We start from the raw sequence: 138,354 nt of genomic DNA on the forward strand, positions 1-138,354 counted from the left end.
TTTGCTTGGTATAAATTCCTTTTACCCTATGACGGCCGATATATTATTAAGATATGATCAGTGGGCCTCAAACAGTGGGGCGTTAATATTTAATTCCGATCGCTTGAAAAGTAAAAATATTTAATTTCCTGTATTTTATGTTCAGTAAGAATATTGGATTTTACTGTATCAAAGGCAAATAAAATGAATATAATATGTATATACAGGGCGTGTAAAAAGAAGTGGGACGGAATATTTCGAATACTCGAAATTATTTGTTGACATCAAATGTTCATCAAGGTCTCTATAAGTCTCTATTTTGTGTAGAGTGAAAGGTATACGAATGGTTTTGCATGCAGTTAAATTGGAAAATACTTGCCAAGTTGCTGGTATGTCCAAATTTGAATAAAATACATCCAAGACTTTACTTTTTGCAGACACTGTATTAAATATAACCTTGAAACAAATCTTATATACTAAAACGCTAAGCCCTTTTCTTGTCCACCACTTTACTCAAAAACCATATCAGATAATTAAAATATTTTTTCGGAATATTATTAGTATTACGTATGAGATTGTCAAGATATACTTTTGGTACAAAAATTCACTTCCGGTTTTGAGATGACCGGAAGTTAAAATTTACTTTAAGTTTTAGATTTAAATCTAAATATATACTTCCGGTTGCGATCCGACACCGGAAGTGACCCGAAACGCGCATAAAACGTCAAGATAGAGCAAATCTGACACCGGATTCCTGATCAGCATGCAAAATTAACTGCTAAATGATATCCATGTCGACATTTGATGAACTAAAAATTGCATTCCGGTTTTGTGGTCGACTTCGGGTTTCGTTTTTATTAGTCAAATCATCTTATATACTAAAACGCTAAGCCCTTTTCTTGTCCACCACTTTACTCAAAAACCATATTAGATAATTAAAATATTTTTTCGGAATATTATTAGTATTACGTATGAGATTGTCAAGATATACTTTTGGTACAAAAATTCACTTCCGGTTTTGAGATGATCGGAAGTTAAAATTTACTTTAAGTTTTAGACCCCACAATGTATATATGGTTGCGATCCGACACCGGAAGTGACCCGCAACGCGCATAAAACTTCAAGATAGAACAAATCTGACACCGGATTCGTGATCAGCATGCAAAATTAACTGCTAATTGATATCCATGTCGACATTTGATGAACTAAAAATTGCATTCCGGTTTTGAGGTCGACTTCCGGTTTCGTTTTTATTAGTCAAATCAATAGAGAATTCAACGTGGTGTTTAATTAACTTTTGCGATGAGCATCAACAGAGCACAAGGACAAAGTCTGAAGAAGGTTGGGATTTATCTTCCAAATCCTGTTTTTTCCCATGGACAGCTATATGTGGCAATGTCTTGATCCCGCTCATTTGATGGCGTAAAAGTTTACATAACTCCCGGTGCCAAGCAAAAGTTTTCAGAAAATGGAGACATTGTAACAAAAAACATTGTTTTCGACGAAATATTTCGTGATATTTAATACACTTTTTACTTGCATTATTATTGATGAATGTTATGTATATTCTTGCTTATATTGTTTGTATTGATCTCTTAATTTTTCTCGCAAAATAAAAATTTCGTTTAAAAAACTCGATGTCGAGTTGGTCCGCTAGTTGGCACTAAATCACTTCCGAGTTTTCAGCAAAACAAAAGGTTTAAATTAAACTCGTGTAGTCCAGTAATTAATACCAAAGCTATTAAGAGTATGCAGTCCAGTAATTAGACCGAAGGTACTTTATCGTTTAACTAAAACACACCACAAAGTCCGAATTGAATTTACGAAACACTTTTTTGTTACTTCTTTTTAGCAAACGATTAGTCCTATTCACTGTCTGATATTTCACTATCACAGTCATCACTATCTGAATTGTCTATCCGTATAATTAGAGACCGAACCTCATCTATAACTCGCTCGGTTTGAAAAGACTGAACGATTATGTCTTCCGTATGTCTAATACAATTTTGCCATTGTTCTGCCTTTATTTGTTCAAGCGATTCATTCCATAAACTAAGAACGCTAACGTCATCTGTTGTTTTGAATGCATGTTTATCATAAAAATTTTTGGCTATACCCCAAACTAACTCAATTGCATTATAGTGGCAATGGTAGGGCGGAAGTCGAAGAACTTCATGGCCATATTTAAGAGCCATTTAGTCAGTAACAAATTTCTTTTGAATTTTGTGCTCTACACACCTTTGAAGTAAATTGACTTTTAAAAATATTTACTATTTAAATGGAAATAAGTCACAATTAAAGATTAAAGTACGTTTATTGACGTTTCAATTTCCACTTCGGAAATCGTTCTCAAAATACAAACATTGGTAAATTAAACTAATTTTTTTTGTGATAAATTTTCTTTTCTGCCAACCACAACTTTATTTCTTCTTTTGTCCAGCTGCTTGAAGGAAATCTCTCTTCTACTCTTGAGTGGTAGAATGCATTATCCAACACTATAATGGATGGTCGCTCCAATTTTTTTATCAAATTCTCTTCCAACCTTCTTCTTTATGTGCCGTCTTCTACCGAAGGTTGGTGACCATCAAACGATAGGTTTCTCTGTTTTGTGCCGCATGTATTATGTTCGCAGCTTCTGGTATTTGAAACCATTCTCTCAAGTTTCTCAGCTAGGATTTCTTCTTTCTGCCCAAACCTCTTCTACCTTCAATCTTGCCTTCCACGATAAGCTATAGCAGACTGTTCTTATCAGAACACATGGCACAGGTATGACGCTTTCCTCCTTTTAACAGTTGTTAACAATTCCACCTCTTTACCCATTCGTCTTAGTACCTATGTGTTGGCCACTCTGTCTGTCCAAGGTATTCTCAGTATGCGTCGATACAGCCACATTTCTAGAGCCGCTAACTTCTTTATAGTTGCTGCTGTTAACGTCCACCCTTCAACTCCGTAAAGTAGCGTAGAGAGTACGTAGCATTTCGTGGCGCGCCATCGGAGGTTAACGCTTAGGTGGCGGTTGCTTAAGAGCTTTCTCATTTTGATGAATTTGGACCTTGCTCTTCTTCAAACCATTCTTCAAAAATATTTACTTCATGATACTATCATAACATGGTAAGTATTATTTGTATTTCTGTTATTTAAGAAAATAAATTATGTATTCTCAATATGTTATTGACTTAACGATAGTGGTATTTTCTTTTTATTGATTTCCTCTTTTTCCTCAAGTTTTCCTGTTTAGGAAAGAGAATTAGGGAAGTATCTTTCCCTATTTCTCAATAGAGGAGGAACAGAACAATATCGATTTGATTTAAAATACTTTAACGTAGTCATAATGCTGAAATTTACTAAAAAATTTTAATAATTGTATTCAAATCAACAGCTGTCTGGTTTGTTTATACCACTTTTAGTAGTTTAAATTTATTCCACCAGAGGTCAGATACTTTGTTTTCAATTGCGAATTAGGTCACCTGATATAACTATTACAGTGAAACTTGTGTCAACGGCCACCTGTATAAAGGGCCGGTTTCAAAATTTCCCAAACCGATTATATGTAGATTGCCTTATTTATGACCTGGTATTTACGGCCACCTTTAGAATACAGACGCAGTCAGATAATTTCAAATGTTTAAAACCCATTTCATAGAAATTCACCTATTAATATACCTGTTAATATTGGACGAAATCTTTTTCTTCTATTTGTTGATGGAAATACCCAATATTATTACGTATTTAACTACGTATCTACCTAAAAAGGGATGAATTAACCTTCATAAGTAGGGTCGGTCTTGTTCGAAATTTTCTTAAGTTCCTATAATAATATGTCGCAACAGAGGAAACATTTATCGCTAAAAAACAAAAAGTGTATAATCGCCGAAAGTGAACAGTATGTATATAACATCAAGAAAACAAAATATTTAATCTTGTCATTTTACCTCTAATACATGCTTCACAAAATTTTACTTTGTTTAATTTAACATTCTCCAGGCCCTGAACCATGTTATTATTAACAAGTTTTCTTAGTTTTTCGTCACAAATGTGTTTTATTCTTTTATGCCATAATTGTGTACCATTATAGAAAGTTTCAACATTTTTCAATTTTATTATTGAGCTTAAATGAGATTTCATATAACCTATTTCTATAACCTAAGCCCACTAAATTATTTACGTTATACAAAGATACTTCGCTGATCAAAAATTACTGAATATAGGTTACGCCTTAATTTTGGTACAAAAGATGCATTTTTAATGGTACATTCTACCTCATTATTTCCTACTTGACTTAAAACTTTAATGTTTTCTACACCTATTGCCTGCATATAATCATTCTTTTTAGCTACTACATAGGATTTATTGTTTACTAAGTGATCTGTGCATCCTGACTCTTTATTTCTACATACCTCAGAATCTAATTTAACATGATCGGTTAAAAAACATACATTATTTTCCTGAATGTTACTGTTGTCTCCCATATCTATGTAATTTCCTTGGTTTGAAGATCTCTGTCTTGATTGGTGACCACTACCTCCTCTCTGGCCTCTAAAACTCCTACCTCTGAAACTTCCTCTCATTTGAATAATTCCTTTGTATCCTTTATTAAATCCTCTCATAAGTGCTCTATTATATGTCTCTGCATTCACTCTACAATCCTTTTGCATATGTCCTGTCTATGTCTACGGTTTTCATGAAAAAAAACTGCTGGTTTTTCTTATTTTGCAGTACTGGATGAAGATGCCTTCTTTCTTTTTACTTCTGCTCAAACTTTTTTCTTTGCCATTTCAACTGTTAACTCTTTTGAATCTAAATTTTCTAGAATTGCAATAACTGTTTCGAAGAATGGTGGCATAGAGAGTAGTAAGTTACATACTAACTCTATGTCACTGATTTCCGCTCCTGTTACTTTCCATTATTTCGTTACATTATTGAACTCACTAAAAAACTGCTCCAGATCATTGACTTCTTTTAATTTCATAGATAGATAGACATTAATTTCTTTCTTAAAATCATTTGTCAAGGTTGTCCTCTTTTTTCATATTGTTCTTGCAAAGCATGCCACATATTATAAGCTGTTGGTTTATCTCGAATAGCCTCTAATTGATTGTCATCTATACATTGTACAATTATTGACCTGCAAGCTCTATATTTCTATTTCGCTACTAACTTTTGTGACTCTTTTTTATAATTATTCTCCGTAGTAATCCATTGTTCTCCATAGTAATCCATTGTTCAACTTCTTTTTCATCCAAAATAACTTTAATTCTATATTTCTATGTAGAATAATTGGACCAATTCAATGGAAAAAGTTCAATATTAAATGTATTATTTACTGTACTTGCCATATTTTATTTATATAGAGTTTTATAAGCCCATAACCTGTCGGATTGTAAAATCTCTCAAACTCTCAAACTTATTGTTCCTTAGCTTTATTTTATACTCAATATTAATACATACTACTTAGAAATTGCACATTTTTACCATGTGCTTCGGTACCATAACCTATTCTTCTTAACCTGCATTTCTAATCATCTTTCATTCTGATTCACTCAATGACACAAAAAGGATTATGGAAAATATTACACTTTACCAAAAGTACCAACAAAAATCTTAAAATAAACAAAAGCAGTGAATTATATAGACACACTTTATTGATAAGTCTCACAATAGCGGATGATAAATAACCATTGTTAAGGACTGAGAAATAATTTAACATAACAATAACTATGAGTGATTCTATATTAATCTAAAGTTTATTATCTAATTTTCTAAATTCTTTTATAACATGTAGAATCTTCTTAATAGCAAGATCTATATCTTCATCTGTATGTTCCCAATGAGTAACCAGTCGTATGAATCCTCTTCCCATTATCCTAACACTGACTTTGACTGGATCATCATCTTTAACTTCAGCCAACCGGCGAATAAATTCTACAGGCGATCGTGTGGGGTGACTGTATTTAAACATGATTATATTTGTTTCTATTATGTTCAGATTCACCGAAATCATTGGTGACTGTAACTCATATATAGCTAAAAGAAAAATAAAAAAAAATAGATAATATTGTTAAATAGTAAATAATAAAGTAGTAATAATAAAGTATAATATATCGTGTAGCTAACTATTTTAAGCTTTTAACTTAATTAATAATATTATTCTTTTTAAGGGGATATATTCTCGCCGCAGTAAAATGAGTGTCATTCAAATAAACTAACGTGTAACAATTCTTTGAGTGTATAATTTTCCCGAAATTTAATTCTCTGAACAGCGACGTTGTTGCCAGTTGCCGATGCCACATACTGGAACTTATGATCGGTCAACAATAAATATTTCAGAGACAATTTCGAGACATTTTTTTAAATAACCCTTCATTGGTGTGGTGGTATATGACGGGCTCCACACATGCAAAACACTGTATTTTTTACAAAAACATCCTAGGTCCGTTAGATCCCAATAAATTTAATGAGGATGAGTTTGCTTCTGCCAATCCAGCAAAGGAAATTATAGTAGATGCCGTTTCTCCACCAGGGGCTCCTACAACGGCTGTACAACAAAATACATTTACTGACGAGTCTTCCTCTTCTTCTTTTTCTTTTTATGTAGACATTACTCTGTTTGACAATGTACCTCCAGTAAGTTTTCGTTCTATCGTTTTCATGGTCTACCTATTGATCGTCTTCCTATTGTGGAACCGTCTCTTGCCGTCTTTACTACTCTATTTGTTATCATTCGGCTTATATGATCGTTCCATTCTACTCTTCTATTTCTTACCCAGTTCTTGATGTTCTCCACCTTGCATCTACGTCGTATATCTGTACTTCTAGCTCTGTCCCATAGTGTCTTACCATAAATTTTTCTAAGTGTTTTCTCCATATTGTTTCATTCAGGCAACCTGCGGCTCCGTTTGCTCTATTCACTTGATTTTCCACTTCAGCTCTGAGTTTTCCGTGGCTAGATAATGTGATGCCTAGATATTTAAACTCCATCACTTGTTCTATTACCTAACCTTCCAGCTCAAATTTCCATCTTAGTAAATTTGCTGTTATAACCACGCATTTTGTTTGAAAAAATTAACATGTTAAATTTTCTGGTGGTTGAGAGAGTAGTATTGCGTCGTCTACATAGCAGATTATTTTAAGTTGTTTTTCTCCCATTTTTCCAACTTCAATAGAGTCAGTTAGTTCATCTTCTAGTTTTACTTTTATTATGTTGTTTTGATAAATATTTTTGATCGTTTTGATTATTCCTAGAGGTATCTCTCTTGCGTACAATAAGTGGATAACGTCCCTTAATTTGACCCGGTCAAATGCCATTTTAAGGTCCACCAAACATAGATATGCCGGTTTTTTGTATTCTAATGATTTCTCTTGCACTTGCCTCATTATAAATATAGCGTCGGTGCTTGATCTTCCCGACCTAAAACCTTGTTGTTCTTCTGCTAGTGTTATAATTTCATTTAGATTATTTTTGATTGATACATTATGTTTAGGTGTTTAACTTTATTATCAAATTCGAGTCTGTTTTTACTTATTACATGTCTAGTTAGGTTTTTTGATTAATAAGTTTTGTTTAAGTGTTTAACTTTATTACCAAGTTTCATAAATAAATAGTAGCGAAGTCCAAAATGCGTTTTTATTACATTTACCAGAGCTGTTAGGATAGTATTAATAATAACCGGTTAATATAATTAAAAAGGCATTATTAATCACATTGACCAACTGCTAAGGTTATTATTAATATTTACCGGTTAATATTAATACAGACCGGACTTATCACATTAACCTTAACATATAGATATATACATGATCTATACTTGATCCTAGCAACACCACCAGATAAGATTTTGAGCAAATTATCAGTCTTCAATAGCGTTGATCCTCACCTTTAATTTACATGTGAATTGGAGGTTGATAATAGCATAACGTTTTTGGATATGCAAATCATACGCACACATAGTAACACATTGGGCACTACGTGGTACAGGAAAGAAATGGCGAGCAACCGGTTCTTAAACTACCACTCTACACACTCAATGAGATACAAACCTAACCTTATACAAGCTCTTAGCTTTAGAGTACACACGTTGACCCATACGCGGTACAAGAGGGAATCTTTGGATTTACTCAAATCCATTCTCATTGATAACTCTTACCCCATATCCATCATCAACAGATATCTTTTCTCTAAAAGCTATGGTTATTCTATTTCGGAACCACCTAACGGTGCAATACTAGCCTCCATATCCAATAGCATACAGACGAACAATTCCCCGTTAACCCCAAAACCAGCCACAAAATATGCTTCTCTTCCCTATTTCCCACAAATTACGAACAAGCTTACTAAACTATTCAAAAACTTACCTACCCGTCAAAATATCCCTAAAAAATACCAAAACCATTGGAAAGTTATTTTCTAAGTCTAAAACTCCACTAAGCTCGTTAGAGCACACTAATGTTGTCTATCAGATACCCCGTTCTGAATGCAACTCCTGCTACATTGGCCAGACCAGTCGGTCGCTTCTAGGGCGTATAACTTCACATAAAAGTGATATTAGACATTCCGAACCCTCTAGTGCCCTTGCACAATACGCCATTCCCACCAAACATCACATTGACTTCACAAATATCAAAATACTGGCGAAATTATGTTCGCATAAATTAACATAAAAAAAATATATCAAATATTTCCGCCATACAAATCCACCCGTCCAACTAATCATTCAGTGACCCCCGTAGAAGTTCATAATTGTCTCAAACCTTAACAGGGATTGGAATTTAGTGACATAGGGCCCTTAAATTTTCGACATCGCGTCACGTCGATAACATAACAGTCAAGATCCCTAGCCTTGCCGTTGTTAATATAACATTTCAAAATTGACAATTACATTTTTTGATATATTTTAGAATCAATCAATGTTTTCAAAAGTTAAATTAAAAAAATTAATATACAATTACTTTAATTGGGAATCTTCCGGCGTTCTGTGTTTCTGTGTTTTTGCTGATTTATTTAATAGATTAATTTTTGATGTTTCTTCACAATAATAACATCTTAATGCTACAGATCTTTTAAAGGTAAGATCATTTACTTAATTGTTTTTCATATAGATGTATCGCTTATAATACTCTTTTAGATGAACTGATGATGCCCAATGAACATTGGGCGAAACGTCTTCAATAAATAGATAAAGTAGCACAACTCTTGTCTTTTTTATCTCCAAATTGACCGAAAATATCCCATTCACTTACGAGTGCACATATATATATATATAAAAATCATTTGAAAAAAAAAAAAAAAAAAAAAAAAAATATATATATATATATATATATATATATATATATATATATATATATATATATATATATATATATATATATATATATATATATATAGATCCGTTTAAAACGTTCTCCTACACGTTCTTCAGACATTCTCTGTACAAATAAGAAATTATAATTACATAAATATTTTTACATTTATCCATTCACGAACATGTATTTCCTAAAAGTCTCCCATCAGATCTTCCTCTCGCATCCCTTCCAGGACCTTGAAACTCTTAATCTTCTAACGATATTAACCTATAATCTCTTATTTTAGTATCAATTGGTATCCTACCTAGACTTCTACTAATATATTCATTTTTAAATTTATCCTCTTTTATCATACTACTCGCCCATCTAAGCATTCCCAATTTTAATTTTCTATTTTAACTGAAAATTAACAACAATTTTAGTTTAAAATAACTTTATTTTTACGTTTCGATTTCAACTTCGAAAATCGTTCTGGTGTTTTGAGTAAATTGAATTAAGATCTTCTTTAATTTCGTCCATTCAGCTCTAATTACACTACATGCATTTTGATATATTCTCTCTCATAATCTTCACAGTTGGTCAAATGGTTATGTAAATTTCATCTAATCCGATTACAAATCTTACTTTCTTTGGCTATTTTATATATTTTTGCTCTAGTTTTCACCCTCAGGTGTCCAATTCATAGTACAGATTTTAGACGCATCTACTTTATCTGTTGCTACTAATATTTTTACTACAAATTTCGTCTTTGGCTATAAATATGTATTCGACATACTTCTTTGCCAGTCTTTATAAATTTTTCATTTGCCTTTTATTTTTTTCTAGTATTTTTTTTTTGACCACCACTAGATGAAAAGAAGAAAAATAGACACCACTGAAATGTTCTGTTGGAGAAGAATGCTACAAATTCTGTGGACCGACCACAAGACAAATATTTCAATTTTAAATGAACTAAAAGTCAGCAAACGGCTATCCAGCAAAGTCTGGAGATACTGGAAATCTGGAAATCCGGCAAATCTGGAAATACTTATTATCCAAGAAGAAGTAGAAGGCTGAAGATCACGAGGAAGATCTCCAACAAGATTCAGGAGGATCGATCAAATTAAAAGCATATGCAAAAGACCTATGCATGAGTTAAAAAAAATGGCCAGACTACACTCCCTCCGGGGGGTCAGGATTGAGGAGAGAGAAAGATGTTATAATTTTCCAATGCTTTTCCTAATTTATATTTTCTTTGTTTTTCTAAAAAAATTTTCTTTCTTTGTGTTCTCTATTATATAGTGCTACTGCTAGTTTCAGCGTATCATCTCCAGTATCATAATATATCTAATTTCAAAACCTAGTCCTTCATGTACCGCTTTATATATGTGGTTGAGCCTAATATTTATTACAAAGAAAAATGTTTAAATTTAAGAACATTTCTGCCTGATGTACTGGTGGACATCTGTGAGCGCCAAGCAAATCCTCTACCCCAACCGACTCAGATATTTCCTTATCCGAGACTTCTCGACTTCAGCCCTTTAGCTGCAAGCCAAAAATCGCCATAACACTCATAATATTTTCAGTAAGCATTCAACTCTAGACTAATTTAGTTCAAACAAATTATTTTTCAAGACCGATCCACAGTCAACCTTGTTTACTTGGTGCTTATGCTACACGTACTGCTTAAAAGAATAAGTATTTTTCTTCTTCTTTATGTTCCTCTCCTATCGGAGATTGGATATCATAAAGAGTATTTTATTTTTTTTACAACAACTGTTCTAAACAACTAGTTTGTTGTGGAGCAAAACAAAATAGGGAATTATCACATACATTTAAATTATGTGAGTTCTTTAATTCAACAACGAGTGGATTTACTTCTGGAAGAAACGATTTACTAAGAAGATAGAACACTATTCAAGCAGCCGTTAACTAACAGTTCGCTGGTTTTTTACAGTCCTCAAGCGAATTTACGACTATACAAACAGAGGTAGAGGTTGAACAATCCTCTTTTGCATTGTCCCACATATGCATAAAAATGACTCCTATTATTACTCCCTCCTCTATTAGAATACCCTTATGTCTATTTCCTAATTGATCATAGAAAGTATTTCTTTCATTCTCACCCAGTCAAGGTTGAGGCACATACACACAGGCTACATTCAGCATTTTTCTATCAAGTACAAATTTCATTAACATTATCCTATCACTCGTTCTTTTTGAGTTTTTGCAAAGTTCTATTTCATTTCTCTATAAGAAATTATACCAATTCAACCCCTAGTGTTACGACGTTTTCCTAAATACCACGACTTTTCCTCCATTGTCCCTTCTACTTTGTCTCCTGAATGCAAGTAATGTGTAACCTCCTTCTTTTAAGCGCATCCATAAACTCCATTCTCTTACCTGATAGATTTCTATGATTCCAAGACCTTATCCTGACTTTTTTTAACCTTCAACGGTTTTCCCTTGAAAGCCTCTTTTTTGTTTTCATCCGGAACATTTACTTTGGGAGATTCCATCACTTTAGCGTAGTTTTGTTATGTTCGATGGTGTGTTCGAGTGGGTATTATTTTGAACAACGAGTGGAAGGAACATCTTGTAAAGGTAACTGAATTCAAGCAATACCAACGTAAACATCATATGTGCTTATATCCCACAGGAGGGTGCGAAGAACAGGAAAAAGAAGAATTTTGGAGTGCCCTTGATTGCGAGATACTAGAGATTCCTGGAGACGAAAAGTGTTTTATTGGAGGTGATTTAATGGGACATTATGGTAGAGAAAGAGGGTGAATAGAAAGAGTTCATGGAGGTTTGGGGATGAGAATAAGAAATAATGAAGGAAATAGTTGATTGACTTCAGCGGCATGGAGTGTGTCTTAGATTAATACATTCTTAATGAAGAGTGAAGGTCAGTATATTACCTATAGCCGCGGGGGAAGAGAAAGTCAGATAGATTGTGTGATGTGTAGAAGAATCCAGCTAAAAGAGGTTACTAAAGAGTGATAAAGTTTGAGTGCATAGCTAATCAACACTGACCGGTGATAGTGGATATATAGATAAAGGTGACGCGAAAAGGAAAGCAAGTGAACACAAGAAAGTAAAGCGGTGGAAGTTAAGAGTAGAGTGCTGGAAGCGTTTGAGGAAAAAGATACGGTAAATGACTGGTGGGACCCAACAGCAAAGTTGTGGTACGAGTGGGAGAGAAAGTGCTAGGAAAAACATCTCTAGTGTCTCTATGAGACAAAGAAACTTGGTGGTGGAACGATAAAGTGCGGCAGAAAGTTACGGAGAAGAAAGAGGCTAGAAAGAAATATGACAAGTATAAAAAAGAGGAAGATAAGGATATATACAAGGTAGCAAAGATGTAAGCAAAGCGCGTTGTGGCTATTGCTAAGGAAAGATCGTCTACACAGCTGTGTGAAAAGTTGGAAACAACCAAGGGGGTGAAAAGGTTATACAGCATTGCTAAAGCAATGGAAAAGTCATCAAAGGACTTGACTTACGTGCGACAGATTAAGGGTGTGTATGGAAAAGTGTCAAGAATTGATGTTGAAATAAAGCAAAGATGGTATGAGTACTTTGTAAAGTTGCTAAACGAATAACATCAGAGAAGAGATAGAGAATGCGGAATCCCAAATAAGAATGTAATACCGTGGATAGCGAGAGATAAGGTTGTCGAAGCGTTAAATAGGATGAAGAATCGTAAGGCGGTAGGACCTAATGAAATACCTGTGGTGGTTTGGATGGCTCTAGGAGAGGAAGGTGTTGATGTTTTGTGGCAAATAATAAGTAGTATATATAAGGACGAAAGGATGCATGGAGAAAGAATGAGATGGAATTTGGTCACTTCAGACATAGAAATGAAAACTATGTAGGACGAATGATAGAGACCAATGTTAAAAGTTGATGGAAAGAGAGGTAGAGTAAAACCGAAGAGGAGATGGAAGGACTGTGTGACACCTTTGGTGAAGAAGACACGATTTACATAAATGAATGGCGAAGAACAGTAACGGTCAGCAACTTCTAAAAAGCGAAAAGCTGAGGAGGAAGAAGAAGAAAGTCAGATGTGGGAAAGATTGATAAATTTCATGTAAAAGTAGGATTGCTTCGGGCTCCGCGCTTAGTCCTTATTTATTCTCATTAGTGTTGGATCAGATAACAAAAACTACAAGGTAACATTCTTTGGTGCATAATGCATGCTAATGGTGTAGTGTTGGTAGAAAATACTGAAAAGGAAAATGGAGATGCATGAAGTAGAGTTAGGGCAGGATAGATGAAGTGGAAGGAAGCGAATGTTGTGTTTGTGTGATAGAGATTCCAATGAAATTAAAAGAAACATTCTACGATGAAACTTCCATAAGTACAACTATGATATACGGAACTGAATGTTGGGCAGTTAAAAAGAATGAGGAACAACGAATGCAGGTGGCGACAATGAAAATGCTTTGATGGACAAGTGGAGTATAAAAAGAATAAAATTAAGAATGAATATATTAGAAGAAGTCTAGAGGTGGCACCCATTGATTCCAAGAGTTAAGAGAGCATAGGTTAAGATGGCTCAGGCATGTTCAACGTCACGACGATAACCACTTAAGACGAAAAATTGCTGATTTTTAAATTCCTAAAAGAAATAGGAGAAGGACAAAGAAGATCTGGAGCAAGACACTTAAACAGGACATGTCGGTAAAGGGAATTTATATTGGTATGAACCAAGACAGAAATTTTGTAGAATATTATTATTAACAAAATTCTAATGTAATTTCTTTAAATGAATTATCTTTAGGATTGAAATGAGAAATCAAAATATATTATTAAATTATATATTAAAATAATTATAAATAAACCTAAGATATAAATTAGATAATAAAAATAAAATATAAATTAATAAAAATAAAATAAAACTTAAAATATTAAATACAAATATAAAAACATAAAATAATAAAACTGTTAGTATACACAATACGCACATAAATAAAAACCTAATACTAGAGAAGGACAAAGCAATTAAAAGTTTAAACAAACTAAGAGTGTTTACTATTCCACCAATCAATGTAAAAGTTTATGTGTAGAGTATAGACATTGTGTGAGAACTCATTACTTCTAAATACCACTCTATTTATTGATATATTAATGTAGATATCACCTAATACGTAACCAAAGCTTTTCTAACATGTTTAAAAAGAGTAAGAGCATATTTTTTAAGAACTCAGTTTTCTTTGTAATGATCCAGATGGTGTTTAGATGTCTAAATTCTCATATTTGTCGTTCTATACTCTTAAATGTTATGATGGAAAATATGACATACTTGAAACTAAACTGAAAACTTATATAGAGAGCTATCTTTGACACAATTTTACTCTACGTCTTCTTAGTCAGTAAAATAACTTTTCTCTTTAACAACATTCTTTTATTATTATTAAAATTACTAACTCAAAATGCCTACAAAGTCAGTTTAAAGTGAAAATATCTTTTACATCTACGAATATTCTACTCAGTATACATTTGTCTTGAAAGTATCTACCCCAGTTATACACATTTTTCTAAAATTTCAAAAGAATTTATAACAACCATAAATACTATCACAGCACATCTCTCGTAGTTTTTTTTTAGATCCAAAACCCTAACTGAGACTTTAAAAAATTATCCAGTATCAAATAAAAGATTAAGTTCAAAACATTATGGAATAAAACAAGAACGAATGGTGTACATATCTGTAATCAAAGGAGTGTTATCTTTATCAAAATATCGACATAATTAGAGTAAATAATTTAGTGTTCATAAGTATTCAGGAATAAAATTTGTGAAAAATATTTGGAAAGAAAAAATCTCAAAGTATATTTTATAATTAAAAGTTATTTGAAAGGACAGTACACACATGAAGATAGTATTTTATGTCCCAAAGTGTTTTAAGAGTATTCAATAACAAGTATAAAAAAAGCAGATACAATAGAAGAGTCAGGGAAACGGAGAAGTAGATGTTTTGAATACATAGGAGTGTGTTATGTTGTGTTAAGTTGTAAATCTACCTTAATATTTGTAAACCTACCTTAACATTAGTGACATGTCAAGTAGAAGAAGAAGCCCGGGAGTGGAAGAGAAGGACAGACATTGACAGTCGACAGACTGGTCTTATGGCTCTTTAGAGATAATTATTTATTAGTATTAGTTTGTCTTATAATAAATAAAATATACAGTCGTCTCTTATAACAAAAAGCCCGTAGAGAAGAACAGAGTAAAAAAAGCAAATGAATTGAAAACAAGACACTAGTTACAACAAATATATAACACATGCCCAAGACAGAAATCCGGTAAAGCTTGGGATCATACCACCGTCTTTCGGGCAGAAGTTGCCGTTATACAAGCTGTACCATGAAACTAATAGGTTGGCAAGTTGGCAAAAAATAACGACTTAATCTTGATCTACTCGATAGTCGCTCTAAAAGCTATCAGTTCTATGCAGATTAACTGTGAGACTATTTTTACCTTGACACTAGCCTGGGTTCCAGGGTTCAAATGCTACGTGGGCAAGGAGAAGGCTGATAAATTGGCGCGAGAAGGTGCTTGTGCAGCGATAATTGGCCCGAAATCCTGCTTTGTACCAATGACCACCAGGACAAAGACAGACTAAAAAAGTCATTAAGGGACATAAAGCCAAATTCACTGCCGACTTACTGACGGATAAGCGAAACACTGTCAGGTCAGTGTGATAGTGGGACAGCTGGCTGGACACTGAAGGCTCAATAAACATTTGAGTCGTATGGAATTAATGGAAGAGGAGACTTGTCAGTTCTCTCTAGAAAAAGATGAAACCGATCTGCACTTTTTATATTAGTGTGAAAGTTTCACAATGCTGCAGTATCTAGAACTCAAATAAAAACAACCAAAAACATTAGTCTATAAATTAGAAATCTCATTAAGAGGATAGGACTGGATGAAGAGTTTTACGTGATAAAGGGAAGCAGATTAGATATGTAAAGGTTGCAGTGTGTCAGGCTGAGAGCCGCTCTATTTGCAGATACAACAAAACAATTACAAAAATTAAGTAGCTTAAGTTCTGTAGAACAAACAGAGTATAGAAAGACTTTAGATGGAACACAGTAATACAATATTTAGACTACTATCACATAAGAAAACATTAGATATACTAGGAAAGGTTTAAGTCCCTGAGATGCATAAGTGCAAAAAAAAGAAAAGCAGCAATAAAATTATTCACTAGAAGAAAACAGCGTCTAAAAATTTGCATAAATATTTGAACTTGTCGATTATAGGATCTGAATTTACCGAGCAATTATTATGAGCAGCATGGGGTACTTTTAACTTTCATTGTTTTTTACCGAAATATTCGAAATTCTTAATCTAGCTGATATTTAACATCATACTCTCTTATGACCAAACGGATCTTTTCTATGGCAAGCGCTATATCTTCGTCTGTGATCTCGTGATAGGTGACGAATCTGACGCAGTCGTTTTTCAAAGAGGAACATCTGACACTTGCCCTTACTTCGTCCCCTGCTACTACGTTTTGCAATCGGCGCTGGAACTCTTTTATGTCGATCTTTGTTCGATCAATGTATACCAAAATAATATTGGTCTGAACCTTGGTCAGTTGCACTTTAAACAAGTTGGATCTCATGTGATGTACAGCTGAAAATTGAAAAAGGTTTCAATCGTGCTGACGTCATTAGTTAGTTAATTCTCCCAATAAAAAAATGCATTTTTCCTAAAACTATTACATAAATAGAACTTTTTATTAGTGTTTCGCCCAAAAATAAATTAAGATGATTCTCGATTGAAAGAATTCACATTTTTAATTAAAGTCTTACACTCTATACATTCATATCAGAGATGATAGATCGATAGACAGTGTTTTCTTATACCGTTGTCAGAAAAAATGACTCAAAGAATAATATGCAATAAAGTACAGTAAAAAATTATTAACTATTTGTCTCTGACATACCGCTTGTGTATCCATAACATGTCAACTATTTTTTCACAATAATAGTACCTTCATAATATTATTTCTTTAACCGTGTCATTTCTGAAACTTTCTCGAAATCCAGAGTGATCTGATTGCTTCCAGTTCAGCAGCTTCTAATATTTTTTTATATTTCTCTGCTGGTGTTTAATTCTCTGATCTATACAATAAACTACTATTCATATATATTAAATATTCCTTTCTTTGTAATGTTTTTATTTCATATAATGCCATTGAGACAGGATATTGTTTTTTTTTTCAGGATATTTTTAGATGAGTAAAGATTTACTCCCAGATCGTTATAGTTGTGGCAGTTTGTTGTTTTATCACTATTTCAAGCATACAAGAAGCCAGGCCTAACTTGATGTTACTCTTTCTTGCGTTAAAATTACGCAATATAATGGTAAGATCCTGCGTTTTAGTGGATTTTAAAATATTGTCTATGTCTTCGTAGAAACTAGGATCTACAAAGGGCTGTAAAGCCAGAATGATGATAATGATGATGTATCCAGGTGTATGGATGTATATATTTATGATTAAAGAAGTCACTGGTGGTATTCAAGTTAATGATTTGACAGAATTGTACAAATCTATTACTATTATCATTCGTTGGTTCTCTTCCAAATAGACCTACTATATTAGTGTTAAGTAATTTTCTGATTCGGCTGTTGAAGTCATCTATTAGAACAATATCTCTAGAGTGTTTAATTTAATTAACAGTTTATTAGCGATTAATTCAACCTCCGGTGGGCATAAATTGCTATTAGAATGATTAAGATAAGCGATATTGTCATTGACTGTTTCATTGTTTCGGTAACTGTCACCACATTAAGTTTTTTATTTCAGGTAAAATAATGTTGACTTTGCATTTTACTATCTATATATTTTCTGTAGTTATTATCGATCCGTTCATCCGAGAATTTGATTTTAGCTAGCCTACTGCTACAGCATCAGAACCATTGGTCGGCCCAGGTCGATAGGCGTCTTTGGAGACAAATCCCGAAACAGGTCGATTTTTATTTTTAAATATTTTGATTTTTTTGGCATATTTATCATACTTAACATGTTTTCAACTGAAATTTAGGTAAATGAGATTACTACTAATGCATATAAGAATTTCGGATTCACAAAATACAAGCATATTCCTGTTGTTTTCTCATTTTTCTGGGTATATATCCTTCCCCATTTCCATTGCTTCCAATATACTATACGTCTCTCGGTCTAGTTTCTTAAGAGTTGTTTTGTTGTTACTTGTTTATTTACTTGTTACTATTTCAAAAGACTATTTGACTCATAAGGCAACAAGTTAAAAGCATTTGTGTTAGTCTACGCAATTAGTAAGCAGTGAAAAGACAAGTCGATCTAGCAATTAAAGGGTAAGTAAAAGCCACATTTAAATCATAATAGTGTATAAAGAATATATATTTACCTCTTGCAATTTTAAAAGCATGGTCGTGATCAATCTTCAATCTGTCTATCATAGTATCCAGAGCTACCAATCCAGCTGCCGCCAGTATTCCAGCTTGTCTCCAACCACCTCCTAGTACCTTTCGGATACGGCGAGCCCTTTAAGTAAAAAAATTGCCTTTTAGTTTTAGACATCCACCAAGTAAATTATCTATAGTTTAATATCATATCAAAATTTTAATGTTTGCAATGTGTTAACTACAAACAAAAGGAAGTCCCTTCTTGAGGAAGAACAAAGAGGATTCCGAAAAGGTCGCTCATACATAGACGCTGTATTCACGGTTTAATATATAATCAAAAACCGACGTGAATATAACCTAGAAATTCATACCATATTTGCAGCTTTTACAACAACTTTCGATATAGTAATAATTTTTCAAGAAGTACGACAACGATGCTGATTATCTCCAATACTTTTGAATATATATTTATTTTATTATACTTAAACCAAAGCACGCTAGGAAATTAGGCTCAATGCAAGAATCTCAATTAATACTCTGCTTTTCGCTGACGATCAAGCAGTTCATGCAGCATCCGAAGATGATCTATAAAAAACCATACACCTTTTATACCTTGATGCCAAAAAGTACAACTGTGAAATTTTCAAAACTTCAAACTTTCATTTTATAAGTTCCCGAAGAGTTTTTATCCATAATTTTATTGTGGCCCATTGTTTTTTAATTGTTAATTTCGCGCCGTGCCGTTTCACGGGATCGCTATATACAATACAGACTTATACAAGTGTTGGAATAAAGTATGGAACCAACTAATATCAAAAAATATGTCAAAAAGACGCGATTTATGAAACTTTGCCTGCACGTATAATGACACATAATGCATCTGACGCCATATTTTTTACTACTACTCTACTTCCGGTTTAACCGGAAATACACTCAACTTATTTAATTTAAATGGGATACCTGTATATTTTTGTAAATTTTAAAAGAACTTCTTACATACCTAATTCGTACATATCAAGTTTGGTGGAAAAGCAGCAATAAATCACTTTACAGTTAAAAAATAGGTAAAATGTGACCAATATGCGGTTCACCACCGAAAGAGCCGCCCAGGCTCCGTTACGCCCATATATGGGCTTTAGTACGCTTCAGTACTGTAATAAAAAAGAAATTGGTCCAAGTGGACAAATTTATACTACCTCACTTGGGAGGTTGAAGTGTAAAAACGATTTTTGACCTTCATTTTCTGTTGGCAACATGTAATTTTATTATAAGGGGACTATTTCAAGAAAGACTGTGCAAAAATATGCAATGTGAATATTTTCCTACCTAGTGCAAATATACTACCCGGACTATTAGGATGTTACACATCATACGGTTTTGAACGTGCGACACAATAAGAAGAATGTTAGGTGATAAACGCAGAAAGATAGTCAATTATTAAAGTTTTATATGGCAATGACCAAACCAACACTTCTGTATTCTTGCGAAAAGTGGGCAATAAAACAGAAATACATGTCGTGAAAATTTCTAAGAAGCGTCAAGAGGTGTACAAAATTATATTAGATAAGAAACACTGAAATCAGGAAAGACCTTGGTATATTTTTAATAGAAGAAAAAATCCACCACTACTATAAAACTGGTACTCCCATGTACATAGAATGAGTAAAGACCACATACTAAAAATAGCAATAAAATACCACATACATGAGCAGTTAAACCCAAACAGGTCATAAGGATTAATCTGCCAAGAAGACGTCGGCAGTAAATAAAAGGTCAAAAAATAACAGACCAAATGACATAGAGGAGTAAGAATTCATTTTTTTCCCAGAGATTAAGGGTTATAGTAAGAATAGTTAATCTGTTAGCATTTTTAACATTAATAAGAACGGCATAATAATAGAACGGTCATGGTATGTAACTAGACTAAAAGAGCTTTTGACAGATTCCAGCATGAAAAACTTATTACTATCTTAAAAAAAAATAACATAGACAGCAACAATTTACCAATTTTATATTATATCTTTATCAAAACTAGACACCGGGGCGTTAGAGCCGAAGAGAAACTGGCAGAAGAAATAAATAGAGGAGTTTGACAAGCATACATACTTTCTCCATTCTTATTCCACGCCTGCAGCGAAATCATATTTCAGGAAAGTCATAAAAGAAAGTATTTTATTCAACAGAGGTAACATCAAACATGTTTTGCTACAGATTTGTAAAATTTCTATCGATTTATTAATTTTTTAATTGTTTTTATACCTTCAAAAATTAAAAAATTATACTGAGTTATAAAAACTAAAAACATGGTTACCAAAACGTATATATATTTAAAAAGTACAAAAGCACCGAGAATGTCCCATCTGTATATTATATCGTCCAGACGGCCATAGCTCAGCGGCAAGATACTGGCTACTGGCATTTTCATTTCCTAAAGAATGATACAAGCCGTTCACTGTGCTTAGGAGAGCACGTAAAGCCGTCGGTCCTCTTGGGCTAGTGTGCATCGACACTAGCTACTTAAAACACAAGCGTCTATTCATACCTTGTTACAATTCGTCTTCGATGCTCGCGCATCCATGTAATGTCAAATATTTTATTAGGTTATACCAAAGAATATAGACGCTAAGCGTCTATTGGCGATGTCAACGAACTATAGGGGGCGCTTTGACAGATGATCAGCTGATCACGCACGTAGGAAAACAAAACAGAGCTTCCATAATCTTTGTAGGTGAATCATTGTTGTGTGTAAAAATTATCTGTATTTATTATTTTTTGTTAATGCAATGGCAAATAAAGAAATTGAAGTTAGTCTGCTCGATATTTTGAAATATATAGGAGACACAAAAAGACCTTTAAAAGAAGGCGAGGCCTTGTTAAAGGCTGACCACGTTTTGTTGTGTGGCAAATATAATATGATATATTATTTCCTAAATACATATAAATAAAACACTTGGTTGTTTTTATATCACTATTATTCCAAAATGGTACAATTTTTTTATGTTTGATTAGCATAAAAAACAAGCAATATTACGATTTGTTTACTGATCGAATAATAAGTAATTTATTTCTAATCTAAACTAACTCACTTTTTCTAATCTAAAGTCTTACTTAGCAGTTTGTCTTTAGTTACTATTATGACATTTAATATATTTACATAATATTGTAAATGTCCTAATAGTAACTAAATTATACAATATTATATTTACATTTTACTACTGATAACTTCTGTACAATAGGAGAACTTAACTTTAATATGAACATTGGTAAAACAAATATTAATACATTTAAGACTAGTTACATTAATTACAACAAATTAAGAAACTAAAATTGTGACACTTCAAAATAAAATAAAAGAATGTACTTATGAAAAAAAAACGAAGGAATGTCATGTACGATCTTGTAGATTTTTGTCACGAGGAAAAAAGTGCATACTTATTCTTTCCGATCGATAATTACTGCATTGCGGTGCAGAACAATACTTTTTAACATTTTGTTACCTTATTGTGCTTTATTTAATAATATTTAAAATGTTTATAACTATGTCATGTGTGTATAAATAAATACAAAATGTTTTGTTATCCTACGTGCACTAGTTCAAATTTTTACCGCACCGTGCCGCCTCTTTCGTTTGACATCGCCAATATTCTTTGGTTATACCATTGTTTAGTTATACTTACCAGATTTGATTTGTTAATATTTTGAAATTACAGGCTACTTAATGATTTCATTCGTTTAAATCAGAGTTAGAACGATAATGATAGAAAATATGCGATTAAAAATATTGCCTAGATTTTACTAGAAAAGTTCAATTGCGATTTCCGCAATTTTTGATATTACATTTTTACATTGTTTTTTTAAAAAATGTTTCCTATGGTTTTGTGTTCGATTTTTTGTCGCCGACTTGGGAACTCATGAAAATAAAATTGCAATTGTTCTAACATGAACTCAGCTTATTGTGCCCTCTGTACGGTGCAAATATTTAAAATTTAAATTAAGACCGACTACTACTATATTCTATCTCTTTGGTTAAAATTTTAAACTGAAATTCTAAACTAAATTCTTAACTTTACTTTAACAATAAAGTTTATTAAAATTAAACTTTAACAATAAATTTTAATTACAATAATTACAAAACACAAAAACGAATTATAAATCATATATCAGAACCTTATCTAGGAATAAATCCTATGAACAACAAACCTCTGACAGGCATAACCTAATAAAATATTTGACATTACATGGATGCGCGAGCATCGAAGACGAATTGTAATAAGGTATGAATAGACGCTTGTCTTAAAACAGAGTTAAAGAGAATCTGTTCGAAAGGATCTCCCCGGCAAAAATGTCATACGATATTATTATTATCGTCCAGACGCACGGCAGCACAAGCGCCCGCACTATCAAAACTGCTTAATTGACAACTAAAAATCAATGTTTTTTGCAAAACAGTGCAAAATACTTATCGGGAACTGATATAACACGGTTTGAAAAATCGTCATTTTTCGTTTTTTTCAGTTTTAAATTATTTATATCTCGAAAACGATCAACTTTAGAGAAAAATTAGAAGCAACCTTTTGTATTCAGAATGCTCCAAAAAAAACGTAAAAAAGTTTGTACGAGCCAAAAAAAAAAAATAATTTTTACAATTTATTTAACAAAATTGTTTAAATCAATTAGGACCACTTTTCGCAAGGGCGACCTCGTAAACCTTATTCTGGGGTATCTCGTGAGTGAGAGTATGCAAAAAATCTCATGAGACTATTTTTCCGAATCAACCCGAACTTTTCGCGCTTTGAGAGTACCTTAACATTGTTCTGAAGCTATTTTCTTGTAGCATCAAACAAACTTATTTTAAAGTAAAAATTTTATCAAGTAAAATACTCATGAACATGAAAACCTTTTTAACAAGATCAGACCTTAGTCTAGAGCTCAGAATTCGAATGATCAGATGTTACGTTTTCTCTGTTTTCTGTATGGCTCTGAAAGTTAGACAATGGACTCTGAAACAGAAAAAAAATAGATGCCTTTGAAATGTATATATACAGACGGATGCTGAGAATTCCATGGATACAAAATGGTGAGGTACTTCGGAGCATGAGTAACAAAAAGAATTACTCAGCATAATCAAAGAGAGAAAAATACAAACACTTGGGTCATGTGTTGAGAGGTGAAAGATATGAATTACTCAAAATCATATTGGAAGGTAAAGTGCAGGGCAAAATATTAGTTGGAAGAGGCCAGAACTCGTGGCTGAAAGACCTGAGGAGATGGTTTGACCGCTCCTCCTCAGAAATCTTTCGTGCAGCAGTTTCCAAAGCTACAATTGCCATTTAGATCGCCAACCTTCGAAAGGAGACGACGTAAGAAGAAAAAAGTTAAACTGTGGCTTATTCACAATAAAAAATAGTAAATTGAGAGTATCTGGCTAACACATGCACTCTCCCCTGAAAAATATTATTAAAATTTATAACAAGGATAATAATTTACAGCGGTTTTGTACTTTCTAATGTACAAAAAATTGTTAAAATAAATAGATAAAGTTTGTAAATCGATGATTGTAAAAAAAATCGTAATACAAAAAAAAATTAATTAATAATAAAATTATTTTATTAAATTTTAAAATAGAAAATATACAGAAAACAGTAAAAAGATCTAGTCTACAGTACCTCCTACTGTACCACTTTTTTGAACTATATAACCTTTATTTCGTCTGTCTATTATTCTAGGTCTCTCTATCTCATTTAAGCACTCATCAGTTTTTGAATAAAGCTTCTATAACAAATAACCCATAAGAAATTCGGTCAAGTCAGACTTTTAAAAAACTGGACTAAAATTTAAGGACTTGAGTACTTCATTGTGTACGAAATAAAAGATAGCCTAATAACCTTCCAAAAATAGAAACTCTATGTGATGCAAATTGGTTTTAGATATTAAGGGCATGTCGATAATGGAACTAAAATAGATGTATTTGTAAGTTTGCGATAAAATAAGTTTATTATTAAACCATACCGATATCACCTGATACGACAAAAAGTATTTAAAACGCAACAATTAAGTTTTTTGCGACATATTTTAATCAAAAAAGTTGTGCAAAATTTGAATATTTTTTACTATTGATATTGAATTATTTCCAATTTCGTAATTATTGTGTATTTTTAAAACATAACATTGCCGAATCATTGTGACGTTTCAGTATCAGTGATAAAATCCTTTTGACATTAAAGACAATGATGTCAGAATTGTATTTGGTCAACAGTAAATTTCAATATCAGGATTTTATTGCCAAATAAAATCTAAAATAATCTAAAATATTTTAGAACTATAACAATTTGAAAAAAAAAAGAAACAATTTACTGTAATTAGCTATTAATATAGGTAGATCAGGTGGAAAGATTATATATATATACTAAATTATTATACAAATTATACCTGCAAAAATAGAACGGGGGTTAGACAAGGAGACTCAATGTCACCTAAACTTTTTAATACGGTGCTATAACATGCTTTTAAGAATTTGGATTGGATGACAAATGGAATAAAAATAGATGGAGAATATCTAAACAACTTACGTTTCGCCGATGATATACTTATAATAGCTGACGATCTAGGTATGGCAAGAGAGATGGTACAGGAACTCGTTGTGGCTACAGAAAGTGTAGGTTTAAATATAAATATCTCGAAAACAAAAAACCATGACCAATTTGGTACCCAACCAGAACATCAGTATTGGTGGGAAAGAAATAAAACTCGTAGATAGATATAAATACCTGGGACATGAAATTATTATTGGCAGGGATAACCAGACTCATGAACCGAAGAGAAGAATCGGCCTAGGGTGGGCAGCATTTGGAAAACTGAGAGAGAAACTTTTAAAAGTGAGCTGCCCACATGCCTAAAGAGAAAGGTATTTGATCAGTGCGTCCTCCCAGTCTTGACGTACGGAGCAGAACACTTACCTTAACAAAAGCAGCAGCTACCAAACTGAGAGTCACGCAGAGAAGAATGGAGCGGTCCATGTTAGGAATAACCCTGCGAGACAGAATAACCAACGAAGACATCAGGAGGAGAACCGGTATGACTGACATCATCGAGAAGATAGCCAGACTAAAATGGAGATGGGCAGGACACATAGCCAGAATGACAGATGGGCGATGGACAAAGAGGTTATTGGAATGGAGGCCAAGGGAAGACAAGAGAAGCGTCGGTCGGCCACCTACAAGATGGACTGACGATTTAAGAAGACTCAATAAAAACTGGATGAGAGCGGCGCAAAATAGACGGGGTTGGAAACATGAGGACGAGGCCTATGTTCAGCAGTGGACTCTGGATGATAGGCTGGATGATAGGTGAAAAGAACAAAGGACGAAAGAACTAACCAAACGATACAAATTGTGTATAGCAAAAAGTAACATTAGGAATAAAGTTAGTATAATGACTGATAGACAAATAAAAGATAAGTAGAAGTTGTAAGAACGATGATGTACTTAAAGTAAAATTTGTACTTAATAAAAAAGTGTTGAATGTTGCCTGTGTGTATGCTCCTCAAGTGGGCCTGCATGAGATTTAAAGGAAAGCTTTCTATGATTAATTTGCAGACATACTGAGTCATAATCATAGAAATAATACGATTTTTCTTGTTGCTTATCTGCCTCAGAGTGACCATTCTTCCATTTACGGGGTTAAATTTTGTTATGTTATTCGACAATTTTTTATTTATATAAAATACAACTCCATTATGCCTTGTTTCTCTTCCTCGCTATAGAAAAATGTTTATTCTTTCTTGGTTTTGTTGGTTTCTTGGTTATTTCTTCTGCTTTTTTCCCATCTTACTTTTTGTGGGGCAGCGATGTCTATTTTATAGTTGTTTAGTTTTCTTGCGACTTCTTCGATTTTCCAATGCGGATAGATAGAATGTTACTAATTTTATTACGTGAAGAAAATATTTTGTTACGTCAAGAAAATAATATAAAAGCGAAAAGAAAATAATAAACCTAAGTGCCAAAAGTTAAAAGATCTTTCGTAATTCTCTAAAAATAATTATTTTCAATTAGGCAATTAATGTATATTATTACAAAAGGATGATATTTATTTAATTTTTTTTAGATATCATTATTGGGTACAACAATACTAATATAATAATAATATTTGCCAAAACAATATCTTTTTATTGCCACATAATGAGACGTCAGAACAAGTCATAGCAACAGCTGATTTTAGTATTTTTATTACATTTATTGCAAATTGTTTTTGACTTCTTAAACGACCTTATTTTAAATATAATTAACAAATAAATTTGCCCATTCATTATTTAATAGGTTTTATTTACATTTTTTATCTCAATTTGGTATATTCATAATTACAACGTCATACTTAAAGGGTACATTATTTACGCAGGTTGGTAAATCATAATATTATATAATGCTGAAGCTAAATATTTTCAAAGAAGTATGTGAAATACTTTAAATAGTACCGAACGTAAAAACACATTAAAGTATCTATCAAACATAATATGATTTACCAGTTCAATCCATAGCAAAATCAGTTTTGCATCGAATATTCTCTATGTATGCATGATTGGGCCCAATCTACACTCTCGAATTTATTCAGCATTACTGGATATCTTTTAGTCTTTTACTATTGCTTTAAATGAAAAAATTGGTTTATTCATGATTATTATATATAAAAGTAAAAAAATACGTAACAAAACTACACAGAATTCGATCTTTTATTATCGAATTGCGCCAAATGTAGGCACCTTAGAATTGCTGGCTACAGTATTGTCCGATTCAATTTTTCCTATGTTTTCCTTGTTCTCACGAGTTTGTCGCGTATCCAATAGATGGCGACAGAAAGAAAAGAGTAATAGTCAGAGGGCTAGCCGCCACTACCGACCCAAAAACAATACAAGAGAAACTACAAAGACAGGGTGTTGAAGCAACACGAGTGATAAATATCATCTCAAAAAAGGAAGATAAAAAGCCTCTTCCTATGTTTTTGGTCACAATCCGTGAGGAAGATGACCAAAAAATCAAAACCCTAACAAATATCTGCTATATGAAAATTCATGTAGAAGATGAAATAAAAAATAATAGAGAAACCATGCAGTGCTACAACTGCCAGGGATATTACCACAGCACCAAGGCGTGTCATTGTGGAGCAAAGTGTGTTAAATGCGGCAAAAGTCACAACACTCATGCGAACTTCAAGTACTGAGACTTACAGAACACATCACCAAAGGCTTTAATGAAAAGTTGTACACAGCAACTGCGTTCCTCGACGTGAGTAAAGCGTTCGATAGGGTATGGCATCTGGGTCTGCTCTACAAAATGAGTAACCTAGGTTACAGTGAGGCGATGACATGTCTTCTTGCGTCATACCTGGCCAACAGAAGGTTCAGAGTTAAGATAGGACCAACACTATCTGAGCTCGGGACTCTGGAGGCAGGTGTGCCTCAGGGGGCGGTCCTGTCGCCTTACATGTACACTATCTTTCAAATAAGACTCAAGGCTTGACATAACTTACACTTCCACACATTAATCACTATAGCTGGCCGTTTTATTTATTACATATTGCATATTACATATTTACAATAGATGCCATTTTGTGCTCAATCTCCTCCTTAAATCCACAATGATATCGAGAAATACAAAAATAAAACTCTACAAAACAATAATACGCCCAGTCCTAACATATGGTTCACAGACCTGGACTTTATCAAAAAGTAATGAAAACATGTTAGGATGTTCCAAAAGAAAAGTACTAAGGCGAATCTATGGAGCAGTGAATGACAATAGAGTGTGGAGAAGACGATACAACTTCGAACTTTATAGAATATACTAGGAACCAGATATCGTAAAACATATTAAGATATAACGTCTGAGGTGGATAGGGAATGTAATGGAGATGAAGCAAAATGACCTGCTATAAAAACGCGCCTTCATAGACCCATTGGTCAGAGAAGAAGAGGAAGATCCAGAACAAGGTTCCTTGATAATATTGACGAAGACATGAGAAATATGGGAATACGTGCTTGGATGAGGAAGGCGATGGATAGAGACGACTGGAGAGAAATTCTTGGGGACGCTAGGACACACGCAGGATTGTAAAGCCAGAATGATGATGATATCGTACACTATTAAGCTTCTAATTATTATTAAATTTATATCAGTATCATTCGCAATATCTGTACCATTTCTCACAAATTTTTCAGAATTAAATATTGTAGTTTGTAGTTTAAAAAAATATATTACATTACTTCACACACAATTCTAAAAAAATATTCAAGAAAAATCAAATACCGGAAACTCACAAAGATACAAGCAAGATATATAGAATGAGAAAATGTGCTCACAAGATTTAATAAATTTAATTAGCTAAAAGCCAAATATTGAAATGAATATACGTCAAACTTATCTATTAAAGTTAATAGTCAATGTTTAATTCAAACGTAATAATTTATTAATTTCGACTTTCAGTCTATAGATCGTCCTTAAAATGCAAATAGGTACCCTAATCAATATATTATATTTTCTGTCGATAACGGCGGTAAATAAATTCTTTAGAATGTTTAACCAACGAGTATAGCGTCATGTTCTTTGATTTAACTATACCTAACTAGATTATAAAGTAAACGACCTTCAAAAGTAATTATTGTATCAAATATGTTCATTTTTGTATTTTTACACTTATTTAGAATGGCTCTGATACATCTTCAAACAGCTGCCATTCCAATATCTTTTTTTTTGTAAAAGTTTTACTTTAATTTAATAATTGCTCTTCCAAATAACTACTTTAACATCACAAAATAATTAGTTATAAAAAAACAAACCTTATTATTAATATACCACGTGATACACTATTTGTAAGCAAAATAACTGCTTTGATAAGATAGGTAAAACGTGACTAGCAGTAGGAAAAAATTTCATATATTCCCAATTAAAACTTATGGGAAAACAGTCAAATTATGGAATTTGGTTGTTTTGTAAATTTTATGGAAATTGGTATTTTTGTGAAGTCAGCTGCCACAATCACTAAAGATTAGAATGTTATGTATACCAGTATACCTAAACAATTTGTTAGCAAATGAATAAAGAATAAACTATTTCCAAAATATATTTACATTGTAACAATTTACACACACGCCGGTGCATCTGTACCTACACGTTTTATAAAAGTTACAAGAAGTTTTATAGAAAATCTTCATGCAGTTTCAGAATCTGTTTATGCAAATATTAAATTAATATATAAATTGACACAAAACGTTCCGACTGTATGTCTGTTAAACACTATCATATAGAAATTGGACAAAATATCAAAGAAAACAGTAAATGCCTTTAGGAGTAGAACTATAATAGAATATAAACAGTAGGTATTCTGAATATAATTAGAAAAATACTGTCGTTTATCTAAACTGCAATAAAAGTTTACATATGCTACATTTTTTTCTGTCTATGATGTAGAATATCTTAATTACATAATGCCATCATTTTGTATTGGTCTCTAATTTGATAATTTCCATTTAAATTGGTAGGTAACTGGTTATATTTCGGCTCTCACCACTCCTTTTCCGGTCTGCTAATTTGTATTAATTTATGTTTTTTACCTATTTCGTACCGTCCATTTTTAGGAATTGGCAGATTATCTCAGTCTCTTCATATTATGTAATATATAGCTTCACCAAGTCAACTTTCTCATTCCACCGAGTCTCTTACTTGATGATTGCCGTAAAACAATTTATAAAATCAACAAAAAAAATATTTACTTACTTATTTATGAAATCAGCAGATCCCGCCAATATTGATCCTATTGGACATCCCAAACCTTTGCTGAGGCAAAAGCAGACACTGTCTACATCTCGAACAACCCTGCGAGGGCTCACTTTCAAGTATACAGCTGCGTTCATCACTCTAGCACCATCCATATGAACCGGAATATCGTGTTCAGCTGCTATGCTACCAACTTTTTCCAGCCAGTCTAGAGGAATCACCTACAAAAATTAAGTTTTTGTTTATTGAGTATCATAATTTTCTTTGCATTTAACACTAGGTAGAGTCGCTTCCCTAAATACATCTTACACGCATATTTTATACACTTATGCCGCAAAAGTTTTGCGCCATCAAAAATAGTTATGATCATTTTGATAGATGTTTTTCTTATGTTAAGTTTAAAAGACACCCTGTAGGGTGGACAAGGCACAAGGGTGAGTACATATCAAAATCATGTTGTAGCCTCATGTTTTATATGAATATTCTTCTTCTTCTTCTTCTTGTTATGTAGACATGACTATGTCTGATTTTACAAGTGCCTCCAGTAAGTTGTCGTTCCATCGTTTTCGTAGTCTTCCTACTGATCGTCTTCCTATTTGGGAACCGTCTCTTGTCGTCTTTACTGCTCTCTTTGCTGTCATTCTGATTATATGATCGTTCCATTCTATTTCTTACCCAGTCTTTGATGTTCTCCACCTTGCATCTACGTCGTGTATCTGTGTACTTCTAGCTCTGTCCCATAGTGTCTTATTATCATGTCTTATCATCAAGTGTTTTCATCTCTGCTGTTTCTAACATCCTTTTTGTTCTCTATGTATCAGGTAGTGTTTCTTCCGCGTATGTCATTATTGGTTTGATGACTGTTTTGTAAATTCTGGCATTCATTTCTTTCACGATATTTTTATTTGTCCATATTATTTCATTCAGGCAACCTGCGGTTCTGTTTGCTATATTCACTTGATCTTCCACTTCTGTTTCCATCTTTCCGTAGCTAGATTATATGATGCCTAGATATTTCAACTTCATCACTTGTTTTATTATCTGACCTTCCAGCTCGAATTTATATTTTAGTAAGTTTGCTGTTATAACCATGAGTTTTGTCTTTTTTGGGAAAATTAACATGTTAAATTCTCTGGTAGTTATATTAAATTGGTGCAGCATACGTTGTAAATCATCTTCACTTTGAGATAGTAGTATTGCGTCGTCTGCATAGCAGATTACTTTAAGTTGTTTTTCTTCCATTTGGTATCCTTCTTTAGTTATTACTTTTTTATTATTTCATCCATCATTAGGTTGAACAATAGAGGGCTCAGGGAATCTCCCTGTCTTATCCCATTGCCAGCTTCAATAGGGTCAGTTAGTTCTTCTTTTACTTTTACTTTTATTGTGTTGTTTGATAGATATTTTTGATCGTTTTGATTATTCCTAGGGGTATCTTTCTTACGTACAATAAGTGGATAACGTCCTTTAGTTTGACCCAGCCAAATGCTTTTTTAAGGTCTACAAAACATAGATATGCCAGTTTGTTGTATTCTAAGGATTTCTCTTGCACTTGCCTCATTATAAATATAGCGTCGGTGCATGATCTCTACGACCAAAAACCTTGTTTTTCTTCTGCTAGTGTTATAATTTGATTCAGTTTATTTGTTTTGCAGTATATTTTAGTATTGTCTTTAATAAAGTAATTCCTCTGTAACTCTCCGGTTGGTCTCCCTTTTTGAAGAGAGGTATTAGGATGCTTGATCTCCATTCTTGGGGAATTCTGTTTTGTTCTATTATTATTTATTGGATTAGTTTTAGTAGTTGTTTGGTCAGATATGGTCCTCAGTACTTTAGGAGTTCGTTCGGTGTACTGTCCTCTCCTGGTAATTTTCTGTTTCTTACCTTAATGCTGAAATTGGGTTTTCTTTTTTGATATGTTAGTGTTCGTTACTTTCCTCTCTCCAAGTGATTCTGTTGCTGCGTTAACTATGTTATTTTTGAGTTTTGTCCAACTTTCCTCAATGTTATCGTTTTCTAATATTTCATTCCCAGCAATCTTCTCTGATATTCTTTATTTGTGCAGAAATTTATCATCAGTTCTCCATTTTCTTTTTTAACATTCACGTTATGTTTTTGTTTAATTCCGGATTTTACATGATTGCCTATTCGAGCGTTAAAATCCCCCAATATCATCTTACCTTCACCTCTGACTTCTAATCTACTCGTATTACTTGTTGTAATTCTCAATTCTAATTAGGAATAATTTGTACATGTTGGTCGAAAAACAAGAATTTTTCAGAGAGTATGGTATTGTGTATAAAAATCCTACTCTTCTCAAAAACTATTCTTCTTCTTCAAGTGCCATCTCCGCGGCGGAGGTCGGCAATCATCATAGCTATTCGAACTTTTGAGACGGCTGCTCTGAAAAGTTCATTTGATGTACATCCGTACCACTCTCTCAGGTTGCGCAGCCATGACATTCTACGCCTCCCTATGCTTCTCTTTCCTTGGATCTTTCCCTGCATGATCAGTTGGAGCAAGGTGTATTTCTCTCCACGTGTAATATGTCCGAGATATTCCAATTTTTTTGTTTTTATTGAATTTAAAATTTCCATTTCTTTGTTCATCCTTCTCAGAACCTCTTTGTTTGTGACGTGTTCTGTCCATGATATTTTCAGAATTCTTCTGTACACCCACAGCTCAAATGATTCCAGTTTTTTCATTGATGTAGCATTCAAGGTCCAAGATTCCATTCCATAAAATACGGTCGAAAAAACATAGCACCTCGCCAACCTAACTCTTAGTTCCAGTTTTAAATCCCTGGTACATAGAACTCTTCTCATTTTGTTGAAATTTGCTCTAGCATTTTCTATTCTTATTTTTATCTCCTGATTGTAATCATTTGTGGAGTTAATCATTGTTCCCAGGTATGCATATTTGTCCACTTGTTCGACGTTGGTTTCGTTTATTAGAAGATTCTCGTTATTTCTTTGAGTTTTCGATATTCTCATAAATTTCGTCTTCTTGACATTCATTGTTAGACCATACTCTTTTCCATACTCTGCTATTCTGGTCACCAGTCTCTGAAGATCTTCAATGTTTTCGGCTAAAATCACAGTGTCGTCCGCATATCTAATGTTGTTAATGGGAACTCCATTTACCTTTATTCCAGCTGTTTTACCCTCAAGAGCTTTTTTCAGGACCTCTTCGGAGTAGGCGTTGAAAAGAATTGGCGACAATACGCATCCCTGTCTTACTCCACATCTCATTTCAATTTCTTCTGACAGCTGTTCGTTAACACGTACTTTTGCTCGCTGTTTATAGTATAAATTTGATATGATCCTGAGGTCGTTGTAGTTAATCTTCTTTGATTTCAGGACATTCATTAAATGTTTATGTCGTACTTTATCGAATGCTTTATTATAGTCAATAAAACATGCGTATATATCTTGATTGACGTCCAGGCATCTTTCTATTAGTATATTAAGTGAAAAAGAGCTTCACGTGTTCCTAGGCCTTTGCGAAAACCAAATTGTGTATTATTAACGTCTATGTCCAGTTTGTGATATATTCGGTTATGAATGACTTTAAGTAGTAACTTTAGCGTATGAGACATTAAGCTAATGGTGCGGTAATCGCTGCATTCTCTTGCGTTTTTCTTTTTAGGGAGACAAATAAAAATAGATGTTAACCACTCTTTGGGTAATACGCCTGAACTATAAATTTGGTTCAAGAGTGTCACTAAAACATCAATGTGCTTCTCATCTAGAATTTTTAGGATTTCTATAGGAAGCATATCAGGTCCAGGGCTTTTCCCGCTCTTCATTGTTTTTAATGCGTGCAATATTTCTTCTTTTGTAATATGGACCTATTGACGTAAGTTCTATGTGCTCCAGATCTCCTCTTTCATCATCGAACAATTCATCGATATATTCTGCCCATCTTTGTATTTTCTCGTCCGTATGTGTTATAGCAGTACCGTGTCTATCCAGAATTGCACAAGTGGGATTTTATTTTCTTAGTCCTGCCAGTTCTTTGACTTTCTTGTGTAGGTTAAACAGATCATATTTATTTTGAAGGTCTTCGATCTCTTTGCATTGCTCTTCAAAGTATTTTTCTTTTGCCTGCTTTATCGTCTTTCTAATCTCGTGGTTTATCTCTCTGTATTTATTGTTATCCTTGTTTTTAAATTGTCTCCGTTGTTCCATCATATTGAGTATCTCGTCATTCAAAAACTATTAAAGAAAGATAATTTTTATAAATATATAAACCAATTGAATCGAATATCAAAGGGTTACGAATTTCTCGTGAAGAATAAATTATTTTCCGTGGGCACTAAGCAATAAAAATTTCAATAACTTTTTGATCATTCAATTTGAAAATCTGAAGCTTTCCAGAAATCTTCTTTAAATATTATATTTTAATGTAGAATTGGTTAAAAAGGGAGATTTGAAAATTTATAAAACAAATTTTTAATTAGAAAAAAACATCCGACAAGAAGCAAGGGTTTTTTCAAAAATCGCCATTTTGTTTATAATTATAACTAAGAGTTTAATGCATTTTATTTATTGCGGAAATGTCCATAGTATATTGAGTCAAAGTTAAAAATCGAAATATTTAAACCGAGCCAAGATATCGCGAGTTGAATATAAAATTTCAATAAAATTATAAAATAAAAATTTTTGTTTTTTCTTGTGTTCCCCATTCCAATAAAAAATTTTATTTAGAGAAGTTGTGCAGATTTTTATTTCGAATATTTTGGTAGCAAATTTACCCGGTTGCCAAGGAGATAGCTCATGGTGATCTTTTTGGGGGTTCGCTGATCGCCTTTTAAGTGCTTTTTTAAAAAGCACGTGATTCATAACAAGTTGTGTGCAACTCTTTCCGAGTATAAATTTGATTTAATTTTTCTCAGCTAAAGTGTAATACGTATCTTAAAGCCTTCGATAATATTGTATAGGATGTATTCAGTAACACTGCACTTCTTCTGTAATTTTCACACACACTTTTATCTTATTTTCATGTATGGAACACAACAGGTCCTTTGACGATTTAGTTGGTATTATTTCTTGCTCCCATATCTTAACTAGAAGCTCATATAGTCTTTTCTGTAACTTTTCTCTTCTTGTATTTGTATTTGTATTTCCGCGGCGATCTGGTTTTCTTCTGGTATTTTGATATTTAATTGCTTGATTTACTCTTTACTCTAAATAGGAACTAAATGCTTATTATTACTGTTAACCACAGGATATATTCTTTCCTAGTTAAAGATTCAAATCAAAAGTTTTTCTCCAGATTTTGATTATAAGACTTCGTGGTAAAAAAGTTTTCCACTTGACGCTTTTGTCGTATGTTTATAAAAAGTTTAAGAGAAATATCTAAAAATACACTTACCCTACCACCACACAAATTATGTGTATTTTCAACGACTATTAGAGACGTAATTGTCTCATGGATATCTACATTTTTCCTTATTTTTTCTCTAAGTTCATCGAGGTCGAAGGTTCCATCGTCTTTGGTCTTTAAACAGCGAGTTTGAATTCCAGCCAACTGAGCAGCTCCTCCTTTAAGAAGAATATACTGTTAAACCAATATCAAAAAAAATTATCTTAAGTAAAATAAATTGTCTTTAAAATATAAAATTTAGTATAGTTTTAAAATATGTATATCGCCAATACTGAAATAAAAGGTTTTTCTCTGCGACCATTAATGAATGAAATAATTGCGAGTTCATTCTCAATAATAGTAAGTAAAAATTCTCACTTTTGAGTTGAGAATATTTTGTAGAAATAAACCATAGTCATTAAAAAAAGCATACTTAAAACTACTTGGAAGTGTGTGTGGTTAAACCGTTTCATCTAAAAAGTCAATCCTACAAAGGAAAGTCCCGTTCTTCTTATCATCGATGGGCATAACAGCCACACTAAGAATATTGATGTAAATATTGCAAGAGGCAACCACATAAGAATGATTAGCTTACCACCCCATACCTCTCACAAAATGCAGTCATTAGACAAATTATTTATGTCTCCACTCGAACATCATTATAGTGAAAATGTTAGGCAATAAATATGTACTCCATAATGATAAACCACTTGGACCGTATAACATAGCTGAGCTGTTTGGAAAAGCCTATCTAAGGGGCCAAATAGGTCAAATAACCGTCCATGGTTTCGAAGTTTGTGGAATATATCCATGCAACCGAAACATCTTTTTAGATGTGGACTTCGGTCCTTCTAATATGGAAGAGTTGGACATAGAGGCTATTCGGGCTCATAAGGGCAGGAAAAGATCCAAGAACACTCCACGTCTTGCGCCTCAAGAGGGCATTATTAATTGCCCAGAAACAGCACCCTAGGACTCAGCCCAAGCCACTGGGAGCACACAACAGCTTCAGAAAACTAGTGTAGTCTAGAACAACACACCCTGCGCTAAAGATCGACCAGATGATGGTCCTTCGGGCATCTCGTCCATGTCAATGTAAAAGGCACCAAGGGACATTTTACTTGTCCCAAAAATAAGAAAAAATTAAATTTGGAAGAAGCTAAGAGAGAAAGTGATGAAAAGGAAGCTGATAAGCAAAGGAAGGTGAAACTCCGTGGAGAAAAAGAAGCAGATTAAAAGAGTGAACTGGAAGAAAGTAATGCAATTTTATGATGATGCAATTTAAGATGATTACAAATACATAAATTACACATTACTCCACAAATGATTAACTCCACAAATGATTACATTCAGGAGATCAAAATCAGAATAGAAAAGGCTAGAGAAAATTTCAACAAAATGGGAAGAGTCCTATGTACAAGGGATTTAAAATTGGAACTAAGAGTTAGGTTGGCGAGGTGTTATGTTTTTTCCACTTTATTTTATGGAATGGAATCTTGGACCTTGAATGCGAAATCAATGAAAAAACTGGAATCATTCGAGCTGTGGGTGTATAGAAGAATTCTAAAAATATCGTGGACAGAACATCACAAACAAAGAGGTTCTGAGAAGGATGAATAAAGAAATAGAAATTTTAAATATAATTAAAACAAGAAAATTGGAATATCTCGGACATATTACACGTGGAGAGAAATACACCTTGCTCCAACTGATTATGCAGGGAAAGATCCAAGGAAAGAGAAGCATAGGGAGGCGTAGAATGTCATGGCTGCGCAACCTGAGAGAGTGGTACGGATGTACATCACATGAACTTTTCAGAGCAGCTGTCTCAAAAGTCCGAATAGCTATGATAATTGCAGACCTCCGCCGCGAAGATGGCACTTGAAGAAGAAGAATTTAAGATGATCAAAGAAAGATGAAACAAGGATCTAAAACACAGACGGTAAATACAGATTAGAACCATGCCCAGTTACCTCGGACGAAGGATCAATTAACTCTGGAGAATCAGTTTTATAGTTACCAATTGGAGATGAAATCCCCACAAGTGAAGACGCTTCCTGTATTTTCTGTGATAAGTTGTATTCAAATAATGAGAAAGGGGTACTATGGGTTCAATGTTTAGTGTGTTAAATTGACTTAAAATACTGTTTAGTCCATTAGTAGTTTGATTTTTATGACATTTTAGCTGGTAGCCCATTTAACCACCACAACATGTAATTTTCAAATTTTGTCATTTTGAAAAAATATTTTTTTTCTATATTGAAATTTTTTATTAAACTAAATTTGTTGTGTTACTTATTTACAACATCATAAAGTGTAATTGTTTTCATTTTCAGAAAGATTAATTCATAATGAAGGTATTTATGATGGCAAAACAAAATGGTAGCCCATATTACAACCTTTGTCTCTACCAATGGTTTATTTTTACTGATATGTGACTATTTTAAGGACCACTTGAATATTGAATCAAGATCGTATTAAAGAAGATGTTGGTTAAAAACGGGATTTATATATAATTTGGTATCGTCAGTGTAAATTGAAACCTTACTAAACACATAGAACGCAAGATGATTGACTAGTTTATGTAGTGAACGGGCTTTCCCGATACGAACTCGGATTTAATTTTGAATCCAAAGACTTAACTTTTACTCGAATACCAGATTGATCCCATTTAGATAGCAATCGACGCTTTGCACAACGAAGTAAGTTTGTGATCGTTGAACGACCCTTGTTAAAGCCGTACTGTTGGACAGGGATCTCATTTTTTTTTAAGGAAAACTCAGACATAACTTCAAAAACAAGGGTTTCCACGATCTTGCTGACAATAGTTACTAAACTAATTAGGCGAGAATAAAATGTTTTGAATTTTTTTAAAATCGCGAAGCAAATTTTAAGGATGAACCCTGATTAGTAGATTTTGCAGCAAAATAGCTTATAAATAGCTTGGAAAAGAAATAATTCTTGAGAGTAATTATGATTTATTGCTGTTATTCGAAAGAGATGCCGGGAATAAATTTGAGTGGTTATTAGAAAAGTATTACTAAAATTCAGAACAGTTCTGTTCATTTATCTCAGCCAATGGACCGTGGAAGTGATGACGTAGATTTTATTGACATCTGTCAGTTTCACTTTCCAAACAAACCTTGTTTAGTGTGGATAATTTGTATTTTTCGATATTTTTTCTAAGGTTAGAATGTCTTTAATTTAAACTTTTAAACTATATTTCATAGAAACAGAACACTGAATTATGATGGTATTATCGTAAAAAACACTATACTTAAAAGAAAAAGCAGCAGAGGAAGCAAAATGTTAACTTTATAGAAATTAAAAAGTCTTGAGATTGGGCATTTCAACTTTTGTTTGGAAAGTAATTGACAGTTGTGACGTCACACTCCCCCTGTCCATTACATTTCTCATCTGACGTTTTCTCCATCCAGTGGCGCACCCAGTTGGGGTTTTGGGGATTAACGCCCCCCCCCCCCCCCCAAGGCATATAAAGTAAAAAATATATAAAGAATAGTAGGAAAATGTAACTTGTCTTTGACACACAATAAAAAAAATCCAAAACACTAAGTTAATAATTAAATTACCTGTAACTAACTGTACATGTGAAAGGTTATTTTCATCGCTGAAAGTACTAAAGACTTATTTAAGAAATTAAGAAATTGTATTAGCGAAGAGAGACTAAACGGTTTAACTTGATGTTTATCCATTAGGACATTCAAATAAATGAAAAAGAGGTAATAAACCATATGGCTCTAAAGCAACGCCGTTTAGACGTTTTATTATAAATTTAATTTGTTTACAAATTATTATTTAAAATGCAGTTTATGATTTAAATAAATATTTTTCATTATATTTAGATACAGATACCTAATATTAGGTTCATTATAAGAGTAGACAGAACGAGTCTGTTGCAAGTAGCATGCGCCTGCAGAACTGTATCTGCGGCGGCCTTGTGGACTATCACGGGTTGTGTTCTTCTGCAAGTGTTAGCAGTAGAAAGGAGACATATCTATGAGAGAAGGGAGCATTTGACAATATCCATAAAAAAATTAGAAAGGGAAAGATCAATGGAAAGAAGGCAAGAAGAGTGGAACAACACAGAAGATGTTGCCCAGTGAACCAAGATGCTGATCCAGAGCCTAAGGAATTAGGTAGATTGTTTGTTTTAGGGCGTCTCTTCATAGGTTCAGAAAGACAGATACAGATAAATGCCTATACTGCGAATATTCCGACACTGTTACTCACACAACGCTGGAGGAATACATGTACAGTGGAGGGAAACCGAATGTATAGAGAAATAGTTATGAACCCTGTGACTGTGATAGAGATGCTCGTAAAGACGACGGGAAGTAAGGGATGAAATAGTGTTCACAATTAGATCCGAACAGTAATTAAAAAGAAAGAAGAAGAAGAGAAACACCAACCGGACCAACGACAGAAATAAGATCTAGATATGAGAAGGGAGTGTTCCAAAAATGTCGTCAGCCTTACAGCGGCCATCCCACTTTCGGAGTACGGTACGTGCGACACTTAACTGCGTACAAGTAGGAGAGGGTTGTTAGTTGATAGACAGAATGACAGATACTAAATCTTTGGCACTGCTATCTTTAGTAAATTAAATTAAACAAAAACCCAAATTTTAAGGACTCAAAATGGAGGTAGCTTAAAAAACATTTCGGTCCCCAACCAAAACCCATCAGAAAAATGCTAAGTGCGCCACTGTCTCGATCCAAATTATACCCGTCGAATATTGCAAGAATTAAACTGAAACACTGATTTTTCCCTTTCCGTCTTTTTTTAAATCAGAATATTTCAGAATCCCTTAGTCAGTGTAATAATATCTACGTTGTTTTATTAGTTAGGTTCGGGACTTATGTAATGAGGCGATATGTATAATTCAAATTTAAATATAAAAAATTTTTGTATTTAAAATATATTCAAATAAGATTAAATGATAACAGTATATACTAAACATACAACTTAAATGCAAAATCCACAGAAATAGTTAGTTCAAAAATTGGCCTTGAATATCGAAGATAAGAAATGTATACCCTCCAGCAAAGACTTTAATTATTTTGAAAGTATATCATTACGTCAACGTTCAACTACCTTGTTGACTTTATAATCGGAAAAAGAAACTATACTTATAATTATCTGTTACGACAAAAACGTAAGATCGACCGGATTTGCGTAAGTAATACATACTGATTAAATTACTTACATTGCCTTTCACATTCAGAAGTACGTTTTTAAGCTTTAAGCTTTAATTATTTATGTTCAAAATTTTTACTAAACCAACCAACCAACGGTCGAGTACTAAATAAGCTTTAAACACAAAAATAAAATTGTTGTAAGAGAAAATACAATTATAAATATAAACAAAAACTGATCCTAAAGTCTGAACTGTTCTATAACTTTCTCTATATTCTCGACATAAAGTATTTTAATAGTATTATAAATAATTCGATCATCTGGTGAAAAAATGAAATCACTACTACTTTCTTCAAACTACCACCGAGACCACGTATACATCGAAATCACCAGAACCTAGTCTAAATAGTATTGTCATGAATCAAATTGATTTTCTCATGATTAATAGATGATTGAGAAATTCAATAACTTCAGTAAGTAAATATTGCAGTGTAACATTAAATTTTGTCAAACTCTAGAGTAAAATTATAACGTTAAGTTCGAACTTTAGAGTAAAATTTTAAAAGTTGATCTATCTACGTTAAAGAAAGTAATGGGTGCTTGTTTAGTTTCTCCCAACACCAATAGTGGAACAACTAGAAAACAATTTTTTGGATCTTCACGGCACCTCCATCTATCTTTATCATTGAGACACAACTATTTGATGATTACACAGACTAACGATGAAAAAACTTTGTTGATAAAATTACCTCTATCTTATGTATTTTAGTGTACTGAGTCCGAAAATCATATTAAAAATGCTATATCGTTCACCATTCTTTCACAATTTAACATTTAAAATTGTATAATTACATTTTATTTTGTTTAACGAGCAGAGAAATCTAATGTTACTTGGTTGGTAGCATTATTAATGAATTGTACAACACTTTTGTTCTTCTTTCTCTTTATTAACAACTGTATAGTTCCTTTATTCTGATAAACATAACCTCACTTTTCAGTGTTTGATTCATACGCTTTTAAATATGGCTAGTCGCGGTTGTAAAAACTGTTCAAATACATTTTGTTACATATTTGGTGATTGTGTTATTAAAAAACATCAGAGAAACATTACTGACTTTGAAAAAAAGGTGTATTTTGCATATTTTGGTGTAAAAAGAGGTTGGGCTCCTGATAATGTATGTTTTGTGTTGAGCATTTAAGGATGTGGTCGAAGAAAGAAGAAAAGCTTTCAGATTTGCGGTGCCTGCGGTATGGAGAAAGCAAAAAATCATTCAAATGATTGTTATTGCTTGTACTGTCGATGTTTTTGGATATAACTCCAAAAATAAGAAAGTGATTGTTTATCCTAACCTCCCGTCTGCTATCCGTCCGGTAGAGCATGGACCTGAGCAGCCAGTCCTTGAGCCTCCTTTAGGTATTGATGACATTTTAAATACTAGTGAATCAGAATCTGGCGAAAGCGGTCCAGGAAGTGATGGTGAATTTCAGTGTCCTTCAAAAAATTTACAACCACAGTTGTTTACACAAGCTGAGTTAGATGACTTAGTGAGAGATTTGGGTTTAACAAAGGAAAAATCAGAATTGCTTGCCTCAGGATTAAAAGAAAAGAATTTGTTGTCGCCTGGTACATCTATCTACAAGTACAGGTACATAGATCAACAGTTTTCTCAGTTTTTTAGACAGAAAGGGGATTTGGTATACTGTCATGGTATTGGTGGTCTAATGAATGAGTTTGTTATTGAGTATAATAAGGATGATTGAAGGATTTTTGGCTCATTGAGTCCATATGAAAGAGACATGAAAATGACAAAATTCTACAGAAAATCATCTATTCAGCTCACAATTGGATGATCTGTGGATATTAAAAAGTTGTTTGCATGCTACTTGGCCAACAAAAGAGATTTATAAAGTTTCCAGGTTTTATTTGTGAATGGGACAGTAAAGCAAGAGATAAACACTGGTCCACAAAACAATGGCGCATAATAAATGTTTTAACACCTGGCGAGAAGAACATTTTGTACAAAACTTGGGTAGATCCAAAAAATATCCTCCTTCCACCTCTACACATCAAGTTAGGCTTGATGAAACAGTTTGTCAATGCCCTGTCTAAGGATGGAGAGTGTTTCAAGTACTTGAGTGGAAAGTTTCAGCATCTATCAGAAGCCAAATTGAAAGAAGGTATTTTGGTGAACCAGACATTCGTAAAATGGTATTCCACCTTCGAAACCAAGATGACTACTAACGAAAAAGAAGCTTGGATTGCATTCAAAAAAGTTGTAACCAAGTTTTTAGGTAATGTGAAAGACCCTAACTACCAGTTTATAATAGTTAATTTATTAGATAAGTTTAAAGATTTGTGATATATAATGAGCATCAAAATCCACTTTTTGCATAACCATCTTGACTTTTGCCCTGAAAATCTGGATGATGTCAGTGAAGATCAAGGCGAACGATTCCACCAAGATATCAAGGTGATGGAGAAACGATACCACGGACATTAGAACACTAACATGATGGGAGATTACTGGTTGGTCATTTCATTGGAAACAAAAGCTACTTGAGCAGTTTTACAGAAAAAGGAGAAAGACAATACAAAAGCATTGTCTCCTGAAATGATTGTACAGACCTATACTATTACGAGATTGGAATTAGATAAAAGGTATTAGTCTAATAATGTATCATTTTTATGTAGTTCCGTATTTTGTCTTTTTCAAATTATTTTAATATAGAATAAACCAGTGTTATATTGTGAGAAAGCTGTGGATGATACGTAAAATCTAATTTCAGATTCTTTTTTAACGCCAAAAAACATAGGATTCACATAAATTTGTAAGAAAAATTTTATAAATCTTTTTTTTTGGCAGGAGTTATTTTGTGTACCTGCTCTCATTTATAATGTACTGTGGGAAAAACTATGTGTGGGATTAGTATTTACCTACACGTACGTTGTTTATTTGTTTTTGTTTGCAAATGTGGAGGAAACTCCAATAATTTAGTACTTTACTATAGGACCTGCATATTATGGTGTTTATCAAAGATAATATTAGCTATTTTAATTCATAATAGGGTATATGAAAAGAGTTCTTTTATAAATCTTGTCTTCTTTGAACCATTCTATTTCTATAATGTGGTATTTAAAAATATTACTGCATTCCACGAAGAGCTCGGTAGTATAAGTTGATTTTGTTTATTAGTAACCAGAATTAGTAAACAAAACATTTAGTTAATTCAAGACAATCACATTTAACAACACAAAAATGCTCATATGATTTCAATTTGTTTTTAAATAGGATAAAGAGAATACAATTTTAACACAGATAGTACAAATTTAGGATTAATATTTTACTCTAAAGTAAAAATATACAGGCCTAAAAATTTAACGTTACACCGGCCTAGAAAAAGGTGGAAAAGAGTTGTTGTTACGTAACAACAATACTTAATATTTTTAGTCTATTTTTGTATCATATTATTTAGTTTATTTTTGTATTATACTGTATATTAGTTTAGATATATAAAATTTCTTTGTACTAACTAATAATCTGTAAAGCGCCGTTATCTTGCATTTAAATAACTTTCTACACAAGTTTCTAAAACCTTCATAGAATCGTAACAATGAAAGGATTAGTATTTTCCAAATTACCCTCTGACGCATTCCAAAATTCCGCAAGTTGAGACAAATACCCTTATCAGGTAGTTTTTATCAATGATTTGAAAGTTAAAGGTATTTGAAAAATAAACATATCTTTTAATACGTCGAGGGGTCAGGGGGGAGATTTCGGAATGTTTGTGATTGAGGGGAGAGAGTGGACATCAGTATCAGTTCAAATTCCAGCACTGAAGGAGCGTCAGACTCTATTTTAAACCAGTCGGTATATTAATAAGTTCGTGTTAATATTGTATCACCGACAAGTGTGTATCATATGCAAGTTATCGGCGTTTAAAATACATTGTATTTGTTTAAATATATTTGTTCAAACGTTCTTTTCGAATCTTCATTTTTCCCAGTTTTCTGGGTGGTCCTTCAAAGAAATATATATATAAAGTGAACCTATTTCCCTATGGAAAAACCTTGTTCCCCAAGGGAAAAAACCAGCGACCTATTACTGGTGCGTGAAACAAAGTCATCAGGACAAAGGTGTAAGGACAAACACCTACAGTTGTAACGCCATTGATTATGACGATGATCTTTTAGACCTTTATAAAAAAGTATACCTTTAGAAAACAAGTACTTTCTTACTTTAAGAAGTATTGGGCACTTCATCTTAATGAGATACTTAATTTTATTAACGTTTAAATTAGAAAAAAATACTTACCTTGTTCTAAACAGAAAGTGTGTGACTTGTCTCCAGAAATTATTTCAGATCCTCTTTGAGGACAGTGTACCATCACTGTAAAAAAAATTATTATTCAGTAATTTAAAAACACGCTGAAATTATATAATAGATATAACCCGAAGTGGTAATCGAAACGTCAGAATAAACTTATTTTAAACTAAAATTGTGGTTAATTCGCAGTAAAAATAGTAAATTAAATATACTTAAGACTTAAAATAATCTGCAATGAAGAAGATCGGAAGTGAAATTAAGATGTTTATGAGCTAAATAAATATTTCTAATACAAGTAACATAAGAAAGTAGATATATTTTTTTTCTTCGTCTTTTAGTATTAGTTTTATGTGATTTTTTCTTTCTAGATTCATTCTGTCGACATGATCTATAGTGCCCGTGGCGAGACCCTTAAAAAGTAGTATTTTGGTTCATTTAATTACTTTGTACGTTTAGGGCATTTACATTATTCATGCATTCATTTTGTTGTAGGATTTTATTGATATTGCCTTGATATTCATTTAAATTCGTTGGGTCGTTCCATATTGGGTTGGCTTTCTTCCTAATCATTTTGGATCTTTCTGTTATTAAGTCTAATTTTAGTTTGGCTCTTAACATTCTATGATTGCTGCCTGTGGTAAAGCTATTAAGGACTGTGACATCGTTGAATATATATTTTTTGTCAGTAATTATGTAGTCTATCTCGTTTTTGTCTTACCATCTGGGCTTTTCCACGTCCATCTTATGTGATCTTTTTTAGAGAAGAAACTATTCATCTGGTATAGATTTTGTTGTAATAGAAATTCTAGTAGTGTTTATCCTCGTTCGCTTATGCCTTTGGATCCAAATTTACCTAGTGCTGTTTGATGTTCATCCTGCTTTAGACCGATCTTTGCGTTAAAGTCGCCGCATAAAATCGTGTAGTGTGTTGGTGTTTCTTTTAGTGCCGCAGAGATGTCATCGTAGAAGTCTTCAATCTCCTCATCCGAATGGATGATCGTAGAAGCTATTCGAGAGGCTCAAGTAAAATGCTGCCCTAAAAGACGCCAAGACGAAAAAATAACCATTGAAACAAAGCAACTAATGGAAACTAGAAAAAAAATCAAAGTAAAAGAAAGCATTTACGAAGAAGAACTGCAAAAAATAAACAAAGAAGTATCAAAAGCTATAAGGAAAGATTTAAGGAAATTTAAGAATGAAAAAATCCAGCGAACTATAGAAGAGAATAAAAGTCGGAAAGTCCTGAGAAGACGACTAAACAATGGAAAATGCGAAATATACAAACTAAAGAACAAAGAAGGAGTCCCCACATCAAATAGAGAAGAACTACTACACATAGTTAAAGACTTCTATCAAGAACTATACACAAGCCAAAGAGAAGACCAAAAGAACTTGGAAGCCGCCGCATCACGCAAAATTATCAACCAGGGTTCAGAGCTCATGACAGAGATCACACTAAGCGAAATTCAGGACGCAATGAAAAAGATGAAAAACAACAAAGCACCAAGGGAAGATGGAGTCGTAATAGAAGCTATAAAGATGGGCAGACGTGCCCTTCTCAACCAAATAAAAATGTTGTTTAACCTTTGTCTAACAGATTGTTGTATACCAAAAACATGGAACAATGCAGTAACAATTTTACTACACAAGAAAGGAGACAAGGCGCACCTAGAAAACTAGAGACCAATCAGCTTATTGAACCACATCTATAAAATGTTTACCCGAATAATTACGACAAGACTAGAGAAAAGTTAGATTTCTACCAGCCCCGAGAACGAGCTGACTTTCGCTCAAAATTCGGAACAAACGATCACCTACAAACAGTAAAAACCTTAATAGAAAAGTCGCTAGAGTATAACAGACCACTGGTACTTATCTTCGTAGACGTTCACAAAGCCTTCGACACTGTGGAATTAGATAGCATTATAACTGCTCTGAACAATAGTAGAATAGATTAACGGCACACAAAGTTAGTACAAACATTATACCAAAACGCCACAATGCGTGTAAAACTACATGATACCACCAGAGAAATTCATATAAAGCGAGGTGTGAGGCAGGGCGACACTCTCTCACCTAAATTATTTATAACGGTCCTCGAATACGCCTTTAAAATGCTAAAGTGGGAAAATAGAGGAATAAAAATAGATGGAGAAATGCTCAATCATCTGCGTTTTGCCGACGACATAGTACTTATTACCGAAGATCTGGGTTAAGCACAACAAATGGTACAAGAATTAGAAAACGTATCTTCAACAATAGGTCTAAAAATTAACATCAGTAAGATCAAATTTATGACAAATTTAGTTCTCAGCGAACACCTAATCATCCAAAATCAAGTGGTAGAATTGACAGAAAAGTACATATATCTTGGTCATGAAATCAGAATAGGCAAGGACAACCAGACCTGCGAATTTCAACTACGAGTAACACTTACTTGGGCGGCGTATGGTTCACTAAGAGACATCTTTAAGAGCAACATCCCGATAGATATGAAACGGAAGACATTTGACCAATGCGTTCTTCCTATTATGACATACGGAGCAGAAACTCTCACGCTCACAAAAACAACAGCACTAAAAATGCGAGTGGCACAAAGGCGCATGGACAGATCAATTATCGGCGTGACAAAAAAAGACAAAATAAGGAATCAAGACTTAAGGAAAAAAAAACAGGTATCAGTGATGTCGTCGAACGTATAGCCAAGCTGAAATTGAATTGGGCAGGTCACATAGCGAGACTGAAAGACACAAGATGGACCAGAAAACTAACTGACTGGCGCCCACGAGAAGACAAACGCAGCAAAGGACGACCACCAACACGCTGGATGGACGACATTAGACGAAAATCCAAGAAATGGCAACAAGAAGCACAGATCCGTGAAGAGCGGCGAAAAATGGGAGAGACCTATGTCCAGCAGTGGACAGAAGAGGTTGCATGATGATGATGAATTACTTTGTACACTTGAATTTCTCTGCATGTGTCAATTTTGGTTGCTTCGTTAAGTTCTGAGCTCTTTTATTTTATTATATTATAGTCAACTGAAAAAGACTCCTTGAATATCCGTCTATTTGTATTAAAATGCTCCCTCCGGCAGCCGTGAGACTTTTTGTGGTGTTAAGGTACTTCATGATCAGTTGTGATCGCTAGTTCTGTGAGGTGGACACGGTGGACTGGTAAGTAAGCAATAATGGACCAGACAAAAAGGAAACAACAGAAAACGTAGAGCAATAACGCAACCTTAGTTATCCGGAAAATATGGACTGCAATATGGAGCACGGTCCAGCAAACGAGCGTGAACATGAGCGGCGCGGCGCAGAGATAAAAAGTTTAAAGTACCTGTTAAAGCAAAGCTTCGACCCGAAAGAGACATTATCGCCTATCTTATAGCCACAAAAACGAAAGGGATTGGACCAAAAAATAAACGATCCAAGAGGTATCGATATGAGGGCGACAATTAGAAAACTACAAAGAAGGTACAAGAAGTTACCAAGGAAAAAAAGGGAGGACGGTAGCAGCGATAAGGATAGGAATATTGGTCCAAAATTACTAAGAGACTTATCTTTCACTGGAGCACTTGGTAACCCTAAAAACAGATTTAGCACAAAACATTGAAGATTGCTGTGTTGTATTCACCAAGCCACAATTGAGTGATATACATAATCCAGGTGCTGCAACTACATGAGTGCATCTTAAGTGGATACACTTCAAGATCCTTGTGTCATCTTTCTGATACTACTCGTATGAATAAACATAGCGTCGTAATAGACCTAAGGTCTATTAGGAAAAGACGAAGAAAAAATATTATTAATATTCCTTTTAAATACTAAAATACATAGTTCAAGGACTTTGCAATATTAAAGTATTTAGATTATATATATATATATATATATATATATATATATATATATATATATATACAGTTTTACTTGTATTTTTTTGTTTCGTTTCTCTCGTTTAGTTTGTAATCTTTAATGTTAAGTTATCGTAGAGTTTTTATAACATCTATAAAAAAAAAACCCTACAAATTGTTTTTGTAAGTATGAACCCTGTTGGTTTGTTTACTTATATTCTAAAATCTTTTTTATTTGTAGTGAACTGATGATGCTTTTAAAAATAAAAGCGAAACGTATTCGAATAAATCAATAAAGTAGTTGACGACTTTTATTTGCCAATTATTGACCGATAAAACCTCTGATATTCAACCATTGAATATATTCCAGATATATATATATATATATATATATATATATATATATATATATATATATATATAAATTTGGTGGTAAATCTCATACACCTGCTGTTTTTTGCTGCAAGTTTTTAAAATTGACACAATTAAAATAAACGGTGAAATGTGTTCGCCACTAGGATTATAAACTTTTAAAATCATAATACAACTTAATAAACAGCATGATGTTTAGTTCTTATCTGTAGCCAAGCAGTACAATAAGTATTAAAAAATATAAGAATTATTTTTAAAAAACAGAATTAGTAGTTTAATCAATTTAGTCTAAAAACCGGACACGAAGTAAGAAAAGAAAGATTTTACAATTAATAATACTTAAAACCTACTCGAAAAGAGAGAGAGAGAGAGAGAGAGAGAGAGAGAGACAACTAAACAATTAAACAGGATAAAAACCAAAAGGGCGATAAGACTTTCAAGTAGATTACGCATCTGAAAATTGCTCTAGCTATCATAATGTACAAGGAAAAATGTATTTTAAAGTTTTCTTACTGGAAGTAAAAACTTCTCAAATCTCTAATGTTAAATTCTAATTTGTCATCAGTTTTTGTGAATCTTTCAATTCTTTATGTGCCCTCACCGTAGGTTGGCGACCATCAGCTGGAATTCTTCTCTATCTCGTACTAATCGCATAATTGTGCTTGACTCCCTGATGGCATTGCACTCACAGTCAAGAAAACGTCTTTCGTTCGATGCCTCGTCTTCCTTTGATCTTTCCTTCAACGATCATCTGCAGAAAACCATACGTTTCTAAAGATATGGCCAAAATAATGCAATACTATAATTCAATTAACAACATTGGTAAAAGCACAACTAATAAAATGGTACATAGATTGGGGAGCGACATACCTAAATTGATACTGAATTGAAGACCGATATAAAAAAACCTCAACAGCATGACAACATGGCGTTTTAAGTAATCTACCTAAACGAACATTTTTATATAGCTATAGAAAGAAACAAATGGATAATTATAGACATAGTAACAAACATTGTAAAGCTAATTATTAAAACAAAAAATATTTTGGTTTATCTACTCATGAATACCTACCCAATACTTGGGTGATGTGTTGAGAGGTGAAAGACATGAATTACTTCAAATCATATGGGAAGGTAAAGTACAGGGCAAAAGATCAGTAGGAAGACGCCAACACTCGAGGCTGAAAGACGTTGGGAGATAGTTTGACCGCTCATCCGCAGAAATGTTTCGTGCAGCAGTTTTAAGTTACCAATAAAATTCAAACTAGGAATTGATACAAATCATAATCCAGGTAACGTTCAGATATTTAGAATTGATATAGTAAAGTCAAGACATTAATAATCATTTAGGATTGAAAACAACACATGAATATATTATAAAACCTTCAATAAAAAACAACACACGATTGAAATGACAGCTGGCACAAACAACACAAAACGGATTCTAAGAACAGCTGAGATGAAACATTCAGATTCCATAGTAGTGAAAACTAGGTGGGACCGAGTAAAAAAAGAGGATGTAAGACAACAATACGATATTTAGAACATAGTATGATGACAGAGAGAACGAAGAAGAAACTGGAACCGATGTAACGATTGTAAAAGATAAAAGGTCAACAGGAAGGAAAGTACGAGGGGAGATTAATGATTCACAAATCGCATATATTATTAAATATATCTACTAGTAAACACAAGTCATGCACCTTACAAGAATAGAATGAAGAAAATAAACGTAAAAATGCGCAAATAGAATGTGCAACTATTTGCGCATTTGTTCTCTTAAAAATTTTAGTAGATAAGATGGTATACCCTTTTTTAAACTTCTTCTAATATCTAAAATAACCAGTTATATAGCTAATAGTCCACTTTTAATGGCTTCTTGAATTTGGCTTCTTTGGCAATTACGTTTTTCAACAAATCCAGATTCTTATCATAAGTACTTTTTTTTATATTTTCTATTAGAACAAAAACCTGTTATTTACATCAGTGGAAATCATTAAATATACCAATTTATTAGGAATTGTCTATCTAATCGCAAAGAATGTTATAACAAAATCATCGATGTCAGAATTTATTACTATGTTGGAAATTCCCTTCTTCTGAAAAAAATTTTACATTTGCTTGACCACAAAATCATAGAAATCACATTTTTTTTATTGTTTTGATACATGTTTTTGGGGTGATACGTTTTTCAATACAAAAATGTTATATTTACTTTGAAAAAATCACAGAAATCACATTTTTGTTTATTATTTCGATAAATGGTTTTCCCAAAGTTTTTGGAAAACATGGAGTGTTACGTTTTTCAATAGAAAAATGTTATATTTGCTTAACCACAAAATTATAGAAATCACATTTTTTTATTATTTCGAAACATGTTTTTCCCAAATTTTTTTGGAAAACATGGGGTGATACGTTTTTTATTATATATATATATATATATATATATATATATATATATATATATATATATATATATATTAATTTTTTTCGATATGTTGCATATCTAACTGAAGAACTTTAACGCCAATATCAACAAAATGTCGGAAATATTTCAAAAGTCATTATTAAAATTTATGAGAAAGTAGATTAATCTAACAAAAATGGTAGTAGAAAAGAAAAGGTGCTTGCATCCTAACAAAAGAAAAAACGAGCAGTATTAATATATTAATTAATTTATTATTATTAATTAATTAATATATTAATTAATTAATCAAATAACTATCAAAGTTTAAACACGCTTTTTAAAGTTCCTCGCGGATTTAAAAGATTTAAACAGTGTTAAACAGATAAATTCATTCATCGACGAGTTAACAATACGAAGTGAAGTGCTTCAATCACAATGTGATGAGGAAACGAGTATCTAATTTGGTTTAATATTTCAAAAGGCTAATTTAATTGTGGCTATATTGGTGTAATTAAAGAAAACCAGTGAAAATCCTGAGAAATTAGATGAGATCCTTTTTTATTCCTTTCCAATTTGAGAGAGGGTCTATTAGGTACTCTCACATATTGTGTTGCGGTCTTGGTAACCAGAACTACACACATCATGAACAGCACTCAACCATCTACATCTACACAAACTAACTCCAATTCCAACCCAAAATCATATGTCGTTGCCGCAGTCTCTAGGCCTCCTCCCCCTTCATTTCCTAAAAGGGAACAAGCTATTGTCATTCACTCCATTTCGAATACTGTTTTATTTGAATATATTAAAGCAATTGATAAAATAGTTATAATTAATTCCACCGTCGTTCCTATCCGCAGGCTTATTTCTCCAGCCAAAAGAATCCTTATTTTAAATATATGTCCTTCCATCCCGAATTCACTAATCGATATATATTTAGGGATTCTACAGTATTCACTGCCTTCCCTCGCTCAACCGTTTCCATCTCTCTGTTGTTCCATTCTCCATCGTTAAGGCCTCTCTTACTCATGGCATCGTCTACTTCGTTCCTCCAGGATTTTCGGGGTCGTCCTCTTTTCCTCCTTCCTATGGGGCTCCATGCGGTTATTCTCTTTATCCATCTGCTGTCGCTAGTTAATCTTACATGTCCATACCACTTTAGTCTTTTTTGTTCTATATATGTTATTATGTCTGTTTCTATTGATGTTCTTTGCTTTATTTCGTCATTACTTCTCCTATCCATTCTTGTTACTCTGCAGCATCTTCGCAGGCATTCCATATCTGTTGCTACTATCTTACTGCTGTTTTTCTTGTTTATGATCCAATTTTCAGCCCCATATGTCATAATACTTCGCACTAATGTTTTATAAATCTGCGTTTTTGTCTTCATATTTAGGTGTCTATCCCACCATACTGAGTTAAGTTGTCGGATTGCTGTTCTTGTTTGTCCTAATCTTTGTGTAATTTCTTCCTCTGTTGTTGCCCTTTTCGTGATTATAAACCCCAGGTATTTCAATTTATCCTTTCCTTTGATTGTTACGTTGTCATCAATCTGTAGATCTTCTATGTCTTTTTCACTTGTAGATAGGTACTCTGTTTTCGCGAAGTTAATATCTAGGCCAGCTTTGGTATATTCTTCTTGTAGTTTCTTCATCATGTAGCTGAGGTCGTCTTGGTCTTGTGCAATCACTACTTGATCGTCTGCAAAGCTTAACATATATAGGTATTCGTTCCATACCGGTACTCCCTAATCGAACACAGTACCTAAAAAATATTGGCATACAGCTAGCAGCATCTGTTACTTTTGTAACATGTAGAACATCGGATGATCAAGATGCACATATCATGAGTTTTCGTAGGATAACATTTGTGATCCCTGACAGGGAGGACTTCAATGTGCAATATTCCCTGCTAATTAACCATGAAAATACACCCTTTAGAATATTTTTATCCACTGACAGACTAGAGTGTTTTCTTTCTAAGCTTACGGGTCATACCGCGGAGTCTTGTGCTCAGTGGACCAGACTACACACTTACTGCAGCTAATTCTCGTCCCTCTTCTTCATTTTCAGTGGGCTCCTTAACTGCATCAAAAGAACTTCCATCTTTAGAAATTGAGTCCATTCCAGTTAACGACAAAACCACCCCGGCTATCATTATGGATTTATCCATCCCTCGTCATACTAATTCAAAGCCCATATTAACAGTAGGACAAAAAAGAGGACACTCTACAGATAGAGCTCCTGACACTCCTACCATTCTCTCTCCATCCGTTATCGTTGCTCCATCAACTTCTTTTCCTCCTTCGACATTCTCAATGCTACCAAACCAGCCAAAAAAAGGTCCAAATCTCATCTTCAATCGGATTACTCGATGAAACCTAATTGTATTTCCGCTATAGAAACTGTTTACAAAGATAATCCGGCTAATTTTACACTCAATTCCACTCAACTTATTACGTTCCTTGAGAACTCTTTTGGATGTCCCACCTCACTACAAGAAGCTCAAAAATATTACTCCAACATAGACGGTATTCAAAAAAACTTATCGCAGCTCTACACAGGTACAAAGAAAAGATCACTAAAAAAAACCATATCACTAGAATCTCAAAAAAGTCTTAAAAAGCAACAGCCTACCTCCGCTGACTTACAAGATTATATAAGTGCCTCCTCCTGATAACCCCTCTGATGTCGAATCTAATCACAGCATACATAATGAATAAAAATCTCTTTCCCTCGCATTTTTTCTTTTTTTCTTCTCTCTGTATATTTTTACTTCATCTTTTGTCTCATTTTAATATTCAAGTTAATTCAGTAGAATTGCGATGGATTCTCCCTCGGTTGGAGAGAACACTTAACATCACAATTTAAAACAGGCATTATATGCCTTCAAGAAACCAATGCAAAGAATTCCAAGCTTCCTCATTTAAAACACTTCGAGGGGTTATATTAGGACCAATTGCATAAGAGCCAGTAGTGGCACTTCTATCTTTACTTCTTCCGAAATTTTCTCATCACACCTTCTAGTTTCTTCTAAATTAGAAACCATAGCTATAACTTGGTGGTGTCCCAATCAACTTACAATCTTTAATTTATACGTTCCTCCAAACTACGCTTTCAAGGAGGAAGAACTGCTAAACCTAATATTTGAACTACTTAGCCCCTACATACTTGTCGAGGATTTCAATGCACATAATGTGTTGTGGGGTTCCAATCACACATATGGTAGAGGTAAAATTGTCGAAACTGTTATTAACTGCGCTGATACATGTCTGTTAAACAGGGGTTCTCATACTTAATTTAATATTTCTACTGGTTCCTTCTCCAATATTAATCTAAGCTTTAGCGACCCAAAATTAGCTTCTACATTAACATGGCTTACCTCTGATGATCTCCTCGATAGCAATAATTTCCCAATCTTTATAACTAACTCAGATACATCAAATTCTCAAATATTGACAAAACATTTTTGAATGGTCTAATTATATTAGTGAAACTGACCATTTCCTACCTAAACTCACTCTAACTGATAATATTGGTATGGACGTCACCCAATTCGCAAACTCCATTCTCCTTGCTGCTGATACACACATCGGAAAACAGTCATTTCAGCTGAACGAAAAAGTGTCCCATGGTGGAACTCCTCTTGCAAAGACGCTGTGCAGTAGCAAAAACCTGCTCTAAAAATTTATAGTAGAAACAAATGTGAGGAGAACATTACTACACTAAAAAGAGCAAGAGCAAAATCTAGACACACTATTAAATTAAGTAAGAAAACTTCATGGAGACAATATATCTCCTCCATAAATGAAAATACTGGCCCAAGCCAAGTTTGGAAAAAAATTGGACAAATACAGAGAAAAAAAAATAATCTTAAAATATCCAATCTATTTTTTAATCAAATGGTTTTCATTGACAATCAAGAGATAGCCAAGATTCTGACAGAAAATTTTGAAAAAAAATTTCGCAACAAATCTGGATCTAACCCTATATACTCTTCTCTTCCTTCACCATTTCCTTATTCATCCACAGTTTCACAAGATACCAATTATCTGAACTCTCCTATAACCTATTCCGAATTAAAATCGGCACCCAAATCCTGTAAAACACAGCTGCTGGCCTTGATAACGTTCCCTACATACTCTTAAAGAAATTGTCACCTTTATGTCCATATAAACTTCTAGAGATATATAATAAAATATGGCTTTTCCACAAGTTCCCGAATGAATGGCGAATGTCAATAGTATTACCAATAATTAAAAAAAATTAGCTACCTGGCTCTGCCCCCGATTCTTATAAGCCTATCTCTCTTACCTGTTTACCATGTGTAAAATACTTGAAAAAATTATCAATACACGTCTTATCTGGTATTCCGAAAGAACAATCTGGCTTTCGACGACACACATCCACTCGCGACAATCTTGTCCTTCTCCAGAGTGACATCGCCATGTCAATAAATGAAAAGTATCAAGTAACAGCTGCCGTCATTGGCATAAAAGGGGCATTCGACATGATTAGTTGACAAGCTATAATCGCCAAGCTTAAGCAACATAATATCACCAAAAATATATGTCATTTCATACCTAATTTTCCCTTCAAACTCTTCAAAGTTTCTGTAAATAGTGTCTTCTCTTCTCGTCTCCTGATGACATCAGATGTTCGGCATATCTGTCAAACATATCAGTGCCAACTAACAGTGAAACACATTCTTATCGAATGTAATCAATGCAGTGCAGTAAGACCAACCAGATAGACAGAGTTCTTCAGTTTTTCAGAAAAATATTCTTCTTAGAGTGCCATATCCCTACGGAACGTCGGCGACTACCATGCTTATAATATTTTTATACTGATCTCGGTCTTGCGCTACGTGTAGCAATTGGTCCGCTGTCAAACCTGTCCACTGCCGCAAATTACTCAACCAAGAGAGTTTCTTCCGTCCTATCCATTTCTTTCCTTCGATTTTACCGTTGAGAATTAGCCGAAGGAACTCATATCTTGGTCCTCTGATTATATGTCCAAGATATTCTAGTTTACGCCTCTTAATAATATTTAATAGAGTTCGTTGATGTCCCATTCTTCGAAGAACTTCTTCGTTTCTAGTTCTGCTAGTCCATGGAATTTTTAGTATCCTTCGATACAACCACATCTCAAACGCCTCGATTTTATTCATGATATCGGCGTTTAAAGTCCAAGTTTCACATCCATACAAAAGTACAGACCACACGTAACATCTTGTAAACTTTTCACGGATTTCCAAATTTAATGAGTTATTGGATAATAGAGGCTTGAATTTTTGAAATGAGTTTCTTGCCTGTTCAATTCTACATCGAATTTCGAAGGATGGATCTAGATTTTGGGTAATCCAACATCCAAGGTATTTGAATCTCTGAACTCTCTGCAGCGGTTGTTGGTTTAATATCAGTTGGGTTGCGCCGATATCCACTTTACTGGTCACCATGTATTTAGTTTTATAGATATTTATCGACAGTCCCCAATTTGTACATTCCATGTCAACTCTATTGATTAGCTCCTGCAGATCGTCGATGTTTTCAGCTAGAATCACAGTATCGTCGGCGTACCGTATATTGTTAATTATTTCTCCTCCTATGATAATTCCTTTTTGATCTTTTAAAGCTTCCCTAAATAGATTCTCAGAATACACGTTAAAGAGGGTGGGAGATAGTATACAGCCTTGTCTTACGCCTCGTTCAATACTGATTGGCTTTGATTCTCTGTTGTTGCTATTAAAAATGCCTTTTCAAAATCAATGAAGCACATATATACGGGTTTTCTTACCTCCCAACATCGTTGAAGGAGTGTTTGCATAGAAAATAGTGCTTCTCTAGTTCCAAGGCATCTCCAGAACCCGAACTGCTCTTGACTAATTATTTCTTCGCACTTGTTGTTAATTCGGTTTAGAAGAATATGCAACAGTATTTTAACGGCATGGCTCATTAAACTAATGAGTCTACAATCGCTACATTTCTTAACGTTTGGTTTCTTAGGTAGAGGAATAAAGATCGATTTTAGCCAGTCCGATGGAATTTCACTGGTATCATATATTTGATTGGAAAGTACAGTGAGTTCTTTTATATTGTCATTTGAAAGTAATTTTAGCCATTCGCTGTATATTTGATCTGGTCCACTGGCTTTGTTGGTTTTGGCTTGGTGTATGGCTTTTTCCACTTCAGCGTTTAAGATTGATGGTCCTGTATTTGCACTTAAGTTAGGTAGTGATCCTCGATCATCCTTAAATAATGCTTTAATGTAGTTTTCCCATTCCTCCATTACTTCGTCTTCTAGGGATAGTGCATGACCTTCATTATTCGTTAATGTTATGGGTGTATTTCTTTTGTGTACTGTAACTTCTTTTATTTTCTTATGTGTGTTAAATTCGTATCATCAGAAAAATATTATTGTATCATAAACTCTAAATTATTTTTATATGACAATGCTACTAAACCTCTTGTAATGTCGTTTGTACTGGCCCCCGTGCGAGTGGCCATAGTTGCCGAGCACATAAATGTAAATAAAAAATTCTTGTTTGTGTCAAAACATTAACTGTTTCATTTTTCGGCAAATTAGGGCAAGGGATTAATTACTCTGTATGTATTTTCTGATTGCTCTATAAAATTGTTACCTGACATTTTCTTCTTGAACAAATTAACAATTTTACGTTGGGTTCGATACGAAAATACTAGTTTGTCCGAATTTCTAGTTTGTACGACATTTCGACTGATTTCTGACTCAACCTCGTATTGCAATTGAGTGATATTTTCAGGATGCACTAAAAATTGTTTTCAAGAATAAATTGATACCAATTATGGTATGTGTTATCTAAAAAATAAACAAAGAGCACAAAGGACAATATTACAACATGATAGTTTAAAAAAACCGTTTAGGTGTTACTATAATAATTAATTATGAACATTACGAGGTTGCTGCACTTTAAGTAGATATCAGGTCACGTAGTTACGTGGTTGTTACGTTTATCTAAAAACACTAACTAATTCCATTAGAAATACTACCACGTCATAAGAAACATCAGAATTCTCAGAATTCACAATTAATAAATGAACAACTGATGATTTTAACAAATTATAATCTATACGAACCCAATGTTGATGTATAACAACTACTTAGTTATTGAAATAATAAATTTTCACAAAAATATTCTTAAAATTTTACAAAATAAACAAAAATGTAAATTATCATCTATCATGACCAAATGTTTAAGCATAATAACTAATTATTGAAATAATAAATTGTCATAAAAATGATGATAATCTTGAGGTATACACTGCTTTAAACTTTGCAAATCCAAATATTTCCGTTCGGTTAATTTTAAGCATGCATGATATAGATCAGGAATTTCTTCATTGTCCCAATTTATTCGCCTTGGCAGAAGTTTCCATTCATCGGCATATGTTAATTTGTAGAACGTACCATCTGAATTATATTTTAAACATTTTAGATCTGTAACACAAGGATCTCCTGTTTTTACCCCTGGACGGATAGATGAATAGTATTTTAATTTAGAATAGTCTTTAAAGAAATCATGTTGGATGTAGTGCACCTTGTATGGAATTCCACTTGTTTTAGATTTCTTTATAAGTTGAACATAATCAACTGGTACGAATAACTCTTTATTCTTTTTTTTTTCTCTCGATGTTTGCGTGAACTGAGTCACACTCCATTTGCGTATGGCCAACAGTGAGATATTTGTGTATAACTTCCATGTTATACATTTTTGCAAAGTGTTGCAACGTGTTAGATAACGTAACATTCCTATTTTGAGCGCTACAGCCATCACTATACATAACAACTGGTAAATTGTTTTTCTCCAATTCATTTTCTAAAAAGTGCATAACACAAGAAGAGAAAATGTTGCTGTCTAGCCCACCTTCCCCTTCGTGCCAAACATAAAATACCACTAATGAGTTTTTTAAATTAAATATGGTAAATTGGTGACATTCCAACTTTTGTTTAAAATATTGTGCTCCAGCAGGTATAAGTAGAACTAATTGCACAGCTTGCAAATCCATTGTAAAACAATTAATTTCACCATTGATAGCTTTGGTTTTATCAGTTTGCTTCTCAATCCTTGCTCTGTCTTTTGCAGCAATATGTTGCTCATAAGTATATTCATCTATATCTTTACATGTTTTGTATGAATAACAGGTATTGCACTGGTCCTTTTTTGGCCGAAATAATCCTATTTGCATTTCGTGGACCAAACAAAATATAGCTTCCCTTATCCAAGTTTTTGTCGAAGCAATACTTTTCAAAATTTCTATACACCTCTTTCATCGAGGTATAATTTATATCTAAAAAGAGTTTTTCCGTATTTTGCCGACAGTAATGTGCTGGCATTTTTGGCAAATTGTTTAAAAAATGTGATCCCTTTTTATAACATCTGCTGGTCTAACTTTTTCTTTGGTATTTAGAAGGTTTGGTATTTCATAGTCATTTGATTCTTTAACCACTTTAAAACAGACCATTCACCAACGGCAAGGGTTGATAAAAACATTGGTTTGCAAACCATTACCAACTTGTTATCAACTTTCAAATTGTACAATAAAGTTTGACTTCTTTTTGTACTGGCTCCTCTCCTTTGTTGAACTGGATGTTTGTTAACTAAAACATTGACCAATGCCTTTCTTTGACTCCATGTCATGTTACTCCAAAATGATTTACAGATCTCAACTCTCTGACAGTCTGATATTGTGTGGCACAAGTTCTTTGATTTTTTATTCGGTAAACATTTGCACCTTCCTTGAACTGTTCTTTCATTTCGCTTTCGTACCCCACATGTTTTTCCTTTTATTCTTTCAATACTGTAGTAACTTTTACCCTGCTCTCTTGCTAGCTTTCTTCTATTTGTTTCCCAATTAGAGGGTTTTCCTTGTCCCTTTTTTGATCGTTTTTTTGTCAAAGTTCCTGTTGTCTCATCTAATTTCTGTTTTAATGAGACATTTACGTCAGATTCACTGCCAGAAGTGTACTCATCTTCAGAAGAATCGTTTTCGTAAGAACTTGAAGTATTCCAATGATCCTCAATAGGAGTGAAGTTTATTGAAGCGCCACAGCTAACAAAGCTGCAAAAAATAAAATATCTCGAATTACTTCCGCAAATAAGCACAATCTACAGATTTTACAAACAACATGGCAACGCCGCGATGAGCAGATCAGGATCAGATCATGAAATTTACCACAAGTAGTTCTAAATCCTTTAAAATTTACATTAACGGAATTAACACAATCTCACTATACAGAGAAACGAACTTCGTACTTACCGCGCTTGATACAGATCCTTCATTGTTTTCCTTTCTTCCCACTAATTTAACTATTCTCAAAGTTCTTGCACTGAGTTTATTCATTTTTAATCAACAACACAAAGAACAGAAGATTCGGTAAAGTACAACGAGGACACTCACCGTAAACAGTTAAAAATGCAGTGTTGCCTCTGTCTCTTATCAAAATTGGTAATAAAACCAAAGAATATAGACGCTTATAGAAGAATTGTAAATTGTTATTTTTGAAAGTTAGCAAAAAGTGGGACATAGATAAGGAAAAGTGGGACGAGTGGAACGCACGTGTTACCACTAAGGAGCGGTCATGTCAGCTGTGGCTCCGCTGTGGCTCTACCATTGGGCGCGTTCAGCAGACGGAGCAGCTACCGCTCCGCTACTTCCGAATCCATCGGTTAGCGCTGGACCAAATGTCATAAGTCAAAACCTGCTGGATTCCGCTACCGCTACCTTATCTGTCAATGTCAAATAATTTGTCATTTTAAAAATTAAATATTTTTGTTCTTTGTTTACGTTTGTCAGTAGATTACCAATTTAGCTTGACTTTTAAATATTATTTAACTTTACGTCACATTCATATAATAGGAATATAGAAAGGAATGACATAATTAGAGTATTAGTGGAAGAACTTGCGGACGAGGAAAATAATATCCAGCTAATTGGAAATGTTGTGGATCAGTTGACACAAAATGAAGAATTAGAGCTAAATAATGTTGAGAGAGCTCAAGTGCCTCCTAATCAAAATTTTTATGAGGAAACCATTCACCAATAATATATGGGAGATCTTTTTGTAAAGCATTTTCGCATGAGTAGGGAATGTGATGAAGTAGGTTTTAGTAAAGATTATTAGTTCTTTGAAAACTACATATAAATATTTTAGGTAATTACTCAGCAACTAGGAAATTTAGGAGTTATACCCATTTCAATTCAATACCCTACAATTCCTTTAGATAAAAAGTGGAACATCTATTAATGTGGCGAAAAGGCAAATAGAATGATGATACTTGTATATATTTTGGTTCATTAATATTTATGTTATATTTACAAACTTTTCTTATTTGGCTTATAAACACACTTTCCTCTGTAAAATAATTAATTTTAATAAAACAAAAGCTACTAAAAATATATCATTTTATTTACAACATTTTACAAGTTTTATTTACAGTGCTATAAATGTAGTTAATACAATAAACTGATTTGGAAGAACAATATATGAATAGTATGATTACAAAAAAAAAATAACATATACAGTCACAAAATAAGATAACAAATCAATTCAGAAAAAGTCACAAGGTATAATGGTATTAAGTTATCTAATGCATGCAGATAATGTAACACTAAACACAATACAAAAGCTGAAGTCGAAAGTATTACAAAGTTGGATCAGAATTATGACTTTTGAAGGGGAAAACTGATAGATTAAAAATTTGGAGCTTCTTTGAAGAGTTAGCTAATAGAAGAGTTCTGGGAGTAAAGCTGTTATAAGAGTAATTGAATCTATGAAAAGAATATAAAAAGTCTGCACATACCTAGTTGCAATATTGGAGAATAATAAACAAATATTTTGGAGAGAAGTTTGAAGCAGGTGCACAGGCTGTTGATAATTTTAAATAGAACTATTAAGTCTCTTTGATTTCTATATACCTCAAGAGAAGTTCAGTATACATTCTAATGCAACATATTCACAGTATACATGCATCCATACAATGGCATGACAGAAAATTGGACAGTCTTAAGTTTCAGTTTAGATGCAATGTAATAGGGGGACAAAACTGTAGACCAGTAAATGAAAAGGGATCTAACCATGGAGAAGGAGATCAAATAGCAGAGATGTAAGAAAAATCTTTGATGGTTCTCTTCACAAATCCAAGTAGCTTCATAGATTTCTGTATTGTTGTGGAAATGTGTGATTTATAGTTAGAGTCAAAGTTCACACCTAGATCCTTGGTTTCAAAAGTAGAATATATGGTTAAATTGTGTTTACTATATTCGAATATTATTGGGGGATGAGGAAGGTGCAAATGAAAACTTCTAAAATATGAAAGAGTGGGGCAATAAATGCAACTTTAGATATTTTTATATGTAGATGCCGCATGGTCGTAGAATAGGATTAAATTTTTGCGTTTTATAAAATTTTTTAAAGAAAATAATATTATTTTACCTTTTAATAAATTAATCTTTTTAGAAAGATTATTATGATTCAAAGTTTTAATTGAAATATGTACAAATCTTAAGTATAAATCAGTTTAAGACTATTTTGTAATAATTTCACCAATATTCATTCATTGTGAAAATTATGTTTTAGATACTACTAGTTGTTATTTTAAAACAAGATTAAATAGTACCCATACAGCGTAAAACTTTCACATATAGGTACTATTCATTAAAATGTACTGTTAAAGTTTATTTTGTTATTTCAAAAATAAATCAGGAATGCTTTTTGTTGTTATTGAAAAATTATGGATGAAATGGAAGTTTGGAAGTTTTGGCGAAATGGAAAATTTCATAATTTAGTAAAAAGTTTCATTGAATACAATTTTTTTTTAAATTGAAATTTTTTAAAAATGTTTCGTTAATTTCTGGGCAGAAAAACAGTATAATAAAAAGTTATGTGACGGTTTTTCGTTGTGTTGGAACAAACCAATTTTTAATTCAAAGTTATACAATTAAAAAATAAATACTTTGAATATTGTAAATATCATACATTTTTAAGTTTTAAAATTAAAAATTTAACAATTTAATATATTGACAATAAAGATTTTATTGTGAAAAAACTAAAAAAAAAGACAACAAAAAAAAAGTTTGCAAATCAATGGCATCGAAATTTGTTTCGGCGTAGATGCAAAGTTACCCGTTCGTACTCCTTTCCCAGAAATCAAATTGACTTTGTCCTTGTTAGACAAAGATTCCGCAACTCTATACTCTCAGCTAAAACCTACCCAGGAGCAGATATAGGCTCGGATCACAATCCTGTAGTAGTCACATTAAGAATAAAACTAAAGATCATTCAAAAACACATACAGAAACAAATTGACGTGAGAAGACTGAGTGAACAACATATAAAAGAGAAAACAATAGTGAACATCAAAGAAAATTTACAAAATATAGAGAAACTGAACAGAAATACTGATAACATAGACCAAAAATGGGAGAATATTAAACATGCCGTAATGCTGTCAGGGAGAGAAAATTTAACACCGAAAGAAAGGAAACATAAAGAATGGATGAATGAGGAAATACTACAGTTGATGTGTGAAAGAAGGGTACACAAAACAAATAATCCGATAAGATACAAAGAAACAGATAAACTGATAAAAAAGAAAATAAGAGAAGCTAGAGAAAGATGGCTAAGTGAGCAATGCCAGGAGTTGGAACAACTGGAGCGAAAATATGACTTTTTTAATGTACACTAGAAGATTAAAGAAATGACAGGAAGGAGAAGAACAACACAGACAGGACAGATCAAAGATACAGATGGTATACTCATAACAGATTTACAACAAAAAATGAATCGATGGACAGAATACATATCACAACTTTTTGATGACAAAGATAGACAAGAAATCTCAAACGAATATACAGATGATACAGGGCCTGATATAATCAGAGAAGAAATAGATTATGCAATCAAACAAGCGAAAAGTGGTAAGGCCCCCGGTCCTGATGAAATTCCCGTAGAACTGCTCAAACTTATGGACGATGAATCTATTAAAATACTCCTAGATCTATTTAACACAATATATAGAACTGGAATAATACCTAGGGAATGGCTCCGTTCGACCTTTATACTACTGCCAAAAAAGGCAAATACAAGGGAATGTAGCGAATATCGTACGATAGCTTTGATGAGTCATGCTCTAAAACTGTTCCTGAAAATAATCCATAATAGGATCTATAGGAAATTAGACGTAGACATCAGTAACACTCAGATGGGATTCAGAAAAGGGCTGGGTACAAGGGAGGCTCTGTTTGCAATGAACGTTCTCTCACAGAGATGCTTAGACATGAACCAAGAAATTTACACCTGCTTTATTGATTTCGAAAAGGCCTTTGACAAAGTACAACATGAACCACTAAGACAAATTCTAATAAAGAAAAATATAGACAACCGAGATATTCGAATTATATGCAACCTATATTGGAATCATACAGCAAATGTGAAGGTTGAGGGTAGGCTAACAGAAGAAATTCAAATCCGTCGAGGAGTCCGGCAGGGATGCATCTTGTCGCCACTTTTATTTAATCTGTATAGTGAAGCTATCTGTGAACAAGCACTCGAGGAAGAAGATCTTGGTCTGATAATAAATGGTGAGACGATCAACAATATAAGGTATGCTGACGATACGGTTCTCCTAACGGGAACGCTAGTAGAACTACAACATCTCGTTCAAAGTCTTAATATATACTGTAACAGTTACGGCTTGAAAATTAATTTGAAAAAAACTAAATTTATGGTAATCACGAAATCAAAGAACATCAGAGCTAATCTTGTAATAGACAATACAACGATTGAGCGTGTGTCCTGTTATAAATATCTAGGTGCTTGGATCACAGACGATACTGATAAAACAAAAGAGATTAGATGTAGAATAGAAATCGCTAGATCAGTCTTTAATAGAATGCGCAAACTCTTTTGCAATCGTGATATCAATATAAAGTTACGAATACGAATGCTGCGGTGTTATGTCTTTTCTACCCTGTTGTATGGAGTAGAGGCTTGGACACTAAAACAGTTGACCACAAAAAACATCGAAGCTTTCGAGATGTGGTGCTATAGGCGCATTCTCAGAATATCATGGATGGACCGCGTCACTAACACGCAAGTACTCCAAACTTTAGACAAAAGATGCGAAATTCTAAATGAGATAAAAACTAGAAAAATGGAATACTTGGGGCACATTGTGAGAGGTGAAAAGTACGAACTTTTAAGAAATATCATGCAGGGCAAAATTAAGGGCAAAAGAAGTGTGGGAAGAAGAAAAATATCGTGGCTTCGTAATCTACGTGAATGGTTCGGGTGTAGTTCGATTGAACTTTTTAGGCGCGCTGCTAACAAAGTCGCAGTGGCCATGATGATTTCCAATCTCCGCTAGGAGTGGCACAAGAAGAAGAAGAAGACTCCTTTCCCACTTCCCCCTAACTACATATTTCATTATGAAATTTTCATGATAGTTTTAAGCCGACAGCCACGGCACCACGCTGTGAGTTTATGCAGCCACCCTCTTAAACCGTAACCAAATCGCCCATTTGAACTGCTCTTCTATAAGCGTCTATATTCTTTGATAAAACTTACGAGGTTGTTGCATGTACATATTGTTTCGAGTATTTTATTTACGAGGTTATTGCACACACGATTTTAACGATTAAATGAATTCTAAGCTTCAATACGAGGTGGTCGCAAACGAGGAAACGCACCGTCATAAGGTTGCTGCATAAAACAGAAATTATGAAATTTTTGAGTTGCGAGGTTGAGTCAGAAATCAGTCGATTTGTGACTTATTTACTGAATAAATTTCAATACTGAATTAATTTCTTTGACTTTGATTTGATTTGTGGACTCTTTTGAGTGGTCAACTCTGTATAGTTTCAAAAAACACACTTTCAATATTGTTATCTTATCAACGGAATGCTAGATTATGTTAATGTTATTATCTTATATTTAACAGTCACCTATTTAAATAATCGACTTTTTTTCTAGGCAAATATTTTAATAGATGCTCTTAGTAAAAATGTTCAAAAAATTAAAAAACAAATTAATTAAGTATGTATCTATTTACCGAATATATGTCTACATAAGAATTTCAGACGTCTACCAGAAAGACCACTGTTAGCGAACATTTTTTTTTTAATGGTACCTAATAAATATCCCATGACCCTTTTAAAATATAATGGTCGTTAGTTTTATTAAGAGGAAATAACATACGATGGCACTAATTGAACTTAATTAAATAATTTTGTAACATTAGTAAACAAGTAGATTAAACGTCGGCGTCGTCGTGTGAGGAAGTTTGCAAAAATAATAAGGTCAGCTAACTCACTCCCTACCCTGTACTATTATTTTTACTCTAATCGACTCTGCTAACTTAATGTTATTTATATTATGAGCGTTATTCAGCGATGTTAAAAAGTTAAATGTCTAGCCAACTTGTTATTTTAGTATATTTTTGACTTATTTTTATTAAAAAGAAGAATTACACATTTTAAAAACATCTATTACTCACATTATTTAGCATTATTTTTCTATTACCTCTATTGTTTATTTGGTACTACTCTTCTCTTTACTATTAGTAATTATTATCTTTGTTTTCATTATAACAGACAGATACAGACACTTTAAATAGTTTTTAAGGATGATTTACTTTGTATTTTAATTCTTATTTTCGGAAAATTGTCGGGAAAATGAGCTCTGTTTAATTTAGTACAGTAGATCATACAATACCCTCGAAAATTGATACACATATGAACAGCCAATAACAAAGAGCGCAAGACTACCTACATGCTGACGTCATGGCTAGAGCGGTACAATCAAAGGACTTTCATAATAACGAAAAATAGTTCGAAGCTCGCCTATATAGACTGTTATATCCAAATACTACAAGTACAAGACAAAAAATCGCCACCAGAAACACTTTATTAAGAAAATTAGCTGGAAGAAACTGAAAGGCATGACCTGACACTCTAAGATCAACTTCACGCACTGCTTTTTTCAACACGAGAGTATGCCTGCCACTTTGGAATCGATGGATCCATACAAAACACGTTGAAATTACCTGGAATAAAACACGCAGGACAACAACCGAATGTGTGAAACCTAACCCGCTCAACCTCCTGTACAAAGGGACAGGTTTACCACTACCCAAAGAACGTATAACAGCTGCTAAATATATCATCATCATCATCATCATCATCATCATTGGTACTATAAAAGAGCCTCAATCTTCCCAAGTCTATTACGCCAGTCAGTTCTATCCATTGCCAACTGTTGCCAGTTTGCTGCGCCTATTTGTCTAGCATCCTCATCTACACGATCCCTCCATCTGAGTTTTGGTCTACCCCTACTTCTACTTCCCACAGGTTGTAACATAAGGATTCTTCTAGGAGGGTTGTTCTGCTGTGATCTTGCCAGATGTCCTGCCCATCTTAGTCTTCCTATTTTTATAAAGGATACTACGTCTTTACCACCAAATATATGTTTATATCTGTGATATATCTCGTAGTTGTACCTCCTTCTCCAAACACCATTTTCACAGATGCCACCAAATATTCTTCTCAGGATCCTTCGTTCAAATATAAGCAGATTTTCATCTGCCTTGGAAACTAGCCTCCACCCCAAAACTCTTATAGTAAAAACCTGAAGGACTTTAAATCATATACGAACCGGCTTTTCCTCAGTAAAGACGAATAAAATGAAATTGAACCCACTAACGACTAATGGTCAGCTGTGATAAAGACGTGAGTGTAAAAAACAAAATATGAAACACCTTATTTCATGTCCCAGATGGACCTCAACCAGTAACCACGCTTATCTATGGCTAGTCGGCGATACGTTGGTCGTTACTAGGCCGAGAACCTCAATTAAAATTAGACAAGAGTCTGGACTCGAAAAAGTGAAGTAAGTAAACTGATAAATATAATAATTCAGCAATTTTTTTAAATGGAAAAAGAGGTAAAACAACAAATGACGTAAACATAATATTTGGGTATCTAAACCACTCTAAGGGAAATAATGGTTAGACCAGTAATAGCTCGGGAATAAGAAGAAAAAAAGATCTCAGTATGTTGTTACGTCATTTCTAGTAATTTTCCTGAGCCAAACCGTACTATATCTGGATTTATTTCACCTGGACCTGTAAATTTCCATAGTTTTGTTCCTTTTACAGCTCTCTCTACCAGTTCCAAGCTTAAAGTCATCATTTCACCTGTTTTTCACGATTGTCTACAATTTTTGAAAAGTGTAGAATAAACCTCTAATTATTTTTCTGTTTTCATGCAGTCACATGATATAAGACCGAAAATTTAACATCAAATTATCAAAACACACTTGACCTTAAATTTTATATATTGTCTAAATTGTTTCACATTTGGTCCGTGACGTACTCGCGATCGATTTGAATTTTCCTACCAAGGACTTCGCACATATCTTATTACTTAGGAATATGAAAAAACCAATAGCAACTTGCACTGAACTTGTTAGTAAAATAATTATTAGTCATGCTTGAATTAAAACTATCAGTTTTTTTTTTTAATTTGAATAGATAATATCAATTAACATTACTTTTGTAGATTAATACGACAGGTAAAAGAAATGAAAAACGGGTTTCTAAAACACTATTCTTTCGTGTACTTAATTTTTGCATGACAAGTATGAAGTGTCAAAAATGCTAATCAGGCAATAAACCACAGGCGTGAACAGTGGTTCACGTGTAGTATATTCATTTACTAAATTTAACATATTATATTCCAACAACTTTAAAAATCTAATTATTTTTTGAAGTAATTTTGCGACTATCACAAAAACCTAGGCTCTACAATGCATTGTGGACCTTTGGCCTCAGCATCGGTCTCCATTCTTCGTCGCGGTTTTCCAGATTCGTACTCAATATTCTTAATCTTTTCTTCATCTGGTCTTTAAATTGTGATCTGGGCTTGTCCTTCTTTCTTCCTTCATCCTGTCTTTGGATATAAATGCGTTTTAGTGTCACCAGCTCGTTCATTCTCTCTGTGTCCAAGTTACCGCAGCCTATTTATTTTGATGGATGATAAGATGGTATAGCTTAAAGTTATAGCACCGCCGCCATATTCCATCCTGTTGTAGCCCATATTTGATAAGATTTCTCTATATCAATACTTTTTTACCCTATTGAGCCCTATTCTCTTGAAATTAATCATGGATGAAATCATCAAAACTGTCAACGAAGAAAGAGAATACAGAATGAAAAACAAAAAAGTAAAAAATACTCTGTTACGCAGACGACGCAATATTGATAGCCCAAGATAAAGACAGTCTGCAAAGACTAGTCCACAGATTTAACATAACAGCAAAAGAATTTAATATGGCAATCTCAACTCAGAAATCTAAAACAATAATAATCAGCAAATAATCAATTAGATATCAAATAGAAATCAATGGCATCAGTATTAAAAAATTAATAGAAATAAAATACCTTAGAATCACACTGTCCAGCTATAGAGACCTGGATAAAGAAGTAAGAGATCAAGTACAAAAAGCAAATAGACTAGCAGGATGCCTTAGTAACACTATTTGGCGGAACCAAGTTAGTAACACTGAGATGAAGTCACGAATTTATAAAGCCAGTGTAAGTCCAATAACGACATATGCATCAGAAACAAAATCTGACACAGTCACAACACAAAGAGTACTGGAAACGGCAGAGATGAGAGTACTGAGAAGAATTACAGAAAATACGTTGAGGTATCATTGAGATATCGTATCTATCGAAAGAGGAGTGAAGACATTAGAAGGAAATGTAACGTACAGTATATAAACGAATGGACACTAAAAAAGACTGTGAAAAAATGGAGTGACGACCTTCCATAGGGGTATCAATTCACCAATAAACTTATTAGCCTATTGTCGCCAAGGTAACCAAATTTGTGAGCCAAGATGTATCACATATGCCAGTAGTACACGGTCATCCCAAATCGACTACTGAATGGTAGACAGGCGGGACCTAAAACTTGTGGTCGATGTCAAAAGAAATACTATCCAATAACGTCGCCTCACAACATCGTCCCCTCTTCATAGACTTGCAGCTCGATATTGGTTAACATCAACGAACGCATACAAGTGGTGGCTTGAAAACGAAAACAAAAACGAACATCACATTCAACAAACCGTCTGCGAAATACTTGGATAAACGAAACCAGGAATGGGCTTCATCGATAAGAAAGGATTTGGACAAACAAAATCAGAAATGAGCTTTATCGATAAGAAAGTATGGTGGCATAATAAAGAGATGCAATGCATCGTTAAAGAAAATAAAATGACACTCAACAAGTAGTGCAAAACAAACAGCCTTACTGAGTACGAACTTTACCATAAAAAAAATCAGCCGCGAAGCGAACAGTAGCTGATGCAAAAAAGAAATATTTTGGTCAACTCTAGACCGACTTAGACACATCTAGAGGTAAGAATAAGATCTACTGCCTCGCAAACTCTCGACATCGAGCAAAACATAACATCGGTCAGGTGAAGTACATCAAGAGCGAAAATCACCGGATGCCACGATCCAGCGCCGAAGGATTGCGCCACAATCCTTCGGCGCTGGAGTGAAAACTTCTCGAGCATATGTAACACCGAATTTCTACACCCACCAATCATTAGTGCAGAACCTATATTCGAACCCGTACCACAAATTAGTGAAGCCGAGCTGAGTTAATGAAAAGAAGATGAAAAACAGTAAGGCAACATGGCCTGACGACATTCCACCAGAAGTCTGGACGTTAGTTGGCCACTACGGTGCTGTATCCTCGCCGAGCTATTTAACAACTTTATCACCGAAGGTGAAGTTCCCAATTTCTGGCGGACCAGCACGACTGTGCCCATCTGGAAGGACAGAGGTGAAGCCTTTGATGAAGGTTAGAAACCCGACTCGGAAACATCATTCGCATCAATACCAACCAGTGTGGATTTGTAAAGGCTGAAATTCACGCAGCCAAGCTGCTCTTGGAGAGAACATAAGAGTATATCAGCACACAGTTTTAAGAAGAAGAAGACGAAGTATTTCCTGGTTCCTTAACTTAAATATTTGGTTTAATATGAAGACCGCAGGCCTGTTTCGAGCAACTATAATCAAAGTCGAAGTTTAAAGAAGAAGAAGAAGAAGATGCTACCAAAAGATTATTTTACCATCACAAGAAAACAAGATATTGCTAAAAAATAATCAGATTTGTTCAGACGGAAAAATTAGAACGAATATTCGAAAAAAGGAAATATATCAAAAAGAAAAATGTAGTCAGAAGAACAGTAGAGGAAGACCATGCACAAGACGAAAAAAGACAGACGAGTAAAAATTTATTATTGTTAAGACAACAAAAGGAAGCCAAGAGAAAATACAAAATGCACATTATTAACAATTTATTATTAGAAGAAAGAGACGAATATAAGACGACACTTCATATTCAAAGGAAAGAAACTGTTCTTTCCGAACATCGCAAGAAAAGTCGGCATGTCATTAAAAAATTAGCGAACAAGTGGTCGTGAAGCAATATGTGTGGAACTGCTGACATGTAGCACCGAAAAATCATTAACGTTTAATCACAAAAATTGTTATGAGGATTTCTCTTAAAGCAGATCATAGAAATGAAAGACAGCAAAAAGTCAAGAAGTACATATAACTTTAATTGACCTAAAAAATACCTATGATACTTTGCCAATAACTAATAAGTTAGATGTACTTCAAGACACCAATCAAACGCTTATAATGACACTGAAAAACCTACATTATGAATCTACATCTCGAATTAAAATAAGAAACACCTAAAATATGGACTTGCCGTGATATAAGGACTTTGACAAGGAGGCTACGTGTCCCTAACATTCTTTAAACTACTTATATACTTAATATAGCAAAAGCATCGCATACTTAGAGAAGAATCTGTCCTACCTGTAGTACCTATCTATATACCCTCCAATTTGCAGATGATTGGGACGCCACAGCAAATAATAAGGAAGATATGGAATATATGATAAGAAGCGTGGCCAAAAAATACCAGAAATGATGACTATACTTAACATCGAAAATACTAAATTCAGCATTAGGATCGACAAATAAAATCAGATATAAATAACTAGTTACGAATATGAATATCTAGGAACAATATGCAATCAAGAAGAAAGTTCCAATCAAGAAATTATTAATACCAGAATAATACATATCAAAATAACAAAACACCAGAATACACCACAAAGATAAAAGTCGAAAGCTTGCAGGATAACTCCACAAAATAGCTATTCCAAAAAAGAATAACCGAAAAAAGTAGGAACACATATATTACAGAAAGTGATGGAGTTGAAGAAAGTTGGGCAAAAATTAAGTCTAATATCTTAGCCTCGGCCAAGGACGTTATTGGTGAAAGAAATATAAACAAAAAAGAGCAAAAGAATTTAATATGACACTCTCATCTCAGAAAACTAAAACAATAGTAGTCAGCAAAGAACAAACCAGATGTAAAATAGAAATTGATAGCATCAGTTTTGAACAAGTAATGGAAATAAAATACCTGGGAATTACACTGTCTAGCTATGGAGACCTGGATAAAGAAGTGAGAGATCAAGAGGCTATATGGCGAAAAAGACACATTAACACTGAGATGAAGTCAAGAATTTATAAAACCAGTGTAAGACCAATAATGACATGTGCCTCAGAAACAAGACCCGACACAGCCACAACGCAAAGGCTACTGGAAAAGGCAGAAATGAGAGTACTGAGAAAAAATGAGAGTACTGAGAAAAAATGAGGGTACTGAGAAGAATTACAGGAAATACGCTGAGAGATCGAAAGAGAACTGAAGACATTAAAAAAAATGTAACGTACAGTGTATAAATGAATGGACACAAAATAGAAAAAACAATGGAATAACCACATAAGCAGAATGGAGGAGACCCGTGTCGTCAAAATAGCAAGAGATAAGTCACCAATCGGCAAAAGAAGTATCGGCCAACCGCGCAAAAGATGGAGTGACAACCTTCCATAGAGGTATTATTCCGCCAATGAACAAGCAGAATTACTTATAAAAAGGAAGAAGAAGAAGAAGAAGAATACAAATCAGAAAAGATGTATGATATCTTAACGGAGTTCTTTGGAGAAAGAATATCTATAACGAAGAAGGCGAAGTTTAAAATTTATGAAATTCTGATAAAAAATATGCTAAATTACGGGCATGAAAACAGAGAGAAAAAATATATATATAAAAGCCACGGAATGGATGTAGTAAGGCAAATCCTAGGATTTCGAGAAGGGAGAGAATCGAAAATTACGAAAGCAGGAAGCGTATAGGACTCTCTATCTTTTAGTACCTTCTATCAAAGATCGTCAACAATTTTGGAAAATTTTCTCTATCATCGATTTTCATCAGCAAATCGTTTGAGCCCAAGCCTATCCAATCTCGTATGTTCTTAAGCTAGTGGTGCCTGCTTCCTGGTACGCGTCTACCTTTGATCTTAGCGTCTAATAAGAGTTGAAGGAAATGGTATCTATTATATTAAATTACATGAACACGATATGCAGCTTCCCGCTTTTTAATAAGTTCGACTACGTTCTTTGCCCGTTCGACGTAAAACTGCTCGTTAGTGGTGTGGTCAGTCCAAGGTATTCACATCTAGTTTAATGATTGTTGTTAAATATTCTTCCTACCTTATACAGTATATTATAGCGGGATAGAACTGGATTAATTGTTAAAATTAACGATACAGTGGCGCATCCAGGGGGGTTTTGGCGGTTAAACCCCCCCCCCCCCCAGGACCCTATTCCGACACTGTTGCTCACACATTTTAAGGACACAAAATGGAGGTAATATCATAAAAAAAATTTCGGTGACCAACCAAAACCCCCCCAGAGGCAAATTCTAGGTGCGCTACTGCAACGATATTGTTACATATTATATTCAAACGAACGTAATTTGAAGCAATTTTTAACTAAAAAAAAAGATTAATTGCGTAAAAATTGATCTTTTTATTTCGATCTGTGCTCGGATTTCTAAATCAGGGTTAATATTATCATCGATCTCGCTGCCGAGGTACTTGGAACTTGAAAACTTAAATTATTTCTGTTCCGTATACATTTACATGTAGTGGTTGATTTTTATTTCGCTTAACGACCAATATTTGTTTTTTCGGTGTTAATTTTTACGTTCAATCGATTTCCTTCAGCTGATATTTTGTTAAGTAAACATTGCAAGCCTTCCAAACTGCACTGCCACTATTTGATGTTCGCAGAGGTACTAATAATTTTTAGGTCTTGTAGCCCAAACCTCTTTCCACAATATTCAACGAAGTACTATGTTTGACATGTCAAGTGCCTTTAGTATAATCTATAAAACATAGATAATCTTCTGTTCGTTGATCTCTGCACTTCTGGAATAAAACTGATAACGCAAACACGGCCGTTCTAAGTTTATGAATATTGCATATGAATAGAAGGTACAATAATCGACGATATACAACAGAAGCAGTTCATTTATAATATGGAATGCATAAAGATTTGAAAACCATAAACTCCCAAAACAATACTCGAATGGATGCCTACAAGAAGGCACAAAAGAGAACGGACGAAAAAACATTGATGGAGAGAATAAGAAGGAACAGAAAAACAATAAGAAATTATATTTAATAAATAAATAAAATAACACCTAAGTTCAATTTATCAGTCGAGTTGAAAGCAAAACATTGATACCTATTTATACAACCGATTATATTAACGGCGAAAACATAGAGAATATTTTTTGCAGTAATGGTGTGTGAAATAAAGACGAACGGATGATAAAATCGTTCTGAAGCATGTTAACACAATCTACTATTTTTACTGCTAATAAGCGGCATTTTACTTTAAAATAAGTTTATTTTGACGTTTCGAAAAATAAACTTATTCTAAAGTAAAATCGTGGCTTATTTCCAGTGAAAATAGTAAATTAAATAATAAAATATTGAAAAATATAGAAACTCATTTTTCAAACTTCCCATCTTGTTCGTTTTGCCTCTTTCGTACGGTGTCGAAGATTTTACATTCTCGTTGGTTTCACATTTGGCTGTATCTATTTGTCCTACTTAAAATTTTGTGAATAGGTAGAATACACACCATAAAAAATAAACACTCACTATTCGCTCAAACACTTAAGAATAAACATTAAGGTTGTGGAAAAGGTTCTCCTGGCTGCAAGAGATATTTAAATAATGGTTTCAAATGAAAACGGCGCCAAAATTCATAATATTCCGGTAAAGTAAAAAAAGTATGAAAAAATTACCTATTACTAAACTCTATTGAAGAGAAAGCGCGAAAAGCGTAAGTTTTATTTATTTATAGATAAATAAAAGATTTAATTTAACACATATTTTTTTGTAAGTTGGCTTTAAAGTAACTAGTAAGTAGTTCGATTAAAATAGGTAATAATAAACTTACTTGCTAATAGGTTTGCCATAGTTCCACTCGCAACAAAAAGTGCATCTTCCTTTCCTAAAAGCTCAGCAGACCTTCGTTCCAACTCAGTAACAGTGGGATCTTCTCCATATACATCGTCTCCAACCTCAGCAGCATACATGGCTTCTCTCATTTCAGGTGTAGGTTTGCTTATGGTATCTGTTCTCATATCAATAATCTTGACATCGGCTTCAAGATCGCCTTTTATTATTTTTTCGTACATTTTTGTGCACTTGTTAACGCTGAAGTAGATAACTCTTTAATGATTGTTGTTAAATATTCTCCCTACCTTATATAGTATAGAATAGCGGGAGATAACCGGTTAATTGTTTAAAAACAACGACATTGCCACACATTACATTTAAGCGAACGTAATTGGAAGCAATTTTCAACTAAAAAAAGATCAATTGCGTAAAGCTGAACCAGAGGTTATTGATTTTGACAGTAGTAAATAAATCAAATAAACTGTTTACTCAGCAACTAGTTTAGTTGCGTGCGTGTAAAATAAATAGATACGTAGAAAATAATTTTAATATGTAAATTGGAGGCTACAATTGGTTAAATACTAGCGAGTAAATTGATAACTCTTTTAAAATTCGAATATCCTCAAATACCACGTGCAAAAAGCAAAACACGGAACACTTCTACGTTGTATCATAACTATTATCAAATAGCATTGAGTTACTGTAACTAAAATATTAAAAGTTTTACTATTAAGAAGCCATTAGACTTATTGTTTATAATATTTTATATTATTAGGAAGTTTATATTAAAATACATAAATATATTCTAATGGTTAATTAAATTAAAAGTGTCACATCTAATCGCTTTTCCAACACTAATAAATTGTTCTTTAGAGATGTAGATAACTACTGAGCCGTAACAGATATTTATGTAACAACGTTTTGATACCAAAATAACAACTGGTGCATTTAAAAATACATACGTTCACTTTAATAAGGTGTATAAAAAAATGTAACTGACCAAAAGTTCACAACCATTGTTATTTTTTTAGCTGAATCTATAACTACATTTTTCACCATTTTTCACCACGATGGTTCTTCATTATTTGTAATGTAAAAGTTTCAACGATAATTTTTTAGAATTTAAAGTTTGATTTAGTTCTTTAATATCATTTTATTTCCCGTCGTCACAAATCTAGGACAAGTGAGAACTATATGTTCTGCGTCATCTTCGTTACAGTTCGTACATCGGTCATGTGTCCTTTTACCACCAATGTCATGTTTATATTTTTTGGACTAACCCTGTACCGCAAGATATTTGGCGAAATAAAAAAATAGTTTGTATTTATGTGTTTTATGTTACGCTCTCTGTTGTGTTGGATTTTAAAACTCAGCTCCAGTTCCCTTTCAAATTATTTTCCTATTCTATTCACCACTCGAAGAATAGATTTTTATCTAATTTCCTGCGTGCCTGGTATTTATAGTCTTGCCTATGTAATTGTGATCTTTCTGTAATTAGAAATAATTTAAGACTCTCTTATAGGTGCTTATAAGTCGTAAGAAAGATCTCATCTATATAGAGTTTAGTTTAATTTTGTATGTTATTATTGGTGTAATTTTCTACAGATATATACAGATATACTTCCAAATAGACAATATGGTGAACAAAATAATCTCCTCCTATGATATGTCATACTGCTAGGGTATATATTTTTATATCCCACTGTATGCCCATACAGTGGGAGGAGAGAGTAAGATACTAGGAATTTGGTAATAATTTGAGAAATAGACGTTGAATTATCAGACAGTTCTGAACAGTAACACAAGTATTATAACTTCTTTAAAAAAATGATAATAAACTTTTTATTTTAAATCTAGGACATCTATTAGAGATCCATGAGTTTAATCAGACGTTTAAATGTTTACATGGGCAGAATGGTATGTAGGGTAGCCAACAAAGTAGCAGCTGTCTTAATAATTGGTGAATGTAGAAACAATTTTCATGTAGCGGAACGTCTTTTTAATGAGAGGTACCCCGATCTTAGACTTATTTGAGGGAGCTTCTGTGGAAGTTTGAAGAAACAGGTAGTGTTCAAGATGAGAAACGATCTGCTCGTTCAACAATTAGTAGTTCAATATAATTGCGTCTAGTCAATCAGTCAAACAACAGTACACCGAGTGTTGGCTAAAAACAAATTTCATCCACACCTACAAATTAAAAATTGTGCACCAACTTTCAGATGATGTCTCCGATCGAAGACTAGAATTATGTGAAAATATGTCCAATCAAATTAACCCACAGCCAGATTGTTTTAGTGGCGAAGTATTTTTTCCCTCAATAGAAATGTTAACACACACACAATGTGAGGTATTGGAGTAACACAAATCCTCACGTCTTTCGTGAAAAACGTACTCAATTTTCAAAAAAAAGTATATGTTTGGGCGGGTGTTTTGGGAAACTACATAGTTGAGCCTGTTTTTCTCAATGCTATCTTAACCGATGAAGTGTATCTGGAAGATAATCCAGATGAATACGACAACTTGGAAATAACGTTTCAACGAGATGGTGCTCCAACACACTATTATGCACAATTCGGTCACCGGACATCACACCATTACATTTTTTTCTGTGGAGAACTTGAAACCCAAAGTTTATGCTACAACACCTGACATTATTGGTTTGGTTTGGTGTTGTGGAAGACTTTGTGCATCACAACTTTTATCAACTCTTTTTATCTATGTGTGCTCATTATTGCGATCACAGTTATTAATAATATGGTCCTTTTAATATTGTTTACTAGGAGCAACTTATAACAGGTTAGGTCTAGATCAGATGCAGCATAAAATAAACTGCCTATTTAGTGTCTAAATTGATATTATATTTCCTTAATTTCTGATTTATCCCTAATATAACTTTTACCGATAAAATTAATAACTGCGTGATTATCTACTCCTTTACAATCAAGCATTCTATTTTAAAATATTTTTAATCTTAATGCTTAATAATATGTGCTTGGTTTTATTATTAATACATAGAAAACTTGTTTGATCATTGTCTAACCAAACAATTTTTTCTGTTTCTTATATATTCATTTTCAATAATAATTTCAACATAAAAGTACTTCTGTGTTCACAGCCTCAGCCCGTAAATTCTTTATTAACATTAGCTTCTGATAACATGATTTATGTTGTCTTTACGATGGTTCGAATTTCTCTTTCGGTTCGGAATTTTGTTGTTGTTTTATTAAATTTCTTTTGCAATGATTACGTTTCACTTATCTACAGTTTTTTTTTTTAAATATTAAATTTTATTACACTTAAAAAATCTTCGTTTGTTACCAGTTCAGTAACTTTCTCTACTTTGATATTAACCCTTGGCTTCGCAATTAATAATCTAGCTGTTAATTTTTCTATTTCCTGTTTTTCTGACGCAATCCTTTCCCATGCAAACAAAACTGTTGTATTTTTATACTCCAGTAGTCAGAGACGAAACTGACACTGAACCTCTAAAAATCATATGCGCGCGAAATCAATTTTAAACAAAATTGATTTCGAAACACGAACTCGACAGTAAAAATTCGATATCTTTTAATTGGAGTGTCCCATCGACAAAAATCAAATTGCTTTTTAAAGATGAAGAGTGCAGATTTCGTATTTATTTTTGTTTATTTAAACGATCTAAAATATTTAAAACTACTGTTTTTCGATTACACAAGTACGTTTTTTGAAACTTCAGCACTTTAGTTACAAATTCCATTCAATATCGTCTTCGTAGAAACATTTCCTGTGATGTGCGATCGTTTGTAATGTGGAAGTTTTAATTCAGCGTGTGTTGGCATATTTCAAATACCTCATATTTGTTACCAAAACTAAAAATCGAAATGTCATGTTACAACTTCTGAAGATTCAGCTTTAACAATGGAAATTAAACAGTAACGGATCAATGGAAGTGATAAATTTTATTGATCGTATAAGAATCGTAATAAATGGCAAAAATTTATAGAAACTGACTTCATTTGCAGCAAAATACAAAAATTGCATACGAAAGCTACACTCTTCACATTTAAAACTCATTTTGATTATTATAACGAAGCCAGAAAACGTTGAAAGAAATGCCATTAAAGGAATTGTTAATGGGCTAAAGAAGGAGCTCATTTTATCGGGCCAGAACCATTCTGCGACATCCCAAAAAGCCGCATCCTGAAATATGGAAACATATTTCACGCTAAAAGAACGCAAAAAGGTTATTACAATCTTCTACTCGCTACGTATAATATTCTGAGAGCTTCAGAAAACTAAACTCAGAGTAATCACAAAAATATAATAGGTAATACAATCTACAATCCATATAATTATTGTCACTTTTGAAATTTAACCGATTCACTTTATTATCTTTCTGATTCAGCAAATCGATTTTTCTTTCGTTTGAGTGATCGTTACCGATTGCTCGTATTGTTAAATCACATCTCTACAAACATCTGCTCTTTGAATAAAATTTCTTGAATTGTCAGTAGTGTCAAAAACGTGAAGATATCGTCAATAATAATTTATATTTATTGCATTTAATTTTTACAGATCTTAAACAATTAAACTGCCAATCATCTAAACTCGGCGAATTTTTTAAACTGACAACAAATTATAGGTTACACATAATATGTGCTATTGAAACAGTAACACATTAACCCACAATGACTCAAAACAATAGGTACCCCATTTTATTTTTTAACTTTATTAAAAATTAACACTAGTATCGGAACATTTCTTTTATTTCATTAAACCTAATTTTCGCATAATATAATATCCAAAAGTAAGATACATTTATTGAATTTTATTTTAACATTTTTAGTAAATATAAAATATCCAGTGCTTTTAAAAACATGTTTACAAACAAAATCTATGATACAATGTAATAAATAATTGTCTAAATTTGATTAGAAATTAGAATTGTCTAAGAACTTTTACATCTCTACGTGACTAGGGACTTCATAACCAAAGAATAATTTTATCTTGTGGAAGGTCATTACAATGAAATTAACACATCATTGCAATGACACTCATCAATTTTTAATTTTTTTGTAGTTTATATATATTTTTTAATGTGTTATTGATGTTTGTTGATACAGGTCAAAATTATAGAACATTTAAAGAATAATTCAAATACAATAACCATAAAAATCAAGAATGATACTGAAGAAGTGTTTTCAACATCTGTCTTATATATTTTATGAATGGGTGTTTACACTCTTACCATAACGAAACAACTTTATATATTTTATGTTTAAACTGTTTTTAAATCTTTGAGTTGGTATTAATCAGATCGTTGATTCATTCTTAATTTTATCCTTTTTTGTCACTTTACTCATCCATCTAAAAATTCTCTTTTCCACCACATTCACTCATTGTTTCTTTTGAAGTGTTACACAACACACAACCCACTGTCTTACAGTTATATATTAGGCAGTAATATACATACTATTTGTAACACTAATTCCATTTTTAAATTAACTGAGAGGTACTTTGTTTTTGTCCTACTAAGATTTAAACCTTTTTCATAAAAAGCTTGTGTCCACTGTACCAGTCTTTGTTCTAATTTCCTTTCAGTATTTTCTATTAACAGCTCATTATCAGCAACACTTGTTTCTATCTCTCCTAGCATGATCGCTACCCTACCAGGAAAATCAAATGATTTTACTGCTTTACCTTTCTTAATTTTTTGTAGTACTTGAGTAACTTGGTCATTTGCTATTTTAATGAATATTGCTTTTACTTCCTCAGTTCTATGGGTTTTCTATAAAATTTTTCATTTAATAAATTGCCAAAAGTATCACATCACCTTTTAATATTTTTCGCTAGTTCAATACAAAAGAGCCACAAACCAAAATCACAGTTTTTACATGGGAGCTAGGCAAAGTTTTGACTTTTATTTTTGGTTTATTTCTTTTTTATTTTATATCTTTTAGATGCAAGTTAAATATTGTTAGAAAGGTAAATTTAAACTGTATTTGATATTGTATTCAGATACAACGTAAGTATTTTCCTGAAAGTGATATTAGCAGATGTGTCTCTTTTGTATAAAAATATTTGTAATATAAGTATTTAAAATAAAAGGACACATACCAAAGAAACATATATTTTGATCAATGTTTTTGTCATTATTGTCAATTATTACAAAAAAATATTTATTGTCATAAATGACAAGAAATACAAAAAATTGTGTGTCAATTATTACAAAAAAAAAGATGACAATGTGAGGCTATAAAAATATCAAAAGATAATTCTAAAACTAAATAAGTATGGGATTCAGAAACATAATAAAAGTCTGTATCTTAACTTAAAACTAGTTATTCTCAAGTTACATAGGTAGGTAGGTAGGTACTGATAACTTATTAAAGGCAATTCAAAAATGAGCTATTATTTTTACTAATACAAGGTACAATTATAACTAGCTAATAAAAACTGTCATATTTTGGTCATAATTTGTACTTATTGAACATTATTGGTTAAATAAACAACATATGGTCAAAAATAAATTAACCATATATAAAAATCTGTATATCTCTATACTTGAACATAAGTCTTAAAGATTGGAAAACCATCCTACATAATACTTTGGTATGATATTTTTATTTATCAGGTTAAGAATACCTTGTTTCTTTGGTTGTGCAATTTTTGAGCTTCTGAGAATATCCTAATCTCTTTGGTCTAATATCAGTCTTGTATGAAAATGTGTTAATTTTTTGTTTTTCCATGCGAATTATCTTTATTTTATACCATTTCAACCTATCTCATCTTCGTTGGTTGTGTAGTTTCCACAAGCAAGTTATTTGAGATCAAAGAAACTTTCATGCGTCAGTTCTTTCACTGAATAAGGTGGCCCTTTTTTCTTTGCAGTTTTTATTAATGTTATATATTGGTCAGGCAAATAAATTGGAGAAGACTTCAAAGCTCTGGACACATTTCTTTGAATTGTAGAATGAATGAATCATATATAACGATACTTTGGTACAATTTCAGTCATATTGGAGTAAATAAATTGTCTTTGTATTTTTAAATCGGCAGTTTTCCAAAACGCATTAAAAATTTTTAGTATTTCTTGGGTTGTAAATTTTGTAAAACATTGTAACTTGCACTTATCAGCACAAACGGTCCCATTTATTTTTCTTCAATCTTTCTCTTAGATTTTGACAAGGATGTATATGCCTTACCAATATTTCTTAATAACTTGGTAACATTTCGTTTTCATAGATTTGGATTTGCCTTCCTTTTGTGACCTTTTTCTTTTTCATTGTTTTCATTGTCAGATGTACCAACAGTACTTGATAAGTAAATATTAAAGACCACCTCAGTGTTGGTAGGCAGTATATCAACATTGGGTGGCTGAACATCTATTGATATAGACTGGATCTTAACAGGGGAACATTCTACAGTCAATTTATTTGGATATACAATTTTTTTATTTTGTTATTAGAACCAGGGGGTCCAGGTTTTGAAGATATTTGTTGCTGCTCCATTAACTGCCTTTAACATTATTTTCATCAGGATCAGTGTTACTCTTTAGTGAATCGTCCTTGGTTTTATAGTCGGAATCCTTAACACTGTCGTCTGAAGAGAAATCAACCCTAGAATTGTTTGAAAACAAAGACTAACTGCTTGAAGACGAAGACGAGCTGCTTTGATGAAGACAAGTAGATGCAGAGTCGCTGTCATATTCAGTTTCCTGAACTATTACTTTGGGTCTGGTGTTTAGGTTATTAGTTTGGTAGTTTTTGCCATCATCACCAAAAACAATAAAATTATGTTGGCTACCAGGTATCATAACAGTTGTCTTACTCCTTGAATCCTATTTCTTCAATTTTCTCAGGTTTATTAGTATTGGTTTGATAGCCAACCGTGTCGAGTATTATATGCACTCTTCTACTCATTCTGCAACAAATAAATTGTTGATGTACAGTTAACAATATCGCATTTCTGTTTTTATTAGAGTTGCACAAGTAAAATATTATTGTTTTATATAAACACTTTTTATTAGATATCAAGTTGTATCCCAATATGTGGCCGTTTTTTATTTTAAATGATATAGCAGCTCCGAGAATATGATAAGCAAAATTAACATATTCCTTAATACATTCTGTTTGATTAAGAAATATATATATATATATATATATATATATATATATATATATATATATATATATATATATATATATGCGAATATTTTTTATAAAATGACCATATTTTATTACACATATCTTTTGTTTAAGAAATAATAATATACTTACTTACGTGAATCTTCTATGCAAAACGGACTTATTTCGGAATGTGGCACTTTTGTTTATAAAAACGATAACAAAGACTAGGGTTTTTTGAAATGTGACTATTTAACACAAAAGAAACGTGCGTTAACTTCGACTGTCAGGACACAACTAACAAATTGCCGGTTTTGTCCATATTTGTTCTCTCAAATACAAAAATGCAAAAAGGGCGCTAGTGTCATTTCGATATTAAACAACGTAAAATATATGGGGGTTTTAGTGGTATATAAAAATATGACTGCTTAACGTTAGATTTTTTGAATAAACGCTATTTTCGTTTTTTTTTTATTTGTGGCCCTTTTGTATTGAAGTATCGATTTGTTCCATGCACTATTTATCTGATTTAAATCATTTGCCTCCTTTGTTTTATTTGGCTATTTTATAAGTCTTCCTTTCACCATTCTTTTACTCAAATAATCTATCTGAGAGTGACTTTGTTCACTTCTATATGTGTTAAAAACTATCATATTCTATTTGTTGCTGTCAGTAATTATACTTTATATAACATTTCTATACTTTGTTTCAAGTTAAGAAAATAACATTGCGCTTATGGAGATCTGTGTTGCCAAAACTCTCAGTCACGTGTTGCTATTAGATTGTCGATATATGATTCATTCTAATCAGAGCCATATTCAGCACTGTGTAGTTGTAGTTAATTAATTTCACTAATAAAAGGATATGTATAGTTGAATACAAAGTAATGTCTATAGGTAGTAATTATTATAGGTCTAATAAAAATAGTTAAATTTTACTATTATTTAACATTACATATTTATTAACGCTTTAGATAAGATGTAACTAAAAAAACAAGTGCAGCTCTAATTTTATTTTCATGTAAGTAATAATTACACACATATAAAATTTTTATGAAAGATTTACGAAAGAGTAAAAAAATTTTAAATTATTAGATTGTAAGTTGATAAAAGCTACATTTTAAAATTATTTTGAAATATACAAGGTGTCCCAATAAATCTGGTGTATCAAAGTTATATTTTATCTTCCTATTCTTCTTCCTCTTTATAAGAAATCCTGCTTGTTCATTGGCGGATTGATACCTCTATGGAAGGTTGTCAATCCATCTTTTGCGCGGTCGGTCGATACTTCTTCTACCGATTAATGATTTATCTCTTGCTATTTTGACCACAGGTGTCTCCCCCATTCTGCTTATGTTATATTATATGAAATTTTTCGCACTATTACCTAATTTTCACTTTTGCCGGAGTTTATTATTAACAGGCTTTTCGGGTTTGGCACTTTGTGTTCGCCGATTTGCACACTATCACATAATTTACTCACTGCATATTAACATCATCCTCATCTTATCTATCATCGCTATCACTTTCATTACTGTCACTGTCAACTGTCACATTTATTACTGCAGGATCAATATCGTCTATCAACCCGTCAATAACCCAAAATTTCTGCTCCTTCTTAATAGCAAGTGTTTTTCCAGTTTTCCACTGTTACTACACCAAATGCATTTCTTATTAATTGTTCCATAGCGGCGGTCTTAAACTCTGTGTTGTGTGAGGCAATATGTCTTTTGACTTGACTCCATACCGTTTCAATTGGATTTTACTCACAATGGTATGGAGGTAGTCTCAGAATGGCAAAATTTTTCTCTTTGCACAACTCGTCGATTTTATATTTTATATATTCTTTGTATGTGTTTACGACTTCCATGAGGTCTGATTTTAAATAATCTTCTTCAAAAAAGATATCTTTATCTAGCAACCATGTCTTAATTTGATCTTTATTGAAGGCTTGTGTCAGAATCACTTCTCTCCTCGAATGGTATGAAGCGTTGTCCATCACCACAACAGTTTTCTCTGGAAGATTAGGAAGCAGCTTTTCCTTAAACCAATCTTCAAATATAGGACCATCCATCTCATCATGATAGTCCGCTGAGTTTTTTTAGCTAAAAACCAAAAAGCAGCTCCTTCTACAAAGCCCAATTCGCTACCCGCATGCACTACAACAAATCGGGGGCCTCGTTGTGTCGGCTGTTTTAGGCCTGTTGACAACCCCTTAACAAACGCATCCCTGGTTTAAGTCACTGAGAGGACCTTCCATTCTTTGGAAACACTATGTCCAACATTCACCCAAGTTTCGTCCAAATAAACGACGGTGTATCCTTGAGAACGAAATTTTTTTATCTCACGCAAATACTTATGCCTCCTTTTAGAATATCGGGCCGTTCAATCATGCTTGATTTTACTCCTCATTTGCAAAAAACAAAGTTCATTTCATGGAGTATTCTCCATATTGTTGTGCGTGACATGTTTGCTAAATCTTTGTCTTTTTTAAACAGTGCAAAAACTTTGTTCAATGTCGGCGGTAAATTTTTAAAGAAAAAATTATGCACGATTGCACGTAGCCGGGTATGAACTACTGCATCGTAAGTGAACTTTCTGCTGTTCACTCTACTTTTGGTACGTTTTCTTGTTTTTTTTATGGGACTGTCCTCCTTCCGCAGCTTCTTTGCGTATTTTAGAAATAGTACTAAAACTTACTTCCGTCATAGCACTTACTTTATCAGTTAAACTTCTAACACTTTCACCACTTCTTAAATTTAGATGATAATTAAATACATTTAAAACAATTTGTTTTGCACGGATGTCCAAGATATTCCCTTGGCTTCATTTTTGAATTTTCAATTAATATTTAACTGTAAATTCAGAATAACTACTAAAGAACCACAAAGCCTTATCATTATGTAGTCAGAGAATGACAAAATCGCTGACATACGCACACCGTATTATTTTAAGTTGCAATTAGTAATTAGAAATATGAATTCCAACGGATAGCTGGACAACCGAGCTACAAAAAGCGGTCCGTTTAATTACTTATCTTTAATAGACGGAAAAAGCATGATTTAGCTAAGCAATATTTTCTACTGATTTCTATGATTCATGGCATATGGTATTCTCACCGAAAAAACAAATAAACTGTCGTTACTATAATTAAAATAATATAAAATAAAATTATCTTTGGTAAATATTATTTGTTTAATTAAAATCATTTCCCTACTTTTCATCTCTTGTTTCGAATGGGCACTTTTGGCCAATTACGTTAAAAAACATTAATTTTAATTCATGTCGTGACATTGTCGTGCTTCTATCGTCCACAAGACATACATGGCCTAATCTCCGCAATGTTATTTTCTTAACGTGAAACGCTCTATAGTGTTAATTTTTCTACATATCATAATTTACATTCTTCATGAAATGATCATGGAAATAAAACACATGTTATAAAATAAATTGATTATTGTGTGACTTGATTGCCTCTGTTTAGATTCTGATGTAGAAATTATATAAGTCAAAACCATATTAGAAGACCAATATGTATTTAAGTTCTGATCAGTGTGCCTCAAACAGTTGTTGCTTTAAAATTTAATTCCAGTCACTTGAAAACTAAATTATTTAATTTCCTATATTTTATGTTCAGCAAGAATGTTGAATTTTGTTCTATTAAAGACAAATGAACTGAATGTAATATTTATATAAAATTTATTTTATTAATGCCATTTTAAATATAGTAATCATTCAGTTTATTATACTATAATACTTATATACTATGCTCAATACTAATTACTAATTAAGATTATTAAATAAACTAAAAATTGAATACTACATAAACTTAAAACATAAGTTAATCAGTATTATTTATTAATATTTTTGTTGATTTTTGCGTTTGCACATTGGTGCAAAGTGAATAATAATTTTAATATAACAATAATAGTTTTAAATAACATTGTGGCCAATGAACCATTTACCTACTATGTAATTCCCACTAAGAGATTAAATAATACCAGATCATTTAATTTTTAACCATTAACAAAATTGTAATACAAAATGTCAAGTATCAATTTGATGGTAATTAGGTCTTCACAGATATCACCGCAATATATATTTCTTTGTCGATAACAGTTTTTAGATAACATGAATCATTTTTTAATTATATGTGTGGTTGGAACCTTATTTTTCTAATAATATATTCTTGAAAGGCATAACTTTAATTATTTTGTAAACTTACATTATATGTCACAAGAAATTAAACAACAAAAATCATTAAAACATGTTTTTTAACTGTTCTGTACTATTGCAATAAAATAATAAAACAAAAACTTGTTGAGCAGCGCTGATTTACACAACAGAGCAGTAAAATGTTATACAGAAAGATGTAATAGACTTCACTTACTTGGTCCACTAGTAATAAAATTATCAGATGTAAATGGCAAAATGGTCTTTATTCATGGTTTTAACTATGTCGTATTTGAATACATGTTCACAATATTTTATTTGGCATATGTTAATTCGGTACATTTAAAAGTATAACAAATACAAATATACAAAGTATAGCAACAAACATTTAAAAACATGTTTTTCATCAAGTGGGGTTTTCTCAACAATTTTTTTCTGTAACATTCTTACACACTTCACTCCTGCTTGAGATAAGTCAACAAAAAAGGAACGGCACACGGGCACATCACATTTAATCTCGTATTTCCAGTAATACCGTCTGCTAATTTTGAGATTTTAAATCTTTCTGAAGAAACAATGCCATATAACCTGCTAGAAGAGTGTCTTGTTCTTTTTTTGAACCGTTATCATAAAAAGAGTCAAATAATCGCATTTGATCTTGTAAAGTTATGTTTGCAAAACATTTTGCTACACAACACTTATGGACAACAGAAAATCTCTTACCTTGTACAGCTTTTCCCGTAAATTTTGACACATATTCCTGTCCACTCTGCCTCTTAGATTTTGCCACGTTTTCTTTCCAATGGTCTTTCTGAACAAATTTCCTTGTGACACTGCAATATCCAAAATAGCTTTACGACCATCCATTGCTTTAAGCAGTGGCGCACCTAGAATTTATCTGAGGGGGGGTTTTTCAAATTTTTTTATGCTAACTTTCGTTTGAGTCCCTAAAATTTGGGTTTTAGTTTAATTTAAAGTACTAAAGATAGCAGTGCCAAAGATTCAGGTATCTATTATCCTGCCTACCAACTAAAACCACCCTCTCTTACTTTTGCGCATTTGACTGTCGCACGTACCGTACTCCGAAAGTGGGGTGGCCGCTGAAAGGCTGATGACATTTTTAGAACACTCATTTCTCTTATCTAGATCTTATCTATTGTTCTGAAGCTATTTTTTTGTGAAATTTTAAAGTAATTACTATTTTAATGGGAATAAGCCACAATTAAAGGTTAAAATAAGTTTATTGACATTTGACATTAATCCAACTTGTAAATACAATACATTTTGGAGACGGCTATCGCCGTATTCCTGTTTTTCTCCGCCAATCCTGCCGGTCCAAGGCATGCTCCTCCTCCAAACCTCTCGATTCCATCGCTCTTCTAATTCCTTCATTCCATGAGCGTCGAGCTCTTTTTCTTCTTCCAGGGAACTTCTATTTGTGAAGTTTTTGGGGCCAACGTTCGTCAGGCATTCTCAATAGGTGTCCAAACCAATTTGAACCTCTTCTTTCTATTCTGTCAATGACCGTTTCTGTAGCATTCATGTTATTTCTTATATATTCGTTGTTCTTCTTTTCCTGCCTTGATGTTCTAGCACTTCTTCTCAAATAATCCATTTCAACTGCCAACAATCTTCTCTTCAGGTCTGCATTCATTGTCCATACTTCAGAGCCATAACAAAGAACTGATTCAACCATGGTCTGCCCTATTCTTTTTTTGTTCATTTTGGAAATGTTGTGATCCCACCATAAGGAGTTCAGCCATCCTACAATTTTACGTCCCTGATTAATTCGGTGTTTAATTTCGGTTTCTCCCAGGCCGTTCTTAGCAATGAGTGCACCTAAATATTTAAATTTTTCCACTTGTTTGATTTCCACGTCTTCGTCGATCAACACTTCAAACCTCGCATCTGAATTGATAACTAAATATTCTGTTTTCTTCATGCTGACTTGTAACCCCCATTTTACATATTCTCTGTATATATAGATGCTTTATCATAATTTCTAGATCATAAGAATCTTGAGCTAGGACGACTTGGTCATCCGCAAAGTTCAGGGAGAACAGTACGTCATTTCCTATGGGGATTCCCATTCCCTGGCAGTGGTTTTTCCAATTTTGAAGGGCTGCCTCAATATATAAATTAAACAGTAAGGGTGACTTGTTTTAGTCCTTTAGTTACTTTTATTGGCTCTGATAGTCTATTTTCCGATTTTTAGGTAATGAGTTTTCCCAGTATACTTCTGTGATTATTCCTGAAAGGTATGGACTAATGTCGAGTTGTTGTAAAACTTGCCACAATTTAATTCTTGGGACTGTATCATACGCCTTTTCTAGGTCGATGAAGGCTAGATGTACTTTGGTACCAACCGCTATTCTTTTTTCTATAAATTGTTGGAGTATAAACAAGTTATCAGTGCAAGATCATAGATTCAAACGTCAATAAACTTATTTTAACCTTCAATTGCGGCTTATTCCCATTAATATAGTAATTAGATCTTATCTCTGTCGTTGGCCCGGTTGGTGTTTCTCTTCTTCTTTCTTTTTAATGACCTGCTCGAGTGTAATTGTGAACACTATTTCTGTCCCTCCATACTTATTTATATGTTCTGTTTCTCTCCACTGTACATCTATTACAATTCAGCATTGTGTGAGTAACAATGTCGGAATATTCGCAGTATAGGCATTTATCTCTATCTCTCTTTCTGAACCTATGAAGATACGCCCTAAAACAGACAATCTACCCAGTCCCTTAAGCTCGGGATCAGCATCTTGGTCTACTGGGCAACATCTTCCTTGTTGTTCCCCTCTTCTTGCCATCTTTCCCTTTCTTCTTTTTTTTATAGCTGTTGTCAAATGCTCTCTTCTCTCATAGATATGTCTCCTTTCTACTGCTAACACATGCAGAGGAACACAATCGGTGATAGTCCACAAGGCCGCCGCAGATACAGTCCTGTAGGCGCATGCTACTCGCAACAGACTCGTTCTGTCTACTTTTGTCAGAAGCCTAATATTAGGTATATATATCTAAATATAATGAAAAATATTATTAATCATTGTGTATTTATACAATAATTATTGTGTTCTACATATTTAAAGTGGTAATTTAATTATTCAAGTAGCGTTTTGGATTTTTTGTATTGTGTGAGAAAGACAAGTTACACTTTCCTACTATTCTTATAAATTTTTTACTTTATATAATCTGGGGGGGGGGGGTTAACCTCCATACCCCTCCCCCCGGGTGCGCCACAGGTTTTAAGAATACACTTAAACTTACAGTTGAACGTATAATATAACCCCAATCACATTGTCAGAAATTCACCAAAGCGGAGTTGATATAGAGGCACAAATCTTTCTTAGCTGTTTTAGCACTTCACTAAAAAAAAGTGTTATCTAACGTAAAAAACCGTAATTTCGTATAAAAATTTGGTGGACTGACAGAAAACAACATGAAGAATTCAATTCTCCAGAAGAAGGGCACATAGGTCTATAGGTCCTTATTCTAGCCACCGCCACAATTTTAAAAACTTATATAGATTATAATGAAAATGTATATGATGAATAAATTCTATATTATATTTAACAAATCATTAAACAAAATTTTTAAAGAAAAAAATTAAGATTTTTTAATTTTAAGGAACAGATGTGTAGTAATATTATAACAAATATTAACAATTTAGTAATAAACAGACATAAAATTTCATTAACCTACATATAGTAATAACACGCCATAAGAAGTATTCACTTCTCTCGGCACTCCCCAAATGCCACGCTGTATGTATTTTTTTATTTATCTTTTAGGAATAGTATGTAAATAATTATCATGTGTGTTTTTTGTTTCCTTTTTAGAAAACGTGGCCGAAATCCTAAAGAAGATGAAATTGAATTCATGCCCTTATCAAAAAGAATAAATAACCTTCATATCAATGGTAGCATGCTACTAGATAATGCTAGTCATCCCAGTACTATGAACTCTGCAGAATGGGGCCCCGGACCTCCAAATTACATAAACTACATTCCTGAGTCTCCACCTAGTTCTGATCAAAGCTTAGATTCCAATATTTTGCATTATCAACAGGCGGAGTATACCCCTGACTTGACAGAAGTGCAGAATCCTCACTACTTTAAAATAAACAAGTTGCTTTTTGAGATGTATATTCAGAGAGTACAAAGAGGATGCCAAAATTGATAAGCCTCGTTTATATTGTATATGTCTTGAATTATAACGATAGTACCCTTCCTGAGAGTTAAGGGACATTGTAACTACTCTTAAAAAAGACTTATCAACTGTGTTGAGCTTAAAAATAAATATTTAATTGTTTTATCGTCGAAAAGTTTACTTGAAGTAATTGTTTATTTCCCCCACAAAATTTTAAATGGTAATTGCAGTAATATTTTAACTATATTTTGTAAATAATTGAAATTCTAGTGTACAATGTCTTGCCACGTTTATCTGGTTCATATTATGCACAACAAGAAACTTTATGTCCACTAGTAGAGATGGTTACTAAATTTTAATATGGTTACTTTAAAATTTTGTTTCAATCTAAAACTTAAAAAAGAGATGAATGTTTTTTAATTTTTACTTTTTGGGAACTTTTTTTGTAACTTTTGAATTTTTTTTGTAACTAATATTATTTAGATTGTAGATCTCAAATATGTCGTTTGAAAGCCTATTATCTGTTTCGCAGTTATGTATGTTACCTGATCAGGTTCTAAAAAACCTGTTCTAAGCATTTCTGGCAGTGACGAACAATGTGTAGAGTTACGCAGATCTAACAGTATTTATCATTAAGAAATGCACATTTAAAATCTATTTGATTTATGCATAAATGTTTTTCTATAATCAACGACAGTATTCAAATGGACATCATTTTTGCTACTGGAGAGTACATCTTAAAAGCATGATCCTTGTTGATTTTTTCTGGCAACTAATCAAGCCTTTTTTATAGCTGCTCCATCATTTTGATGTTTTCATGAAACGCCCATCTTGAGTCTATCAGTTCGACACCGTAGGTCGTTTGACTATTTCCCAAGTTACATTCTTGTTGATTGCATTTCGTTCACACTCTTATAATATTTTCCATCCCTATGACACGGCATCATTGAAACTTTGTGGAGAGTCAAAATATTCAAAAAATAATGCTGCCATCATTCCACTGTCATTAAAATGATAATCTTTTAGATAACCAGAATTTGCTTGGTTCTTTGTGGGCTTTAATTTCCTGTCACTGGATTCACTTGTGATTTTTCCTTTGTTTCTTCATTCGAACAACTTTCTAAGTCAGTCAATTCTTCTTTATTCTCATATTCACATATGACCCTTTCTGGACTTATCAAAGACAACATTTTGGACTTTTTCCTCATTTGGATTCCAGATATGGTACCCATTGTTTTTATATCCTACAAGGTATATTTTGTGACCCCTTTTTTGTCAAGTTTGTTATGTTGATTCTCAGTGGGAATATGTACAAGGTGCAAAAAATTTCACAAAATTACAAATTTGGGAACTGTCATGAGGCATGAATCGAAGCATTAGAAATGTGAATTCTTGGACGGATACTGAAGATACCTTGGACAGCGAGAAATGAAATAATGCGCAAGTACTAAGAAGGGTCAACAAAGATAGTGAATTGCTAAAGACTTTTATACACCGGAAAATGTCTTACCTGGGACGTATAGTGAGAAGAAATCGATATAGAATACGGTAACTGATCTTCAAAGGTAAAATAGAAGACCGTAAAGGTGTAGGAAGAAAACAGGTTTCTTAGTTAAAAAACATTCATGAATGGACACATTGGTGATCGAAAACGTCGGATAATTCTGGCACGTGAAGAAGAAATGGCTTTTGCCAAACCAAATTTCTGCTGGTACCTTATTATTACTCAATGTTGAAGTAGTAAGCTAAAATGTCTCATTTTTTAAGCAAAAATCATCATCATCCAGCCTTTATTGATCACGTCCACTGCTGGACACAGGCCTCCCTTAAACTCCTCCATTCTTTACAATTGTGCTCTTTGTTGCCAATTTTTGGTGATACGCCTGATGTCGTTAGTCCAACGTGTAAGTGGTCTTCCTGTACTACGTGTGTCTGCTCTTGGCCTCCAATTTGTAATTTTGTTCGTCCGTCGTACATTCTCGCTACATGGCCTGCCCAATTCCATTTCAGTTCCGCTATGCGTTCCACAACATCAGCAATACTCGTCCTTCTTCGCAGATCTTTGTTTCTTATTCGGTCTCGCAACGTCACTCCCGCATAGACCGTTCCCTTCCTTTCTGTGCCACTCTCAATGTCGAAGCCGTAGTCTTGGTCATAGTTTCTGTCCCATAGGTCATGACCGGTAATACGCATTGCTCAAATACTTTTCTTTTGAGGCTAATTCGTATGTTGGCCGTAAGTGTGTCGTGCAGTTTTCCAAAGGCTGCTCACGCAAAAGTAATTTTCGTTTTTGGATTTAGCATGTTTGGTTATCCCTGCTGATTCTTATTTCATGACCCAAATAAGTATATTTGTCCATAAACTTAGTTTTGGTCAAGTTCATTCTGAGGCACGCAAAGTCCAATTCCTCCTTTGTAGTCCCAATTGACCATTTTAAAGGCATGCTCTAATGCTGTTATAAAGCAAAGATAAACAAAGTTTTTGGCAGAAAGCCGTAGCAACAGCAGTGACAAAGTTTTTTGGCAGGAAGCTGTAGCAACAGCAGTGTTTTTGTACTGCAGTTTTTGCGGTGGTTTTGTGTTGTGTACTTTCCTTCTTCCGAAAATGATAGTCTTAGATGTACCATTTTTCTTTATATCTTTAATTTAGGGATACATATCTTTAAAACGTTTCCTAATTTTCTATTAGCAAATTTCCAAATGGTTATTTTTGCTGCCCGCACCACATTTCATTAACCAATTTCACGTTTTTTAACCAACCATTTTTTAATAGTAAATTTAATTACGAACAATTTTCCTGTATTAATTTTTGTCCCTAAAGTATAATAATTATAATAAAAGATTATTTTTTAAACATTATCTGCAGCACCCACCTATGTAAACATAAAATTTGAAGTATTGGGTATCCAAAGCTGTTTGTGCGTGAGTGTTATAAGGATTGAAATCAAGACAGGAAAATTCGTTGAAGAAATTGTTTCCAATGTCATAGATAGATCAAATAGAAAATACTCCTTATGTTTTTTTTTTCAAATTTATAATTTTTGCAATACCAGTTTTTATTGAATAATTTTTATAAATTTATCATTTTAGAAGTGGGAAAATTAATAATTGTCGTTTTCATTTATTATTTTTTTTTTTTAGTAATACCTACTTTGGAAGGTACAGGTTGTTGTTTCCAGACAACTCGTTTATTTATTTATAGTAAATTAACATTAACTGGGTAACATATTCCTGGGGATATATATATATTACCTGAATTACTGATATGTTTCACATATCCCTGAAAATATTTTGCTTCAGAAAAACTACCTTTGTGTTCTGAAAATAACATTATCTTGTAAATCTATTATGCTTAACTACCTATGTTTTAAACATGTTTATGTGTATCAGTAGATCTTTAATTATATCAACAGTGATGGGATGAGGAAACAAATAAAGTTGATACAACAAAAAAATACAAATGGTATTTTCTGCAAAAAATTATAAGGTAAACTTTGTAATTACGCTGAGTAATAAGTCAATCGCATGAGTTGATTTCATAGCCATACCAAAAAATGCATACTTTGGGTATAATTTATGTTCTTGCTCTATAGATCGGTTCATATAGAAAGCATATTTGATTTAACCCAACTATTTTATAGTTCGAAGTCAAACCTCTCCATACACAACCCAACTATTTTTTTTTTAATAAATCTCATCAGTAGTATCTAAGTTTGTTTGAAAAGGAAAGTTGATGTGTAATTACCATTAGAAATATTCTTAAATTATTAATTGTGTAAATTATTACATTAAAAAAAACTTACATTGTAATGAAGTAAAATCGTCTACTGTGATTGGTATAATTTATAAAATTATGAAAGTATCAAAAAGAATCAGTCATGTCAGACCATCATCAGGGATACATGTAAGAAAGTAATCCCACTTTGATTGATGAGAAAAACCTTTGATTTACATTTAAAATATTATATAAATTAAAAATAAAGTGATAACGTCGATGGGGGTTCCTCGGTAGCAGTTTTAAGGTGGTAGTTACTGCCTCCCTCCTTATGTAGAATTGCAAGGGAGGAAGGTTCAGCATCGCATCTAGAGCTGCAATGGAGCCTATTGACATTGCCCCTGTGATTCCCAGACAAGCTAGCCGCTGCACTTTCTGCAGCTTGGCGTTAGCTGTTGTTTGTTGTATTTTTGGTCACCATACTAGTGATTCATATGTGACCATGGGTCTAATAATCGTTTTATATGCCAGAGGATTAGTTTCGGTTTTAGGTCAAATGTCTCGCGGCAGGTCCAACATGCCACCAAAGCTCTTAATAAGATTTTTTTAATATGAATTTCTTTTACTCCCTAGATTTAGAATAGTCTAATGTGATGCCATTCATAATTTGGAGCCTGTAAATTGTATTTACGCCTCCTTGTGAAAGGTATCAAAGTCGTTTTGCTGCTTTTGGCATTTAAGCCCCCGTCGCCTCCCAACTTAAATGTATTCATTATAGTGCCATATTTGGTATCTACATTAAATTTTACTAGTTTGTCTTTGATATGTGACAGCTGTATAAAAGTTTAAGGATTACTAAAAGATTATATGACGATTGTTAGCTGTTTGTTATCCTTTCTGATATCAGTCTAGCTTTTTTTGTAATTCTCATTATTATGTGTGAAATTATATGTATATCGTGTGAAAATTGGTGTAGGATCGAAATTATTGACCATCGTTGTTTGCTACTTTCGTGTGTAGAAAAAAACTGTTTTTGCTTATTAGAGTTTTTGACATAGCTATTATTCTGAATGCAGTGGTTGCACATTTTTTATATTCTCTTTATTAGTATGTACAGGGTTATGGGAATGAATCAAATATTGAAATTTATTGTGTCCACATAACTTTTTACTTTGCTGATGAAAAAATCATTTTACCAGATGTATTTTTGATTGTATCATTTCTTATTGGTTTACATATTTTAATTTCTTCTTACGTGCTGCTGCCTCTAATCTCAACAAAAAGCTCAGCTTTATTTGTGCCCATTTTCTAGCTTATCATTCATCTTATTTCACCTAGAACTCAAAATTTACAAGAGAGTCAATAGTTGATTTAGTTTTTTAAGAGTTGCCATAATAATGTCAACTATTTAATAGTTTGTATGTTTTCAGTATACATATTTATTTATTGCAATGTCTAAACTTTCATTATTTTAACTTTAAGTGAATGAAAATATAGTAACTGTTGGTGGGCATATTTTATATGTTTTGTAAACAGTAGATAATTATATTATAAGTATGTACACCGTTTTCTTTTCACGTAGTTTCTTCTGACCTGAGACCAACACCGATTTATCCCGTTATTTGTCCATTAGTAAATGTAAGTGATCCCAAACTACTCTAAATATCTTTAGATTCTGGATAAAATCAAAGTTTGTGTACAGAATTTAATTTATTTATATGTATGTTTGCCTGTACTTTGTAAGATTTTGCTAATTTGAAAAATAAAAGATGAAAAATATATGAATATATCATATATTGTCATCTTGTATTTATTCTGAAATTCTATTCCTTTCCATGTGTAGTGGAATCGATCGTGTAAAAATATGAGGTAAAATAATTATTCCAGTCATTCAATTTGTATTTATTTTGTAATTATCTGTATTTATTTATAATTCATAGGATTCTAGTTTAACTTAGATTTTTAATACCTTTATTCTTACTGTTAAATCTTAAAATGTAAGTTTTAAATAATAAACATATTAAAGATTTTTATTTGCATTCTGAAATAAAGAAAAAAAGTCAAGGAAACGAAATAATAGAAGAATATGTTCATTACTACAGCGAAATAAAGACCAAATAGCAAAGAGGGGAATGTCTGTAGCAAAAAGAAAAAGTCGATACAGTAGACTAGTCCGAAGCTTAATACTTGTTTTGTTTTCTATATTTTTAAAATTAAATAAAGGAATGAGTGACCTGGTATCATAAATTTTAAATCAATTGTTTCCACATCCAATAAAGGATCCTGAACAAGTTTCAATAGAGTACGGCTAGTTTTATCTTTCTGTTTTGCCCAGTGCATGAGCAAGAGAACATAACGTGTTTGAATGTCCTGCCATGTTCATATAAATGTTTCCTAAGACACGAAACTAGTTCTTTAGAACCCCTTCCACCATTAGTCTCATCCCAGACGTGTATATCGGCAGTGTTGTTATTAAAACAATGAAAGCCAAAGTTGTAGATGTAAGAGTAGAGAAGATGTAGAGTTTGGGGCAGTGGCATAACTACAATTCAGGAGGCCTGGGGCGGAAGTAACCAAAGAGGCTCCTCTCCCCAATATAAAAAAAGCTAAGACTTTCCTCCATATAGGAACTACCTAAATACAACATGTTTGAAATTTAAAGATAACATTTATACCTATGCTGTGTTAAAAATTACTTTTAATTGAATTATTCTGGTTTGGCTCTACTCATTATCCAAACATTAAAACAATGGTTAACATTGATAACACAAGATTATTTTGTTAATATTCATACTCTCATTTATTTCACAGTTTTTACATACACATAATTACTATTTAAATGAGAATAAGCTACAATTAAAGGTTAAAGTACGTTTATTGACGTTTCAATTTCCACTTCGGAAATCTTTCTCAAAATACAAACATTAGTAAATTAAACAAATTTTTGTGTTTCTGTTACTGACTCATTATTATCTTATCTGACTCATTTATATTGACAATTCAGACATACATTATACTTTTTAAAGTAGACGACTTTAAAATGATATTGCCAATATTGTTAAGTTGCGTTCCTGGGACGACTTTACTTGTAAGATAGTTCATTCGATTACATGAAATCAACTTACTTGAGAATATCCATCAGAAAAGATCATAGCATGTAATTCGTCTTTAAAAAGACAAATACATGCCATGATGACAGTAAAATTCTCCTGTTAGTGATTCCATAGTAAATTATGAGGGAAAAACCAGAAAAAAAACCTCATAATACTATCCCGACATGGTAAGTATTTGGTCGCGCATTTAGTTTACCTTCAATAAACACCAAATTCTGATTTTATATGTTTGTTATTTAAAAAACATAAATGGTGTATGCTCTATATGTTACTGACTTACTAATAATGGTATTTCCTTTTTAATAACTTCCTCTTTCAATATGGGTAACCAGATCCTACTACATTCTGCCGAGGAATTTGCGACACAATTGGTCTCATTTAGCATAATTAGAGCCGCTTCTTTGATTTTTCTCTTTTTACCATCCCTTTCTTAAATTGTGGCTTATTCCCATTTAAATAGTAATTACTTTAAAATGCCACAAGAAAATAGCTTGAGAACAATATTTTTACTTACAAACTATTATTTCTGAAAATTGTTTGATGACGTTGTCGAAATTGATGTTGTTTGCTACTTCACATTTAATCGAAAGCATTGTCAAACCATTTAGCCGGGTCTGGCTCATAGTGAATCGTAAATAGCTTTTTATGAGTTTCAATTTTGAAAAACTCCTTTCATTAGAAGCAATAGAGATACGTCAAATATCTTTGGGACAGATTCCATCAGGTCCATATCAAGAATAAACTGTGCCATCTTCAATGTAGTCTAAAATTTCTGGCATCTTCATTTATTCTTGCAGCTTTTATATGGTGGCGAAGTCTTTTGATTCCATTAAAAATTTCTTGCTTATCGAATTCTGTGTCACAATCATGGAGTAAATACTCGGCCTGAACGATTTTGAATTTTTCGAATACACTCCATTCTTTACATTCTAGTTTGAAGCTCTTGGTGTAGCTTGTCTTGTGTAACGTTCAAGTATACATCTTTAAGCTTCATCTTTGAGAGACAGTCCGGCATCTTCGGCTGTTTCTCCAAGCATTATCTTTTTAAATATCGCCTACTATTTTTTTCAAGGGAGATTCCCATTTCATCACATTTCTCCGAAGCAAACGGGAGAGCCTTCGTGCTCAACTCATATCGACTGTCTTCAAAAAAGACTTTCAAACTTCGGAGTTTTATTACGACTTTTTCAAGGAGTGTCAAACACTCCTCCTGTAAATACCTCTCTGGGCTGTTTATTTCTTGTAAAAAGTACCCCCATAAATAAAGGAATCCAAGAAATGTAAAGTCACAAATATTCCAGAGGAAAATTTCAGCAGAGCCCCGTGTTATATTTTCCTTAGCTTCACACAATTTTTCTCTTACTTGAACTAATTTATCAAAATGTTTCAAAATAAGTTTCACAGATTCGTGATTGGCACTCCATCTAGTGTCAGATAGCTGTTTTACAGATACACCTATATCTTCCATTAAAATTCCCAATCTATGTAGAGAGGACGAGAAGAAATTATATACACTTTCTAAAGTTGCCAAAAACGTTACACAGCTAGGGTTGATTGCAAATGCATAAAATCCACACAAATTGGGAGAATGGTTTGCACAAGGCACAAACATGATTTTGTTTTCCTTGATCCTTGCTTGGACACCCGTATGGATGCCTGACATAGTGAACTTTATTATCACAGCCTTGACTCCTACACAATTGTAGATCCAACTCATCATTTTCAGTGCATTTATAATATCATTGCTTATTCAATATTTGAATAAGCTTTTTATGTGATTACAATGCGTACTATTTTTTTTTATAAAAGTAAACATAAAAACTATTTTGTTGCTATGAACAACAGTGTCGTTTTATATGTTTAAAAATTTTTTTTCGTTATTTCTTAATTTTTATTTTATAATTTTTATGCCAATTTCGAGTTTAAGTATATGGATTTTATAAGAAATAAAAAAAGAAGAACGTTGAAAATGGCCAGATAAATTCTAAAAACAAAAAACATATTGGTGGACAACAAAGATAGAAAACCAAATAAAATAAAAGAGTGGCTTACCAAAAGTGGCTGACCACAGGAGATCAAGAAAACAAAAGTAAAACTGATGAAACAAAAAAGAAATAAAGAGCAGCAATTTTGAAAAAAAAATTTTAAGATGTAGGTAGTTTAATGGGAAGCTCAAAAGCAAGGGAGGTATGGAAAACGTTAAAGAACTTCAGACAGAATATCCATGAAAGGGTGAAAATAGAACTAATATAAATGGACGAATGGGTAAAGTATTGTTCAGAGTTGTTACAAGAAAAAATATATCTATATATACTCCCTCGACTTACGAAGTAAAAGACAGACAAACATAACAGATATATTTGAAAACAAAATAAGAAATGCGCTAAAAACGATAAAAAAATAACAGAGCAACGGCAGCGAAAGTGCAGTGCAGAACTGCTAAAACACACACTTCGGCCTTAATACAAAAATTAAAACAAATGCTTATTTGATGGGAAAATACCGAAGGAATGGAAAATGGACTACCTACTTACGCTCCATATATAAAAAGGGAAACAAAAAAGATCTTAATAATCAATGGAGAATGTTTGTCACACCTTCTCTGGGTTGGTTGTATGGAAAAAATCATTAAAGAAAATATGAAGGAACAAAGGAAAAACATTCGACAGAGTCGGAATATAAACAAAACGAAAGTAAAGCTTTGGGAAAAAACAGAACCCATCGAAATAAAATCAAACAGAACAGATATCTAAATTCGAAAATTAACAATAAGAATATAAAATAAATTTAAAATATCTAGAATAATATTTGGATATAAATATTTTTTATGCGAATAAAATAAGCTCAACTTTTAGTTTAAAATATGAAATACTATTTTTCAATTGTTTTTTTTTATTCGACATATTGGTCGGATTATTAGACATGCCTGTGATTCGTAACTGCATGCTACGATCGCTACGATACCTAAACCCCACTTTCGATTTTACAATCGATTTAACAGCTGCACATCGATCATGAAGAATCGGAATGAACTGAATCTCTCACATGTTGAAGCAGATTTTGTTATTATTCAACAATATAAAAAATATATTAGAAAAAGTGATTAATTTAAATATTTATGTGTTTCAATTAGTTAACAAACTAGTAAGTATACTTATCTTATATTAGATTTATATAATGTATTTAAAGTATGTAATTTAAAAATGTAAATACACCTAATACCAGTAGTGTCTACTAAACCGACTTTTTAGAATAAATTATATCCGTAAGCGTTCCTTCAATAATTAATATTTCTGGACTATAATAGTTTAATTTTTTAATTAATATTGTACAGCAATAAAAGTAATGTTTCGTGTTTTCCTTTCAGCGTCAGTATGAGATTCACTTCTGCACGGAAATTAAAATCTCTCGCTACAGTTGCTTTAGGCGGATATATCAGCTTCTCCGCTCTAACTTACTACAAAGATAGAAATGCCTTTTATAGAGATATGGTCATGCCTGTTGTTCATTTGTTAGATCCCGAAAAAGCGCACAACTTAGCTGTATTCATAAGTCAGTATAGATTGCTGCCTAAATCCAATTATGATGATCCACCATCTTTAAATGTAGTTATTTTTCAAAAAGAATTCACCAATCCTGTAGGTATAGCAGCTGGATTTGATAAAGATGCGAAAGCTGTGCTGGGACTTAAAGATATTGGATTTGGATTTGTTGAAATAGGCTCAGTGACTCCCAATCCTCAGCCGGGCAATGAGAAACCACGGGTTTTTAGACTTCTAGAAGATTCTGCAGTTATAAACAGATACGGTTTTAATAGTGAGGGTCATGATACTGTTCTACAAAGGATTCAACGTATAAGAAGTAGTAAGGAAAATGTGATCATAGGGGTAAACTTAGGTAAAAATAAAACATCAGATGATGCAGTAGGTGACTACGTACAAGGAATTGAAAAATTTGGACCTTTTTGTGATTATTTGGTAATAAATATTAGTAGCCCTAACACACCAGGACTTAGAAGCATGCAAAATAAGGACGTGTTAAAAGCACTTTTAAGCTCAACTATAACCGCTAGAAACAATTTAAAAATGGACAATAAACCACCTTTGTTACTAAAATTAGCACCGGATTTAAACACAGAAGAGAAAAAAGATATAGCTGAAGTGCTTAAACAAACAGGTTGTAGGGTAGATGGACTTATAATTAGTAACACAACAATAGATAGACCTGATTATTTGCTATCCATAAATAAGAAAGAGACTGGTGGATTGAGTGGCAAACCCTTAAAAGAAAAATCTACGGAAATGATTAAAGAAATGAAAAGATTGACTAACTTGCCCATTATAGGCGTAGGAGGCATTTTTACTGGTGCCGATGCTTACGAAAAAATCAAAGCTGGGGCAAATTTGGTTCAAATTTATACGTCTATGGTATACGAAGGCCCTGAGATTGTAAATCAAATCAAAAAAGACTTGGACAAGTTAGTTACTGCAGATGGGTTTAATAACATTACAGAGGCCGTTGGCAAGTCTGTTTAACCCTTAGGTAGATAAATGAGTCACATTTTTTAATTATTCTGAAGTTACACATGATATATTTGATTTAGAATCTTTTGTGTAACACTTTTCAGTTATTTTGTGCAGATATGCATAGAAGTCATAAAACATGTGAAAATATGTCTTTTTACATAAATAACCTTTATATTTAAGTGTATAATTTAAGAACGATTTGAAATGGGCTGTGCTTTATAAATGTATTTACTGATGGAAATGTTTTGTTTGTTGAGTCTTGTTTTAATTTTTTGAAAAATGTCAAATAAATCTTTTGTATTAATTTTATGTTAAATGTTATTAATAATTAATATTATAATAAATTAAATTTGTAACTTTCAATACTTTTTCATTAACTGTACATAGCTGGCCTGTGTACAGCAATATACTTATTGAAACTTCGATCAATGTACCCAAAATTTTCGAGTATATTTAATATGTAAAAAAAAATTAAAAGAGATTTTGATAAAAGGGTAACCTAAAGGGACATTTGATTGAAAAAGAGAAATAATCGTTTATAAATATATATTCATTAATTTTCAGTAAAAACTTTCCAATTGTAAATAACCATCTATAAACGATTATTGAATTTTAAAAATAAATATTTAAACATTTGTTTTAATTGATGCAATTTTATGTTGTTAATTAACTGCATGTAAATATTTTTGTTTTTAACTTATCATTAATATTCTTGGTTGTCTAGTAATTTCAGATCATATTTAAGGGGGGAGGGTAGAGTATTTTTGCGTTTTTTATTCGATAGTAAGCTCTTCAAGAGTATTCAGTTAAAATTTCAGAGCATTCGGAGCAAAATTAATGGAGTTATAGGTATTTATACGTCATCTAATTTACTTACCGTTGCACGACATCCGCGTCACAGCCCGTGAGGTCACATGATACCAACACGAAATATTTAGGCGGTAGGTGTGTTCTTTTTTAGAATAATTTTGTCGAGTACACTGGCATTACAGCCACTAGACATATTTTATTATATACGCGTAGAAATAATATTTAAAGATTTCCATTAATGTTAACTTAAAGAAATACACAATAATATGTTTCATTTAATTTGTATAAATGCATTATAAAGCGTTTTTATGAACAACATTTGTTCGGAACACACTGTAACTGTAATCGAACAAAGATGATATTTTGGCATAAATTGGTATTACTTATTTGACAGTTGCGGTGTTGACTAATGTTAATAAGTAATGAAAAAAGTGTTGTTTTTGTTTAAGTATTCCATTTTACATCTTTATACGACGCATACAAGCGGCTCAAATTGTTTTTAACAAGATTATTTTTTTAACTCTTGTTTTGCTTCTATTTATTTACCTTAAATATTAATTTATTTTGTTGTATAATTTACTTTTCCAATAATTATGTGACCTATTTGATTTAAATGGATTCAGGATTTTTTTATACTTTGGCAACTATTGTAACATGTTTTTTTTATAATTAATATATTAAATTATTTCTAATCCCTTTACCCCTGTGGATGATACGCCTATGGTCGTATTCACAAATGGGTTGTTAAATGTTATTGGGAGACCACCTCAAAATACGGAATAACCGACTTATTAAAAACGACGGTTTAGGTAATCCTCGGTTAATTCCTTCCGGCTCTAAGGCCGGGTTCCTTTATGATAAATTTGTTAAATATCGCGAAGGCACGTTGTCGTAATTTTTCTGAAGATAACGTAATTCCGGGGATTTTATATTTCATCACGTTCCTAGCTTGAAGGTACCGTTAGTTTCGGTGATCGTTAGAATCTTTTTACCTTCTTAGAAGTCCATCTAGGCTGGCTTATCATTTTTGGGGTGAAATACCCTCACTTTTTTTGGATAGTTTGGTAAAATTTTAGAGGAACCAATTTACTTCCCGGTGGGCATTCGTCAAGTAAAGGCGCTTTGCTCATTATCGTCTCTCTGTCACTTTATCTGTGCATTTTCTTTCTAAGTGTGTATACACTTGTATATTTGAGTTTTTTTATCTAATATATTAGATTAAATATTGGTATAGAGTACCTTTAATTTTAATTAACTTCAGTGCTTGATACAAGTAAAGTATTATAGTAAATTAAATTAACTTCAGTGAAATAGTGCAGCAGTCATCAGGAATTACTGTAAGTTACCATAATATTAGTATCTCCACTTATCTGGGCAATTAATATGGTATTCTATCATATTTTTTTTCAATCATCTGGGCGAATCTAAGTTCATCCATGTCTTCACCTGTAGTTGAGAGTAACTACTGATTTTTACATAATATTTTCCTACGAACTTTCCACCAGCTACTAAGAAATTTCAATAAACATAATTACGAACATTTAGTTCTCCATCATTAAATAACAGTGCGAGATAGATAATCAACTTAACCACGTGCGGTTTGGTTAAATTTTTATTTCGGTAACCTTTTTGTATTCTCGTAAATTTATATTTGATTAATTTTTGTTATTTGCTATAATTGTTATGCGTTTTTAACCCAGTGTCTCGAGCTATGCCATTAAACAGCAAAGAGAGACCTTTAATCAACCTTGGGTGAATTTTTTCTTACTATCAGGCTCTCTTCGCTGATAATTGAACCTGTTCATTATTATATTGTTGTATTTGTAAAGGTACTTTTTATTCATTTTACTGCTTATTTTTATGTGTACACCGCCATTTCATAGTTGATTGTGTATTTTTATTACTTGTATGTACATTTAGCTACCGACATCATTGTGCTGTCGAATATATTGTTTTTGTTTTATGCATGTATTTTATTTGTCGCCTCCTAACAAAATTTCCTGATATAACCATAACTCTGAATATTTACTTTTACCTTTAAATATTACTATATCTTTGACTAGTAGAAAGATCAGGCCGATTAAGTTTCGTAGGTAAGTAGGTGGACGGAGTCCACCTAATATATTTATTATTTGTTTATGTAGAGTGTTGACCAAATTTATTGAATAGTTAACTGTTGAGATCTTTCCTTATATTTGGTCTCAGAACCGAAATATCTTTCTTTATTTCTTTTCTTTTCTAAGGTTTCTTAATTTTCTCCTTAAACCCAAAAAAAAATAAGTGGCGCCCTGTTCCCTATCTTATCGTATCTTTGGTAATTTTACCCATCGATCTTTTTGTTTATTTCTGTATCTTTTCCAATATCTCTTATCCTATCTTTACTTATTTCGTCCGTTGGACCCATTCCCGGTTCCAAAAGCTAGTTTCGAACCCACGACTCGCTCTCCACCAACCATCTGGCTGCTGTCCGCAGTGTCTCCATTGGTGACCTTTCTAGCACCATCCAAAAAAGATTTCCGAGGTTACACTATGTCAACTTCGATCTCTGTCAATGATAATGACGTGCAGCGGTAAGTAAATTTGATGTACTGTACGAGTGAGTGAGTGAGCACGGTGAGCACTCCATCGAGTTAGAATCTATGGAGAAGGCATCACGTGACTAAAAACGACCTCACTTCGGCCATATCGTTAAGATTGTTTTGACACTTTTGACAGATCGTATATGTTTGTTTACGTTTGTTGTTTTTCGAATATTTTTCGTTTTATAATACTTTTATAGAAACTGTAATAATAATACTGTATATTGTGATAGTGCATAATAATGGTTTCTTGTTCTCAACGTAGTTGCAGTAGCAGAAGCAATGTTAATAAAAAAAAATCTTCAGGAATAACGTTCTAAAGGTATGTAAACAAAGTAATGGTCCGTACTTCAGAGAATAAATTAATAGTATTTGACTGTATTAATTTATCTTTATGTATAATATATCATGTTTTTAGGGTTTACCGCGGGATAAATAAATCATAGTTTATTAAAAATGTATTGCACATTTTTAGATTATGATTAAATCTTCTGAATAACTAGTCATATTTTTATAGTAGTTTTAATATTATTGAGTCCGGCCATGATCCCACCGTCATATTTGTATCATCGTTAGCCACGCCTACCTACGCCGTTCTACGAAAAAAAAATTCTTTTTTTTTTCTAAAATTTGAAAAAAAAACAATAAAATGAACCACATTTGACGTTGCAACCTAGGAAAACTCATAAACTATCGAAATATTTTTGGTTTTTTGTCAATCAATCATCCAGTTATAAGTTACGATGAATACCGCAAATTAACTTTTTTCGTCTTGGAAAATTAGCTGTTATTTTCTTAATGTTGAATATTTTTGTACCGCAGTTTCTAGCTATCTAGTTAAAATCCCGGCATGTGGGACGTACATACACGTCTAAAACCTTACGTCAAGGAAAATCGAATACAAACTAGACGTTGCGGTTATACGGTTCCTGAACCGTAACGTAAGCGTACCCAAGCTTGGTTGTTTTATAGGGTGTCTGAGTCGGACGGTTTTGTTCTGATTCCATTTAGAACTTCAAATTAAGCGGCCAAATAACCGCTTTAATGGCAGAAGATTTTTGTTTTCGTGTGGAATCTCTAATAACAGCTGTAGAGAAACGACCAATCCTTTACAACAAGAAGCATCGGGATTATAACAACAAAGAAGATAAAGAACAGGCATGGATGGACGTTTGTGCGGAAATCCTACCGCAGTGGTACGATTACGGCGAGGCAGAAAGAAATTCAAAGCGTAAGTCAATATGTATCCAATTTAAAAACATTTAATTATAAATTAAAGTGTTGATAATTTAGTGTCTAATGTTTATACTTGCATAAGTAGCCTTTAAAAGACTCGACTTGTATATTATGTGTATTGTGGTATTTACAAACTATGTAGGCATTGTTTATTGTTTCTCTTTCTAACTTGTTGAATTAACACTTTTTATTATTTAATTAAATTGTGTTTGGGTAAATTTTTAGTTATGGATGTTGCTACAAAACCGCAAACCGTGAGATTAATGTTTTGTAAATACCTATAATGCAAAATGCAATATTTAATCATAAGCATAGTATCAAAGAATATAGACGCATATATGCCTCTTTATTCTTTGATTATGCTTCTATATTCTTTGATACTATGTTAACTCTTGACAAATCATAATATAAGAGCTAATTTATGTAAATTAAGTAAATAAATATAGCCTAGTTGCGCCAGATTTAGGCAAATTAAAAGTTTCAATATTTGCTTAAGGTACCTAACTCATCAGTTTCAACGTGAAATCAGTTCATAATTAATTTTTTAGAATGACCATACTATGTATTCCTCTGCTATGTCCATATAGTTTGGTGCATTTGGTCCACATTAAAAATCTTCAGGATTAGTTAACTCTATTATACTTCCATTAAAAAAATTAAATTACTAGGTATACACAATTGTAAAAAACTTACTAAAAATGGAATGCTTTGAAAGCAGGAAGGATACAAGAGAAAATGTGCACAATGCTACAACAGTATTTTTCAAAACTCAAAATTTGAAAAGCATATTTGCCAACCTATCTTTTAACCATTTAACCCTGTTAAAGTATCTAAATTTTAATAGCAGTAGATGTCCAATATCATACTTCAAGGTAAAGTGCATGGGAAAAGAGGTCCAGGACGAAGAAGAATATCCTGGCTGCATAACCTGCTAAAATGGTTTAACTTAACCGCTACAGGACTTTTCAGGGCAGAAGTCAACAAAGTCAGAATAGCCATGTTAATGTCCAACATCCATACCGGATAGGCACCATAAGAAGAAGATGTTCAATACAAAGATATAGTTAAGAATTACTACAATATTAAAATTACATTATTACTGTCCTTAATGGAAATATATTATTAACATAACTATAACGATTCTTATGGTAATAATGGAAAGTATGTTTCTAGGTGAATTGCATCATTTATTGAGAATCATGTGTTATTGTACTGTCCATTGTGACACTTCTCCCTTTTTGGTGAATATTAACAACTCAGTAATATAAGCTACTCCTTTAATGTTCATTTTAGGGATTAGGAAAGTTTTTATTTATTAAAAAAGGGGAATGAACATGAATTGTCAAAAATGCATGCTTTAATTGAAAAGGAAAAGAAGAGGTGCCTTAAAACAGGTCTCTGTATTGCAGTCTTAATAGGTCTTAATTCCTAAAATACAGCTGAATACAAAAAAACCTGGATACCTTTACAAAGTTCATGAACCTATGATATATTTCTTCGTTTGGAATTCAGTCTCTCAGTGACACGCAACATCTGGAGTTCCATAGCCCTCTGAGTCACGTGAATCTTATTTACTACATTTTTTTCATATTGTGTGTGACCTACAACCGAGATTTTAAGAGTTATTTCTTCAATTGTCCATATTGTTAAAATGCTGCTTAAAAGAAGGGATATGACAAAATTATTTTTATTCTATCCTGTGCAATTATTGCTGTAAAAGATAATTTTTTAAATTTTTTACCAGTTACATTGTGCTAAAGGTAGTGTAGCAAACAGCTGCTGATTTTGTTGGCTCCCCATTTTCCTTGACCCTCATGCCATAGGTACATAAGTATAACCTTGTTTCCTAATATCGAATATATATTTCCGAATAACCTCATAAAAAATGCACTTATCTCTCTGCATGGGCCATGGTCACCTTTTGGGTGTCTAGCCACACGCATAACTCTTCAAAAAGTCCAATGTTTTATATTTAAAATCATTATTTCCTAGTTTGTCTTCTTTAGGGAGGTATTTCAGTGTCATGTATATTTTGCTTCCTTGACTATAGTTAACCATCCTTTTCTTTCTTTTGCTTGTTTTTCCCATTCTCTTATTTCTAGTTCTTTTAAATCCTGGTTAATACCATCAATCCATCTCTTTCTGGGCCTACCTCTCGGTCTCTTCCCGTTTAATTCTTTTCTAAGTACTGTTTTTGTATTTCTCTTAGGTATCCATCCCTTCTATATGTTCCAACCAACTCAGTCTTTTATTTCGGTTCAAACTTCCCCTTGTTCACAAGTCAAAGTCCATGTTTCTGATGCATGTGTTACTATGGGTCTCATCACTGTTATGTATATTTTTAATTTTGAGTTATTAGATTATAATTTTGACTTTATAATATTCTGTAGACTGTAGAAGCATTTGTCTCCAAGTCGCTATCGCTGTTACCGTATCACTGCTTTTATTTCCTTCTGTAACTATTGATCCTAAATATTTGAAAGGGTCTACTATTTCAATTTTTTGCCCGCTTGAAGATATATGAGTGCCTTTCATTTGTACATTTTCCCAAGTTGTTTTCATGTACTTTGTCTTTGAGACATTAACTTTAGACCCATAGTATGTGCCATTTTTTTAAAATATGCATAAATCTTTTCTAGGTCTTTTAATGTCCAGCTAATTATGTCTATATCATCTGCATAGGCTATGACTCGCTTGATCTATGTAAATATTGTACCTTCTCTATCCTGATAACTTGTTCCAATGCAAAATTAAAAAGTGTTGTGGATAAAGGGTCTCCTTGTGTTAAACCTTTGTTGATATTAAATTCATCAGACAGTTGATTTTGCATTCTTACTTTTGCTTTGGTGTTGGTTAGGCATAGGTTTACTAATCTGATTAGTACTTTTGGCACATTTATTTATTTATTTTGAAACTCTACAAAAACTACAAACTAATAGTAATTACATGTAAACTGTTAATTAAGAATATAAACATGCAATTAATAAAATAAATGAAAGAGAAGAAAAGGGTGTATATGTTTTATTAAACCCCTTAAACTTAGCGCTGATGAGCAAGCAATGTCTTAAGTCCACTGATTTTTACATTAAATATATCTACATGAGTCAGTCTATTAAATACGTCATTACAAATTATTAACATATCATTTACTGGTGACATGTTTCTATAGGAATTTGTAAAAAATAGATCTAGGTTGTTTATCCTTAACCTACTCTTAGGTACTCTAAAGTAAATAAGCTTAATTAAATCACAGTCTGTGTACTTAATACTGTTAACAATTAAGTATATAAACATAATGGCCTGTCACTGCATGTTTCTTCTAGTGACAAGTCACTGCAACTGAATGAATCTAGCATTACCCTGTATGAGACCATATATGGATATTCCTTATTTTTCCTTACATACAGAAATTTTAAAAATCATTTTTGAACTTTTTCAATCGTTGAAAGTCATCAGATCAGATGTTTGAAGCATATTCCATAATATGTGGTCTCACCAGGGCATTATAGAGTTTTATAATCGTGCTTATTCTGGAGTTATTGTTATTTCTAATAACAAAACCCAAAGCACGATAGGCTCCGTTAGTTATTTCACAAAAGTGTATATTGAACTTAATGTTTATTTGAAATGTAACTCCAAGATCCTTCATAACACTCACTCTCCCCACTTGATCACCATTCATATAATAATCCTCAATAACAGTAATAAGTTTTCGAGTATATGAAGCTACTGCACACTTTTAACATTAAGAGTCATTTTCGAATTGTTGAATCATTGAATACCTGACCTTAGATCATCCTGCAATTTAACTGCACCTTTCTTATTAGAGATTGCTTTAAAAAGTTTAAAATTATCTGCATACATTAACCTGATGCAATACAGCGCAAAATAAAGGGCAATGGTCAAAGTTTGCTCCACTGTGGAACTGCTTAGGATGACACATATTGGTGAGAAAAGCAATTACCTACTTTTACTGTATTCTTCCTATTTGACAAATAAGATTTTAATAAATTAAAAGCTTTTCTTGAGAAACCAAACTGTACCAGTTTATTTAAAAGAATACAGTGATTGACCTTGTCAAATGCTTTTTCGCAATCAGAATACAGAATGTCCAACTGCTCCCTTGCCGTAATAGCCTTAGTAACATGTTCGGAGAAAACAGAGATTTGTTACTGTTGATTTGTCACTTACAAAACCATGCTGGAATTTGCTAATTTTACTCTTAACATGCTTATATATCATCATAAGGGATGCCTTCAAAAACCTTAGCAATACTATTTAACAGGATGATAAAGATATAGTTTTGAATGCCATTTTTTTTAACTTTTTTATGTATTGGAGAAATTGTTGTCATTTTTAAGATATCCAGAAAATATACCTGTTCAATCTACATATTAAACAAAAACGCCAGAGGTTTAGCTAAGGGTTCTGCCAATCTCTTATAGATATAGGGTGATATTTTATCAGGACAAGAAGATTTTTTGGGTTTAAGTTTTTTAATACTATTTACAACATCCAGTTCTGTGATATATTTAAAGGTAAATGAACCCCACTCAGTACTGTGAGAGTGACAATGTGTGCAGTCAGATGTATCATACACTGATGCAAAATATTTGGCAAAGGCATTTGCAATATCAAATGGTGTATTAAACTTGGAGTTGTTTAATGTCATTTCTATGGAAATTCCACTACTTTTATATTTGGACTTAAAGAAAGTTCAGAATTTGTTTGAACTTCTAAAAATCATACGAATATGCTGAATTTTACGGAGATTGTCAATATTGGGACTTAAAAATATGCAAACAAGTTTACCACTCCTATCCCCTGGCTACCCCAAGCCCCCCCTCCCGCGCAGGGGAGGAAAAAACGGAAAAAATTGAAGAGGAAACGAGGAAATGTAGTTGAGGTAATTTTGAACAAAAATGTTTATTAGCACTTTTTGTGTAGAATGAGCCGTTCTAAAAGAAACAACGCTTGAAGCAACCGGCGATTTTGAATGTCTTTTACGCGCTCGAAATCAATTTTAAATAAAATTTGTAGGTCAAATCGACTCAATCAGCTAACGACTGGACTAACTTGGTTTTTACCTTTACCTGAACCCGCGATCACTGACCATGTTAGAAAAAATCTAACAAAATTTCATCAAACTCAAACAAAATTCGTAAAATAGTTTGCAAGGCAAAGCAGACGTTGATAAAGATGTTAGTAGAGACATGGGGAATCTAAAATTTGCATTCCACGACATGTCTCCTCAACTAAGTAGAAATCATTAGCGAATTGGTTTCTTGTACTCATACAGAGTAGATCCGAATAAAATGAAAAAGACAGTCAAGATTTGATTTCACGTACAAAGCGTCTATGTATCTGTTTATACGTATTTCGCCTTAATAAGGCTCATCAGAACAGCTATTCATAGGCGTTCTCAACGTGAAAAATAAATCTTTCCTGTCTTTAAGAAGCAACACTAAAATGGCTTCGAAACGAACGCAATAGCGACATCTGATAACAAAACCGTAAAATAGTTTCGAAACACAATTCAGATTTCTGCTTTAATCTGAGCCTTCTAAAAATTGCAAGGCAAAGCAGACGTTGATGAAGATGTTAATAGAGACATGGGGAATCTAAAATTTGCATTCCACGACATGTCTCCTCAACTAAGCAGAAATCATTAGCGAATTGGTTTCTTTGTCTCCCCCAAAACTATTTTACGGATTTATTATCAGATGTCGCTATTGCGTCCGTTTCGAAGCCATTTTAGTGTTGCTTCTTAAAGACAGAATAATTCTGGGGCTATTAGAGTTAACCTACTGCATTATTTTATATCTGTTCTACTACATCTAATTGTTTTCCAGGCTTCTTTACTTCTTGCTGTACCCATAAAATTTTCTACGTTATCGCAGGCTTTATTCCACATCTCATTTTTAGCTTTATTTACCTCTTTTTTTACTTCTTTGTTTAAGCTGTTGTACTGTTGTCGATAGTAAGGGTCCTTTGTTGCTAGCCATTTGTTATATATATTCTTCTTCTTCCCCACAAGATCTTCTATTTCTTTATTTCACCATTCATTTCTATTTTTTATGTTATCCATTTCTCCAATAGCTTCCATTACAGCTTCGTCAAGTGCTTTCATAATTTCGTTGTACGTATTAATTGGTGAGGAGTAACAAACATCGTGCAATTTCAGATTCAACCTCATTCGATACAGAAACTGGGTAGACTCATTTTCAAAACCTTGTAGATTATATCTCTTTGTTGAAATGTCTTGCAGTATCATTGTTCTTTCGTTTTCATTTTGTCGTTGGCTTCCTTTAAATGCAAATAGTAGTGATGGTTTAAGCAAATGGTGATCAGATCCACATTCTGCTCCTCGATGGACTCTAACGTTATTAACCTTTATTGTGGAGTTTTCTTTGCATAAACAGTAATCGATTATTGATTTCAAATTCCTCGTTGGCTGAATCCACGTGAATTTATGAATATCCTTGTGCTGATAATATCCATTCATTATCTTTAAATTCATATGATCACAGAAACTTATTAATCTCTCAACGTTTTTATTTATTTTTTCTTCTCCAAATGGACCGACCACTTTGCTATTTACTTTTCTTCCGGTTCTAGCATTTATGTCACCTAGTAGAATTACTTCCTTCCTAGTTCCAATACTCTCTACCAGGTCCGTCAATTCGTCGTAAAATTTATCCTTTACCTCGTCCTTTTCATCTTCAGAAGGTGCATATGCGCCCACTACCACTATGTCACGTCCTTTTAGCTTCATCTCAACTTTTATTAGCCTTTCGTTTATTTGTTCCCAGTTCTTAATATTTTGTGACAGCCTTTTCTTTATCAATATACTTACATCTGCTGCTGCTCTTCTGTCTTTTCCTACTCCACTATAGAAATGAACAAAATCTTTAAACTCGTCTGTCCCTTTCCCTTTCTTTTTTGTTTCTGTAAGGACTGTTACATCTAATTGAAATCTCTTAATTTCTTTCAACACCTCATCAAGCTTAGTCCGAATACCTTGCACATTCCATGTTCCAAAACTCATTAACCCTTTTTCGTAAGCTGGGTCGTTTCCATCGAAGACCGTCCGGCGTTTTCTTTCTAGGATTTTTTGCAATACAGTTTTTTTTTTCGTGTGATGGGGAGCAGGCCCATCGCCACAACTTCCAATCCTGGTGGACCGAGAAGATTTCTGTAGGGGCCTTCTACCCTTAGCCGAGTGGCCCCAGTTTTTGGGCGCTGGAGACTCGCCCTCACCCTTCTCATTCTGAGATAGGATTTGCTGACTATGTGTTAGTTGTTCTATACTTTGAGACGTTTCTTGGTATTTGTGATACCCACATATTATCGGCATCAGTAAGTACCCCAAGATCTAAGTCAGCCGTTTCACCCTCCTCCTTTCTCAACCGGGCTTGGGACCGACTTTGGCGTATTTTGGAGTATTTTTGTTTATTAGACATATATATTTCTTAATTTTTTGGATTTAATTTAAGGTTAAGGTTGGCCCAACGTGTACAGGGGCTATTAAATAAAATCTAACAGTTCAGTGATCTTGTTACACATGGGAAGGTCAGTGATTGTGGGTTAACGACATCTCTTTTACACGTTGTTGTAGTTATATAAGTTGTAGTTATATAATATTTACTTATTTTTTTATACTGAAATTTTCCTCATTTATAATAACACACATTTAGATGTCTTATGACAAAATATTACTAATACATTTTTATTTTTATTTATAGTGTTCCAAGTCCAAAAAAAATGGAGAAACTTGAGAGATAGCTTCCGGAAAGACTTAAACATTAGAAGAGAAATAAAGCCAGCAAGAAATTCTAGTAAAGTGAAACGTGAATATATTTACTATAGGTCCATGTTATTTTTGGAACCATATATTAAACGAGACGAGGGGGAATACAAGTCTTACCAAAAGCCAGATAATGAAGTAGATGAAGAGGAGGAGGAAGAAACACAAGAGGCTGAGGTACTTAAGTTTGAAAGCGAAGAGTCACAATATACAGACACTTCTGTGCCTGCTATAAGTAAAAAGAAAGCAAAACTCAATACCCAATTTGATAATCAATCTCCCGTGTTTGAGGTATGGGATGGATTTCAGAATGGAGATGTTAATGATGATAATAATTTTTATTTGCATAATGAAATAGATGGAGATAGATATTTTTTGTTATCGCTGATACCATCTTTTAGGAATCTTTCACAACAACAGAAATTGTCTGTTAGGGTAGAATTTTTACAAGTTTTACAAAAATATAGTAGTTTTACTCCCATGCAAGATCCTTTAAATGAGTCACGACCAGATTAGTTTGTTACACAATTTATAGAAATATACACTGCTCAGAAAATAAGGAAATATTTTCTTTCTCTGAACTGTCACTTCACTGATCGTACATATTTCTAGATCGCAATAAATATTTTTGTTTGACATGAACCATGAGGCGCCTGTTCTAGAGCGTAACACTTTGGATTGAAATCTTTCCATTATGGATAAGTTGGATTTTGCTTCTGTATCCCCACGGTTTGAGTATTCTGTTGTATACCAACAGTTTGTTACGAATAGACAACTTCGATGTTCTGCCCAGTATCCAATAATGTTTACGAAATTTTAAGTTCAATTTTTGGTGCTTTTTCCATATATGGGTTCTTCATGTCAAAGTTTTGTTCAGATCCATTCCAAGGTATTAAACGCTTTCAGCTTGTGGAATTGCTTTGTTATTTATTTATTTATTTTTAGTAATTTATTTAATACACAGGATAACCTTTTAACAGTTTAAATTACAATATCACAGTTAGGATTCAAAACTTGAAAATATAAAATCAATATCAAAAAGTTTAAAAAATAAACTAAAAATCTTACTAAAAATATAACAAGAACAAAATTCATCAATACCAATATACATATCACAAAACAAGAGATCTTTTTAACTGAGTTAAAGTTATAATGAAAATATCAAAATCGAAAACATTTAATAGCCCCATGTATGTATCCAATGGGTTGTGAATACCATAGGTTGTTATGTGGAAAGGGTTATTGAAAACATTGTGGTAACGTAGAGCTTGATGGGGAACATTAAAGTTAATATGGCTTAACAGGTTTGGACAATCAATAAATCCATGTATGATCTTATATATAGTTCCTGATATATCACGACGGTTCTGGAGTGAGGGTAAAGATAATTGTTTAAAACGATACGGGAATAATCATGATGTTCAATAATAGTGTTAAAATGGTAAACACAATATCTCAAAAATGTATGCTGGACTCTTTCTATGGTACCAATCTACCAATATTGTTCTGAAAATAGGGTGACCAAATAACTGAACAGTATTCCAAAATAGTTCGAACTAAGCAACAATACAGTGATGAGTGTCTTACAACCCGGCAAAATAGCGGAAAGGATAGAAGACAGATTAAGTTGTGAGAGAGTATGAGATAAAGCTAGTTCTTAGACGTGGCTATTTGACTTCAGTCATAATTATACGGATGACCTCGAAAATATTTTATTTTAATAATTTCTGATGTTAGAATAAATGATTGAATAAATTAAGATATATTATAGTAAAAAACATTAATTAGTAGCGATTTTAAATTATAAATCTTTAAGTTTATTTAATAATAAAAATAACTCAACTAAAATATTTGACTAAAATAAAGGTAGGTAAGTTCATTCCAAAAACAATTATTGTATGTGGAATTGGTGTTATAGTTAGATACGTGGTCTATTGACAAGAAGATTGGGGTTCAATTCACACCAAGGATAAAATTTTTGTTTTACTCAATCAAAAAATAATAGAAAATATGATACATATTAGGTAACAAGTTTTCGAAAAACTCATTATTTACAATTTATTCTTATTCCAATGTTATAAAATAGAAATACCAAATAATTCAAATTCAATTCCAGTTTTACAGTCTTCAGTTGTGAATGCAAAATAATCCGGTGAAGACTGTTTAATGTCAAATCCATCACTAAAATCTCAGTGTTAATATCAATTCCTCTGTACAGGTAATGATTTTCAAAACAATTGACAACATTGTAATGGATGCGCGCCAACAGCTGCCTGCTTTACAGCTAACCAAATCATCAAGCCATCAAATAATAACATATCGAGAAGTGTTTTTGCACTCTAAACAGAAACTTTTTATTGAAAAAACAATTCGTGAAAATGGTTTTAACGGTCGAGGAAAAAGTGCAAATTGTTGTCTGGCATATGAATGGATTATCAGACAACATGATTAGACAACAATTTGTAAATATGTTTCCAAGCACGATCAACAATTCAGTCTATTATACGTAATTTTTTTACTTATGGATCCGTGTTCGCTCCAAGAGGAGTTCGCAGGGAGGTAAATCCAGATTTGGAACTAAGGGACACTTTGATTTGTGCAAGTCTTGAGCAAAATCCTACCCAATCAACATCTCGTCTCGGAGAACAATATGGAATTTCAAGATTTAGAGTAGGAAAAATTTTGAAAAGACATGGACACCGTCCCTATAAACTTCATAAATCCAACAAACAATTCCCTGGGGATCAATATAGACGTTTAGAATTTTGTTAAACTGCAATGGAAATGTCACATCAATGTGAACATTTTTTAGAGAACGTTTTGTTCACCGATGAATGTACGTTTTCATTATATAAACGTTACAATTCAATGAATGCTCGTTATTGGTCTCGAGGAAATCCTCGTCAGATTTATGTCGCTCGTACCCAGCGTCCTCGAAAAGTAAATGTTTGGGGAGGCATAATAGGGAATCATGTCATTGGTCCATTTTTTATAGACGGTATGTTGACTGGGCGGAAATACTTGGAACTTCTGCAAAATCAAATTGTCCCAGCCCTTCGTAATTTACCAATACCTTTCGATTCCATATGGTTTCAACGCGATGGTTGTCCTGCACATAATTCTCGCATCGTCAGTGAATATCTCAGTGCGACTTTTCCTAATCGATTGATTAGTGGCCACGGAGATATTTTTTGGCCTGCAAGATCACCTGATCTGGCACCTTGTGATTTTTTTATGTGGCGATATATCAAGTCCAAACTATATGGAATTGAAGACGATAGGCCTAATTCCCTCCAAGAATTAAGAGAAAAGATCTCTGATTCAATGAGAGGTATTAGTCCAGAAACATTAACTAATGTTAGACGAAACTTTTATAATAGATTGGGTTATTGTTCTGCTGCTAATGGAGGCTTATTCGAACATTTTTTGTAAATACATTTCATTAGAATAAAATACGTTTATTTAGAATATTTTTATAGAATTTCTACCTATTTAAACATTTTCTGTAAGTACATTTATTTAGAACGTTCTTTTATGTGTGAAGAATTTTTACTTTATTTTCGAAAGTAAGACATTGTTTTTTCAATAAGATTTTCATGTCTTACTATAAACACTTCTAATAAAGACTGAAATAAATGTTTAGTGATTTAAAGCAAAACGATATAATATCTGTATAATTTCAAATTTTAATTTTTAAAAAAGTAAAACCTTGGGAATCGTACTCTGAGCGCCTGCATCAGAACATCGTGCCTTGAACTCTGATCCATCAGACTTTTATGATCCTTTAGTGACAGTTTGGGTTATTGTTCTGCTGCTAATGAAGGCTTATTTGAACATATTATAAATACGTTTATTTACAATATTTTTTTTTATTTTTGTAGAATATTTACTTATTTAAACATTCATTAACCGTTCTTTTAATTTTGAAGAATTTTTACTTTATTTTCGAAAGTACGACGATACTGTTTTTTCAATAAGATATTTATGTTTAACTTTAAACACTTCTAACACTAGTAACGACTGACATAAATGTTTAGTGATTCAAAGCAAAACAATCTCTGGATAATTTCAAATTATTAGGAAAAAATCATTTGTTTTGAACTCTAATCGACTTCGGCGTCTGTGTCGCAGTGTCGAATTCTTACCACTAATCCACGAAGGATTGATAATTATTCCGTGACAAGAGTGTATGAAACTCCTCAAATCGTAGTAGAAATTATTCTTGGTTAATAATTTAAAACTTTAGATTAAATAATCACTATTAATTAAATTATTTTATTCACACTTTTGCTTTATTGTGGTCAATCAGTTTTTACTTTATGCGAAATTAAAAAATGGAAATACGTCACACATACGACGTTACACATAATAATTATGACCGAGGTGATTTAGCTCGAAGCTAACGTCTAAAGGTGTGAGACTATCGATAGTGGTAATGTAATGTAATGTAAATTATAGGTTTCTAATGATTATTTCCCACCTCTACGAGTTTCATCTCTTTTTATTTCACAAGGTAACTGTGTTTTCTATCTCTTACGTTAAAAAGCCGGGTGGTAAGACACTCATCACTGTATACTAATCTTGTTGAGTCAGTGGAAAAATACTTGCAATTCCTAGCAAGGAGACCAAGAAGTTAAGATGCGTTTATTGAAATAAGAGTTTATATGGTCACAGAAAGTAAGCTCATCAAAAAGTACACATAAATCCCGAATAGAAGAAACATAATTTAGTGACTGATTATTAATAGTGTAGCTTGTTTCAATTCTATTAACTCTTCAAGAAAAACTTATAAAACATTTTTTTACATTTAAGTGGAGTTTGTTCTGATTGCACCAATTTTGTAATCTCTGTCTAAGTCATCTTGCAACAAGGCTTGATCTTTTAAGTTATCTACAACTTTCCAAATTTTCAAGTGATCTGCCAACATTAGACATTTGCTATTTAGGAAACAGGAAGTAATGTCGTTAACGAAGATATTAAAAAGAAGTGGAGAAGTGTCCCTCCTTGGGGAACTCCAGATGTTACTGAGATACTGTCAGACATATGACAACCTAACTTGACTCTTTGACTTCTACAGAGTTTTAATCCATTCAACAAACCTGACATGAAAGACTACTTTAATTAATTTGCCCAAAACTATTTTTAGATCTACACAGATTGATAGCAAACCAAGTTTGTTGCAGTGGATTTTTTGCTATGAAAACCATGTGATTGAGATATTAAGCCTTTACATAACCAAGAAAGTTACTTTGCTATAAGACGGTCGAAGAGCTTAGAGATTGCAGATTGTATACAAATGCTACTATAATGTTAAATATTGTCTTCCTGACCATTTTTAAATATAGGAACAACATAACTTTCTTTCCATGAAGAAAGAAACGTTGAGGTTTCCAGAGATCTATTAAACAATTTAACAACGGCATTACAAGGGTACAGACACACTTTTTTAATAAAAAATTGGCACTCCATCTGGGCCAGCAGTAAGCTTATTGGGCAGCTCATTTATGCCATTAAAAATATCAGTTATGGTAATCTTAGAAGGACAAATATGTGTACTAAAGTTGCTATTTAACGGATGGATAGGTATGTAAATGTTGTTATTTGGTGAATACACAGTTTGGAGGAAGTTCCTAAATAAATTAGCTATGTCTTGACCATTTGTTGCAGATTGGACTTGATAAAATAAGGAGTAGGTAGGTTATGTCTAGATCGCTTATCGTTGATGTACTCCCACAATGATTTTAGTCCATTTTTTAGGCCAGATCTTTGATATAGTTGCTAAAGCGACTTTCAGACAGTTGTTTACATTCAGCTCTTAGGTTGGAAAATCTAATATAGTCATGGGAACTCATATAGGGCTTGAATATGCTTTCAAAACGGGAAAAGTTTTTAGAAAAATAAAGCAGCAAAATTTTGTTTTGATAACCTAACGTCTATTCTATATTAGGCGATATTTTGCAACATTTTGTAAAGATGATATGTTGTGATTTAGATTCATTGATCTTTATGTGTCATCGTCCACTTTTCAATGTTCTTAATATGTCTTTGAAGAGATTCTGTTGCTGTTACAGGATTATTATCTCTGACTAATATAGCAGTGTCGTCTGCGAATGTTGTAGTCGTTACATTTTCATTTGTTGGTACATACATCGTGCGTAAATATCAAATATAATATAGGACACAGAACACTACCTTGATTTGAATCACATTCATTTGCTGTATGTCCAATAGAGATACATAGAGAAAATATATTTGTTTTTATTCTGACCTACACAGTTATCATTATAAAATATGATATTTTGTTTTCGTTTATTTTCTGAACCGTTTTCAAATACTAAAAAACACAAGTAGCGATTTCATTCGCGCCTCTTTTTACAAGTCTCTCGTGCCATTAGTAACAATAACCTTCTTCTTGAAATAGGTCAAATGTGGTAAAATTTATAACGTTCAATCGAGATTTATATTAAAATTTTGCAACTTCACCTTGAGCTAGAATCATGACAGCTTGAAGATCGTAACAACAAGCCACAAGATCTTCCACCTTTTTGTCCGATTGCTTACTTTCTCTAGACAATTGTTGCCACAGCATTGTTTGAAATATCAAGCGTAGCAGTAAAAAACTTTTTACAGACCCAAATTTTTTTGTCACTTAATAGGAAATGGCAGGCCTGATTAATTGAAAGTTTACGGTTACTATCTTTATTGCTAGGTGAAATAGGAGTCATATATTTTGATATGTAATCTTCCTGGCGAGTCTTGTTCCCTAACTCATAACATTTTCTTAGCAGTGATTCCCTATAATCTTCATTTATTTTTTCTTGACATTTATTTATATAAACAGTTATCGCATGGCGGTTTTAGTTTTTTTGGCTTCGTGCAATCTGCCCAGTCTTGACAAATAGCTGTGCCCTGTTGCAATCTTATATTTCTTTACATTTCTCTTAAGAAGGTGCCTTCAATTCATCGATTATAAGCGGATATTCATTTTCACGAACAACATTTTTTAGTACAAAATAAATCTTACTTGATCTTTCGTCAAGTAAATTGTAATCAGGATCATCATCTGTATTATCCACATCTGAGTTACTTGGATTAAAACTATGAAAATACTAGGCTGTCTTCTGCAGTATATTCCGCTGTGGATTGGCAAGCCGTGCAAACACGCTACTTTTGCAGATTTGGTTATTTATAGGATAAACATTATCAATGGTTGTCACGTACCTTTTGATTCATTTTTGTTATCCTTCAACAGGGTTACTATAAATTTTCCTCTTTCGTTCATTCTACGAAACTACTTTTCACAGCTAGAGCATTTTTCTAGAAACAGATTACTAATACGTGACTAAATGCAAATAAACCTGTTTCTACAAGTCTATTACGATGTGGCATTGGCAAGATATCCCAGTGTCACTGTGACATCGAAAATTATTTGAAGTCACGATTTCGTTCAACCCTGAGGTATCTCACTGTTGTTGTTTTCACTGTGAAGGGATACAGTGGTTTAATCATTGCAGAGCAAAATTTTGTGTAGTTATACATGTATCCGTGTTACCAATATAGAGTGCAAGCAATTCTATGTAAATAGTGTACTTTCAAAAAATTAAATTTGGGACTTATCTCACCGTTGCTTTGAAGTGTCGATATATTGATAGCAGATAAAAGCAGTTAGTAACTGACCCTAGAATATTACAAGATGTGAATATTGACTCCAACCAAATCCTAGTAGTAAAAATAGAGTGAAATTTAAGGAAAATAAAATAAGAAGGATATGCACAGGCAATGAAATTTCTATTAATATTTTAATATAGAATCCACAAATAGCAGAAACTATATATGTACGCAACATAAATACCAGGCGTAACGTTCAAAAAAGAGCGAGGTTGTTCTTTGCTTTCAAATATGGTATCAGATGTATTAGTAGTATAAACAAATTTATTTTAAGTTGGAAATTTATCAGGTTATGTATCAAGAATTACGTCTTTATAACTTTTTAGTTGTATTCATTTAACATTTTCAGAGATATAAAAATGTTTCCTTAAGTTGTTTGAACAGTATTTTATTTGTAAAATATCATGATAAAATGTTTATTATAGTTATTGAAATTAAATATTTTTAGTACATATGCGCTTTATTTTATGTAATTACAAAATAAAACTATCATTGATTATTATGCGAATGTGCAATTTTGAATATTTTTCAACATGAGGAATTTGTTTTATTTTCTTTACAAAATCAATTCTAGTTGAAATGTTGTTTCCTAACGGAGGTTAGATATCATCCTGATTTTGATATTATCCACTTTTATTCTAAATAGTTCTATTAAACTGGATTGGAACCACTCCCTTAAATACTGCATTATTTCTCTTATTTTTACTTGTATTGAAATAAGTGGAAAAGTTTACGGGGGCCGATGTTCCGCAGTGGACAAATATAGGCTAATTGATTAGACAAAAACTATAGACACGATGGACAGCAACGAGTAAGGAGTAGCGATCCCTGAAAAGGGAAAAGCTGAGGAGGAAGAGGATGGGACCAAAATAAGAATAAAATTAGAAAATAGGAAAAATTACCAACTAGAAACTCGAGAAGACTTAAAAGGAACAAAACAAAGTTGGAATTAGAAGAGAGATAGAAAGAATATTATATAAGATAATAAGAAATTCTAATAAAACAAAACAATGAAAATATGTGGAGTAGTCAATATAATTCAATGGAATAAAAAAAAGTATGATATTGTGGAATAAGTATGATCAAATAGTAGTTAAAAGAAAGAAAGAGTCATGGAAAAAATAAGTGGAAACAAAAAATGAACACGATATTATATTAATTCTGCCTCCTAAGAGAGCAAAAAGGGTATTGGGAAGAATTTGAAAGATAATTTAGTCAAGATTATTGCAAAAATAATACAAGATCCTGGAATAAAATGAAATATTTGAAGAGAAAATGAAAAGAAATATGAGGATTAAAAGACCAAATAATAACAATATGACAGAAACACTGAAAATAAGTTTAAACTAAGTAATAGGAGATATAAAAGCGAGAGAGACGACAAAATCTCACCAACAAACGAAGATGATGAAATAAATACAGAAAAATTTAGAGAAGCTTTAGTGAATATGAAAATTGTAAAAGCAGATGCAGCGGATCACATGGCACCAGAAATGTTCTGGAAAACCAAGCGGTGATGTTGGGTGCATTTCTCTATATGGAAGGAGCATTCGACAACACCTCCTACGAAGCAATGACAAGGGTGATTCGTCTAAAAGAAATAGTCGAAAAAAGCTGCATATGGATACCCAGCATGCTGAGGAAACGTGTGATATACACAACGTTACTGGGGGATACAATGTCAGCACAGACATGTGGGAGTTTTATCTTCTCTTTTGTAGAATCGGGTTATTAATGCTTTGATAACTAGACACAGCAACGACAGGCATCATGTTCTGGGCTATGCGGAAGACCTCTTCATCTTATCATTCTGGCTTAACAACCCGGCGTGGGACCTAGCCTCCTCAAGAATTTCTCTCCAGTCGTCCCTTATCCATCGCCTTCCTCTGCCAAGCACGTATCCCCGTATTTCTCATGTCTATCGATTATGACTTTTTTATGAGTAAACAATTTTAGTATATAACCAATCAACTAAAAAATATTTCTCTATAAACAAATGATAAACAAGTACATAATGAGGTATAATATTTATTATAACAAGTCATTGTTAAATCTGTCTGTACGAAAAACATGGCGACTGATGAAAGACATGAAGTCATTTTTGAAACATACAACATATACATTATAAAAACATGGCAACACTGCTAAACCGAAAGTTGTTGTTACATAGTTGACATTTGCGTTGCGGCTATCTTCATTTTATACTTTCTTCAAGTCCTCAACATCAAGCTGCTGATTTTTCTTTTTGGATGTAAACACAAAACTTTGGATGCAATTGTTTGTTAATAAAATCTCAAATTTAATAATATGGAAATAAAACAAGCAGTTAGTGACAAAACTTGTAAAATAGAAATAGATAATGACACGTGTGTTGGTCCTTTGGATGTCTTCAAAATTGAAATTAAGGAAGAACCCAAGACAGAAACTACTTACCAAGCATTTAATGATTTAGACTTAAATGAAATCACTGTTAACACTGAAGTAGAAAGTAAAGATAAATTTATACTATTTGAAGAAAAGCAAACAACAATTGAAGAATGTAAGTAAATACACTGATTAATACAGTAGTATTATTTAAATGTTTAATGGGGCAATTCGCATGATTGGATATGCTGTTTATGTTATACAGGGTATCACAAAAAGAAGTCATAGATTATACCACGATTTTGAGGGATGGAAATAAGTCGATTTAGCCTTTACCTACAGCCAGAAAATTCTAGTATATTGGATTAAAAACAAAACGGGACGTTAGTGGAATGAAATACCATTATACAATTTTTTTGTCTCAGCATTTGTTTGTAAAATCAATTTTAACCGTTTTGGAGCAATATTAAAAGCAAATATAGTCGCACCACAGGCCCTCAATAGTCTTATCACTTCAGTTGTCCATTTTTTTAAATACTCGGTAACACAGTTCACCCACAGGGTCCCTCCGCTAAACAATGTTTTATGTAACTGCAGAAGCTAATTTTGGCCTTAGATAGAAGCCTCATTAAGTGCTTGCTGCAGTTTGTTAATGATCAAATTTGCTTGAGCCCGATCTAGTTGAGTATCAGGATGGTGTCTGTGTACTACCACCATTCTGAATACTTTTGTCACAGTGCTTTATGGCCTAGTCTGCTCGTTAGAACCCATTGGTTTCTTAGCAACTTTGTTATGAGGCAGTTATGGTATTCTCCTGAAGTCTCTTTTTATCCTCGGATATTGCTGATTTGGTTTTCTTGGGATTTGCTATGGTCCATGTCCCAGCAGCCATTATTTGCCTTTTTTCTCATCTTCCTTTGATGAGCTCTAGTGAGGCATTATGTGAAACTTACGTATTTATTTTTTTAATTTAAAAATCCAAAATTATACTTCATAATTTCGAATTTTCAAATTGTAAAAAATAATTCTTTGGTGTATGTTCTAAAACGCAATTCTAGCATACTAACAAGATCAGAAATTGATCTTACCAAACGAAAACGAAACACCTTACAATTTTTTGAGCTTTCTCTCCCGGTGATTGACTTTTAATTAATTTTATTTATAGTTCAAAATTTGAATCATAATATATTTTTTTAAAAAGATTCATTTATTAATAATTAAAATACCTAATATTTTATTTTCTTCAAAAAATTTTATAAAATGCAAAAATTTAAAATATAGTAGAATTAAATCATTTACTTTTCAAGTGATTAAAAAATCGTTATCATAAAATTCTTCCATATAATTGTTTCGTTCTCGTGAATAGGTTCAGCCGTTATTTAAGAAATATATTATTTTTTCATCATCAAAATGTTCCTAAAATTCGTTAAGGTCTATTTTGTCGATATAAAATGTAGATATTTGTCAAAAATAAATTAAAATAATAGTTCAAACACTCAGCACACAAAACAAAACGAAAATATAATTGTTTATTTTATAAATTTAAGGTTAGAATTTCTTGATTATCTGTAAACCGCTGTTAATCATACTACGTTTGTCTGATTAAAGTTAACTGGCTAACAAAATTGTGCTAATCGGGGTTTAATCAGGACTGAAAATATCGGCCCTAAGAACATTAAAGATGATAAACTTACCATCAAAAATACTTTTCGCTGATATTATAGAATCTCCAAAAGACGTTTTAGCTTACAACTGTAACACAACAATGGATAAAATAACTTGACTGCAATCAGACTTTACCCTATATATCAGGGGAGGCCAAGCCGTCGATCGCGACCCCTAAGTCAGACAATCGCGGGCAAGAAACAAATGATCGGTATAATATACCTATCTACTCCCGTCCTAAATATTATACAAATTATTGGAGTGCTAGCAATCTTACATCGATCATCGCGAATGATTCATGAAGTGCCCACTCTGTATGAGTAGCACGCGGCAGGTAGTCGTTTCGTTCTCTTTTCAGTCTGCTATTTTTATCCCTCTCGCGTAACAGAGCGAATCACAAAGGATTCCTACAAAGTGGATGCGTGCGAGATCAAATCAGTTTATTGCGAACTACTATAGCGATAACAGTGACTGCGATATCGAGGCAAATATTACTGGACTGTATCTGAAAGACCAGCTCCAAAATAATAAAAAAATTATCTTCTTCTTAAAGTTCCATCTCCTATCGGAGTTTGAATATCTCATAACGGCTATGGTCACTTTGTTGGCTGCTGCTCTGAAACGTTGTAGTGAACTACAGTTAAACCATTCTCTAAGGTTCTTCAGCCAGGAGATGCGTCTTCTTCCTTGGATCCTTCCTTGCATAATAATTCTCAGCAGCTCATATTTTTCTCCTCTGGTTATGTGACCCAAATATTCTAGTTTTCTTCTTTTTATGCTGTTCATAATTTCTAACTCCTTATTTAGATGTCGTAGTACCTCAGCATTGGTAATCCTTTGAACCCACTGAATTTTTAATATTCTACTGTAACACCACATTTCGAACGCTTCTATTTTTCTTATGTGTTGTTTCTTCAATGTCCAAGCTTCCATTCCGTATAGTAAGATAGAAAATATGTAACATCTTAGAGCCCTCAATCTGAGATGCAACTGAAGGTCTCTGTTGGTAAGCATTGTCTTCATTTTCACAAATGCTTGCCTTGCAGTTTCAATTCGGACTTTGATTTCTCTGCTTTGGTCATTTTTGTCATCAACCCAGGTTCCCAGATATTTATATGTCTCTACTTTTTCTATTTGGGTTTGCTCTATCATTAATCTTTCATTTCCATGTTGCGTTTTTGAGACAATCATAAATTTAGTTTTTCTCTTATTTATTTTTAGTCCGTATCTAATGCAATAATCGTTAATTCTATTTACCAATTCTTGTAGCGATTCCAGGGTGTCTGCCATTATAACGGTGTCATCAGCGAATCTTATGTTATTTACTATTCTTCCGTTTACAGAGATTCCATCACCTAGATCCGCTATCGCTTCCTGGAATATGGCTTCACTGTACACGTTAAACAATAATGGTGACAGAACACAGCCCTGTCTTACTCCTCTCTTTATATCTATATTTTCGGACTTTTGTTCTTCTATCTTTATATTGGCCTTTTGATTCCAATACAGATTGATAATGATTCGTAAGTCTCGTCTGTCTAAATCTTTGTTTCTCAGTACTTCTATTAGTTTTTCATGTCGGACCCTGTCGAATGCCTTCTCGAATTCGATGAAACAGGAATAAATATCTAGGTTCATATCTAAGCATCTTTGAGAGAGGACATTAAAAGCAAACAATGCCTCTCTCGTTCCCAGTCCCTTGCGGAACCCAAACTGAGTATCATCCATATCATCTTCTAGTTTTCTATATAATCTTCCATGAATCACCTTTAGAAATATTTTGAGGGTATGGCTTATTAGTGATATTATCCTATAGTCTGAACAATCTTTGGCATATACTGTTTTTGGTATTGCTACAAAGGTGGACACCAACCATTCCTGTGGGATTTTTCCAGTTTTATATACTTCATTAAATAGGTCCAGAAGTACAGGTAGAGTTTCATCGTCTAGACATTTCAGTAGTTCCGCAGCTATTTCGTCTGGACCTACAGTTTTTCCGTTTTTTGCGTTTCGTATTGCTTGTTCGATTTCCTCTATTATGATCTCTGGCCCCGCTGTCGATTTCTTCCGGTTCTTGTCGATTATCCTCAAACAGATCTGTTATGTATGTCTTCCATTTTTTTAATTTCTATAATGATTTTATAGAAAATCATTATAGAAATATATATATCATTATTTGTCTTTCAGAAGGGCATCTTTCTTTTTTCTCAGTGTATTTGTCATTTCCTTTATTTTCTTATGCATGTTAAAGCTATCATACTGTTTAGCATATGCCTCTATTTCACTGCATTGATTAGCAAGCCAGGTGGAGTTGGCCTCTTTTATTTTCTTTCCTATCAATCTCTGTAGTTCCTTGTATTTTGCTTTACTCCTGCTTTTATGTTTCCTTCTTTCCTCCATTAGATCTAAGATTTCTGAAGTCATCCATCTCTGTTTTTTCTTATTTTTGTCTGCAGTAGCTTTTCTCCTGCCTTTATTAAAGTTTCCTGTACCATGTTCCATTTGTCATTAACATCTGTTGTTTTTATCACGTCTTGTTTGATTTTCTTTAAGTTATCATTTATTTCTTGTTTTAAGCTCTGACGTATAGGTTCTTCTTTTATCTTTGAGACATCAAACCGTGGTATATTTGTTTGTTTTTGGATCTTCTTCAATTTTATCTGCATTACGCCTACTAATGGATTATGGTCTGAATTTATGTCAGCTCCGGGGTATGTTCTCAGAGACTTTATAGCGTTTTTATATCTAGATTTTATTAAAATGTAATCTATCTGGTTTCGAACAATGTTGTCTTCTGAATCCGCAGGTGATTTCCAAGTATAAAGTCTTCTTTTTTAGGTAATTTAAAATTTGTATTCATTATTACCATCTAGTCGCTTTGGCAGAATTTGACAAGTCTGTCCCCTCTTTCATTTCTTTCTCCCAAGCCAAATTCTCCCACACATCCGTCCACTTTTCCTTTTCCAACCTTGGCGTTGAAATCTCCCATCACCAACAATATATCATCTTTTTTATGGATCTTATGATTTCGTTCAATTGCATGGTAGAACCTCTCTATCTCGGTCTCATCTTTGTCGGCAGTTGGTGCATATATTTGTACAATGTTTATCTTTTTAGAGAATGTCTGCAATTGAATCATCATCAATCTCTCTGAGTAGGGAGTAAAACCCACTACTGATTTATTTGTTGCTTTGTCTACAAGAATGGCAACTCCATATCGATGTCTTGGATCATTGTTACCAACGTAATACATCATGCCGTTGTTTGTGGCTAGTTTTCCTGAATCGGGCCATTGAACATCGCTGATACCGAATATATTTATCTTAAGGCGATCCATTTCAGCTATTAGGTTGTCTAGCTTGTCTGGTTGATATAAACTCTTCACGTTCCATGTGGCCAGTCTTAGGGTTCGTCCTTTTTCTATTTTCTCTAAACCAATGCTTTTTTTGGTTTCCTTCTGAATATGAGGGTTTCGCTTGCTGACGACCTGAGAGGCCTCATATTCTTCAAGTGTACATCTCCTGCCGGATCTTGGTTTCCGACTGCCATGATCAGTAAGGTGTCTTTGGGTTTCTGCAAACGCCATTATGATTTTCTAGGAATGTCATTTGAGACCTTTAATACAGTGATTTTCCGTTCCCTTCCGTATCCTTATGCCGTTGACTACTTAATAGTTCCTCCGCCTTCGAAGCCGATTTCTCAACTCCAGGACAAAAGGGTGCCCTACCACTTACCAACTCATCCGCCCGAAGCCGTTGGTCAGTAAGTGTGGGATTGCTTATACCGGCAATCGCTCGGTAAAATTTTCGCCATATCTGGTTACCCTCACTTAGTTTAGCCTGCAGACCAATGCAGTTGCCCGGGGTGTGGCACGTGGAGTCATAAGTGAGAGTTAGCTGTCTTATGAGGACCAGTTATCAAGAACCATCTCCCGTCTATGACGCTCGATGTGGTCGTTCCGATAAAAGGTGCTACCTCTATAACACAGCTCTACACCCCAAAAATTTATCATTTCCATCAATAATGGGAGCTGGAATATTTCTTTGCTATGGTAAAAGAAAATTGTTGCTACTTAATCTGCAATACATCAGTAGCAATACTGGAAAAAGAAAATTTAGAGCGTCACTTCAACACAATGCACGGTAAATACCAATCAGAGTTTCCACCTAACAGAAAAGTGAAACAGAACAAAATTCGAGCATTAAAATCTCTTTTAACTACCCATTAAAATATGTTCTGTAAGTCGGATGCTGTCTAAGGCTGTAACTAAAGATTCATTCTTAGTTTGTTATAAAATTGCACAAAAGTGTAAACCGATTTCTGATGGAGAATATGTCAAAGAAATATTCGAAGATTTATCAGATTTACTGTTTGTTAATTTCAAAAATAAAAATTAATTAAAAAAAAGTATACATGATCTGCAGCTGTCACGAAAATCTGTGATGCGTTGTATATAATTGTTGAGTAAAAATTTTAATGAACAACTGCAAAGAGATCTTGATGAGTTGACGGATATCATGAATACTGCACAGTTACTTATTTTCATTTGGATGATCTTTGATGATTTCCTCAACAAGACAAGAGTTGCTAAAAATGATATCCTTAAAAGGCAGAATGCGTGTCATTTATTTATTAACGGAATTTAAACATATTGTCGGCCTTTATTTAAGCTCATTTCAATAACGACAGATGGAACTCCGGCAATGGCTGGTGTTAATAATGGATTTATTTAACTATGTCATAAAGATGAAGATTTCCTTGACTTCATTAATTAGCACTGCCTTATTCAACAACAGGTCCTGACCAGTAAAAGGGTTGTCAATATAGTAAAAAAGTTCGTAGTCGGTAGATCGCAAAGAATTAGAAAGGCAGACAGTAGATCTCGAGTCCTAATAAGTTGGCCACCCCTGCTATATATACTACTATTACTATTATATTGCTTTATTTCTGCAATAGTTTTTCTGTTCCAGTAAAATGTTTATAGTTGGTTTGTATTTTAGGTTGCCCCCAGGAGGAGAACAAAATGAAAATTATGAAAACGTTACTTTCGTCTCGTAAAGGAACATATACTTGTAAACATGCTGAAGGAAAATTATTAAATAAAAATATGAAAGTTGGGACTGGACAAAGACCTTACAAGTGTGAAATTTGTTTTAAACAATTTACTGAAGCAGGTGGTTTAAAAAAACATTTAATGGTGCACACTGGAGAAAAACCGTTTAAGTGTGAACTTTGTTTTAAGCAGTTTTCCCGAACAAGTTATTTGAAAAGACATTTGAAATGGCATGCTGGAGAAAAGCTTCATAAGTGTGAAACTTGTTTAAAACAGTTTATTACTACAAGTGATTTAAAAAGACATTTGAGAATACATACTGGAGAAAAACCGTACAAGTGTGAAATTTGTTTTAAACTATTTAGTGAAGCAAGTAGTTTGAAAACACATTTGAGTGTGCACACTGGAGAAAAACCACATAAGTGTGAAATTTGTTTAAAGCTGTTTATTAATATAAGTACTTTGAAAAGACATTTGAGAACACATACTGGAGAAAAACCTCACAAATGTGAAATATGTTTTAAGCAGTTTTCTCGAACAAGTCATTTGAAAAGACATTTGAGGTGGCATGCTGGAGAAAAGCTTCATAAGTGTGAAACTTGTTTAAAGCAGTTTATTACTACAAGTGATTTAAAAAGACATTTGAGAATACATACTGGAGAAAAACTTCACAAGTGTGAAATTTGTTTTAAACAATTTAGCGAAGCAGGTAGTTTGAAAACACATTTGAGAGTTCACACTGGAGAAAAATCATACAAGTGTAAAATTTGTTTAAAGCAGTTTATTAATATGAGTGCTTTGAAAATTCATTTGAGAATACACACTGGAGAAAAACCGTACAAGTGTGAAATTTGTTTAAAGCAGTGTATTACTGCAAATGTTTTAAAAAGACATTTAAGAACACATACCGGAGAAAAACTTCACAAGTGTGAAATTTGTTTTAAACAATTTAGTGAAGCAGGTAGTTTGAAAACTCATTTGAGAGTGCATACTGGAGAAAAACCATACAACTGTGAAATTTGTTTAAAGCAGTTTATTAATATGAGTACTTTGAAAAGACATTTGAGAACACATACTGGAGAAAAACTTCACAAGTGTGAAATTTGTTTTAAACAATTTAGTGAAGCAGGTAGTTTGAAAACTCATTTGAGAGTGCATACTGGAGAAAAACCATACAGCTGTGAAATTTGTTTAAAGCAGTTTATTAATATGAGTACTATGAAAAGACATTTGAGAACACATACTGGAGAAAAACCTCACAAGTGTGAAATTTGTTTAAAACAGTTTAGTGATGCAAGAAATTTGAAAACACATTTTTTGAAAGCAGTTTATTACTGCAAGTGATTAAAAAGAAACACGTGAGCATGTTCTGGAGGAAAATTTCACAAGTTTGAAATTTGTTTTAAACAGTTATATAAATCAGAATTTACTCTTCGGAGTGTTTGTGGCAGATGAGTCTAGAATTTTCAATCTCATAAGCAGTCATAGTAGCAGTTGTAATATAATATAAATGTAAAATAATGATAAATATATAAACTATTGTAAATTGATTTATTTAAAAAAAAATAATAGTTTTTTTAATTTTATCTATGGTGAATAATAACATATAATATATATAAACAGATTTTTTCAAAATTATTAATTGAACACTGATATAATGATCACGTTTTCAACACGATTTTATCATTAGATATTTTTAGTGGATCGATATAGTGTTTCAGTAAATTAGTAAATTGAAGTTGAAATCATTAGACCTGGTGTTACGTCTCTCCACACATATTATTTTTTTTATTAATTATTTTTTATTATTCTATTTTATATTTAATTCCCACTTAACGTGTGTGTGTGTACTTAAACTAATACGCTCCTGTACGCGCCGCCCCTATGAAACTTAAGGGAGGCGAAGCTATTTCAGACTACATGTATCTCAGTTTTGTATAGATCAGCGCGATAAACACTCCAGTTTTTTGTGTAAAATCAACCACGCAACTTTAAGAACACTCTGTCCCCCTGAGATTCACTTAAATTTCATTCCTTGTATTTCATGTTTTCATTTCCTCCGTTTCATATTTTTATTATTTCTCTCTAGGAAACGTATGTGTTTCTCCGTCGCACTTGTAGTTTTCTCTATTACTTGTTTTAGCGTATGTATATCTATCGTGGATCTTCCTTTTCTGAAACCGTACTGATAATCTCATATGCTTTGTTCTGTGTACATTGTTAGTCTGTCTAATTATACCAGCCATACTTTATGTTCAATCAATTAATTTATAACGTTCTACGCCGCCTTCTGATTTCCAGTCTCCATTTATCTCGGTCGTTCCAAAGGTTTTCTTCAACTCACCTCTCCCTTAAGTCTTTATCGATTCCTTCTCTCCAACTTAATCTCGGTCTACCTTGCTTTCTTCTTCTATTTGGTGTCCAGTTCAATACTTTCTTTGGTATTCTGTGTTCATTCATTCTTTGGACGTGTCCATACCATCTTAGTTGATTTATTCTGATGTTCTCTGTTATATTGTGCTTAATACCCATAGTTTCTCAAATTTTTTCGTTTTTAACTCTGTCTAATTTTGATTTTCCAGCTGCTCTTCTCCAGATGTCCATTTCAATGCCTAAATATTTGTATTTTGACAGTGATTTATTTCTCGCAGTATTTCTTTTAAGATTAGATTTTGTTGAATTCCCCCAATACACATGTATTCAGTTTACTTAATATTTACTTCTAGCCCCTATAGTTCGTATTCTTTGATAAGTTTACGGGTCATATATTCGAAGGCTTCATAGTCTTGGGCCATCACTATCTGGTCGTCTGCACAACTCAACGTGTACAATATTGCGTCTTTTAAAGAAATTCCCGTGTTTCTGCATTTTTTTTCCACATTTTCATCGCTTACTCCGAGTAGATCTTAAACAAAGTAGGAGACACGCAACATCCTTGTTTGAGTCCTTTGCTGATAGTGAAACTCTTGGATACGACTTTTCTTTATTGTACTTGTGTTGTTCTTGTAGAGGTCTTTCACAGCCTTGATAGAGGTCTTGACAAGCCTCACAAACAAAGATGATGAAATAAATACAGAAAGGAAGGAGAAGCAGGGTTGCTCAATCATGAGTCTCTATAGAAACTGCAGTGCACCTTCTCTTACAGAGGGTGGAGTTGTTCTGGAAAACCAAGAGGTGATGTTGGGTGCATTTCTCGATGTGGAAGGAGTATTCAACAACAACTACGAAGCAATCACAAGGGCGATTCGTCTAAAAGAAATAGACGAAAAAAGCTGCATATGGATATACAGCATGCTGAGGGAACGTGTGATAACCACAACGTTACTTGGGGATACAGTGTCATCACAAATATGTGCGAGCTTTATCTTCTCTCTTGTGGAATGGGCTCATTGATGTTTTGATAGCTAGACTCAGCAACGACAACCATCATGTTCTGGGCTATGCGGAAGACCTCTTCATCTTATCATCCTGACTTACCAACTAGACGTGGATCCTAGCCTCCTCAAGAATTTCTCTTCAGTCGTCCCTATCCATCGCCTTCCGCTGCCAAGCACGTATTCCCATATTTCACATGTCTTTATCGATTACGTCATTTTTATGCGTAAAAAATGTTGGTATATAACCAATCAACTAAAAAATATTTATAAATTTATAAACAAGTACATACATTATACGTCATTGTTAAATCTGTCTGTTCGAAAAACATGGTGGATGATGAAAAGTCCTTTTTGAAGCATTCAACATAGCTATTATAAAAATATGGCAACACTGCTAAACCGAAATATGTTATTCCATGGTACAATGTGTAGTGTGTACAATGATGTTATTCCATCCATGGTTGACATTTGCGGCTATCTTCAGTTTTTTTGTACTTCTACTTCATAAATCTGACTAGCGTCTAGCCGTTGTCAGGTCAGGATAATCCTGACCAATCCAATTGCACTTGATTTTGTGTGTGGCGCGTCATTCAAATTATGTACAGGTTTGAATGTAACAGTTCTCATTTCTCATATCACGAAACGTTCTCAGATTGTTCACACAAACAAGGAGTTATGTTTAATTGTTTTGAATACACAGTTTTATTATTTTACATATTATAAGTATTATCTTATTGTGAGTTGGCAACAAGTGACAAGATAGCGATCCTAACCAATTACAAATAAATCTACTGCGCAGTCGCATTGATCAATTTGTGTTATTTAGCTGAATTTGAATTTCAATTTCAATTTTGTATTTCGTTGCGAGACCCCGTGAAAGAAAAAAGAAAATGGATTGCGAGTGCAAAAACTGTAAAAAAGTATTCTTAAATACCTCAAATTTACGCAAACACATTAAGAAGTTTCACCCAGAATTAGTGCAGGTGGAAGTAGTAAATTACAATTTTAAATGTAGAATATGTGGTACCAATTTCAACCACAAAAAACATTTACGTTATCTTAAAAAAACTCACAAAAATGTTGTAGACACTTCAACGGAAGATAGCAAAATTAACAAAGATTCTAAGAAGTGTCCTTTGTGTAATTTTCATTCAAGTTATGTTGCAGAATTGCACACTCACTTTCAAGAAGAACACAACCTAATCCTAGAAAGTGAAACACTTCAATTTTCCAATTTAGCCTCTTTTCAGGAGTGGAAATATTCTATTGAAAGTAGTACAAAAACCAAATACGTTAAAGTAGAGAACTTTTCTGCAAAGACTCACAAGACAATGAAGTTTCTGTGTCATCGGTCAGGCTGCTTTAATTCTGAAAGCAAAGGAAAGAGGCACTTAAAAATTAAAGGCAGTATAAAAATTGGTGGATTTTGCCCAGCAGGTTTCACGGTTGTGGTTGAATTGGCAGAAAAAGTTGAAGTCAATTTTATAAAAACACACATTGGACTGATATTGGACAGTTACTTCTAAGTATATCTGAACGTCAGACTATTGCTGATATTTGATTGTGGTTATTATACAACAACTATGATCTATAATAATAAGTGACAAGCAGACAAGCCCTCCCGCCCCTTTGTGTCACTGTCTCTGTCTTGTCAC

At 33.0% G+C, this 138,354-nt stretch overlaps 6 protein-coding genes across 7 annotated transcripts; 4 read left to right on the forward strand and 2 right to left on the reverse strand.

Annotated features, from left to right (window-relative positions):
* Positions 1-5,599: 5,599 nt before the first annotated feature.
* Positions 5,600-76,934, reverse strand: LOC140440033 (uncharacterized). Of its 2 annotated transcripts, none has more exons than XM_072530275.1 (6): positions 76,354-76,934; positions 45,263-45,337; positions 35,802-35,971; positions 30,426-30,646; positions 18,663-18,799; positions 5,600-6,003 (listed from the first exon to the last, which is right to left on the reverse strand). In XM_072530275.1, the coding sequence occupies exons 1-6, from the start codon at positions 76,592-76,594 to the stop codon at positions 5,717-5,719; spliced, it is 1,131 nt and encodes a 376-aa protein (XP_072386376.1). In that variant the 5' UTR covers positions 76,595-76,934; the 3' UTR covers positions 5,600-5,716. The 2 variants fall into 2 exon arrangements, with proteins under 2 accessions (XP_072386376.1, XP_072386375.1); XM_072530274.1 differs by lacking the exon at positions 5,600-6,003 and adding an exon at positions 14,644-16,902 and having other exon boundaries at positions 76,354-76,918.
* A 3,888-nt stretch (positions 76,935-80,822) lies between these two features.
* Positions 80,823-98,532, forward strand: LOC140440034 (uncharacterized). Its single transcript, XM_072530276.1, has 2 exons — positions 80,823-81,039; positions 92,478-98,532. Exons 1-2 carry the CDS (start codon positions 81,023-81,025, stop codon positions 92,815-92,817), a joined length of 357 nt encoding a protein of 118 aa, XP_072386377.1. The 5' UTR covers positions 80,823-81,022; the 3' UTR covers positions 92,818-98,532.
* Positions 98,533-100,650: 2,118 nt separating this feature from the next.
* LOC140438949 (uncharacterized) lies at positions 100,651-101,334 on the reverse strand. The gene has a single exon (XM_072528584.1). The coding sequence runs from the start codon at positions 101,332-101,334 to the stop codon at positions 100,651-100,653; it is 684 nt and encodes a 227-aa protein (XP_072384685.1).
* Positions 101,335-102,618: 1,284 nt separating this feature from the next.
* On the forward strand, positions 102,619-104,503 carry Dhod (dihydroorotate dehydrogenase 2). Its single transcript, XM_072530277.1, has 2 exons — positions 102,619-102,758; positions 102,982-104,503. The coding sequence occupies exon 2, from the start codon at positions 102,989-102,991 to the stop codon at positions 104,147-104,149; it is 1,161 nt and encodes a 386-aa protein (XP_072386378.1). The 5' UTR covers positions 102,619-102,758; positions 102,982-102,988; the 3' UTR covers positions 104,150-104,503.
* Positions 104,504-108,438: 3,935 nt separating this feature from the next.
* Positions 108,439-117,487, forward strand: LOC140440037 (uncharacterized). The gene is made up of 2 exons (XM_072530278.1): positions 108,439-108,760; positions 116,511-117,487. Exons 1-2 carry the CDS (start codon positions 108,574-108,576, stop codon positions 117,086-117,088), a joined length of 765 nt encoding a protein of 254 aa, XP_072386379.1. The 5' UTR covers positions 108,439-108,573; the 3' UTR covers positions 117,089-117,487.
* An 8,927-nt stretch (positions 117,488-126,414) lies between these two features.
* On the forward strand, positions 126,415-135,287 carry LOC140440041 (uncharacterized). Its single transcript, XM_072530286.1, has 2 exons — positions 126,415-126,779; positions 133,270-135,287. The coding sequence occupies exons 1-2, from the start codon at positions 126,548-126,550 to the stop codon at positions 134,664-134,666; spliced, it is 1,629 nt and encodes a 542-aa protein (XP_072386387.1). The 5' UTR covers positions 126,415-126,547; the 3' UTR covers positions 134,667-135,287.
* The last annotated feature ends 3,067 nt before the right edge of the window (positions 135,288-138,354 follow it).

The sequence above is a fragment of the Diabrotica undecimpunctata genome, chromosome 4, assembly GCF_040954645.1.
Source record: "Diabrotica undecimpunctata isolate CICGRU chromosome 4, icDiaUnde3, whole genome shotgun sequence".
Classification (NCBI taxonomy): domain Eukaryota; kingdom Metazoa; phylum Arthropoda; class Insecta; order Coleoptera; family Chrysomelidae; genus Diabrotica; species Diabrotica undecimpunctata.

Coding starts and splice junctions, on each gene's coding strand:
- LOC140438949 (XM_072528584.1), bottom strand. CDS start 101,334: ATGATGAGTTGGATCTACAATTGTGTAGGAGTCAAGGCTGTGATAATA.
- Dhod (XM_072530277.1), top strand. CDS start 102,989: ATGAGATTCACTTCTGCACGGAAATTAAAATCTCTCGCTACAGTTGCT.
- LOC140440033 (XM_072530274.1), bottom strand. CDS start 76,594: ATGTACGAAAAAATAATAAAAGGCGATCTTGAAGCCGATGTCAAGATT. Junction 45,338..76,353: donor TATGGCAAACCTATTAGCAA/GTAAGTTTATTA, acceptor TTTTTTTTACAG/TGATGGTACACTGTCCTCAA. Junction 16,903..18,662: donor TGCTTTTAAAATTGCAAGAG/GTAAATATATAT, acceptor TTCAATTTTCAG/CTGTACATCACATGAGATCC.
- LOC140440037 (XM_072530278.1), top strand. CDS start 108,574: ATGGCAGAAGATTTTTGTTTTCGTGTGGAATCTCTAATAACAGCTGTA. Junction 108,761..116,510: donor GGCAGAAAGAAATTCAAAGC/GTAAGTCAATAT, acceptor TTTTATTTATAG/TGTTCCAAGTCCAAAAAAAA.
- LOC140440041 (XM_072530286.1), top strand. CDS start 126,548: ATGGAAATAAAACAAGCAGTTAGTGACAAAACTTGTAAAATAGAAATA. Junction 126,780..133,269: donor GCAAACAACAATTGAAGAAT/GTAAGTAAATAC, acceptor TTTGTATTTTAG/GTTGCCCCCAGGAGGAGAAC.